At 40.4% G+C, this 144179-nt stretch overlaps 6 protein-coding genes and 1 non-coding gene across 11 annotated transcripts; 5 read left to right on the top strand and 2 right to left on the bottom strand.

Annotated features, from left to right (window-relative positions):
- Nucleotides 1-18736: 18736 nt before the first annotated feature.
- On the top strand, nt 18737-18844 carry LOC122013143. Its single transcript, XR_006120481.1, has one exon. It is a non-coding gene; the product is annotated as a small nucleolar RNA R71 (small nucleolar RNA).
- Nucleotides 18845-65916: 47072 nt separating this feature from the next.
- LOC122010950 lies at nt 65917-68128 on the top strand. The gene is made up of 7 exons (XM_042567410.1): nt 65917-66136; nt 66275-66380; nt 66447-66550; nt 66906-67105; nt 67219-67305; nt 67389-67955; nt 68072-68128. Exons 1-7 carry the CDS (start codon nt 65917-65919, stop codon nt 68126-68128), a joined length of 1341 nt encoding a protein of 446 aa, XP_042423344.1.
- A 1509-nt stretch (nt 68129-69637) lies between these two features.
- On the top strand, nt 69638-73921 carry LOC122009442 (V-type proton ATPase subunit D-like). The gene is made up of 3 exons (XM_042565604.1): nt 69638-69856; nt 71500-72414; nt 73752-73921. Exon 2 carries the CDS (start codon nt 71596-71598, stop codon nt 72388-72390), a length of 795 nt encoding a protein of 264 aa, XP_042421538.1. The 5' UTR covers nt 69638-69856; nt 71500-71595; the 3' UTR covers nt 72391-72414; nt 73752-73921.
- A 2868-nt stretch (nt 73922-76789) lies between these two features.
- Nucleotides 76790-90859, top strand: LOC122009438 (probable histidine kinase 3). Of its 2 annotated transcripts, none has more exons than XM_042565597.1 (12): nt 76790-77210; nt 79540-80044; nt 80247-80528; nt 84484-84653; nt 84763-84975; nt 85094-85280; nt 85364-85415; nt 85510-85739; nt 85842-85940; nt 86014-87116; nt 88140-88497; nt 90495-90859. In XM_042565597.1, the coding sequence occupies exons 2-11, from the start codon at nt 79625-79627 to the stop codon at nt 88399-88401; spliced, it is 3018 nt and encodes a 1005-aa protein (XP_042421531.1). In that variant the 5' UTR covers nt 76790-77210; nt 79540-79624; the 3' UTR covers nt 88402-88497; nt 90495-90859. The 2 variants fall into 2 exon arrangements, with proteins under 2 accessions (XP_042421531.1, XP_042421530.1); XM_042565596.1 differs by having other exon boundaries at nt 79483-80044.
- Nucleotides 90860-91367: 508 nt separating this feature from the next.
- LOC122009439 (squamosa promoter-binding-like protein 16) lies at nt 91368-94942 on the bottom strand. 4 transcript variants are annotated; one of them, XM_042565601.1, is made up of 4 exons: nt 93866-94936; nt 93194-93790; nt 92195-92325; nt 91368-92092 (listed from the first exon to the last, which is right to left on the bottom strand). In XM_042565601.1, exons 2-4 carry the CDS (start codon nt 93583-93585, stop codon nt 91506-91508), a joined length of 1110 nt encoding a protein of 369 aa, XP_042421535.1. In that variant the 5' UTR covers nt 93586-93790; nt 93866-94936; the 3' UTR covers nt 91368-91505. The 4 variants fall into 4 exon arrangements, with proteins under 4 accessions (XP_042421535.1, XP_042421534.1, XP_042421536.1 ...); XM_042565600.1 differs by having other exon boundaries at nt 91368-92095; nt 93866-94934; XM_042565602.1 differs by having other exon boundaries at nt 91368-92050; nt 92162-92325; nt 93194-94942.
- A 213-nt stretch (nt 94943-95155) lies between these two features.
- Nucleotides 95156-98992, bottom strand: LOC122009441 (3-oxoacyl-[acyl-carrier-protein] reductase FabG-like). Its single transcript, XM_042565603.1, has 4 exons — nt 98816-98992; nt 97917-98116; nt 96520-96749; nt 95156-95688 (listed from the first exon to the last, which is right to left on the bottom strand). Exons 1-4 carry the CDS (start codon nt 98905-98907, stop codon nt 95410-95412), a joined length of 801 nt encoding a protein of 266 aa, XP_042421537.1. The 5' UTR covers nt 98908-98992; the 3' UTR covers nt 95156-95409.
- Nucleotides 98993-102762: 3770 nt separating this feature from the next.
- On the top strand, nt 102763-108538 carry LOC122009437 (sucrose-phosphate synthase-like). Its single transcript, XM_042565595.1, has 12 exons — nt 102763-103311; nt 103499-103731; nt 104182-104245; nt 104313-105011; nt 105229-105360; nt 105439-105570; nt 105940-106116; nt 106198-106251; nt 106334-106396; nt 106480-107478; nt 107546-107673; nt 108102-108538. Exons 1-12 carry the CDS (start codon nt 103021-103023, stop codon nt 108388-108390), a joined length of 3261 nt encoding a protein of 1086 aa, XP_042421529.1. The 5' UTR covers nt 102763-103020; the 3' UTR covers nt 108391-108538.
- The last annotated feature ends 35641 nt before the right edge of the window (nt 108539-144179 follow it).

Raw genomic sequence — 144179 nt, 5'->3', positions numbered from 1 at the left:
AAAGGTATACTAGTATTTAATTTCCGCATCATACTAGTTTTACTTCTTTGTAAAAATACCAAATACAAAAGGCATGCGATTCTAGTATTTCGAATTTGTTTTCGATGTTGTGTTCTTTTGTTTTTCCTTTTCCTTGTGATTTGATTGTTCTTTTCTGTTGACCTAAAGTTATTTAAGGAAATTAAATATTAGCTTTCCTTAAAAGGCTTTGTCTAGGCGGTGGTGGTTGTTCCCATATCCAAGAAGGCCATGTGCCTCGCCATGCAGTCCTGGAAGTCAATTTTGGAAATTAATATTTAATGGAATTAATAACCTAGGTGATTTGGATCAAACATGTTAAGTTTCGCAGGAGATCCAAGTCTAAACCTAAAAGAACAAATAGATTAAACTTTGGATCAAATGTGTTAAGTTCCGCAGGCGATCCAAGTTTAATTTAAAAGAACACATGGTAGCTAGGAAAAGGTTCAGACTTTTGTACAAAATTTTTGTACAGTGGAACCGTTAGGTTTTCTGAGTAGCAACCAACACTAGCAAAAGAGAGAAAGGTTAACTTGGCTTGGGAAGAGTTCTAGCAGTTCGATTTCGTTGTGGTGGAACCTGATGTATCATGTTTTATCTTTTCCTCATTATCAATCAACATGCATTCGCCGGAAGTTAAAGCTACTATCCTTAAGCACTAAATAGAGAAGATCCCTGTAAAATCCTGTTACGATTAACCCCTGTCACTAGGGTTCCTCGGTAGATCACAAGAATACAAATCTAATCGGTATCATTAGGGATAGAGATAGGGGTTTGGTTTAGTCTCTTACTTCCTTGTGGAGAAGTTGCCTCTCCTTTCAAGGGAGTATCCTAGATGTCCGTGAATGGGTTACCCTTGTCACTAGGGCCCCTCGGGTATACGATCTAAGATCCTCTCTTTACAAAATTATCAATTCCTACACAATCAACTGAAATGACAAGGTAATCTCAGCAACAAGTCTCATGCATATCAAATAGAAACTAGGCAAGCGAAATCATCCAATGAGTAAAGGCATAAACATGGGTTTTACATCAAACCCTATCCACAACTACTCCCTCATCCTAGAATAATGGATCTACTCCATAGACGCAGGAGAAAAACCCAAAGACATAATATAAGTAAGCATACAATCCTCAAACGAGAAGAGAGAAAGAAAAGAGATGTTTATCCAATAATATTGAGTAATCTTCGGATCCAATCCTTTGCTTCTGGAGTTGATGCGGTAATGATGGTGATCTCGGATCGTTGAACGAAGGTCCGGGATAGCATGGAACGGTACCAAGGTGAATCTCTTCTGACAACTCACCTCCCCCTCCCTGAGGAGAAGAGTTAAAAGCCTTTATATAGGTTAGGGCACGAGCGTCGCATGGCCCGTGCCATGACCGTGTGAGATCCGCACGACCAAGCTCTTCTTCTCTTCGGGTTAAGTGGCACGACCATGCCACATCTGCACAATCGTGTCTTGGTTTGGCTCGGGTTGCACTTCACGACCGTGTGATGTTCACACAGTCGTGTGGATCTTGGCTGCTGGTTGTGAGGCACGGTCGTGCAAGGTTGCACGGTCGTGCTCTGCTTTCTCTTGGGGAATAGCCACACGGTCGTGCAGGGTTGCGTGCCCGTGCTCTGCTTTGCTCCTGTGCATCGACAATCACCATTTTCGCTCCAAAAGGTGTCCCTTGTTGGTTAGTCCTAGGAAGATCGTACCGGTTCCACTGTATAAAAATTTTGTACAAGTGTCGAACCTATCCTAATAACCTATTGTGTTCTTTAGAAATTAAATTCAGAATCGCAAACGAAACTTAACATTATTGATTCCAAATTTAACTTATCTGTTCTTAATGGTTTAGACTTGGATCGCAAATGATGCTTAACATTATTGATCCAAATCCACCTATGTTATAAATTTAATTAAATATTAATTTCAGAAATCGGTTTTCAGGTTAAACATGGCGAGGTACTATGCCTTCTTGGATATGGGAGCAACCATCACTTCCTAGACAAAGCCTTTCAATGAAATCTAATATTTAATTTCCTTATATAACCCTAGGTTTAACCAAAAAGAACAATCGAATCACAAATTTGAAAAACAAAAAAAAACACAAACTCGAATCACAAATTTGAAACCTAGAATTATATGCCTCTTGTGTTTGGAATTCATACAAAGAAAAACTAGTATGATGTAGAAAATAATTACTAGTTATACCTTTCTTTGTATGTAATAACCTCTTGATCTTCTACCGTATTCCTCTTCTTATCTCGGACGTTGTGTGAGCAACGATCTACTGAGATGAGAACTACCCAAACCCTTCTTTTTTTCCTCCTTGCAAGTTTCGACCAAGCTCCTCTCCTTGAGATGAAGAATTTTGGCCAGACCACCAAGCTCCAAGGGATGCTAGAAACAAAGCCTCCTTTCTCTCCTTCTCCTCCAAGCAAGATCCGGCCACCACCACAAAGCTACAAGGGATGATGCCGCCGGCCACCAAAGAAGAAGAGAAGAACAAGGACTAGGGCCGGCCACCACCAAGGAAGAGAGGGAGGAAAATAGAATAGAGTTATCCCTCATGAAGGCACCCCTACCCCCTCTTTTATATTCCTTAGTCATGGCAAATAAGGAAAAATTAAATAAAATCTTCTTTATTTTCTTTGCCATGAAAAGGAAAATTTAATTGATTAAAACCAATTTCCTTTTCTTAAATATCATGGTCGGCCACCTCATTGTTCCAAGCAAGGAAAGTTTTAACACAAAATTAAAACTTCCTAATTTGTTTCCGGAAATTTTAAAATAAAAATTTCTCTAATAATTTTTCCCTTCATGGTTGGTTATAAAAGGAATTTTATAAATTAAAATCTTTCTATTAAAACATGTGGATGATTTCCAAAAAGGAAAGTTATCTTTTAAAATTAAAATCTTCCTCTCAAACTACAAATAAAAAAAATATCAAATATTTTCTTAATCTTTTGTAGAAACTTATAAAAGAAAAAAATTATAATTTTAAAACTCTTTTAAATAATGAACATGGTTACAAAAAAAAGTTTTCTCAAAATTAAAATCTTCCTTTTATTCTACAAATAAGGAAAGATATCAAATCTTTTCTTAATCTTTTTGTAGAAAGCTATAAAAGGAAAGACTTATAATTTTAAACTCTCTTTTAAAACCATGGAATCCACATAAGATTTTTTTTAAAAAATTAAAATCCTTTTAATTTGATGTGGTCGGCCACACCAAGCTTGGGTTCAAGATAGGGCGGACCACACAACTTGGCTTATCCTATTTGCTTGGTCGGCCCAAGCTTTGGTTCCAAGCTTGCTTGGTCGGCCACCTTAGGATGGGTATAAAGGTGGGTATAATATTTTATAAATAAGAGGCTATGATAGGGACCGAGAGGAGGAATTGGTTTTGGTCTCTCGATGAAATTAAGCTTCCCGTGTTCGCCCCGAACACCCAGCTTAATTTCATCAATAATAATTCATACCACTAAAGAATTATTATTGAACTACCGCACCAATCCCAAATTACATTTTGAGCTCCTTCTTATTATGAGTGTGTTAGTCTCCCTGTGTTTAAGATGTCGAATGTCCACTAATTAATTGAGTTACTGACAATTCATTTTAATTAATATCTTAGTCCAAAAGTAGTACCACTCAACCTTATCGTCATGTCAGACTAAGTCCACCTGTAGGGTTTAACATGATAATCCTTATGAGCTCCTCTTGGGGGCATATCAACCTAGATTACTAGGATACAGTTTCCTTCTATAATCAACAACACACACTATAAGTAATATCATTTCCCAACTTATCGGACCTTTTGATTTATCGAGCTAAATCTCACCCTTTGATAAATTAAAGAAATAAATACTAAATATATGTGCTTGTTATTATATTAGGATTAAGAGCACACACTTCCATAATAACTAAGGTCTTGTTCTTTTATTAAGTCAGTATAAAAAGAACTTACCTTAAATGATCCTCCTCAATACACTTAGAGTGTACTAGTGTAATTTATTAGTCAAGATAAACCAATACTTAATTACATTACGACTATTGCAATGGTTTGTTCCTTTCCATCTCAGTCGTGAGCTACTATTTATAATTTATAAAGAACCGATAACATAACTTTCTGTGTGTGACGCCACACACCATGTTATCTACAATATAAATTAATTGAACAACTACATTTAGCATATAAATGTAGACATTTTAACTAATGTGATTCTTTATTTCAAAATAAATGTTTACAAAAGCTAGGCTTTTAGTATACACTCTTGTTGGTTGCTACTCGGAAAACCTAATGGTTCCACTGTACAAAAATTTTGTACAAAGGTCTGAACCTTTTCCTAGCTACCATGTGTTCTTTTAAATTAAACTTGGATCGCCTGCGGAACTTAACACGTTTGATCCAATGTTTAATCTATTTGTTCTTTTAGGTTTAGACTCGGATCTCCTACGGAACTTAACACGTTCGATCCAAATCACCTAGGTTATTAATTTCATTAAATATTAATTTCCAAAATTGGCTTCCAGTACTGACGTGGCGAGGCACATGGCCTTCTTGGATATGGGAACAACCACCACCGACTAGACAAAGCCTTTTAAGGAAAGTTAATATTTAATTTCCTTAAATAACTTTAGGTCAACCAAAAAGAACAATCAAATCACAAGGAAAAGAAAAAAAAACAAAAGAACACAACCTCGAAAACAAATTCGAAATACTAGAATCGCATGCCTCTTCTTCCTTACAAGTTTCGGCCATCAAAACTTCTCCTAGGATGAAGAGGTTCGGCCACCACCACCATGCTCCAAGGGATGCTAGAAACAAAACTTTCTTTCTCTCCTTCTTCTTCTTCTTCTCTAAACTTGATCCGGCCACCATATGAATCTCCACAAGAAGGATGAGGTTCGGCCATCAAAGAGAAGAGAGGAGGAGAGGATGGCCGACCATACCAAGGAAGAAAAGAGGGAGAAAATAGAATAGAGTTATTCACCATGAAGCCTTCTCTACCCCCTCTTTTATAATCCTTGGTCTTGGCAAATAAGGAAAATTTAATAAAAACTTCCTTAATTCTTTTGCCATTGAAAAGGAAAATTTATTTAATTAAAAAACAATTTTTCTTTTCAATTTACAATGGCCGGCCACACCATAAAATTTCCAAGCAAATAAAATTTTAAACACAAATTAAAACTTCCTTATTTGCTTCTGGAAATTTATAAAAAATTTCTCCAATAATTTTTCCCTTCATGATTGGTTAATAAAAAGAAAATTTTATAAATTAAAATCTTTCTTTTAACATGTGGATAAAAAGAAAGTTATCTCTAAAAATTAAAATATCTTTTAATTTACAAATAAGGAAAGATATTAAATCTTTTCTTAATCTTTTGTAGAAACTAATAAAAGAGAATTTTTAATTTTTAAACTTTTTTTAAATAATAAACATAATTAATAGGAAAGTTTTTACCAAAATTAAAATCAACCTTTTAATCTACAAATAAGGAAAGAGATTTAGCTCTTCTCTTAATCTTTTGTAGAATCTTATAAAAGGAAAGATTTAAATTTTTAAACTCTCTTTCAAATCATATTATCCACATAAGAAATTTTTTTTAAATTAAAATTCTTTTTTATTTTAATAGGGCCGGCCACCTAAGCTTGAGTTCAAGCTAGGGTCGGCCACATGAATTCACCCATGAACCAAGCCATGGCCGGCCCTAGCTTGGTCTCCAAGCTAGCTTGGCCGGCCCCTATAGGATGGGTAAGAAGGTGGGTATGTGGTGGGTATAAATCTCTATATACAAGAGGCTACGATAGGGACCGAGAGGAGGAATTGGTTTTGGTCTCCCGATGAAATTAAGCATCCCGTGTTCGCCCCGAACACACAACTTAACTTCATCAATAATAATTCATTCCACTAAAGAATTATTATTGAACTACCGCACCAATCCCAAATTACATTTTTGGGCTCCTTCTTATTATGAGTGTGTTAGTCTCCCTGTGTTTAAGATGTCGAATGTCCACTAATTAAGTGAGTTACTGACAACTCATTTAATTAATATCTTAGTCCAAGAGTAGTACCACTCAACCTCATCGTCATGTCGAACTAAGTCCACCTGCAGGGTTTAACATGACAATCCTTATGAGCTCCTCTTGGGGACATTCTCAACCTAGATTACTAGGACACAATTTCCTTCTATAATCAACAACACACACTATAAATGATATCATTTCCCAACTTATCGAGTTTATTGATTTATCGAACTAAATCTCACCCATTGATAAATTAAAGAAATAAATATCAAATATATGTGCTTGTTATTATATTAGGATTAAGAGCACACACTTCCATAATAACTGAGGTCTTTGTTCCTTCATAAAGTCAGTATAAAAGGAACGACTTCAAATGGTCCTACTCAATACACTCTAAGTGTACTAGTGTAATTATATAGTTAAGATAAACTAATACCTAATTACACTACGACCTTCCAATGGTTTGTTCCTTTCCATCTTGGTCGTGAGTTACTGTTTATAATTTATAAGGAACCTATAACATGATCTTCTATGTGTGACACCACACACCATGTTATCTATAATATAAATTAATTGAGCAATTATATTTATCGTAAATGTAGACATTTGACCAATGTGATTCTTATTTCTAGATAAATATACCAAAAGCTAGGCTTTTAGTATACATCCTAACAATCTCCCACTTATACTAAAAGACTAAGCTGCCATATCTGCTACCATACATCTGATTCCCAACCCTTCAACATGCTCATCAAAAGCTCTTGCCTTAAGGACCTTAGTGAAAGGATCTATAGGTCATCACCTGATGCAATCTAGGTGGCAACAACTTCTCCTCGTTTATACGATTTCTCGTATTGGGTGGTACTTGCACTCTATTGTGTTTACTTGCCTTATAGACTTATGGTTTCTTCGAGTTTTCTACTGCACCAATATCATTACAATAAATTGTAATAATCTTTGGACAAACCAGAAATCATATCTAAGTCTATCTTGAGGTTATTGAGTCATTCAGCTTTTATGGCTACCTCAGAGGCTTGCCATATACTAAACTTCTATGGTAGAGTCCAGAAAAACACCTATGCTTATCACTCTTCCATAGTTATGACTTTACCTCCTAAAGTAAACACAAAACCCCGAGGTTGACTTACTATTGTCCCTTTCCGATTGGATGTTAAAATCCATGCAACCCACAGGGAATAAATTATCTGCCTTATAAGCTAGCATATAATCTCTAGTGCCTCTAAGGTACTTCATTATATGCTTTACCGCAGATCAATGTCCTTGTCCAGAGTTGCTTTGATATCTACTAACTATGCCCACGGCAAAATAGATATCCAGTCTCGTACACAGCATTTCATACATTAGGCTTCCCATAGCCGAAGCATAAGGAACTGCCTTCATGTCCTTTATCTCCTTTGATGTCTACGGAGACATTTCTTTAGATAAAGTTACTCCATGCTAAAAAGGTAAGAAACCTTTCTTGGAGTTTTGCATGCTTAAAACGAGCAAGGATTTTTTTTTTGATATATGAAGCTTGGGATAATATTCTTTTCTTGCAATCCCTTATTACTTTGATCCCAAGAATATATTCATTCTCGCAAGTCCTTCATATCGAATTGTTTGGACAACCATACCCTTACTTCTGATAACATTTTGATATTGTTTCCAACTACCAAAAATGTTATCTACGTATAATACAAGAAATATCACCACGTTTCCATCACACCTTTTGTATACACAAGACTTATCCGGTTACTAAATAAATCCATAGGTCTGGATTCCTTTGATAAACCGGATGTTCCAAGACCTTGAAGCTTTGCCTCAGTCCATAGACTGATTGAGCTTGCACATAAAATGCTCTTTGCCCTTTGCAATGAACCCTTCTAGTTGCTTTGTATGGATGCTTTTTTCAAGACTTCCATTAAGGAATGCTATCTTGACATCCACTTGCTAAATAGATAAAAGAATCCGGATAGACTTAAGCATGACTACCAGTGAAAAAGTTTCCTTTTTCATCAAGCCTTGCTTTGAAAGTTTCCACCTTCCTATCTATCCATCTTTTCCTATTGTAGACATATTTTCACCCAATAATTTTTACACCATCTGGTGGTTCTACAAGCTTCCAGATTTGATTAGAATACATATATTCTAATTCTGTATTTATTGCTCTTTGCCAAGATGCTGTATCTTTATTTTGGAGTGTTTCATCATATTTCCGGGATCAGACTCATGTTCATTTGGGATCAAGTCCAAAAACTCTCCTAAAACATGAATCCTTTTGGTTGTTTGACAACCCTCCCACTACGATGATGTACTATCTATAATTGTGTATCAATTGTGATACGTGTTGCAGTTTCTTGTGATATTTCATCTTGTACAGTTGGTACTAGATTAGACATGTCCTTTATAATTTCTTTAAGAACAAATTTACTTATGGGCTTGTGATTCATTAAATAGTCCTCTTCTAAAAATCAGTCAGTGATGCTAACAATGACCTTCTGATTTGTAAGACTATAAACCTACTTTCGTTTCTCTAGGATAACCCACAAACAAGTGAATTCCTATCCAACTTATCATTGTCTCTCTTCAGCATATGTGTTGGACTATCCGAATCCGAATATGCTTCAAAATAGACTTACGCCTATTCAGCAATTCTATATGAGTAGAGAGTTATGACTTTGGAAGGTACTATGTTCACTTTCTTTTTCAGAGTATATCATTAAAACGAACTTGGTAATTGTCTGAATAACTCATCATCAATCTAATTATTTCCATAAGAGTCATATACCTTCTTTCTACTACACCATTCTGTTGGGGTGTACCAGGTGCAGTTAGTTGGGAGTGAATCCCTACTTTTGATAAGTAACTCCTAAATTGTCCCAAGAGGTACTTGCCACTATGATCTTACCATAGTGACTTGATACTTTTACTTTAACGTTTCTCCGCATCAGCCTTGTACTCTTTGAACTAATCAAAGCACTTAGTCTTGCGGCACATTAAGTAAATGTATTTGTATCTTGAATAGTTGTCTATAAAATAGATGAAATATTCGATACTACCTCTTGTCCGGATAGTCATAGGATCACACAAATCAGAATGAACCAATTCCAACATATCTTTGGCTCCATACCCCTTAGACTTAAAATCTTCTTGGTTATTTTTCCTTCCAAGTAAGATTCGCAGGTTGGAAAGATTTCCACTACTAATGAACCCAAAGTTCATTAGCTACCAATGCATCCTACTACAAGTTAATATAACCTAGCCTTAAATGCCAAAGATATAATTGGTTCATTTCCGAAGGTTGCTTTCTCTTAAAGTTAGAAGATGTGTTACTAATTTCCATTTGTTGCATCGTGAGAGTTATTGGATTATAAATTGTCAACCAACATACCAGAATAGATAACTTCCCTATTTTTCTTGATAACAACTTTGTTATCAAAATAGACACAATATCTATTCTATAATAGTTTAGAAACTGAAATCAGGTTCTTTCTAAACTTAGTATGTAAAAACAATTTCTAATAATCCATATTTTATTCCTATTAGAGAATAAACCTCTCCCACTGCAACAGCTGCTACTTTTGCAGTAGTGCCCATGTGGACGGTGTTTTTATTTTAGTTGTCGGGTTTCCTGGAATCCTGCAATGAATTGCAGACATGATTAATGGCATATGTATCTACACTTCAGGTTCTGGTAGATAACACCACTAAACATGTTTCAACTAATGAACTAAATACACCTATATTGTTCTTTAGTTCTAAAAAGACAAACTACCTTAATTTCCAAGTCCTATTTCCAATTTTTTTTTACAATCGGGACTACTAAGTCTTTTCTATAGTATAACAACTAGGGAATTGACGAACATTTTAAATCCTAAGAATCACAAAAATATTTGGTCAAGATCAATTCCTGTAAATCCCCATGAATTTTGTATGCCACGATAGTGTGGACGTATACAAAATCAAAGAAGAGATTTTATCTATTAATTTTATTATCTCGTCATCTTTACTTTATGACGAATAAAATTAATAGTTGATCTTTCTTTGATCAAATATTTGGTCAAAACTTTTGAATTTTAAAATAACATTGATTCCTCAAACAATATTATTTAAATTCACCAACACCTCAAACACCGTGAATTTTGCATGCCACGATAGTTTGGACGTATACAAAATTAAACATTTGTAAGAGGAGGGGTTTACCCATTAATTATCTTGTCAATAAATCTTTATGACAAATAAAATTACCTCAAACACCGTGAATTTTGTATGCCACGATAGTGTGGACGTATACAAAATCAAACATTTGTAAGAGGGGTTTTTAATTTTATTATCTTGTCAACTTATTTATTTGACAAATCAATAGTTGATTTTCTTCGGTCACACAAATAATAGCAGTGACTCCGATGGGGAGGATACTATTAGACGTGCCTAAGTGTATACCATTACTTGACACTAAGTCCGTTAATAAGATTGTGTCCCTTCCGATGGGGAAGATCACACGCTCTTAATTAACTTCCTATAGTCATCCAAAATGGAAGTTTAAGCTAGTGATCCGCAAACAAGCTCATCCGATATGGAGGAAGGCACTCAGAGCCAACGCGCAAGCTTGTTGCATCACTTATAAACTAGTAATGGAGACCGTGGAATTTATTTAAAAATAAATTCCTCTCCCACTTAGTTATTTAAAGTGAGAAATTTTGGCTATGCTAGCCTACTTAGCATGCATACTAACAAACACACACAACACAGCATAAAAAGCAATAAATAGAAAAACTAATTTTCAACTATTATGACTTTTATCTATTGCTGTCCTCCGTGTGTCGCCAACCCTAGCTGCTGCCATCTTTGTCCACCGCCACCGGGTCTAGTTGTCGCATCCATCTTGCTCCTTGTTCCGCTGCGCCTCTGATCCTCAAAAGGTTCCACGCCATGCAAGATTCGATCCGCGACATAAATAGAATTTTACATTTTTCGATCCTATATTCCTCGAAGGAATGTACATGTAAACTAGATCGAACATAAAATAAAATTTACATCCATCGATCCTATATTCCATAAAAGGAATGTACATGTAAACTAGATCGAACATAAAATAAAATTTACATCCATCGATCCTATATTCCATAAAAGGAATGTACATGTAACTAGATCAAAAAATAAAATCCTAATAAAACTAAATAAAGCTCCTGCTATATTTTATAATACAATCATGCACACACAATAAAATTCCCTTGACTTGTCCAAGGGTCCAATCACACACATAATAACTATAAGCCGTAATAGTTGGATCCTGCATCCACAAAGTTAGCACATCCTACTATTAACCTGCCTAAATTATGTATGACATGTGCATAATTAAACTAATACCAAATACACAGAGGCAAAACCCTAGCTCTGATACCAATTGTTGGTTGCTACTCAGAAAACCTAATGGTTCCACTGTAAAAAAATTTTGTACAAAGGTCTGAACCTTTTCCTAGCTACCATGTGTTCTTTTAAATTAAACTTGGATCGCCTGCGGAACTTAACACGTTTGATCCAAAGTTTAATCTATTTGTTCTTTTAGGTTTAGACTCGGATCTCCTGCGGAACTTAACACGTTCGATCCAAATCACCTAGGTTATTAATTTCATTAAATATTAATTTTCAAAATTGGCTTCCAGTACTGACGTGGCGAGGCACATGGCCTTCTTGGATATGAGAACAACCACCACCGACTAGACAAAGCCTTTTAAGGAAAGTTAATATTTAATTTCCTTAAATAACTTTAGGTCAACCGAAAAGAACAATCAAATCACAAGGAAAAGAAAAAAAAAACAAAAGAACACAACCTCGAAAACAAATTCGAAATACTAGAATCGCATGCCTCTTGTATTTGGTATTATTTCCAAAAATAACTAGTATGATGCGGAAAGGAAAAATACTAGTTATACCTTTTAGAAAGACCTCTTGATCTTCTACCGTATTCCTCTTCTAACCTCGGACATTGTGTGGGCAACGATCTTCCGAGATGAGAACCACCAAGCACCTTCTTCTTCCTTACAAGTTTCGGCCATCAAAACTTCTCCTAGGATGAAGAGGTTCGGCCACCACCACCATGCTCCAAGGGATGCTAGAAACAAAACTTTCTTTCTCTCCTTCTTCTTCTTCTCTAAACTTGATCCGGCCACCATATGAATCTCCACAAGAAGGATGAGGTTCGGCCATCAAAGAGAAGAGAGGAGGAGAGGATGGCCAAGGAAGAAAAGAGGGAGAAAATAGAATAGAGTTATTCACCATGAAGCCTTCTCTACCCCCTCTTTTATAATCCTTGGTCTTGGCAAATAAGGAAAATTTAATAAAAACTTCCTTAATTCTTTTGCCATTGAAAAGGAAAATTTATTTAATTAAAAAACAATTTTTCTTTTCAATTTACAATGGCCGGCCACACCATAAAATTTCCAAGCAAATAAAATTTTAAACACAAATTAAAACTTCCTTATTTGCTTCCGGAAATTTATAAAAAATTTCTCCAATAATTTTTCCCTTCATGATTGGTTAATAAAAATGAAATTTTATAAATTAAAATCTTTCTTTTAACATGTGGATAAAAAGAAAGTTATCTCTAAAAATTAAAATCTCTTTTAATCTACGAATAAGGAAAGATATTAAATCTTTTCTTAATCTTTTGTAGAAACTAATAAAAGAGAATTTTTAATTTTTAAACTTTATTTTAAATAATAAACATGATTAATAGGAAAGTTTTTACCAAAATTAAAATCAACCTTTTAATCTACAAATAAAGAAAGAGATTTAGCTTTTCTCTTAATCTTTTGTAGAATCTTATAAAAGGAAAGATTTAAATTTTTAAACTCTCTTTTAAATCATGTTATCCACATAAGAAAAATTTTTAAAATTAAAATTCCTTTTTATTTTAATAGGGTCGGCTACCTAAGCTTGAGTTCAAGCTAGGGCCGGCCACATGAATTCACCCATGAACCAAACCATGGCCGACCCTAGCTTGGTCTCCAAGCTAGCTTGGCCGGCCCCTATAGGATGGGTAAGAAGGTGGGTATGTGGTGGGTATAAATCTCTATATACAAGAGGCTACGATAGGGACCGAGAGGAGGAATTGGTTTTGGTCTCCCGATGAAATTAAGCATCCCGTGTTCGCCCCGAACACACAACTTAACTTCATCAATAATAATTCATTCCACTAAAGAATTATTATTGAACTACCGCACCAATCCCAAATTACATTTTTGGGCTCCTTCTTATTATGAGTGTGTTAGTCTCCCTGTGTTTAAGATGTCGAATGTCCACTAATTAAGTGAGTTACTGACAACTCATTTAATTAATATCTTAGTCCAAGAGTAGTACCACTCAACCTCATCGTCATGTCAGACTAAGTCCACCTGCAGGGTTTAACATGACAATCCTTATGAGCTCCTCTTGGGGACATTCTCAACCTAGATTAGTAGGACACAGTTTCCTTCTATAATCAACAACACATACTATAAGTGATATCATTTCCCAACTTATCGAGCTTATTGATTTATCGAACTAAATCTCACCCATTGATAAATTAAAGAAATAAATATCAAATATATGTGCTTGTTATTATATTAGGATGCAGGGTTTAACATGACAATCCTTATGAGCTCCTCTTGGGGACATTCTCAACCTAGATTACTAGGACACAGTTTCCTTCTATAATCAACAACACACACTATAAGTGATATCATTTCCCAACTTATCGAGCTTATTGATTTATCGAACTAAATCTCACCCATTGATAAATTAAAAAATAAATATCAAATATATGTGCTTGTTATTATATTAGGATTAAGAGCACACACTTCCATAATAACTGAGGTCTTTGTTCCTTCAAAAAGTCAGTATAAAAGGAATGACCTCAAAAGGTCCTACTCAATACACTCTAAGTGTACTAGTGTAATTATATAGTTAAGATAAACTAATACCTAATTACACTACGACCTTCCAATGGTTTGTTCCTTTCCATCTTGGTCGTGAGCTACTGTTTATAATTTATAAGGAACCTATAACATGATCTTCTGTATGTGACACTACACACCATGTTATCTACAATATAAATTAATTGAGCAACTACATTTATCGTAAATGTAGACATTTGACCAATGTGATTCTTATTTCTAGATAAATGTTTATACCAAAAGCTAGGCTTTTAGTATACATCCTAACAACTCTAGCATCCCTGTCAACATAAAACCAAATAAAGAGCATATCTCCGAAAAAAGAATAATAAATACTGAATAAACGATAAGAGAGATGATCGTGCAAAGAATATATACAAATAAACCATGTGAATGTGCGTTAAAACATGCATAAACGATCATAATATCTACGCACATCACACCCCCAAACTTGAACCTTTGCTTGTCCTCAAGAAAAACGCTATAATCTATGTTCATGAGTTCTTATAGTGTATCATAATCCCTAGTGTACTCGCCTAACTCTATCAACTAGTTTCATTGATAAGCATGATTGTGGAGTAACCTAAGTATGACCTAAGCATAAGTTCTTTGTGCTCGGTGCAATAAGTAACTCAAACTCTTCAAGTTTCAATTTTCTGTCCTAGTCAAGTCGTCATACAATTGAGTTCCTAATGTTATCGGTAATAGGCACTTACCTGCCACACACTTGGTTCGTTTTCCTTAAATTACACATGGTCTCAAAGGATACTACTCGGAATCAAGAGAAACATAACATTTATTTCCCCAGTAACCTAATTCGGTCTCAAAGGGACAAATTGTTAGTTTCCACTCACGACAACTATTTTGTTTATCCCTTATTCAACTCCTTATTATTATTATTATTTTTATTTTTATTTTTATTTTTTTTGGTGCTATAGAGGTGTAGCACTAATCACAAATGTCAGATGCATATGTTGAGATTTAGATTTTTCCAAATGAGCTTCCATGATCCGAGGTTATCCAGTAACCAAAATGTAACTAAGGAATCCCCATGGGAACAAAAGTACTAAGCAAATTGGATGAATCATAACTATTTCAAAATATTTCTACTATTCAAGCTTAAATACTTAAGTGAAGTGAAAGTAAGATCCTTAAGGTTAGGCCAAGACTTATATTAAACTCCGTACAATACTTAGCTTATTTCATGCTACTAAAGATAGAGAAAGGAGGTACACCAAGCATACTAACACTATCTCTACAACACATGAACTAAGAAATTACACGTGCTAGTCATTTTACTATTAGACAAGTCAGCAAAGGAAGTAGAAAGTTTGATGTTCTCAAATATGCCTCAAAACTTCAAAATAAAAACGATGAAAAACTACAAGTAGGAAAAGGAAGTGCAAATGAGATGCAAGAAATATGAAATTAAAAGAAATAAAAATGAAATGCAAGTAGATAAAGCAAACTAAATAAATTTGCAGATAAGAAAAGGACTCGACTCAGGTTGTGCAAACATAACATCCCCCCAGACTTAGACTTTTCATCATCCCGATGAAATCAATACGGTGACGATAGAGGGGATAAGGGGGTTCTTTGATCCAGTTATTGACATCCAAAATTCATTCTAGTTAATAGCACTATCAAATCCATGGGCACCACTAGTAGGTAAACCAAAACAAATATTAAAATCACTAAACGTCCACTGAGTTTCTTTGTTTATCAACCTAAAAGATATGACCCCTATATAGTCATCCTCAGAAGAAAATTTAACATCAATTGAGCTCAAAAATTCAAGGACTAGGCGGGGGTAAGTCGGTAAATGTGTGTACATAATGTCATTCCAGTCTAATGAGATAATCATCCAATCTACGTCATCCCTAATTCCTAACATATCCATGGTAGTGAGATCCATATATCTAGTGCACATAATTTTTCTAGCGGCCAGAATATCATATCTAGCTTTATGCTCATGATTTCTAAAAATAATATTAAATTTGTTTCCGTTACCTTCGTCGTGTGCCACCCTTTTCCCTTTGCCTTTGGAAGAAGAGGCCTTTCCTTAGCCTTTGTCTCCTCCTGGTGTATCTCTTTCACCAGATCCACCGCTTCCTCGTCGGAGTCTCTTCAAGATTTGACACATGATGTGCAAGGTGAACTTGAGGAACTTCTTGTGGGTGGAGATGGATCTTGAGGATGGAGGAGGGGAAAGAAAAAGAATAGGAAAATTGTTCCTCTCTTTCCTGATTTGGGGCTTGAAGAAATCCTGAATCTAGATGTAGATCTTAGTAAAGATGAGTTTTAGGTGTAGGAATTGGAGGTTGATGAGGTGTAGTGGGGAGGAAAAAGCTTTTGAGAGAGAAGGAGATGGGAATTAGGGCTTTTTAGGGAAGTTGGTGGCGCACACGGGTAAGGTATGACCATGTCTTAAAGACACGGCCTGGTAGCTTGGGTCGCCGCATGGCTATGCCGGTTGGCACGACTCCTTCTTTTCTCCTCTCGGTCGAGATCGCACCATCGTGCCAGATCTGCACAGCCCGTGCCCTCTTCCCCTCTAGTGACTTCGCACGGTCGTGCCAGTTGGCACGGCCGTGTATTATTCTTTCTCTGCACAAGCCACACGGTCATGCAGGGTTGCACGACTAGTGGCATTTCTTCCTCTGTTAGCTTCACACAACCATGTGGGGTCACACGACCGACTATCTTACGCGCGTAGCGTCTCACCCTTCACCTTTTTGACTCCTCTGATGCCCCCACGCCCATGAAATGATCACAGCCAACTCGTGGAGGTTATGCACATCCTGCAAACAAAGATTCGACAATAAAAAACATACTTCATTGAACTAACTAAAAAAAATAGAATGACAAATTGATAACGAATTAAAATGAAAACCCTTGGGTTGCCTCCCAAGAAGCACTTGTTTTGAGTCTTTAGCTCGACCCTATATCAGTTAGTGTGGACTAAACCTATGGAAGCATGACTCTCCTCCTAGGGTTAATGCTCCAATCTGCTCCTTCAGTTTCGCTCGTGCAGGACAGATGTACTTCTCTTTTCTTGTTAGAGGCGACCTCTCTTGGAAATTGCATTCCTTAGCTTTGTGTATATTCATCTTACTAGAATTTCCGTGAGAAGAGGAGATGTAGTTAGGATAATCAAATAAATCAAATTCTAACCTTTCTTTACTGATCTCCAAGGATAACTTGTGATTTTTCACATCAATGAGGGCTCCAGCGGTGGCGAGAAATGGTCTTCCAAGGATAATTAGGATCTTGGGATCCTCCTTCATATCCAAGACAATAAAATCTGTGGGAATGATGCATCCGCCTACCTCTACTGGCACATCTTCCACTATACCCATTGGGTATCTACATGAATGGTCAGCCAATTATAGTGTCATAGTAGTAAATTTGATGTTCTGAAGTCCTAGCTTCTTACATAACGAGTATGGAAGTAGGCTAACACTCGCTCCCAAGTCACAGAAAGCCTTCTGTATGAGCTCAGAGCCAATTTTACACGGTATAGAAAAGCTTCCTAGATCCTGGAGCTTTGGAGGAATATTTGCCATGAGTAGAGCGCTGAACTTCTCTGTCAATGCTACAATCTCGAAGTCGCCCTTCTGTCTTCTGTTAGATAGAATACCTTTTAAAAATTTGGCGAACTTCGACATTTGGTGCAGTGTGTCTATCAGAGGTACTTCAATGTAGATTTCTTTAATCTTCTTAACGAATCGGTGGAACTCTTCATCCTTTTGGGATGTAATTAGTTTCTGGGGGAAAGGAATTGCCTAACTTTATGGGGGAAGTGGAAGAGTTCGTTCAACCTTCTTGGTGATCTCCTCCCTATCTTTGTTCTAAACCAAATTAGGCATGAGAGGAGAGAGCTCTTCCTTTGAGTTAATTCCTTTCTGAGCAGTCATTTGGGGATTTCCCAAAGTCCGTCCGCTCCTCAGCTCAATGCGGTTGCAATGTTCCATCGGGTTCATGTCGGGTTTTCCCGGAAATGCTCATAGTGCTCTTGAAAAGGACTGAGCTATCTGGGTGATTTTGTTGTCTTGCATCTTTTAATGCTTTTCAGAATTCTCCAATCTTTGATTCAATTGCTTGATTTCATTCTTCATCTCTTTTTGCTCCAAGAGAGTTTCTTCAAGCATCTTTTCGATTCTGGACAGTTGTGAAGGTTGTTGTTGTTGATAAGCCTGTTGTCCAGGTTGGTAGCTTTATTGCTCAGGTTGGTAACTTTGTTTTATTGGTCCTTGATCTTGATTGCCCCGGTAAGAAAAATTTGGGTGGTTCCTCCACCCAGGGTTGTATGTGTTGGAGTAGGGATTGTTTTGCTTTTGGTTATAACTGACTATCGCATCGCATTGCTCAAGTTAGTTCATTTGTGCTTGTATTGGTCCTAGGGAGCAAGTATCTTGAGCATGATCCAAACTTTCACAAGTTTCGCAAGCACACACTATTGCATTGGCTGTGTTATTCCCCATGGTCTCAAGCTTCTTGGTCAGAGCATCCAGCTTTGCAGACATGAGCGTGACTGCATCTACGTTGAATTTTCCTGATGCCTTTATTGGATTCCTAGAGAAAGAACCTCTAGATCTTTCAATTGGCCACTAATGGTGGTTCTGTGCCACATTTTCTATGATCTCTTCAACTTCATCAAAGCTCTTGTTCATTAACGTCCCTCCTGTTGCATAATCGAGGGGCACCTTCGTGTGGTAGTTGATTCCATTGTAGAACATGTGTAGCACCAACCACTTCTCGAGGCTATGATGGGGGCACTGTCTCAGCATACTCTTGAATCTGTCCCATGCTTCGAATAGCGATTCTGAGTCTATCTGTTTGAAGCTTGCAATTAAATTCCTCATGTGTGCAGTTTTACTCGGTGGGCAAAAATTTTCCAAAAATTTCTACTCACACCGATCCCAAGATGTTATGTTGTTTGCTGGTAGAGAATTAAGGCATTGCTTGGCTCTATTTTCAGGAAAAATCTAAAAAGAAGTAACCTTACTATTTCTGGAGGGACCCCATTTACTTTCATAGTACTGCAGGTCTCATAGAAAAGCTCCAAGTGATGATTTGGATCGTTGTGTGGTCCTCCTCCAAATTGATTTTGTTGGACCATGTGGATCACTGCAAGCTTGATTTCAAAATTATTGGCTTTAATTGGTGGCCGAGTGATGCTAGACCGAAGCCCTCGTGCATAAGGTGTTGCGTAATCCTTTAAAAGTTTGTCAGCCATTTCAGAAGTTTCTTGTTCTTCTTGGAGTTTCTACAAGTTTCTTCTCCTCAAGAAAGTTCTATCAATTTCTGGATCGAACGGCAGAAGTTCTCCTGAAAGATTAGCTCTTCGCATGTAAGAACAAGATATTGAATAATCCAACTATAAATAAAGAGTTAAAATATATTTTTCTCTTTTTTTATATTTTTTTAGCGTTTTAATAAAAATGCATAAAGTAAAGTGAAATAAAGAAAAATAAAGTCTAGTATAATCCAATATGATTTTCACTAATGTTATAGACGCAGTCTCCGGCAACGGCGCCAAACACTTGTTACGCTTCCGTAAGTGCACGGATACGTCGTCAATAATAAAAGATTATCGATCCCACAAGGACTAGTTATAAGCAATAGCAATTGTTCACGTAGAATTAGCTAAACTACCGTTGGTTGTAAGTTAACTATTTCTTAGGAAGAAAGGAAATGGGGAAGTAGATGTGAGAACTAACAAAAGAGAGAAATGTTAACTTGGCTTGGGAAGAGTTCTAGGAGTTCGATTTTGTTGTGGTGTAACCTGATGTAGCATGCTCTATCTTTTCATCATTGTCAATCAACATGCATTCGCCGAAAGTTAAAGCTACTATCCTTAAGCACTAAATAGAGAAGATTCCTGTGAAATCCTGTTACGGTTAACCCTTGTCACTAGAGTGCCTCTGTAGATCACAAGAATACAAATCTACTTGGTGTCATTAGGGATAGAGATAGGGGTTTGGTTTGGTCTCCTACTTCCTTGTGGAGAAGTTGTCTCTCCTTTTAAGGGAGTATCCTAGATGTCCGTGAATGGGTTACCCCTATCACTATGACCCCTCGGGTATACGATCTAAGATCCTATCTTTACGAAATTATCAATTCCTACACAATCAACTGATATGACAAGGTAATCTTAGCAACAAGTCTCATGCATATCAAATAGAAACTAAGCAAGCGAAATCATCCAATGAGTAAAGGCATAAACATGAGTCTTACATCAAACCCTATCCACAACTACTCCCTGATCCTAGAACAATGAATCTATTCCATAGATGCAGGAGAAAAATCCAAAGACATAATATAAGTAAGCATACAATCCTCTAACGAGAAGAGAGAAAGAGAAGATATGCTTATCCAATAACGTCGAGTAATTTTCGGATTCAATCCTTTGCTTCTGGAGTTGATGCGGTGATGAAGGTGATCTCGGATCGTTGAACGGAGGTCCAGGATAGCGTGGAACGACACTAAGGTAAATCTCTTCTGACGACTCGCCTCCCCCTCCCTGAGGAGAAGAGTTAAAAGCCTTTATATAGGCTAGGGCACAGGCGTCGCACGACCCGTGCCACGGTCGTGCGAGATCCGCATGGCCAAGCTCTTCTTCTCTTCGGGTTAAGTGGCACGGTTGTGCCACATCTGCACGACCGTGTCTTGCTTTGGCTCGGGCTACACTTCACGACAGTGTGATGTTTACACGACCATATGGATCTTGGCTGCTGGTTATGAGGCACAGCCGTGCAAGGTTGCACGGTCGTGCTCTGCTTTCTCTCGGGGAATGGCCACTCGACCATGCAGGGTTGCACAGCCGTGCTCTGCTCTCTGTCTGGAATGGCCACACGGTCGTGCAGGGTTGCACGAGCGTGCTCTGCTTTGTTTCGGTGCATCGACAATCACCATTTTCGCTCCAAAAGTTGTCCCTATCAACATAAAATGAAACAAAGAGTAGATCTCCGACAAAAGAGTAATAAATACTGAATAAACAATAAGAGAGATGATCGTGCAAAGAATATATACAAATAAAACAAGTGAATGTGTGTCAAAACATGCATAAACGATCATAATATCTACGCACATCACTTGGCCTGGGTTTCCGTGACCTAGATCGGACGGCTCCGGTCGGCCGAGCCCGATCCTTATAAGCCCGCTATACTGTTTCCTTCACACACTTCGCGTGTGAGTTCCCCAGCGAGTTCTTGTTTCCTTCGATCTCCGGTGATATTCGGTGCTTCTTCTCCGATGACCTTTCTCCCATAAGCCTTCTCCTCCTCGCATCTGCTTCTGATCTTTTTTCGGCATTTCTCTTTGTTTGGCGACATTCCAGCGACCTTTTTCTTTCTTTTCGATCACATTTCTTTCCCTTTTCATCTATTTTTATGATGGCAAGCTCTTTACAGCCGCTTTCTCCTATCCCTGGACCCTGGTACACCTCCATGGAGTCCAGGTTTGATGGGGGCGACGCTGATAGTGTTGGATCGAGACGCGCTAGAGGGGGGGTGAATAGCGCTCGCGGCTAAATCGTTCGATTATCAGAATCGTAAAAAGCGTAAGAGTTAATGCAGCGGAATAAAAACAAACACACAAAGACGCAAGAGATTTTTACTTCGTTCGGAACCTAAGGCGACTCCTACTCGAAGGCCCGCGATCCTTGATCGCTTCCGGTGGGCAACAACTATAAGCTCGATTATTACAAACTAAGTATTACAAGAAATGCGATAAAAGAAATCTATACCGACGATGAAAAGAGAAATCTTGGAGCTTTGGGTCGTCGGAGACTTGTAGCAGCACTTCCGGGAGTCTTTCGGAGCAGCACGTTGAAGAAAGAAGACTTGGAATTCATTAATTCAAGCTGCTGGTCGAACCCCCTTTATAAATAGTGTTCAAGGCGCCTTGAATGCTACCCAAGGCGCCTTGAATAGGCCGAGTCAGCCGCGGAGATAAAGAGCGAACTGGTCGAATCTTATCACAGATTCAAGGCGCCTTCCACTGTTCACAGGGCGCCTTCATCTGTTCAAGGCGCCTTCCACTGTTCATCAAGGCGCCTTGAACAGCTTCTCGCAGCCAGCTCCAGTCTTGCACCCAAGGCGCCTCCAAGCTCCATGAAGGCGCATCGGACACTGTTCATCCGAGGCTTTAGGTTGCTCCTTTGCACCTGCAATACGTTAATCCCAAACACTATCCTGCAACACAAAGTTAGCACAATAAATATGATAAATGAAGTATAGACAGTCTCCAGATTGTCCGAGTCTGACTTCGGGTTTCCAACCGGAAACCCTAGGTCGACCCGACGCCTACTGTTCCCTCTATGGGGAACGCGTCCTCACCTACTCCACTCAGGAGATTTACCTGATGTCAGTCCGGTCCTCTAGACCGACTGGACTTTCCGCCTAGGGTTATCACCCCTAGGACATAGGGTTACCGCCCCCTAGGGTTTTTCTCCACCTAGGGTTACCACCCCCTAGGACATAAGGTTGCCGCCCCTTAGGGTTTTCCTCCACCTAGGGTTATCGCCCCCTAGGACCTAAGGTTGCCGCCCCTTAGGGTTTTCCTCCACCTAGGGTTACCACCCCCTAGGACCTAAGGTTGCCCCCCCCCTTAGGATTTTCCTTCACCTAGGGTTACCGCCCCCTAGGACCTAAGGTTACCCCCCCCCCCCCTTAGGATTTTCCTTCACCTAGGGTTACCACCCCCTAGGACCTAAGGTTACCCCCCCTTAGGATTTTCCCCTGGACTTTCCTAAAACCTTATTTAACCGCGTTAGATAACAAGGAATCTTAACTTTGAATCCCTTTGCCATTATCAAAACTGAGGTTCAATCGTCGGATGCTTACTGCACCAACAATCTCCCCTTTTTGATTATGGCAACCGAAATTCAAAGTTAAGTAAAAATGCAATAAACATACGCATAAATAAGCACATGCATAAATAAAGCATAGGCACATTCACAACAAAATTTTCGTTTTAATTTTCTTTCGTTTTGAATTTCTTCCTACTCTCCCCCTTTGCCATATATCAAAAAAAAAAAACCCAAGAGAGTGAAGAAAATCTAGGCCTTAGCTTATCTTTCAAAGATAATTTTCAATCTTATCTTTTAAAGAGAAAAATAAAGGGTTAAGCATACTTTTGATAAACACTTAGTTTTTCTTGTAAGACTTTTAGCTAGGTGAAATCATAATTTTGAAAGCAAAATTTTTAGTTTGAGAGATACTTTTAGCTGAGATAAAGTTATTTTGTTTTTTAAACAGTAACTTAGCAAATTTTTGTGATTTCAAAAAGATTTAGTTTTTCAAAAAAAACTGTTTTGATGAAATTTTGAGAATGCTTTGGAAAATACTTAGCATTTTCAACAGAACTTAGCATTGAAAATAATTGCTTTGAGAGACACTTAGCTAATTTTTTTTTTTAAACACTTTAAAAAGTACTTAGCTAAATGTTTTCAAAAAAAATATTTAGCTAAATTTGAAAATACTTAGCTATGTTTTCAGCTTAAAAATGATTGCGTTGAGAAAATATCTTGCCAAGTAGCTAAGTTTAGAAAATAATTTAACTAAGTTTAGTTAGAGAAAACTTAATTAAGTACTTAGCTTTGAAAACATTTAGCTTATAGAAGAGTTATAATTTAAAAGTCAGGTCATAAATAATTTTAACTTTAAAGCTAAGTTAAAAATAGCTTGAATTTTCAAAGATATGCCAAAAATAGTTTTTAATTTTGAGGTCAAGTCAAAATTTTTAAATAAAAACTAATTTTAAAACCGACTCAAAATCACTCCCCCTTAATTAATGCCTTAATAAATTTTTGAGTTCAGGAGTTCAAGCATGAGAGGTTAAAAAATTATTTTCCTAATTTTCCATCTCACTCATTCTAGATTAACAAGCATGTTTAGCATATGAGTGAGTGTCAGATGGAGTTTACTTTAATTTACAACATTGAAAATATCAGTTAGAATTCCAAATAAGTGACCATTTTTTGAAGATTTAAAAATTAATTGAGTTTAGAATTTCAAAGATTTTAATAACTTGGGTTTTGAAATTAATTTTTCAGAGGATATTTCAAATAATTTTTTAAGTAGTTTTGAAATAATTTTGAAATTAATTTTTCAAGGGATTTTTCAAATGATTTTTCAAAAGATTTTGAAATGATCATTTTCAAATGATTTTACAAATAACTTTTGAAATTAAGTTTTAAATTTTGAAATGATTAAGTTTTGAAATTAAGTTTTAAAATAATTTTGAAATGATTTTGAAAAGATTTTTCAAATAAATTTTACAAGAATTTTAAAGGATTTTGAAATGATTTTGAAAAGATTTTTCAAATAATTTTTAAAATGAAGTTTTGAAATTAAGTTTTAAAATTTTGAAAAGATTTTTCAAATAAATTTTAAAAGAATTTTAAAGGATTTTGAAATGATTTTGAAAAGATTTTTCAAATAATTTTTACAATGAAGTTTTGAAATTAAGTTTTAAAATTTTGAAATGATTTTGAAAAGATTTTTCAAATAATTTTTAAAATGAAGTTTTGAAATTAAGTTTTAAAATTTTGAAATGATTTTGAAAAGATTTTTCAAATAATTTTGAAATTGATTTTGAAAAAAATTTTCAAATAAATTTGAAATGAAGTTTTGAAATTAAGTTTTAAAATTTTGAAATGATTTTGAAAAGATTTTTAAATAAATTTGAAATGAAGTTTTAAAATTTTGAAATGATTTTGAAAAGATTTTTCAAATAATTTTAAAAGAATTTTAAAGGATTTTGAAAATATTTTTCAAATAATTTTAAAAGAATTTTAAAGGATTTTGAAATGAAGTTTTTAAATAACTTTGAAATTAATTTGAATTTGAATTAATTATCAGGTTGATTTTAATTATTTAGTCATCTCACCTGATCTAAATTTTCAATCAGGGAATCCTATAATTTTAGTGAGATGAATTGAGGTTTAATTTAAGGGTTTTGTTTTAACTTTGTGTTAGATTCAGGTTTAGCTTTGGGTTCAACAAGTAAGCATTCTTTGGATAAACTTCTGGGCTATGGTGAGTCACAAGGAACTCATTAAAGTAACCATGCCTTCGAGGTTTTCCAAATAGTCCTACCCATTGAACTTAATACTAAAGCTTGGTCTAACTAGTTAGGATCCATTTAAGGGTAGTTTCGGTCAGTTCCACTTGTCCAAATACACCAGGTCGAAGTCATATCTTCCTAGACATACGATGCCCAAGCTTCCCCAACGTACTATCATCCAAAAACTTCACCAGTACCGTCGGTCAAGTTAAACCTAGCCCATTTTTTTTCTAACCTTAATTACCCTGCCGGGTAGTCTACTCTTGTTTATCCATTTCGGGTACATTAAGTTCAGTTACCCAGTCGGGTAGTTTAGTTAGGGGTTCCAGCTATTCTAGATCCTCCTTCTAAATTTTTTATTTGATTTACATTGAATTTTTGAATTTTGATTTAAGTTCGAATTTTTAAGTCAATTTCGAATTTAATTTTGAATTTTTTTAAATTTAATTTCAAAATTTTAATTTAATTTCGAATAGAATTTTGAATTTTTAAATTTAATTTAATTTCAAATTTTTAATTGAATTTTGAATTTTGAATTTTAATTGAATTTTGAATTTTGAATTTAATTGAATTTTTAATTTGAATTATGTTCTTAATATTGTTTTTCTATTAGCTCCCCCTGGATCATAGCCTCGATATGGTCTATCAAGGTAATAGGCTTGATCCTTGGGGACCCAATAGTGACCAGTTCCAACTTGATTAACCAAGTTAGATTTTGGCACCCATGCTTGGAGAATTTTTCTATTATTTCTATTAACTAGCGATAAATATGATTTGTATTTTATTTTAGTTTTAAATCCAAGTCCAGTTTTGTTGTAAACGGCTCGCTGTTTTCCAAGAATTAGATCCAGATTCTTGGAGCCCAAGGTGAATCGTTACAACGTGTCCTTGAGTTCTTTAATTTGAGCTTTCAAATTGGAATTTTCTTCCTCAAGTTGTTGGACTCGAGTTGAACTTCCAATTTGAACTGACTCAGTTAAAGAGCTCAAGTCAGTCGCTTCCTTAAGGGTTGTTACCTCCTTTTGGAGCGACTTAACCCGGACGTTGGATTTAGCCAACTTTTTTACTAAGTAAGGTAATAATTCATGCAAGTTATCTAATTGAAATTCTGCGAGTAGTGAACTTACAGTGGTTTTTGGTCCTTCGGAAATGAATGCGGATTCGTGGCTTCGATCAGACTCAGTCTCGGATTCGCTCTCGGTTTCTGACTCATACTCGGACTCAGTTTCCGCCACGGTTGCTAGTACTGGTAGAGCGAGGAAGCTCGTCGGTTCTTCTACGTCGGACCCGGATTCATCTGAAGACTCGGACCATATCTTTTCCTCTATCTTACTTGTACCTGCAACCATCGTAATACCTTCCTCGGCCAAGGTAGTATTATTCTGCTCATCTAATTCAAATAAATTATTTATTAAATTATGCTTACTTACTTGAGCGTCGGAAGTGCCCTCGTGTAGTTTCATCAACTTTTGCCACAACTCTTGCCGATGCGGTTCAGTTCTTCATTGGTTAGGCCACATTGTAGCATGCAGGTTGCTTTGGCATCGGCTTCAACTTTTTTCATTGTGCTAGAATCCCAGTTGATGCATGAGATAAGTTCTCTGGTGTCGTCACGTGGAAGTTCGAGTCCGGTCTGGATGATGATCCACATCTCGACTTGCGTCTTGAGGTGGTATTCCATCCGGTTCTTCCAGTATCCAAAGTCCTCGCCAGAAAAGAGCGGCGGTCGGACGGTGCAGAATCCTTCTTGGAATGCCATTTTAAAAGAACCTTGCACACAAAAAATAGCAAAAAAAATGTACCAGGACTTGATCCTGGATTAGCAGTGCGGTATGGAAGGATAAAAATAGAAGTTCACCAGTTTCGAGAAAAAATAATAAAATATTAATATTATTAAAAAATATTTAAAAAATATTATTTCAAATTTTGCCAAAGTCAATATTTTATCAATACTAATAAACCGTGAAAGGATGAAAATGAATTTTTTGAAAATAATTTTGGAGGGAAAAAACGAAATATTTTTACCCTATACAAACGACAAAGCCACGAAAAATGCTTGAATGGTGGTTGCACCAGTTCAAAGCGACCCCGCTCTGATACCAATTGTTGGATCGAGACGCGCTAGAGGGGGGGGGGGGTGAATAGCGCTCGCGGCTAAATCGTTCGATTATTGGAATCGTAAAAAGCGTAAGAGTTAATGCAGCAGAATAAAAACAAACACACAAAGACGCAAGAGATTTTTACTTCGTTCGGAGCCTAAGGCGACTCCTACTCGAAGGCCCGCGATCCTTGATCACTTCCGGTGGGCAACAACTATAAGCTCGATTATTACAAACTAAGTATTACAAGAAATGCGATAAAAGAAATCTATACCGACGACGAAAAGAGAAATCTTGGAGCTCTGGGTCGTCGGAGACTTGTAGCAGCACTTCCGGGAGTCTTTCGGAGCAGCACGTTGAAGAAAGAAGACTTGGAATTCATTAATTTAAGCTGCTGGTCGAACCCCCTTTATAAATAATGTTCAAGGCGCCTTGAATGCTACCCAAGGCCCCTTGAATAGGCCGAGTCAGCCGTGGAGATAAAGAGCGAACTGGTCGAATCTTATCACAGATTCAAGGCGCCTTCCACTGTTCACAGGGCGCCTTCATCTGTTCAAGGCACCTTCCCCTGTTCATCAAGGCGCCTTGAACAGCTTCTCGCAGCCAGCTCCAGTCTTGCACCCAAGGCGCCTCCAAGCTCCATGAAGGCGCCTCGGACACTATTCATCCGAGGCTTTAGGTTGCTCCTTTGCACCTGCAAGATACGTTAATCCCAAACACTATCCTGCAACACAAAGTTAGCACAATAAATATGATAAATGAAGTATAGACAGTCTCCGGACTGTCCGAGTCTGACTTCGGGTTTCCAACCGGAAACCCTAGGTCGACCCGACGCCTACTGTTCCCTCTGTGGGGAACGCGTCCTCACCTACTCCACTCAGGAGATTTACCTGATGTCAGTCCGGTCCTCTAGACCGACTGGACTTTCCGCCTAGGGTTACCACCCCTAGGACCTAGGGTTACCGCCCCCTAGGGTTTTTCTCCACCTAGGGTTACCACCCCCTATGACCTAAGGTTGCCGCCCCTTAAGGTTTTCCTCCACCTAGGGTTACCGCCCCCTAGGACCTAAGGTTGCCGCCCCTTAGGGTTTTCCTCCACCTAGGGTTACCGCCCCCTAGGACCTAAGGTTACCGCCCCTTAGGATTTCCCTCCACCTAGAGTTACCGCCCCCTAGGACCTAAGGTTGCCCCCCCTTAGGATTTTCCTTCACCTAGGGTTACCGCCCCCTAGGACCTAAGGTTACCCCCCCCCCCCCCCTTAGGATTTTCCTTCACCTATGGTTACCACCCCCTAGGACCTAAGGTTACCCCCCCTTAGGATTTTCCCCTGGACTTTCCTGAAACATTATTTAACCACGTTAGATAACAAGGAATCTTAACTTTGAATCCCTTTGCCATTATCAAAACTGAGGTTCGATCGTCGGATGCTTACTGCACCAACAGATAGCCTATGAGATGTTTTTGAAATCCCTCCTGTTCATCAAATCATTCTGTCTTCCTCGTCTGATAGGCCCAATTCCCCGTCGATCGTCTGCCTTTGTTTCTTCCGAGACCAATTTGTTGTCGATCTGTGGTTTCCCTTTCTTCCTTTTATTCCAGCAGTTTGTAAATATTTTCATGTTTCCCTTCCTCAACTTGTGCCGAACTCCTTTCGGCTGCTGTGTGGAGTCATCATCCTATTCCGTCTATACGACATTCTCTTATCCCCCAGATCTTTCATTACTTTTATTACCCTAAAATGTGTTAGACCCCATGGTTGTTTTGATGTGATCAACCAAGTTGGTTAGGTCCTGCTTTGTGTTTGATCCCTGTGTCTGATTGTACAGGAGCGCAGGAAGTCGAGCGGAAGACGCAGCTAGCGAGAAGGACGACACGGGAAGGGAGCCGACGAGCTCGGTGCGTCCGAAGAACGAGAGAGCTGCGGAAGAGTACACCGGTGGGCGAGAAGAACGTGCGCGGTGTTCGAGGGGCATTAAGCCGGGGAGGAAGGCTTCTCGAGGAAAAGGCTGGAAATTGGGTTCAGGTGAGCCCTATTTCGGTTGACCGAAATCACCCAAGCAAACGGAGCTTCGGAAGTCAAAGCGAAGAAGAAAAGGAGTCAAAAGAGGCTGGAAACTATTTATACCATGCAAGCAAGAAGGTATTTATAGCAGGAACCTTGAAGGCGCCTTAAACATGCATTGAAGGCGCCTTCATTGCTTGTTGAAGGCGCCTTGAGCTAGGTTAAAATGACCGTTGAGGTTCGGATAGAGTTCTATCCGAACAACTCATTGGAGGCGCCTTGGACCTCTGTTGGAGGCGCCTTAGACCTACGAGATAGAGTTTCCAGGGACTATAAAAGGACCCCTGGACCTAGGAATTATATATCAATTATTCAATCAACTCTGTATTCATTCCTAGCAATAGTTCTGAGCTGTTAGAGTGTAAAAGGCTTCTATGCCTTCAGTAAAGGAGACTTTTTCTAGTGCGTTTTTCATCGCCCTGGATTAACAACATTCTTGGTTGTAACCAGGTTAACTGCTGAGTCTCTGTTTTATTTCTGTTTCTTTATTTCAGTTATTTTATTATTGCTATTGCATTTTTGAGTTGAAAGCACGAGGAGGGTATAGTTTTTATTTTTCAGGCAATTCACCCCCCTCTTGTCGGCCTTCGCTGCACCAACAAAATGTCCGATTCGGGGGCCTTCCTCTTCTAGTCACGAGTCGGTTTGATATTCTTCGACAAGATGTCGACCTCCAATAAGCACTGAAAAAGTTTTTTTTTTTCATGCGCCTTCCCGAGTGGTCGAACTTCCCGACCAGCTGGCAGCTCGAAGTGGCGCCTCAGCCTCCTCTGAAAAGCTACAAGAGCTGCTCGGACTACTTAAACGCAACCTCTATGCTGGCCAGTCAGAAGTATGACATCCATAAGCTGCTGCTAGAGGGCATCTTATACATCTTCGGCCTGAGTCTGATCCGCACTCGGCTGCCGACCAGCCTAGGTATGAAGCTTCTTTACCTCTTCCTTTGATGCTAACTGATTTTTTTTTCTCTTGCAGCCGAAGTCATGATGCGAGCACATATAGCCGGTAAGGTGAAGCTTAAGGACGCTGCGATCGAGGTGGTGGCCACTAAAGAACTGCCAAGCCAAGGCCTACAGTCGGTCAGCTCCCACGAAGATCCACTCGCCCTGAGCAAGGAGACGCCCATGGTGGTGGGCGAAGGTGAGGCTAGCCATGCGTCGAGCGGAGGAGCCGCCTCGGGCTCACAGCCTCCAGCCGAGAAATGCCCCATCATTCTCGTTGAGGAGCCATCGGGCTCGACCTCCTCTAATGTGCCACTGAACAGGCGCAAGAGGCGCCGAGCTAAACCTCCATCATGTTCCGCTACTTCAGCGCCGCAGTCAGCCGAGCGGGTCAAAACTTTGACCCCAACTCTGGTGCAACAAACGGTGGCCTCCGTGTCGTCCGATCGGATGCCGCCCCTTGCCGTTCTGCCCCAAGGGACTCTCGTCGTGCGGTCGGTGGCCTTCATGCCATCGACTTCGAAGCCCTCCAATGTTCAGAAGTCCCACATCTGTTCGGTGACGGTGTCTCACCCCTCAGGTAGGGCAACCTCGGTGCAGTCGGTCCCAAGCTGCCAGCACCATATCACTGCGATCCTCCACTTTCCCACTGAAGAGTACAACAAACCACATGTCGGGTATCAAGGCCCCAAGCACCAGATTATCATACGGGGGTTGCTCGCCAAAATTTGGGAGGACGTACGAGCCCGTGCGGCGATGATGTCTCCGGGCACTCTCGCGAACAGTCACACCCAAATGTCCACTGGAGTAAGTACTTTAATGTAAATTCATACTTCGCCTCCGATCGGCACTCACGAACTCCTTTTTGCTTGTCCGCAGTACTGGGTAGAGAGCTTGTCCATGTGTCATAGGCTCACCTTTTTTGAGGAGGAAGTGAAACAACTGAATGCGTCGAGCGGTCAATCTTCTGCCGCTCAGGAAAAGATTGACGCCGAGGTGGCCAAGCTGCAAGCCGCTCTAGAGAAGAGCGACAAACTACTTGAGGTCGAACAGGCCAAGAGCGCCGGTCAGGCTACCATGCTGGAGCGACTTAATAAATAAGTCACCACTTTTGACAAGAAGATCGAGTTGGCGACCGTGCGAAAGAACATAGCCATCGCCGACCTCAACGAGAAGAATAAAGAGGCCCGGGCTCTCGCCCAGAAGCTGAAGGAGGCCGAAGATTTCTTGGTCACCGAGCGGAACAACCGCTCGGTCGAAGAAACGTCCCTCCGTGGCCAAATTGCCTCCAAGGACGTTGCGCTAGTTGCCGCCAAGGATGAGCTGGAGGGCTCCCGAGCGGCATTGAGGATTTATCAAGATGCTGAGGAGAGTAGATTCGAAGCCATGAAGTAAGCCTACATCCACTCGAACGCATTCTGCGATAAAGTTGCCAACCGGGCCCTCCAGCTATTCAACTTGGCGATCGACGGATGATTAATCAGCTTCACGAGGGAGACCCCCTGCCGACCGATCTGACCAGCAAGGTCATAAGTCGGGACAAGCTTACAACTACGCTGCCCGACGACCCCCTGGATTATCTTGAGTGAGGTAGAGCCCTGTAATCTATAATCCTCAAGTTTTGTAAAATTTTGAAGTTGAAATGCATGCTCGTCCGCTCGGACGAGCTTTACCTCCTTGCATATTTTTTCACCTCCTGTTTATTTGCCAAAGCTCTTAGCTTCGTTCAGCATTTTTCTATCAGCCGACTGGCCCCTCTAGTATTCAGTGTTCATGATTTCGCAATTTCCCACTCGGCTGGGGTAGTATTTTAAAGAATAGCTCTGAACGGTCACCATATTATGAAGACTTCAGATTTTTGGTCGGCTATTCACCAATGCTTGCCGCTCAGTGAGCTTTTGAAGACTGTCCGACCTTGAACAGGGAAAACAAGGAAACCCATGTGCTAGTCCGACCTCTCGACCCCCAACAGGGGAGATATGAGATCTAATAAGTTGCTCCGAGACCATGAAGACTGCTCGATCCCGAATGGGGGAGATATGAGTGTTGGTGCAATCGACAAATATGTTTAAGTATGGAGCTTGATCTAGGGAAGTCCTAGTTGTAGGCTAGGCAAGGGAAGTCCTAGTTGGAGGCTAGGCAAGGAGAGAAATCTCGATATATCCTGGAAGCCAGGTGGATAGGTCTGGAGGACTTGATCCCTGGGTAGCCGAATACTGAGTCCTAGTTGTAAGCTAGGAAAAGAAGATCTTGGCAGATTTCGACGAACAAGGAAAAGGCTTGTTCGATCGACCAAAAAGATGGTTCGATCGACCGAACCATTAAAGACCAGTTAATGCAGATTTCCGAGCCAGCGTTAGACTCTAGCCAGGAAGGAAGAAGGAAGCGGGTTTGGTCGACCGAACAGTGGGATCGGTCAACCAAATGCCCAAGGCCTATAAAATGAGGTTCGAAGTCTGAGGCCAGCAGAACTTTTCTGATCGATTCAAGTGCTCTTCTGCAAGCTACTCACGCTACAAGTTTTCATCAACGCTGCAAGAGACTTCATCCGATAGTTTCGACCGAGCTACGATTTACTACTACTATTATCGATATATCATTTCATTTATACTGTACTTAATTTCCTGTAAGATAGTAGGAGTGTTACTATCTTACATCGTTGTACTTGTACGATCCACTCCTTTCCAAGGTTCTCGGAAAGAAGGGTTTTAGTGCTTTGCCCATCGGTGCGGTCAAGGACCGCGGGCTTTCGAGTAGGAGTCGAGCTAGGCTCCGAACAAAGTAAACGAATCTGTTCTCTATTCTTCCGCTGCTCGACTTTGGTTTTTAAAAAGAAAAGAAAAGTTTTAAAAGAGTACGATATTCACCCCCCCCCTCTCTATCGTACTCATCTGATCTATAAATGAGATCCAGACATTGAGTCCATGATTTAAATACAATTCAAACCCGACTGAGTGGCACGAGAGTTTATGACTCAAGGGTTTATAGTCGCCGCTCAACTGTTGATGAAGACCCGGGTTTTAGGTCGCCACTCGACTGTTGATGAAGAATGTACGAAGATCCAAGTTTAAGATCGTTGCTCGATCGTTGATGGGGACAAGAGTTTAACGTCACCGCTCGATGATTTAATGAAGACTCGGGTTTAAGGTCACCGCTCTACCGCTGATGAAGGTAGGGGTTTAAGTTCGTCGCTCGACTGTTAGTGGAGACCAGAGTTTAATGTTGTCGCTCGACAATTGATGCAGACTCGGGTTAAAGGTCATTGTTCAACCTTCGATGGAGACAAGGTTTTAAGGTCGCCGCTCAACCGTTGGTGGAGACAAGAGTTTAATGTCGCCGCTCGAGGATTTGATGTAGATCCGCGTTTAACGTCATTGCTCGATGATTTGTTGTAGACCCACTTTTAACGTCATCGCTCAATGATTTGTTGTAGACCTTAATCATTGTAAGCACGCGTTTAAGGTCGCCGCTCGACCGTCGATGGAGATAAGATTTTAAGGTCGCCGCTCGACCGTTGGTGGAGACAAGAGTTTAATGTCGCTGCTCGATGATTTGATGTAGACCCGCGTTTAACGTCGCCACTCGACGATTTGATATAGACCCACGTTTAACGTCGCCGCTCGACGATTGATATAAACTCGTATACCTGGGTTTAAGGTCGCCGCTTGACCGTTGAGGGAGATGCACTTGAGAGACCTTTGCTTTTTTATTCAAACTTTGTCCTGCGTTCGGCAAACATACAACAGATACAAAGTACAAGATTCACTTGCGCACCTCTCATCCAGCCCTGTAGGGTTGAAGATGGTTCACGCTCCATGGCCTCTCGATCTGCCTTCCCTCTTCGTCCTCCAAATAGCAGGCGCCCGAACGGAGCGCCCGAACGGAGCTTCTGCATGACCTTGAACGGTCCTGCCCATGGTGCCTCGAGCTTAGCGACATCGCCGATCAACTTTACTTTCTTCCAGACAAGATGACCGACCTGGAAGGACCTCGAAGGGGAGGCTTGTGATGCCCCGCTTGGTGACAATGTAACCCAGGAAGTGGCTACTCTTTGCACCGAACAGACACTTGCTCAGGTTCATCTTTATTCCATATGTCCTTAGTGTCTGGCAAGTCTCATCGATATCTGCGCATAGGTTAGCAGCTCGGAGGGATTTGATGAGTATGTCATCTACGTATACCTCCATATTACGGTCGATCTGCCGTCGGAACACTTTATTCATTAGCCTCTGGTAGGTGGCTCCGACGTTCTTCAGTCCGAATAGCATGATGTTGTAGCAGTATGTTCCGTCGGTCGTAATGAAGCTGACCTTCTCTTGATCCTCGCGGGCGAGCGGCACTTGGTGGTATCCTTGATACGTGTCAAGCATGCAGATCAACTCACAGCCCGTCGTCGAGTCCACCATTTGATCTATCCTGGGCAGCGGATAAAAGTCCTTTAGGCAGACGTTGTTAAGATCATGGAAGTCGATGCAGACCCATCATTCGTTGCTCGGCTTGGAGACTAGCACAACATTAGCTAGTTAGCTCAGGAATTGGACTTCCCTGATATGGTCGGCCTCCAGTAGCTTCTCTATCTCCGCCCGGATGATCGCGTTCTGCTCCGCGCTGAAATCCCTTTTCCTTTGTTTGACCGATCGAGCATCCGGTCGGACGTGAAACTCGTGTTGAGCCACACTCGGGGAGATGTCGGGCAGCTCATGTGTCAACCGGGCGAACTCATCATGGTTTTGTTTGAGGCAGGCGATTAGCTCTGCCTTCTTTTTCTCTTCCAGGTCGGCGACGATGAAGGTTATGGCTTCCGACCGGCTTGGGTGGATTTGCACCTCCTCCTTTTCTTCATATACTAAAGTGGGAGGTTTTTCGGTGATAGCATTTACCTCTAGCCGTGGAGTCTTCCGAGCGGCTTTGGCCTCAGTCTTGACCATCTCCACATAGCAGCATCAAGTGGCCAGTTGGTCACCCTTGACCTCGCCTACCCGATCGTCCACTGAAAACTTTATCTTTTGGCAGTAAGTTGGCACTACCACCCGGAACTCGTTAAGGGTCAGTTGGCCCAAAATAACATTGTAGGCTGATGGTGCGCCCACTACTATGAAGTTGGTGGTCTGGGTCCTCCTCAACGACTCTTCTCTCTGCGAGATGACCAACCTTACTTGGTCGATCGGCAGAACTTCGTTACCTGTGAATCCGTAAAGCGAGGTCGCCATGGGCAACAGCTCGCTTCGATCGATCTGCAGCTGATCGAACGCCTTCTTGAAAATGATGTTCACCGAACTCCCCATGTCAACGAAGGTCTAATGAATGGTGTAATTGGCGATCACCGCTCGGATGATTAAAGCATCATCATGAGAGATCTCGACACCCTCTAGATCGCTAGGGCCAAAGCTGATCTGAGGCCCTTCGGCCTTCTCCTTGTTGCACCCCACGACATGGATCTCTAACCGTCGAACATACAACTTTCGGGCTTGGTTAGAGTCGCCGTTGGTTGGCCCTCCGGCGATCATGCCTATAATTCCCCGGGAAGCGTTGTTCCTATTTTCCTCTTCCTGGGCGGATGGTCTGTTTCGCTCGGCCGGGATCCTAGAGGGATCAGTTTCCTCCCTTCACTGATGGTGATGGTACTCAGGCCCCTTCTTTCTTCCTCTAGCTGATGGTGATGGGTATGCTTTACATGCGATTTCTACTGTTGCTCTATAGTTCTCGTTGCTTCTTCTTGTTTCTTTTTGCTTCGTCGGAGACTGACTTGAGCATCGGAGGGACATTGCCGGGGACCCCTTCCCTGGCTCGGCACTGACGTTGCTTGTGTTGCAGGTGGGAGCGAAGTCCACACCACAGGAGATCAGCAGGAGCGCCATGCCCCCAGCATCCATCTCATCAACTTTCGGACAGGATCATATTTGGCGTCGTCTGTGGGAACACCACCTGAATCCGAGCCGAGAAGATGGAAGACGTTGGACGACTAACCACTGTGACACTCACTCAAGAGGAGCTGGAGATTCTCACGCAAGAACGAGCAGTGAAAATGATCCAGCAACAACAATAATAGGCTCTGGCTGATCGGCTAGTGCCGCAGCTTGCAACATCGGCGACCGACAGGGGAGCAGGGCAAGAAGACTGAGCAGAGCAACCCTCCGTATGGGGGCAAAACCGAAGGCCAACCGACACGCAGGGGGAAGCACCGCCCGCGCTAATCCCCTTCCATCAGGCTCTGTTCCAAACCCCCCTCAGAGATAGCCCAAGCATATCAAGAACGAGGATTGTCTTCAGACGATGCTCCTGTTCGGGAGGCACGAAAGGGAAAAGCGCCCGGGGCAACACATCTCCCGAACGGATCAATAGAAAGTTCTCAGAGGAGATCTTACAAGACCCTCTGTCCCGACACTACACTCCGTTGGCGATCGAAATGTAGTACGGGTCGACCGACCCAGATGATCATCTGGATTGATTCGACAATGAAGCTACGCTGCACCAGTACACGGACGAGGTGAAATGTAGAGTCTTTCTCACGACTCTCTCCGGATCGACGCAGCGCTAGTTCAGAAGGCTGCCGGATGGCTCGATATTGTTGGTTGCTACTCGGAAAGTCTAATGGTTCCACTGTACAAAAATTTTGTACAAAGGTCTGAACCTTTTCCTAGCTACCATGTGTTCTTTTAAATTAAACTTGGATCGCCTGTGGAACTTAACACGTTTGATCCTAAGTTTAACTTATTTGTTCTTTTAGGTTTAAACTTGGATCTCCTGCAGAACTTAACACGTTCGATCCAAATCACCTAGGTCATGAAGACAATTAAATATCTATTTCCAAAATCAGCTTCCAGTACTGCATGGCGAGGCACTAGGCCTTCTTGGATATGGGAGCAACCACCACTGACTAGACAAAGCCTTTTAAGGAAATTAAATATTTAACCGTCCCATAGTAACCCTAGGTTAACCACTAAGAACAATCAAATCACAAGGAAAAGAAAAAACAAAAGAACACAACTTTGAAAACTAATTCGAAAAACTAGAATCGCATGCCTCTTGTATTTGGTATTTTTTTTACAAAGAAACAAAACTAATATGATGCGGAAAATAATTATTAGTTATACCTTTCTTTGTGGATAATGACCCCTTGATCTTCTACCGTATTCCTCTTCTAATCTTGGACGTTGTGTGGGCAACGATCTTCCAAGACAAGAACCACCTAGTACCTTCTTCTTCTTCCTTCAAGTTTCGGCCAAGCACAAAAAAATTTCTAAGGATGAAGAACCTTTTCCACCAACCAAGCTCCAAGGGATGCAAGCTTCCTCTTCTTCTTCTCCAAGCTAGGATCTGGCCACCACTTAATCTCCAAGAGGAAGAAGAGGTTCGGCCACAAAGATGGAGAGAAGAGAAAAGGAAGAGGTCGGCCACACCAAGGAAGAAAAGAGATAGAAATAGAATAGAGGTTGTGTCCATGAAGGCACCCAAACCCCCTCTTTTATATTCCTTAGCCTTGGCAAATAAGGAAAATTTAATAAAACTTTCCTTAATTCTTTTGCCATTGAAAAGGAAAATTTTAATTAATTAAAATTAAAATCCTTTTCTTAATGCATATGGCCGGCCACATCAAAACAAGCAAACAAGGAAATTTTTCGCTAGAAAAATTAAAGCTTCCTAATTTGCTTCCGGAAAAATTTTAAAATAAAATTTCTCTTTAATAATCCCTTCATGGTTGATGTTATAAAAGAAAATTTCTATAATTTTAAAATTTATCTTTTCAACATATGGATGATTTATAAATAAGAAAAGTTTTTACCAAAATTAAAATCAACCTTTTAATCTACAAATAAGGAAAGAGATTTAACTCTTCTCTTAATCTTTTGTAGAATCTTATAAAAGGAAATATTTTAATTTTTAAACTCTCCTTTAAATCATGTATTCCACATAAGAAAAAATTTAAAATTAAAATTCCTTTTTTATTTTTAATGGTCGACCACACATAGATTGAACCCATGCTTGGGCCGACCACAATCATTCCCATCTAAACATGGTTTGGTTGGCCCCTTTTAGATGGGTACGAAAGTGGGTATAGGTGGGTATAGTACTCTATAACTAAGAGGCTACGATAGGAACCGAGAGGAGGAATTGGTTTTGGTCTCCCGATAAAATTAAGCATCCCATGTTCGCCCCGAACACACAACTTAATTTTATCAATAATAATTCATTCCACTAGAAAACTATTATTGAACTACCGCACCAATCCCAAATTACATTTTTGGACTCCTTCTTATTATGAGTATGTTAGTCTCCCTGTGTTTAAGATAATAAATATCCACTAATTAAATGAGTTACTGACAATTCACTTAATTAATATCTTAGTCCAAGAGTAGTACCACTCAACCTTATCATCATGTCGGACTAAGTCCACCTGTAGGGTTTAACATGACAATTCTTATGAGCTCCTCTCGGGGACATTCTCAACCTAGATTTCTAGGACACAGTTTCCTTTTATAATCAACAACACACACTATAAGTGATATCATTTCCCAACTTATCGGGCTTATTGATTTATCAAACTAAATCTCGCCCATTGATAAATTAAAGAAATAAATATCAAATATATGTGCTTGTTATTATATTAGGATTAAGAGCACACACTTCCATAATAACCGAGATCTTTGTTCCTTTATAAAGTCAGTATAAAAGAAACGACCTCTAATGGTCCTATTAAATAAACTCTAAGTGTACTAGTGTAATTATATAGTTAAGATAAACTAATACCCAATTACACTGCGACCTACCGATGGTTTGTTCCTTTTCATCTTGGTCGTGAGTTACTGTTTATAATTTATAAGGTACTGATAACATTATCTTCTGTATGTGACACCACATACTATGTTATCTACAATATAAATTAATTGAACAACTACAAATAAATGTAGATAATTTGACCAAATGTGATTCTTTATTCAAAATAAATATTTACAAAAGCTTAGGCTTTCAGTATACACTCTAACAATCTCCCACTTATACTAATGACTAAGCTGCCATATTTGCTGCCTCACATCTTATTTTCATCCCCTCCACATGCCGATTGAAAGCTTTTGCTAGAAGGGCCTTAGTGAAAGGATCTGCCAGGTTATCTGCTGATGCAATCTTGGTGATGACAACTTCTCCTCGCTTCACGATATCTCGTATCAGGTGGTACTTGCGCTCTATATGTTTACTTGCCTTATGGGCTCGTGGTTCCTTCGAGTTTGCAACTGCACCGCTATTATCACGATAAATTGTGATGATTCTGGGCAAACCAAGAATCACATCTAAGTCCATTAGAAAGTTCCTGAGCCATACTGCTTCTTTAGCTGCCTCAAAGGCTGCCACATACTCAGCTTCCATGGTTGAGTCCGAAACACATTTCTGCTTAACACTCCTCCATGCAATGGCTCCACCTCCTAAAGTAAACACATAGCCTGATGTAGACTTACTGTTGTCCCTATCCGATTGAAAATCTGAATCCATGTAACCCACAGGGAGCAAATCGTCTGCTTGGTAAACTAGCATATAATCTCTAGTCCTTCTTAGGTACTTTAATATATGCTTTACCGCAGTCCAATGTCCTTGTCCAGGGTTACTCTGATATCTGCTAACCATGCCCACGGCAAAACAGATATCAGGTCTCGTACACAGCATTGCATACATAAGGCTTCCTACAGCCGAAGCATAAGGAACTGCTTTCATGTCCTCTATCTCCTTTGATGTCTTCGGAGACATCTCTTTAGATAGAGCTACTCCATTCCTAAAAGGTAAGAAACCTTTCTTGGAATTCTGCATGCTAAAACGAGCAAGGATTGTATCTATATATGAAGCTTGGGACAAGTACAACATTTTTTTCTTGCGATCCCTTATAACTTTGATCCCAAGAATGTGTGCACATTCTCCTAAGTCCTTCATATCAAATTGTTTGGATAACCATACCCTTACGTCCGATAATACCTTGACATTGTTGCCAATTAACAAAATATCATCTACGTATAGTACAAGAAATACCACCACGTTTCCGTTACACTTCTTGTATACATAAGACTCATCCGGACACTGAATAAATCCATATGACTGGATTACTTCATTAAACCGGATGTTCCAACATCTTGAAGCTTGCTTCAGTCCATAAATGGACCGATTGAGCTTGCACATTAGATGCTCTTTGCCCTTTTCAATAAACCCTTCTGGTTGCTTCATATGGATGTTTTCTTCAAGACTTCCATTAAGGAAAGATGTCTTGACATCCATTTGCCAAATCTCATAATCCATATGAGCGGCAATGGATAAGAGTATCCGGATAGACTTGAGCATGACTACTGGTGAAAAGGTTTCCTCATAATCGATTCCCTCTTTCTGAGTGTACCCTTTCGTAACAAGCCTTGCTTTGAAGGTTTCTACCTTCCCATCTGTCCCTCTTTTCCTTTTGTAGATCCACTTGCATCCAACGGCTTTTACACCATCAGGTGGTTCTACAAGCTCCCAGACCTTATTAGAGTACATAGACTTTATTTCATAATTCATTGCCTTTTGCCAAGATACTGCATCTATATCTTGGAGTGCTTCGTCATATGTTCGAGGATCAGGTTTATGTTTACCCGAGATCAAGTCCGAAGACTCTCCCAAAAACATGAATCTCTCAGGTTCCCTCACAACTCTCCCACTACGACGAGCCACCGTCTGTGGTTGTGTATCATGTGTGACACATGTTGCAGTCTCTTGTGGTACTTCATCTTGTACTATTGGTACTAAAGTAGACGTGTCCTCTCTAAGTTCTTATAGAACAATTTTGCTACTGGGCTTGTGATCCATTATATAGTCTTCTTCTAAAAACTGACATTGGTGCTAACAATGACCTTCTGGTCTTTAGGACTATAAAATAAACCACCTTTCGTTCCTCTGGGATAACCCACAAACACGCGAACATCTGTTCGAGATTCTAACTTATCAGCATCTGGTTTCAGCACATGTGCTGGACTACCCTAAATCTAAATATGCCTTAGACTGGGCTTTCGCCCATTCCATAATTCTATGGGAGTAGAAGATAATGATTTAGAAGGTACTAAGTTCAGAATGTGTGCTGTCGTTTCCAGAGCATATCCCCAAAACGAATTTGGTAATTCTGAATAACTCATCATCGATCTAACCATCTCCATAAGAGTCCTATTCCTTCGTTCTGCCACACCATTCTGTTGGGGTGTACCAGGTGCGGACAATTGGGATTGAATCCCAACCTCTGATAAGTAATTTCTAAACTCTCCTAAGAGGTATTCGCCACCACGATCAGTCTGTAGTGTCTTAATACTTTTACCCAGTCGTTTCTCCACATCAGCCTTGTACTCTTTGAACTTATCAAAGCACTTGGACTTGCGGCGCATTAGGTAAATGTATCCGTATCTTGAATAATCGTCTATAAAAGAGACAAAATATTCAAAACCACCTCTCGCCTGGATAGACATAGGACCATACAAATCAGAATGAACCAATTCTAATGCTTCTTTGGCTCTATACCCCTTGGCTTTAAAAGGCCTCTTGGTCATTTTTCCTTCCAAGCAAGATTCACAAGTTGGAAAATTTTCCAACTCTAATGAACCCAAGAGTCCATCAGCTATAAGCTTTTGAATCCTACTTAAGTTAATATGACCAAGCCTTAGATGCCAAAGATACGCTTGGTTCATCTCCGAAGGTTGTTTTCTCTTATTAGAGTTAGAAGATGTGTTATTTAATTTCCATATTTTGCTTTGTGGAAGAAATTGGATTTAAAATATATAAACTGTCAATTAATGTACCAGAACAGATAATCACTTTATTTCTCTTTATAACTACATTGTTATTAAAGGAAACAGAATATCCATCCAAATACAGTTTAGAAACTGAAATTAAATTCTTTCTAAAACTGGGTACATAAAGATAATTTCTTAAAACTAATTTTCTATTTCTATCAAAAGATGAGTAGACGTCTCCCACTGCAACAACCGCCACCTTAGTAGCATTGCCCATGTAGACGGTTATCTCTCCTTCATATAGTCGTCGGGTTTCCTAGAACCCCTGCAAAGAATTGCAGACATGATCAGTGGCTCCCGTATCTACACACCAGGTGCTGGTAGATAACACCGCTAAATATGTTTCAACAACTAGAGCATGATATATACCTTTGTTGTTTTGGTTCCTACGAGGACAGTCCACCTTCCAATGCCCTGACTGCTTGCAGATGAAGCACTTGCCCTTCGGCTTCTTCACTCCAGCTTTAGGTCTTGTACTCTGAGATTTATTCACCTTCTTTGCTGAGCTAACTTGTTTCTTCTTCTTCTTTCCTTTCGGTTTAGAAGTAGAACCATTTTCAGCATAGTGAATCTGAGAATTGTGGCGAAACAACCCTTCTGCTGCCTGAAGTTCTGTCAATAGTTCTGCTAATGAATATACCCTTTTATTCATATTATAATTCATGCAGAATTGCTCAAAACTTCTAGGTAGCGTTTGGAGGATCATATCGATCTGGGTTTCCCCATCAATTTCTCCTCCAAGGATTTGTATTTCATTTAGATAAGCCATCATCTTTAGGATATGATCCCTTAAAGGAGTACCCTCTTGCATGGTGGTCGTCATTAACTTTCTCATGGCTTCTTGCCTAGAGGCCCGATCCTGGTGACCAAAAAGTTCCTTGAGATTGTTCATAATATCGTAAGTTGTTGGTAAATCTTGATATTGATGTTGCAATACATTTGACATTGAAGCCAATATGTAACACCGCGCCATCTCATCTGCTCACTACAATAAAAAATGTCTATTATGACATTTTCTTTATGACACTTATTGAAAAGTGTCATTATAAATATTTTATAATGACACTTTTTACATTAGATTTTTTTTAAAAAAAATATCATATTAGACATGTTACAGTGACATATTTTATAAATGTCATTATATTATAAACATATTAACATAAAATTTTCCATCCACACGATCATTTCCTTCCCTCTTCCAAAAGGTCGCACACGAGGGGGCCGAAGCCTTGCCAGGCAACCTGTTCACAAAAGGTCGCACATGAGGGGGTCGAAGCCTTGCCAGGCAACCCGTTCACAAAAGGCCGCACACGAGGGGGCCGATGTCGGGTAGTGGCATGTAGCAAGACATCGACATCGCTATCTATAAGATATGACAAATAAATATTATGTGTTTTGGAGAAATAATCTTATAGAATTTTATGAGAATTTTCAAGAATTTTTTAAGATTTAAATCAGTTTGTATGACACGAGATAAATTTATTAAATTTAGTGAAAGTCGATTTGAAATATCTATTTAGTTCGGAGTTGTTAGAGTAAGATTAATCTAAGTTAAAACGTTTAATAGGTTATATAAATTAAAACATTAATTTCTCTCGTTAATTCCTCACACGCGACCCCTTTTCCCCAATTTCCCCTCTCTTCGTGCCATCGCCAATGCCCACTGCCTCCTCGCACTCTGCCGCAGGGCGTCGACACCAACGATCATGAAGGGTCGGACACCTCTGGTGTAGCCTCCATGTCTACCAGCACCGGACGCGGCCGCGACGGGTGCGGAGGCCAGCCCCTCTCCCTATCTCCTCGCGCCAAGCAACGCCGACGTTGTGCCCTAGCTCTCGATCCACTGCCGGCCAATCTCTCTCTCTCTTCCCGATCCATGATCACCGTGGCCTCCTCATACCAGAGCAGCATCATCCACTCATGGTGCCGAGCCTAGCCTGATAGCATCGCTGTCCTCCATTGCTCAGAGTCGACGCCATCCATTTGACCTAGCGCCGCCGCTGTTTAGAGCTACTAATGACAGTGTAACCATCATCCAGCCATGCCTCCCCATGTCCTGCTTCCCTTCTCTTCTCCCGAACTAGCCGACGCTGTGAGCCACTGCTGGGCAGTGTAGATCCACTGAGAAGAGGCCAAAGGGTAATTCTGATTTTGATTTCTAGGGTTGTGTAAACCTGATTGCTTCACTTAATGGAGTGGAATTTGGATTAACCTTTGGATGTAATTGATTGATTGTTATGTTGAGGATATCAATAGATTTAAGCCTTGCTAAGACATAGGCATCCGATCACTAGCCGGGCACCAAGGTGTGGTCGCTACTGTTCCGGTAGGACCAAGAGTTCGATTAAGGTATATTTCTTGGTTTAAGAATTTAGTGATCATTAAATAAGTTAATTCTAGATTGGTTAGCAATTGATCGGGATTATGATAAGTATGTTTGATTTGTGAGGAGTTTAGATAGTGAAGTTAATGAATATGTTAATTCAGATTTGGTTAATAACGGATGGCTAATGCTCCATCCCATTTCTTGTTTGTGTTGCTTGGTATTTTATTTTTTAGCTGTATGGCAGCCTAGCATTTTATTTGTTTCCTGAATTTCTCTATAAATATTGCAAGTCTAGTTGATGAATCAAAAAATATTCTTCCAAAAATTTTGTGTTCAAGTTATTTTTTTTTCTTTCTCCATGCATGGTTGAATTTTATTTGTAGTTAAAAAGGAAAAACAAATTGGATTCCTAGATTTAGCAGTAATCTTAACCATACTTATTTAGTTGGGTATACCAATGAGATGTGCTATATGTTCAAGCATTGAGCTCATTTATTGTGGGACAACCTTGCAAACAATTTTTTGTCAATTCTAATATATCCTTGTGTGTTGAAGTGGACAAATATTCAAGACTCTAGCTAAGGTTTTTAAAGCACGAGAACTATTTTTATTGCTTTTCTATTTATTTATTTATTGGTAGAGTTCATAAAGTACAAGTATCAATCTTTCATGCTCCTTTATGTTTGTCAAAGTAGTCTATATATGGTTCAAAGGTTTACCAATTTCTTTGTGTATGTGACTAGCTATTAAAATTCAAGTAGAATTGAAGTTAAGGTTGATAGTTTAAAGAAGTATGAATAAACTAAGCTCTATTAAATTTGTGTAGTATGCATTTTCTCCAATTGGTTTAAGTGATAGTCAGAAAACTGAAGTCCCCCTCTAGCCGTTAAAATTTGGTTCACATTATTGGAAAAATATGTTGACAAGTATGTTCTATTTTTTTTATTTTAATATATTGTAATGTTTATGCCAATTTTCAGGTTTGCCTCTCAATCATGCAATTCAATGATATTTTTTCTCTCCATAGAAAGAAGACTACATTTGAGCATGAGACTAGCTTGTAAGTACATGTACAAGCTATAGGAACTGCTATATAGGTTTGAAATTGACTCCTCTTTTTTCTTGAAGTCTTTATTATTCTTGTTCGTTCTTTTCTTTCATTTCCTTTATTTTCCTTTGTACTGTTGAAGGATAGTTCTTGATAGATGTGATTATTCTCTTTCATTTACTAATGATGTTTGCTTTGTTGGTGCACATATACTATTATAGAAATATAACAATAAAATTTTTTCATTGTTTGCTTTGGTGTTTGCAGTTATCAGTAAGTGAAGACTACTATTAGATGCATATGGAACAATCCTATGTATTGTTCTCATTTGGTATGATATACAATCTTTTTAATTATTTTTATTAATTTTGTATTTTTATTGTTTTATTTCACTTATACAAATATATGCATTTATTTGTAGGTGACAGCTACTTGGATTTTTGTGAATCAATATAATGGTTGAAGATGATCCATCTAGTTGAATTTTTATTTTATGAGACTTTGTTAGTTTTAAAATTTAATATTCTGAGTGTAGGTGTTGGTTGTTTTGGATGTAAAAGATTTATCATTAGTATTACATTTGTAAAATTGACTCAAATGATTATTAAATGAATAAAAATATCTATTAGCTATTAAATTTTGTTTTGTAATTTTTTGTCTATATATTCTAAATAGTGGATGAATTGTATGTGTAAATATTTAATTCAAGTTATATATTTTAAATAAATAATAATAATAATTTTAAATATATTGATAAATTACTATAATGATATTTATTAATGTCATTATAAATTAGTTAAGGTGACATTTATAAATGTCACTATAATATGATTTTTCCTGACATTTTAGACTGTTGTTATACCCCTATATTGTGATAGTTTAAAAGTTAGCATTGATATTGTATAATGACATCATAAAATGTCAGGAATGCGAGGAGGGTCTAAGATGACATCACTTTATAGGATGTTTTTCGATGATGTCACTAAAACTTAAGTGTCACTAAAAATATACTATAAGGACATTAATGTGTGTCATTATAGATCTTTTTTCTTGTAGTGGCTTTTACCCATTTCTTATGATACTCAATCTCCTCTTGGGTAGATTCACCATTGGGTGCATCAGGGCAAGGCTCAGTCAGTACAAACTTATAGCTTTCAGCAGTAAGAACAATGTCTAGGTTCCTTTTTCAATCTATGTAGTTAGGACTAGTAAGTCTGTTCTCTTTTAGTATGATGGCCAGTGGGTTGAAAGTCATCCTAAGAATCACAAATAACTTTGGTCAGGACTCTAAATTTAGAATAATATTGATTCCTCAAACAATACTATTTTAAATTAACCAACACCTCAAAACACCGTGAATTTTGTATGTCACGATAGTGTGGGCATATACAAATTCAACATTTGTAAAAGGAGGGTGTAACCCATTAATTTTATTATCTTGTCAACCTAACTTTTTGACAAATAAAATTAATAGTTGGTTTCCTTTGGTCACACGAATAATAGCAGTGACTCCGATGGGGAGGATACTATTAGACATGCCTAAGTGTATACCATTACTTGACACTAAGTCCATTAATAAGATTGTGTCCCTTCCGATGGGGAAGATCACACGCTCTTAATTAATTTCCTATAGTCATCCAAAAATAGAAGTTTGATCTAGTGATCCACAAACAAACTCATCCGATATGGAGGAAGACACTCAGAGCCAACGCGCAAGTTTGTTTGCATCACTTACAAACCAGTAATGGAGACCGTAGAATTTATTTAAAATCCCTCTCCCACTTAGTTATTTAAAGTGAGGAATTTTGACTATGCTAGCCTACTTAACATGCATACTAACAAGCACACACAGCACAGCATAAAAGCAATAAATAGAAAAACTAATTTTCAACTAGTATGGCTTTTATCTATTGTTGTCTTCCGTATGTTGTCATCCTTAGCTGCTGCCATTTTTGACCATCGCTACCGGGTCTAGTTGTCGCATCCATCTTACTCCTTGTTCCGCTACGCCTCTGGTCCTCAAAAGGTTTCACGCCTTGCAAGATTCAATCCATGACATAAATAGAATTTTACATTTTTGATCCTATATTCCTTGAAGGAATGTATATGTATCTAGATCAAAAATAAAATCCTAATAAAACTAAATACAGCTCCTGCTGTATTTTATAATATAATCATGCACACACAATAAAATGCCCTTGACATGTCCAAGGGTCCAATCACACACATAAAACTATAAGCCATAATAGTTGGATCCTGCATCCACAAAGTTAGCACATCCTACTATTATCCTGCCTAAATTATGTATGACATGTGCATAATTAAACTAATACCAAATACATAGAGGCAAAACCCTAGCTCTAATACCAATTGTTGGTTGCTACTCGGAAAGCCTAATGGTTCCACTGTACAAAAATTTTGTACAAAGGTCTGAACCTTTTCCTAGCTACCATGTGTTATTTTAAATTAAACTTGGATCGCCTGTGGAACTTAATATGTTTGATCCTAAGTTTAACTTATTTGTTCTTTTAGGTTTAGACTTGGATCTCCTGCAGAACTTAACACGTTCGATCCAAATCACCTAGGTCACGAAGACAATTAAATATCTATTTCCAAAATCGGTTTCCAGTATGGCATGGCGAGGCACTAGGCCTTCTTGGATATGAGAGCAACCACCATCGACTAGACAAAGCCTTTTAAGGAAATTAAATATTTAACCTTCTCATAGTAACCCTAGGTTAACCACTAAGAACAATCAAATCACAAGGAAAAGAAAAAACAAAAGAACACAACTTTGAAAACTAATTCGAAAAACTAGAATTGCATGCCTCTTGTATTTGGTATTTTTTTTACAAAGAAACAAAACTAACATGATGCGGAAAACAATTATTAGTTATACCTTTCTTTGTGGATAATGACCCCTTGATCTTCTACCGTATTCCTCTTCTAATCTCGGACGTTGTGTGGGCAACGATCTTCCGAGACGAGAACCACTTAGCACCTTCTTCTTCTTCCTTCAAGTTTCGGCCAAGCACAAAAAAACTTCTAAGGATGAAGAACCTTTTCCACCAACCAAGCTACAAGGGATGCAAGCTTCATCTTCTTCTTCTCCAAGCTAGGATCCGGCCACCACTTAATCTCCAAGAGGAAGAGGAGGTTCGGCCACAAAGATGGAGAGAAGAGAAAAGGAAGAGGCCGGCCACACCAAGGAATAAAAGAGGTAGAAATAGAATAGAGGTTGTGTCCATGAAGGCACCCAAACCCCCTCTTTTATATTCCTTAGCCTTGGCAAATAAGGAAAATTTAATAAAACTTTCCTTAATTCTTTTGCCATTGAAAAGGAAAATTTTAATTAATTAAAATTAAAATCCTTTTCTTAATGCATATGGCCGACCACATCAAAATAAGCAAACAAGGAAATTTTTCGCTAGAAAAATTAAAGCTTTCTAATTTGCTTCCGGAAAAATTTTAAAATAAAATTTCTCTTTAATAATCCCTTCATGGTTGATGTTATAAAAGGAAATTTTTATAATTTTAAAATTTATCTTTTCAACATGTGGATGATTTATAAATAAGGAAAGTTTTTACCAAAATTAAAAGCAACCTTTTAATCTACAAATAAGGAAAGAGATTTAACTCTTCTCTTAATCTTTTGTAGAATCTTATAAAAGGAAATATTTTAATTTTTAAACTTTCTTTTAAATCATGTATTCCACATAAGAAAAAATTTAAAATTAAAATTAAAATTAAAATTCCTTTTTTATTTTTAATGGTCGGCCACACATAGATTGAACCCATGCTTGGGTCGTCCACAATCATTCCCATCTAAACATGGTTTGGCCGACCCCTTGCTTGGGCTCCAAGCAAGGCTTGGCCGACCCCTTTTAGATGGGTACGAAAGTGGGTATAGGTAGGTATAATACTCTATAACTAAGAGGCTACGATAGGGACCGAGAGGAGGAATTGGTTTTGGTCTCCCGATAAAATTAAGCATCCCGTGTTCGCCCCGAACACACAACTTAATTTTATCAATAATAATTCATTCCACTAGAGAACTATTATTGAACTACCGCACCAATTCCAAATTATATTTTTGAGCTCCTTCTTATTATGAGTATGTTAGTCTCCCTGTTTTAAGTTAATGAATATCCACTAATTAAATGAGTTACTGACAATTCACTTAATTAATATCTTAGTCCAAGAGTAGTACCACTCAACCTTATCATCATGTCAGACTAAGTCCACTTGCAGGGTTTAACATGACAATCCTTATGAGCTCCTCTTGGGGACATTCTCAACCTAGATTTCTAGGACACAGTTTCCTTTTATAATCAACAACACACACTATAAGTGATATCATTTCCCAACTCATTGGGCTTATTGATTTATCAAACTAAATCTCACCCATTGATAAATTAAAAAATAAATATCAAATATATGTGCTTGTTATTATTGTTGGTGCAATATCCCTCAGGTCAAGGTTGACCTGGGTAACCAAGCTGAGTCTTGGTTTGGGTTTAGATGTTTGACAATAAGATATTGATTGAAGAAGAGTCAAGTAGGTCAAGGTTGACCGGATACTTGACTGGGAAGTCCTAACTGGGATGTTAGGCAAAATGAAAGACCTAGTGAGTGAAGCTAGGCAGTATGAAAGTCCTGGTGAGTGAAGCCAGGCAGAAGGAAAGTCCTGGTAAGTGAAGCCAGGCAGAAGGAAAGTCCTGGTAAGTGAAGCCAGGCAGAAGAAAAGTCCTGGTGAGTGAAGCCAGGCAGAAGGAAGTCCTAGTGAGTGAAGCTAGGCAGATGGAAATCCTGTTGAGTGAAGCCAGGTGAAAGTCCTAGTGAGTGAAGCTAGGCAGATGGAAATCCTGGTGAGTGAAGCCAGGTGAAAGTCCTAGTGAGTGAAGCTAGGCAGATGGAAAATCCTAGTGAGTGAAGCTAGGTGAAAGTCCTGGTGAGTGAAGCCAGGCAAGGGAAAATCCAGATGGATCAAGGATGATTGGACATCTGGTGTTGGGAAGTCCAAGTAGGTCAAAGGATTGACTGGATACTTGGCATGAAAGAAAAGTCCAAGTAGGTCAAAGGGATTGACCGGATACTTGGCACAGAGAAAAGTCCAAGTGGGTCAAAGGGATTGACCGGACACTTGGTAAGGGAGTCCTAGCAAGTCAAGGGAGTGACTAGATGCTAGGCATGACATACCAACAGGTCAAGGTTGACCGGATGTTGGTTTGGGAGGTTTGGGACTTGGTTTTGGACAAAAATCAAGTGCTGGATCGATCAGTGGATCGATCAGTGGATCGATCCAGACCTGTCCCAGCGAACAGAGAGCCTCTGGATCGATCCGTGGATCGATCCAGAGGTCCCAATCGATCAGTGGATCGATTGGGACGCGGCTGCTTCGCGCGATAAGCGCTGGATCGATCCGTGGATCGATCCAGGCGCTTTTCCAGAGCACAGAGGCGCTCTGGATCGATCCGTGGATCGATCCAAAGCCTCCCCGATCGATTGGGAATATTCGAATCGATCGGGATCCGACCGTTGGCGTCGTTTATAGCTGCAGGCGTGTGATGGCTGCGGTATCTCTTCACTGTTTTCATCTCAGATCTTCGCCAGCTCCTCCACATCACTCTCAAAGCTCGTGATCGCCAGTTCTTGAAGGTTCTTGGAAGCTCTCCGAGTCAAGAGGCGGATCAAAGGCAAGAAGAGAAGCTAGGGTTAGGGTTTTCTGCATTCATTGTAAGCTTTGTGCTTGTATTTTGTTTCCCTTTCCTTCTTCTTGTACCGAGAGTCTTGTAGGGCTTCTCCGCCCTCGGTAGTTACCGAAAAGGAGTGTTTCATAGTGGAGGGTGCGTGCGTGGTGTGGATCCTTGGATTAGTCACCTCCTTTGGAGGTGGATACCAAGTAAAATCCTAGTGTTAGCGTGGTTGTATTTGTTTCTGTATTTTCGCTGCATATTCTTGAAGAAACAATCAACGCCAAGCACCGAGCGAACCCGACGAGCTATTCACCCCCCCCCCCTCTAGCTACTTTTGGTCCTAACAAGTGGTATCAGAGCAAGGCCGCTCTTCACCGGAATCATCGCCGGAAGGGTCAAGCATAACAAGAAAAGCTAGAGGGGTGAAGAAGTTGGAGCAAATTCTTCAAGTTCAAGATTTTATCAAGCTCAACTTCAAGATGCAATTCCAAGATGGACTTGGATTTGACACAAGGGTGGCTCCACCATATTCATCTACAAGCTTCGATTCTTGGAAATCAAGAATCGAAAATTTTCTTATGATGGAGATAGAGCAATGGTTTGCTCTAATGGAAGGCTTCAAGGCTCCAAGAAATTCAAAGGGCAAAGTTCTAAAGAAAAGCAAATGGAGTCCGGAGCAAGTCCAAAGGTGCGAGGCAAATGACAAAGTGACCAAGCTTTTGGTCAATTTATTGCCAAGCACCATTCTTTGCAAAATTGGAGAATTTGAAGATGCAAAGGAACTTTGGAGCAAATTGGCTAAGCTTCATGAAGAGATCCCCTCCACTGTACAAAATCATGAAGAATCCAGAGAGGGTGACTCTTTGGAGCAAGACCAAGAGGAGGACTCCGAGGTTGAGAGATGCTCAACCTCCGAAGAGGAAATCCAAGAAGCTTCATCCTCAAGGGAATGCAACGAAGGGAACAAGGAGGGAGCATACTCCTTGTTTCATATTCAAGATGATGAAGCCTCCACCTCTAGGATTGAGGGGGAGCAATCCTTGGTGACGCCGGATCAAGAAGAAGGAGAAGTTTCTACATCCGGGTCAAGAGATGAAGAGATTGAAGAAGCCTCTACCTCCACGAGTCAAGAAAAATCAAATGGAGGAGAATCAAGATCGGATCAAGAGGAAGCTTCTACCTCCGGATCCAAAGGGAAAGATGCCACCCCTACAAGCAAAGGTATAAATATTTCAATTAAAAATAAAAATCATATTATATGCTTTGAATGTAGGGAACATGGGCACTACAAGAGCAAGTGCCCCAAATTGGCCAAGAAAAAGGGCCAAATGGCACAAAAAGGAAAGGAGAAGCTCAAGGAGACCATCCCCGGAACAAAGAAGAGCAAGGAGCACATTGTGTGCTTCTCTTGCAATCAAAAAGGGCATTACCGAAGTCAATGCCCCAAGGGGAAGAAGATGGTCAAGGCTCAAGGAGGCATTCGTCAAGGGGGAGCCTCCAAGGTAAAGAAGAAGGTAACATTTATTGAGCCTACCCCTTTACATTATGGTAAAAAGCATGATAGTTCTAACTTATATCATTTTAATGCTATTTACCATGAAAATAGAAAGCATGATAGCGTTAAAGAAAAACATATAGCTTTTCATGCTAAAACCACTACACCTAAGGCTAGGAATGTAGGTAAAAGTCTAGGCAAGAACTCTAAGGATTTTAGATACAAGCCCAAGAACAAATATGCTCATGAATCAAATGAAAAATCTAAAACTAAGGACTTAGTGATAGAAAATCAAGTCTTGAGGTCAAGGCTTGATAAAATGGAAAGGACCCTAAAAAGGATGGAAAATATCCTAAAAGGGCAAAATGAGCATAGCCTAGGTCTAGGAGCACAAAGGTCATCTAATGGCCATAGAGGTTTGGGATACAAACCAAAGGCTAAGAAGGATGTGCCCTCTTACCATAGAGTTCCATATAGTTATGGAACAAACCCTAGGTCTAGTGGTCAAGCCAAGAATACTAGGGAAGTCATCCCTAAGAGTATTTTTGCAATAAATGTGACTAAGACTTCTAAGAAGTCTAAGAAAGTCACAAAGAAGGTTACAAGGGAAGCTATCCCTAGAGTTGACTTAGAAAGTGTGACCAAGGCTTCTAAGAAGCCCAACAAGGTCACTAGGAAGGTATCTAGGGAAGTTATCCCTAGTGAGTACCTAGAGAATCCAAGGAGCACCAATAGGTGTTGGGTTCCTAGGAGCATCTTCTCTACCCCATAGATGGGTTAGAGAGTGTCAACTCCGATTAGAATGGTAGTTAACCTGACTTTGAGGAAATTGACACTCAAGGAGCATTTTCAAGGTTTTTGTTAACCTTTGAAAATGAAGTGGATCTTTGTTTACTCCTTGAAAGAGTAAAATGTGCCTAATGGTGGAAGAATTGATTTTAAATCTTAAATGGCACATATTGGAAAATTCATAAGAACTATCAAGTTGAGATTTTAGTATGTTCTTAGGCAATTTAAGGCAATCCGGGCCTTAATTTAAAAGTGCTACTCTTGAGGAAAAATGGAATATGCCAACATTTGAGGACATGTTTATTTTCAATTGGCATACATTAAATCAAGGAAATTAGAAATGTCAATTTAGGCTTTGGCATTCTCTTGTAGCACTTTAGGGCAATCTAGGTTTAAGGTGTAAGTTTAGCTAAGACTTTAAGGATACTTAGATAGTTAATCTAGGTATATTTTATTTATGCTAAATCTTGTCATGATTGTTTGCCCATCATATGCCATGACATCATGTCTAGTTTTTGCATTCATGTTTTATTATGGAAAATCCAAAAATACCATGTCATGACATTCATACATCATGTAGTAATAGGATATTTTCTTTTGAAAATTATTTTCTTTTGATGTATGCCATAACATAATCATGCATTAAGTTTAATTCCTTGTAATTAAGGGCGAATGTCATTTAACGACACTTATTGACAAGTGACATCCTGGGTGGATGTCTAATATCTCTAAAATGCCTAGATAGATATGCATGATCCCTAGAATAGGGCAAAACCAAATTTTACATCTCACAAAGACCTCTAAGATGACTTGTATGTGTTTTGTCCACAATAGATACAAGTGAGATGTTAGGAAGATGAACAAAACTCAAGATGTTGATTTAGTGCATTCTTTTGAGTTTTAGGTTCATCAAAACACATAGTTATGTGTTTTCCCATCATTGGGAAAGCTAATGTACAAGTCATGTGCATTAAGCCCAAGGAATGTGATGGGATATTGGTTTTGAAAATGTTTTTAAAATGTTTTTGGAAAACCTTGGTGAAGGTTATCTTTTGATAGTAATCACCATTGAATAGTTAGACACAACCTTGAAGAAAAACACTAAAGTTTTTGCAAGTTTTCAAGTTTGTGTCAATCTTTGAAAATATGATGTATTTTCATAGAAAGCTATTTTTCCATGATTAAGTATGCCCTAAATAATGTCTACACGAAATTTCATGATTTTTGGATTTTTGTAGAATTTTCTAGGGGTTTCTGAAGTTGACTGAAATGGAATTTCAGCAACTATCAGAGCTCCGATCGATCCATGGATCGATTGGAGTGCCCGAATCGATCCGTGGATCGATTCAGAAGGCAAGTCTCCCGCGAGCAGAAGCTCGCTGGATCGATCAGCCGATCGATCCAGGTAGTCTGAATCGATCAGTGGATCGATTCAGAAAGGTTCAATCGATTGGAACCCAACTCCAATCGATCCAAGTTGCTGATTTTGGCTGGGAAGGCTTGATTTCAGCATCTTTGAACCTCTTTGAGTCTAGGTAACCATTCCAAACCCCTAAAATACATTTGTATACATACAAAGGGTGTTTTCATGTTGAAAACAAGGATGGATTGGTTAACGAAGACTAAGTAGAAGTTTAGGTTGAGGTTGTTTCAAATATTGAACATTTAAACCTCAAAACTTCTAAAATTTGGGTTTCCTAAAAGTTTAGGAATTCCAAGTCATTGTTGGTGCAATGACAGAAGTTACCACCATGTCTTTAGGGGGAGGGACTCTTTAAAGACATGAAAAATTACTTTTCATGAACCTTGGAAGGTGGTTAACCTTCTTTAAAGAAAATGCTCATGTATGAGCTTTTGAACTTGAAATGGGGAGTGGATATCCTCATTATTTCAAGTGGGAACTCAAGTGGTTAGATAATGCTCAATGTTGGGTATTTGTCTACATTGAGGGAGAAGTTAAGGATAAATAAAGGGTATGGGACCTTCATTATCGTGTTGATCACAACGAGTGATGTTGTGAACAACGATGAGCAACTCTTCAGGGGGAGAGTTTTCAACAAATGGATTTGTTGATGTGTACCCAAAATTGGGGCATGGGTTGATGTGTGCCCAAAGATGGGTTGATGTGTGCCAATAGGGGGAGAATGTATGGTTAAGCTTAGGCCTTCATTACCTATGGGAAGGTCATAGGGGGAGAATGAAAGGACTCATGAAAGGGAGTAAGTTAGGCTTTCATTACCTAGAGGGAGTTTGCCCTCTTAGGGGGAGAATGAAGAGCTTAATTTATGCTTTCATTACCTAGTGGCATGAAGAAGGAGGCTATGGGATTAGCCTAACTTACATATGGGATTGTAAGTGTTATTGTGGTATTGTCAAACATCAAAAAGGGGGAGATTGTTGGTGCAATATCCCTCAGGTCAAGGTTGACCTGGGTAACCAAGCTGAGTCTTGGTTTGGGTTTAGATGTTTGACAATAAGATATTGATTGAAGAAGAGTCAAGTAGGTCAAGGTTGACCGGATACTTGACTGGGAAGTCCTAACTGGGATGTTAGGCAAAATGAAAGACCTAGTGAGTGAAGCTAGGCAGTATGAAAGTCCTGGTGAGTGAAGCCAGGCAGAAGGAAAGTCCTGGTGAGTGAAGCCAGGCAGAAGGAAAGTCCTAGTAAGTGAAGCGAGGAGAAAGTCCCGGTGAGTGAAGCCAGGCGAAGGAAAGTCCTAGTGAGTGAAGCTAGGATGGAAAGGTGAGTGAAGCCGGTGAAAGTCCTAGTGAGTGAAGCTAGGCAGATGGAAATCCTGGTGAGTGAAGCCAGGTGAAAGTCCTAGTGAGTGAAGCTAGGCAGATGGAAAACCCTAGTGAGTGAAGCTAGGTGAAAGTCCTGGTGAGTGAAGCCAGGCAAGGGAAAATCCAGATGGATCAAGGATGATCGGACATCTGGTGCTGGGAAGTCCAAGTAGGTCAAAGGATTGACTGGATACTTGGCATGAAAGAAAAGTCCAAGTAGGTCAAAGGGATTGACCGGATACTTGGCACAGAGAAAAGTCCAAGTGGGTCAAAGGGATTGACCGGACACTTGGTAAGGGAGTCCTAGCAGGTCAAGGGAGTGACTAGATGCTAGGCATGACATACCAACAGGTCAAGGTTGACCGGATGTTGGTTTGGGAGGTTTGGGACTTGGTTTTAGACAAAAATCAAGTGCTGGATCGATCGATGGATCGATCAGGCTCATCGATCGGTGGATCGATCCGACTATCCCAATCAGGCCTCCGGATCGATTAGTGGATCGATCTAGAGGTCCCAATCGATCGATGGATTGATTGGGGACGCATTGGAATAGCCGGATCGATCCGTGGATCGATCCAGCGCTTTTCGAGCCGAGGCACGGATCGATCCGTGGATCGATCCAAAGCCTCCCGATCGATTGGGAATATTCGAATCGATCGGGATCCACCGTTAGCGTCGTTTATAGCTGCAGCGTGTGATGGCTGCGGTATCTCTTCACTGTTTCCAGATCTTCGCCAGCTCCTCCACAGCACTCTCAAAGCTCGTGATCGCCAGTTCTTGAAGGTTCTTGGAAGCTCTCCGAGTCAAGAGGCGGATCAAAGGCAAGAAGAGAAGCTAGGGTTAGGGTTTTCTGCATTCATTGTAAGCTTTGTGCTTGTATTTTGTTTCCCTTTCCTTCTTCTTGTACCGAGAGTCTTGTAGGGCTTCTCCGCCCTCGGTAGTTACCGAAAAGGAGTGTTTCATAGTGGAGGGTGCGTGCGTGGTGTGGATCCTTGGATTAGTCACCTCCTTTGGAGGTGGATACCAAGTAAAATCCTAGTGTTAGCGTGGTTGTATTTGTTTCTGTATTTTCGCTGCATATTCTTGAAGAAACAATCAACGCCAAGCACCGAGCGAACCCGACGAGCTATTCACCCCCCCCCTCTAGCTACTTTTGGTCCTAACAATTATATTAGGATTAAGAGCACACAATTCTATAATAACCGAGATCTTTGTTCCTTTATAAAGTCAGTATAAAAGAAACGACCTCTAATGGTCCTACTCAATACACTCTAAGTGTACTAGTGTAATTATATAGTTAAGATAAACTAATACCCAATTACACTATGACCTACCGATGGTTTGTTCCTTTCATCTTGGTCGTGAACTACTGTTTATAATTTATAAGGTACTGATAACATTATCTTCTGTATGTGATACCACATACTATGTTATCTACAATATAAATTAATTGAACAACTACAAATAAATGTAAATAATTTGACCAAATGTGATTCTTTATTCAAAATAAATATTTACAAAAGCTTAGGCTTTCAGTATACACTCTAACAGATATGAAGCTTCAAGGATTTCCGAGCCGCGTTCCAGCACCACTTCGCCAGCAGTCAACGCTACCAGAAGACAAGCGTCAGCCTCTTCGCCCTGAAGTAAGGGCCCAAGGAAGTGCTCCGAGCGTACATTCAGCGTTTCAATCTAGTGACCACGGACATCCCCTCAGTCTCGTCCAAGACCATGATGAATGCCTTTACCCAGGAGCTCTTCGAGGAGGACTTCTTCCGGTCACTCATCAGGAAGCCGCCCTGGGACTTCGACCACATGCTCAAGAAGGCCAACGAATACATCAACGTGGAAGAGGCCCAGGCAGTCGAAAGAAAGGAGGTGTCGACCGAGCACTCGGCGCCGACCGAGCACCGACCGCCAAGTAGCCATCAGCCACCTACAAGGCCGAGGGCTGAAGGAGTACGACCGCACCAGGAGATCAGGCCATATGTCGTACAGCATGTGGCGTCCGGTCAGCCTAAGGCATCGAAGGGCAAGGTATGGGCACCTATGTTTTGTTCATTCCACCAGTCGGTGACGCACAACATGCAGGACTGCCGAGGGCTGACACCGATCGTCAGCTGACCGACCCCCAGAGGATATCGCCACCGCTCCCCATCCCCTGATCGACGAGATCAGCACCGATCGACCAGGCGGCGAGAGGAAAAAAGAAGGAAGCCCGAGCACCATCACTATCAGCGAATGGAGGAAATCGATCCCTCCAGGATCCCGGTTGAACGAAATAGGCCATCCGCCTGGGAAGAGGAAAACAGGAACAACGCTTCTCAAGGAGAGATATGCATGATTGTCGAAGGGCCAACCAACGTCGACTCTAACCGAGCCTGGAAGTCGTACGCTCGGCAGTTGGAGATCCATGCCATGGGGTGCGGCAAGGAGAACGTTGAAGGGCCTCAGATCAGCTTCGGCCCCAGTGATCTGAAGGGTGTCGAGATCCCTTATGATGATGCTTTAATCATCCAAGTAGTGATCACCAACTACACCATTCACCGGACCTTCGTTGACATAGGGAGTTCGGTGAACATCATTTTCAAGAAGGTGTTCGACCAGCTACAGATTGATTGAAGCAAGTTGCTGCCCATGGCAACCCTATTAGAGCAATCTAGGTGCCCTAGATTTTAATATTTGGATAAAGATTTAAGTTAGGTTTATTGTTGTATTTGATATGCATTGTGAGTGTGCTGGATACAGGTGCAACAAGAAAAGTCCAAGTGTGATCTTGGCAAAGGAGGAAAGTCCAAGGATAAGTCTTGGCGGTGTAAGTCCAAGCATGTAGTCTTGGCAACGTAAGTCCAAGTGTGACTTGGCAATGAATGAAGTCCTGGAGGCGCAACCTCTTGGGGCAAAGGAAGACCTGACAACAATGACAAGGCTGATGGAAGCTCCAGAAGGCAAGACGTGAAGGATGGGGAGGCATCCAAGGGATGCAAGGCTGATGGAGGAGTCTAGAAGGCTAGGTCTAGGTTGGTCGGGCGAGGACGAGTGCTAAGTGAATGTACTCGGGGGGTTAAATCCTAGGATTAGGATTTTATTATAGCATTACTATAACGTTACTGTAGCGGTACTGTAGCAGTCGACTGGTGTTTTCATCAGTCGACTGGTAGTCGACCGTTGGCTTGTAACGGTCAAATTTCACTTAGGACCAGTCGACTGGTGGTTGTACCAGTCGACTGATGGCAGGGAAAACAGTAGGTGTTTTCCTCTCGAGCTCTATTTAATAGAGCCCGGGGTGCTTGTCCAAGGTTGACGAAATTAGTGGTGATTAATCCTAATTAGAGTCTCCAAGTGCCCAAGTGATCTAGCGTGCTTGTACGAGGTTATGGCGAGGTTTCTCCACCCACAAGGAGCTAGCCTGAAGTTCTCCGGGGAATCATCCACTGATGGATCGGGATCGTCCACTTTACGGACAGTTGTGGTATAGGAGCTTTATCTCCGAACCACGTTAAATTAACGTGTTATGTTTGCTTTCTATTGTTAGTATTTATTTTTGTATTCCACTGCGCGTACTAACCATTATAGGAAGCGACGTTTTGGGTGAGACGCTATTCACCCCCCCCAGCAGACGTCAATGTCCCAACAATTGGTATCAGAGCGAGGTTAGCTCTTATTGGACTAATCGCCAAGAGAGTAGCTAGAGGAAGAAGATGGAGTCGGAGGGACCTCTCGGATGGAACATCTGAATTCCACCTCCATACGAGCGCGAGGACTTCGACTATTGGACGAAGTGCATGGAGATGTAGTTCCAAATGAATTAGAACCAATGGATTGCATTGGAGGAACCATTTAAAACTCCAATGGATAAAAAGGAAAAGCATCTCCGACCTCAATATTGGACCGAGGAGAAAAGAAAGCAATCGGAGACAGACAAGGAGATAACTAGAATTTTAATTAATTTATTACCTCCTAATGCAGTATTGAATGTAGGTGAATACTAGAACGCAAGCGACCTTTGGAAAAAAGTAATTGCACTTCATGAGAGTTCTACACAAATCCAAGAAGAGGAGGAGCCCAAGGAGAAAGAATCATTGGTCCAAGAAGAGAAGGACCAATCGGATGTTGACACGGGTTTAACATCTGAGGAGGAGAATGAAGATGAGGATGTATCATCCACATCTTCAAGAGAGGACGAAGTCGAACCATCCGCATCTTCAAGTGAAGAAGAAGAAGAACAATCTAAGGATGAGGAGGTCTTGGAAGCTCAACCCTCAACCTCAACTACCAAGAAGAGTACAAAGAACCACATCAAATGCTTTGAGTGTGGTAAGATGGGGCACTACAAGAGTAGGTGTCCTTCGCTCAAGAATGTAAAGGAGGTAAACCCTAAACTCACTAAAGTTAATTTAGAAGCTAATTTGAGTTGTAGGAAGAAGAAGAAGGAGAAGAAGCACATTAGGTGGTTTACATGTGGTGAGTGGGGTGGTCACTACCACACAAAGTGCCCAAGGAAAAGAGAGCTCATGAAATTGGCGCACTTGAAGAAGTGGGAGAAGAAGAGAGCTTCAAGGGTAAGGAAGGTAAACCATAACTTGAATTCAAGTTCAAATTTAAATTCTTCCATGCATTCTAGAAAAATTTTTCATTATTTACCCAAGCATAATCATGGATTTAGATATAATGATAGGAATATGGTTAATATAGGAGATAACCCTAGGAGACCTATTCATGCTAAATCTAGTAAGAGTAGACTTAATAAGACCCAAACCAGTTTGCCAAAGGGAAGAAAAGTAGGTGAAAACCTAAGCATTAATCCCAAGAAAGGGAGACATATACCTAGGAATGTGGGTAGGTCTAGGGATGTCCAAGGTGGACATGTTGACTCTAGGGTTAGAACCCTAGAGTTGGAAAATCAAGCCTTGAAGGCAAAGCTTGAGGAAATGGAGAAAGTCCTAGAGAGGTTCATTATTAGACCTAAAGGACTTGACATATATTTGGGTGGTCAAAGACCCAAAAATGTCAAATTAGGTTCCTCCCAGACCAAAAGGAGGTCAAGTGTTAAGGTAGCATATGACATTGGTAAGGGAGGTGTAACCAAGGACAAAGGAGAGTCATCCAAAGCCAATAAGAAGGAATATGTTAGGGTGACATATAATTATGTCAAGGATGAGGCATCCAAGGTTAAGGAAAAGAAGAAACTAACCAAAGACAAGGTGTCTAAGGTTAAGAAGGTGAGTTTTGTAGGATAAGTGTTACCCAAGGTGCACCGAAGTAGCCTAGCCATAGTAAATAAGTCACCTAGGGAGGTGGATAAGATTAAAATCTCAAGGGGGAGCTCAAAGAGTCTTTGGGGAATATGATAAATGATCTCAAGTGAACCAATATGTGCCAAAGGGATTAGAGATGGATTTGAGTCTCTATTGTAGTTGGTTGACACAATTGGGTTAAGTTTTATGCATGAAAATATGAATGAGTTCATATTATATGAAATTGATTTTTAATGTATAGATGTCATATAAACTAATGCAAGAGATGCATTATGGTTTAGTATAGGCAGATATATCAAGACGAAACCAAAACTAGGACTTTAGGTCAAAGTTCAATAGAACCATTTAGCTAATTTTGAATTTTATGTCAATCTTGGGATCTGTGATAAATATATTTATATATATATTTTTCCCAAGTAGACATGAATGAAATAGACATCTCTACAAAATTTGAGATTTTTTGGAGGTCTGTACAATTTCTGGTGTATTTTTAAAGTTGGGTCAAAAGACTGATTTTTACAGAAATAGAGTACCAGTCGACTGATACAGTTATCAGTCGACTGGTAACAGTGTTTTTGAGCATAGAAGGTCTTTGTGAGCTCATTTTGACGAGGGCAGTCGACTGGGGATTATACCAGTCGACTAGTAAAACTGTTCATGAACACAGAATGACTCTGTAAGCTCGTCTTGATGATGTCAATCGGCTGGGGCTTATGTCAATCGACTGATATAATCTGAAAATATTTTTCAACATTAGAAAATGATCAAAAGAGTAGTGAATATGTATGCAATCTTATGAGAGATTAATACATGATGTTTATAGTCATTAGAGGTCAAAGAACCCAATAATTAGAATATTGTTTGAGCTCTTTTTGATGTATGACAAAGGGGGAGAAGTTTAGGTTTAAGTGGGAAACCTACACACCTTTGCAAGAAATCCTAGCTCAAGGGGGAGCTTAGGTGAAGGGGGAGCGATTTCTCATTTATTGGCAGAGGGAGAGAAGTTTACCTTTGCAGGAAATCCTAGCTTAAGGGGAGCTTAGGTGAAAGGGGAGCCTAAGGTTAGGTTCCATAACTTATGCATGTGTAGATTGTATGTTTATTTGCATATGTATTGCTATATTGTTTCTCTAACTTAAACGGGTTGCCAAATATCAAAAAGGGAGAGATTGTTGGAATAATCTAGGTGCCTTAGCTTTTGATATTTGGACAAAGATTTAAGTTAGGTTTATTGTTGTATTTGATATGCATTGTGAGTGTGTAGGATACAAGTACAACAAGGAAAGTTCAAGTGTGGTCTTGGCAAAGGAGGAAAGTCCAAGGATGAGTCTTGGCGGTGTAAGTCCAAGCATGTAGTCTTGGCAACGTAAGTCCAAGTGTGACTTGGCAATGGATGAAGTCCTGGAGACACAACCTCTTGGCAAAGGAAGACCTGACAACAATGACAAGGCCGATGGAAGCTCCAGAAGGCAAGACGTGAAGGATGGGGAGCCATCCGAGGGATGCAAGGCTGATGGAGAAAGCTAGAAGGCTAGGTCTAGGTTGGTCGGGCGAGGGTGAGTGCTGAGTGAATGTACTCGGGGGGTTAAATCCTAGGATTAGGGGTTCACTGTAGCATTCTACAGCAGTACTGTAGTGTTACTGTAGCAGTCGACTGGTAGCCAACCGTTGGCTTGTAACGGTCAAATTTCACTTAGGATCAGTCGACTGGTGGTTGTACCACTTGACTTCTTGGCCAAGGTTGACGAAATTAGTAGTGGTTAATCCTAATTAAAGTCTCCAAGTGCCCAAGCAATATAGCGTGCTTGTACGAGGTTGTGGCGAGGGTTCTCCACCCACAAGGAGCTACGCGAGCTAGCCGGAAGTTCTCCGGGGAATCATCCACCGATGGATCGGGATCGTCCACCTTACGGGTAGCCATGGAGTATGAGCTTTATCTTTGAACTATGTTAAATCAACGTGTTAGGTTTGCTTTCTATTGTTAGTATTTATTTTTGTATTCCGCTGTGTGTACTAATCATTGTAGGAAGCGACGTTTTGGATGAGACGCTATTCACCCCCCTCCCCCTCTAGCGGACGTTAAGGTCCCAACAGACCCCGCTTTACGGATTCATATGCAACGAAGTTCTACCGATCGACCAAGCAAGGTTGGCCATTTCGCTGGGAGAAGAGTCATTGAGGAGGACCCGGACCACCAACTTCATAGTAGTGGACGTACCATCGGCCTACAACGTTATCTTGGGTCGACCGACCCTCAATGAGTTCCGGGCGGTATTGTCAACTTACTACCAAAAGATAAAGTTCCCAGTGGACGATCAGGTAGGCGAGGTCAAGGGTGACCAACTGGCCGCTCGACGTTGCTATGTGGAGATGGTCAAGACCGAGGCCAAAGCTGCTCGAAAGACTCCACGGCTAGAGGTAAATGCTATCATCGAAAAACCCTCCCACTTTAGTATATGAAGAAAAGAAGGAGGTGCAGATCCACCCAAGCCAGTCGGAAGCCACAACCTTCATCGTCGCCGACTTGGAAGAGAAAAAGAAGGAGATCTAATCGCCTGCCTCAAACAAGACCACGATGTGTTCGCCTGGTCGACACATGAGCTGCCCGACATCTCCCTGAGTGTGGCTTAACACGAGCTTCACGTTCGATCGGACGCTCAGTCGGTCAAATAAAGGAAAAGGGATTTCAGCGCGGAGCAGAACGTGATCATCCGGGCGGAGATAAAGAAGTTATTGGAGGTCGGTCGTATCAGGGAAGTCTAATTCCCGAGCTGACTAGCTAATGTTGTGCTAGTCTCCATGCCGGGCAACAAATGGCGAGTCTACATCGACTTCTGCGATCTTAACAAGGCATGCCCAAAGGACTTCTATCTGCTATTCAGGATAGATCAAATAGTGGACTCGACCTACGAACTGATCTGCATGCTCGACGCGTATCAAGGATACCACCAAGTGCCACTTGCTCGCGAGGATCAAGAGAGGTCAGCTTCATTACAGGCGACGTACAGTGGCGGGCCGACTGGGGGGCTGAGGGAGGCTTCAGCCCCCCCAGCCTGGCTGTCGTCCACTAGACATCACTGGACGGTAAAAAATTTTCCGCACAGAGCAAGATAATGAGGAGGCTTTAGCCTCCCCCACCTGGACCGCTGGACGGCTGGACGCCGGCGCGCCGCCCACTGCCATTGCCAGACACCGGTGTAGCCGTGTAGGTCCTGTGGCGGTGCGTCATGTGCCGGTGCCGCTACGGCACTGCGTTGTATGGTTGTGCCTGTGCGCAGTGCGCCGGCCTGTGAATATGTGATGTGCTACTGTGCGTGTGCGTCTGTGCCGAAGAAGACGAAGCGTTTTGTTTTTTTTATTTTTTTTACCAATTTCAATTAAACAATAGTAGAGTGTGGCCCATTGTTAAATAAATTACATAATAAAAAAAACAAAAAACATTAAACTGGCTTTGTAAATTGTAAAGGCCCCAATCCATTGCTTTGCTGTTGCTTCGCATTTCGCAGAACGACAAAACCTCAAACCCTAACTCCACTTCTTCCTCCTCAGCTCCTCTCCCACTCAACTCTCCTCCAACTCCAACTCTCCAAGGTTCTAGAGACTAGAGTTGAAGGCTCCAAGCCTCCAACTCGCAGTCTCTCTCGCGGACAATCAGGCGGCAAGCGTCAGGCGGCGACAGTAGTTTGAACTCTGAAGTCTCCATTCTCCAACCAGCAACTTGCAAGGCAGCAACCGAGTCTCTAAGACTCTAACTCTAAGGCTCCAAGCTCCAACACCATTTCTTCATAAGGTTAGAACTTAGATTTGCTATGTTTTAAATTTTTTTTATTATTTGATTTTTTTGGAAATGTACAATCTACACTCTACAGAATACCATATTACAATTTACCATTGTATTTTAGTTTTCTATTAGATTGGTAGTTTTCCATTATTATTTATTTTATTTTTTTGTAAAATATGCAGAATTACATTTGTAGTTTAGACTATTTAGTTTTCCATGAGTATTTTATATGTCTATTAGATTGGTAGTGGTATTGTGGTAGTTTATTAAAGTTTTAGTTCAACATATATTTTTTCATTACATTTGTAGAATTGTAGTTGTCCATTACATAATTTATTTTTAGTTATTTATTTGTGTAGGATATGGAGAGATTTTTTAAACGAACTCGTAGTTCCGGCTCTAGCTCCTCTAATGAGCTGAATGTTATTTAACAAGTAGAAAATCAATCCCATGTAGAATTGAATTTGGATGATATTGTTAGTGATCCGGGATTACGAAAACCAATTGAAGAATTTGATATTACTATTCGAGATCAAGCTCGAAGAGAGTATGCGCTCCGAGGGCCTTGTCAACCAAATGGTCATGTGTATCCGAAAATAACTTTTGGTAATCAAGAAAGAAGTTTTCAAGGAACTTGGTATAAAAAATATACATGGCTAGAGTATAGCATATCGAAAGATGCTGCATTTTGTTTTTGGTGTTATCTCTTCAAACCTTTAAATAAAGAAAATATGTAGATAATGTCTTTATAAAAGATGGATGCAACAATTGGAAAAGGGCATTAGAAAGATTCAATCGTCATATGGGGACTGTGAATAGTTATCACAATGAAGCTAGAATACAATTTGAGGCTTTTCAAGATCAAAGGCATAGTGTGGGGAATATTTTACGAGTACATAGTCACAATATGGAAATTGATTATCGGACTTGTTTAACAGCAATGTTGGATGTGACACGCTTTCTATTGAAGCAAGGGTTATCCTTTCGTGGACACGACGAGTCAACAAGTTCTTCAAATAGAGGTAATTTTCTTGAGTTGCTTGAATGGTATAGTTAACGAAATGAAGAGGTTTCTAAAGTTATAAAACAAAATGCTCCTGCAAACAATCAATTGACTTCCCCAAAAATTCAAAAGGATTTAACACGTGCTTGTGCTTCAGAGATCACACTTGCTATAATCAATGATATTGGAGATAAATTCTTTTCTTTGATGGTTGATGAGGCTAGGGACAATTCAGTGAAGGAGCATATGGGAGTTGTTTTGAGGTATGTGAATAAAAAAGGATGTGTGATTGAACGATTTCTTGCAGTTGTGCATGTGCCTGACACCAGTTCTCATTCTTTGAAAATGGCTATTGATGCTTTATTTGTGCAACATGGTTTATCATTATCTAGATTGAGAGGCCAAGGATATGATGGAGCTTCAAATATGTGTGGTGAGTTCAATGGATTGAAATCTCTGATACTACAAGAAAATCCATTTGCAATGTATGTTCATTGTTTCTCTCACCAGCTCCAATTAGTTCTTGTTGTTGTTGCACATGACAATTTTACTATGAGTGAATTTTTTGGGTATATCACTATGATTGTGAATATATCTGGAGCATCTTGTAAGAGGAGAGATCAACTTAGAAAGATTTAACATGATAAAATAATTGCTGAATTGGAAAGTGGAGAAATTACTAGTGGAAAAGGAAAAAAATCAAGAAACTAGTTTAGCAAGACCTGGAGATACTCGTTGGGGATTACACTACTTAACATTACTTTGTTTATGCTCTATGTGGTCTTCAGTGATAGAAGTGCTAGGAAATGTACATGATGACACCTCTTATTTTGCAAATAAAGGTGTTGTCGCAGGTTTAATTGAGAAGATGAAGAGTTATCAATTTGTTTTTGTGTTACATTTGATGAAGTATATATTGGGAATTACAAATGAGTTATCACTTTCCCTACAACAAGGGGATCAAAATATTGTTCAAGTCATGTCCTTGGTTAGAAGTGTGAAATGTCGACTACAAGACTTCAGGGAAGATGGATGGCAGATAATTTTGAAACAAGTTAACACATTTTGTGAATTGAATATGATTCAATACTTGATATGGAGGACAACATGCTAACTCGTGGTCATGGTAGGCGTAGAGGGCAACTCATCACCAATTTTCATCATTATCGTGTGGAGATTTTTTGTCAGGTATTATTTCTAAAAATCTATTTTTTTGTTAAAGATATTTCATTGATTATTAATGTTATCATGGTTGCAAATTTGAATGATAGGTTGTTGATTTAATTATACAAGAGATGAATAATCGTTTTTCAAAAGTTAGTACGGAATTGCTTGGTTGCATATCATTTCTTCATCCAAGAAATTCTTTCTCTCAATTTGATGTTCACAAACTCATCCATCTTGCTAATTTTTATCCCGAGGACTTCTGTGGTACTGATTATTTATTTTTGGAACAACAACTTATGAGTTACTTTTATAATCTGCGAGATGATCCTTACTTTTCTTCAATTGATGACTTGGAAATTCTTGCTCAGAAATTGGTTGAGACTGAAAAACATTTGGTGTTCCCATTGGTTTATCGTATGATAGAGTTGGCATTAGTTGTACCAGTTGCAACTGCTTCGGTTGAACGAGTTTTTTCTGCAATGAAGACTGTGAAGACTGATTTACACAATAGAATGAGAGATGAATGGATGAATGACAGTCTAGTTGTATACATTGAAAAAGATTTTTTTTCTACAATTGAAAATGAGGAAATATTACAACATTTTCAACAAATGCAGTCTCGTAGAATCCAATTGCCTCTTGTACCGACTCGTCAGCCGTCGCAGACTTCTGTGCCAGCCCGGAAATGAAGCTCACCTATGGAAGAAAAGTAGACTAATCTTTCCTAAACTTTTAGTTTTTTTTCTCTTGCAAGTTAGATTAAATGTTCTCAATGTTAATTTATCAGGTTATGGAGAATCGGTCGAGTATTAAGTGGGACAAGGGAAAGGTTCTCGAGTTCTAGTCTCTTGGATTCTTGGTAAACTCTAACAATATCATTTCAATCACATATTGCAAGTATTAGTATTACAGCCTGTTATATGGTTTAAATGAGAATCCTAAGTGTTCAATAAGATCAATTGGTTGTGATTAACTTAATAGGCTAAATGGCTAATAGCTTTTGTATGGAGAGTGTTTCCTGTTGTTAGTCATCAAGTGGGTTGCAAAATGAGATGTAGACATATTTCTTATTGCTTCTGTATTGACAGAAACATTTGCTACTAAAGTGTTCTTTGTTCATCGTAGATTCCTCAAAATTCTGAACCTCTTTTTTTTGCTCTGTTCTACACTATATCTCATAAGAATTCCATGCATATTATGATTTATGTGAGTGACGTTCATGTTTATTTGGTTGCAGTTTCTGCAGCAACGTATATTATGCAAGAGTTGGAGCCTTGGAGGGATCAACACAGTGAAAATGAATAGACTAGAGTCTAGAGCTTAACTTCTTTGTCCGTTAGATTTTAGACTTCATGTGTATAGTTTCTGTAGTATCGTATATTATGTAAGAGTTGATGTAAAACTTTAATTATTAAATATTTTTATTTAGTCGTAAAAAAAATATCTGTACAATTCAGCCCCCCTGGAATTTTTTTTTCTGGTTCCGCCCCTGGCGACGTAACATACTACTACAACGTCATGTCGTTCGGACTGAAGAACACTGGAGTCACCTACCAGAGGCTAATTAATAAAGTGTTCTGACGACAGATCGGTCGTAATATGGAAGTATACGTTGATGACATACTCATCAAATCCCTCCGAGCTGCTGATCTATGCGCAGATATCGACGAGACTTACCGGACGCTAAGGACATGCGGAATAAAGCTGACCCCAAACAAGTGTCTGTTCGACGTAAAGAATGGTCTTTTCCTGAGCTACATCATCACCGAGCATAGCATCAATTTTTTTTATATATATTAAAAAAACCTTTTATTTAGTAAAATATTTTTTTAATCAAAATTATCCAAACTTAAGTTAAAATCATTTTATACAATTTATAGCAGTAATAATCATAATTACTATAATAGTTATGATTATAATTGTTACACTAATATTAAAATATTTTTTATTAAATCAGAGTGATTTTAATAATTAGTAGTTTTGATTAATTTGATATAATTATTTTAATATAATAGTACTTTATCTATTATAATTTTAATAGAGTTAAAATAATTTTGTTATTGTCATAATTACTATAACTTACTCCACATTGTGGTAATTATATCCATAAACATTATAAATTATAACAGTTGATTATGTGGCTATTACAAACTATAGCAATTATGATAATAATTATTATAATAGTATTAAAATTATTTTAATTAATTTTGAATAAATTTTGATAGATTTTAATATAACCGTAGCAGTTTATACTTTAATTTAACACGTCTAGTAATATTGTCTGATATTTTATAAAAAGTGTTTTTTTACGAAAGGGCATTATTTTTAATTTTTATTTATTTTGTCTAACATCTGGCCACGTTTCCCTGTTTCGTATCCACCGTCTTCTACCGACAACTCGTCGTCCCGATCTCCATCGACCATCATCGCCGTTCTCGCAGTCGATCTCCCGATCCAGCGCGGTCTTCTTGTCATCTGCCTCCAGTTGCTTCCGGATCGATCACCCCAGGCAGTTCCACCGTTCGGCTTGTTCCTTATCCTCTCCAACTTTCTTCTCCTGCTTCTGAGACCGGTGAGTTGCGTCCTTGCTCCTCGTGTTCTACCTTGAAGAAATCTCTTGGAGCCCAAGAAATTTTCATTTTTTTCTTCATTTCGTGCTCAGAGGTTCTGGATTCGTATAGTTTGATCAAATTACAGCCGTGTTCATGATTGTTGTTGTTGTTATTACTATTTCAATCCAACGGTGCGATTTAATAGATGATTATCGAATGCTATTCTTTTGTAAATATGCTATTAAGATGGAGGGATGAGATCCACATCGCTGACCTTATATAGTTGACTGCTACGTGTTTATGATAATGATCATAAAAAATGCAATCTTTGATTCATCAAAATTTCTTTTTTTTTTTCTCACTCTACCTCTTGACCTTCCACTCTAATCAATTTAACTCGTTTAACTATATAACTTGCTGTTTGTCCCAACTATTGTGATCGACTACGTGAATATTCTCACTCATTTTGCTCTATGTTAAGGTGTAGTACTATTGATACTCAAATTAAGTTAGATCATTTATTATACTAACTAAAGTTTTCTTTTGTCTCCCTCTAAATCGTAACTTTCCACTCTAATTGATTAAACTTATCTAACTATAGGGTTAGTTGGTTACTTTTGGACATGTTTTTTTCTTCTTCTTATTTTATCATATATTGTAGCTATGCTTAATTGCTCACAGTTATTTCTGTCTGGTAATCCCACAATCCATCATAGCATTTTGATCTCTACTATTTTTAGTTTTCTTTACTTCTTGTTTCTTTAACAACCAACATCTTATCACCTAAAGGTAATAACCAAAACACCAATATAATGGGAACCTAACCAGGACAATACGGAGAAGGATTTGGACTTTGTTGTACAGCCATAAGGATCTTCAATTATAATCCAGCTGATCACGGTTCAAGTCACGCAATAGATGCTTCAATATGCAAAGTAATGATTGTGTGTTGAACCTCTCTAGACTTCTCATTGGAAGAGCTCTGCACTGCACTGCACTGCACTGGTCTTTAATTACTAGGAATTTGATTGGGCAAAAGGATATAATGATATCTAGAGATTGGATGAAACCACTTCACCCTTTCTTCGATGATCTACACCATTTTCTTTTCACTTTCTTCTCTCTAGACTTTTAACCTTTATTGTCTCTTAATGTTGATTAGAGGTAACCCTAACTGTAATTCATTTCAAAGAGACACACACACATCTAGTGGTACTAGTTTTATTAGAAAATGTCTGAACTTATCTCTCAACACGGTAGCAAAGCCAAGATCTCCTAGGTTTCTTTCCCTATCCACTTAAGGTCACCTGTCAATTTTATATAGCAACAGACCACCCTCTCCTTCTCTACACTTTGCCTCTCTTCCCTCCCATCTACTCCATTTTACCTAACCTGATGACGATTGAAATGCCTGACAATTACTCCATCCATTACCATCATAACCTAGACCAAACCAAATTGATATAGTAAATTGAACCAAACTAAAGATTATATTGTAATGGTTTTGCATTCAGTTTAGGTTTTATATCCAGGGAGTGTTATGTTATTAGGTGTTGTTTGAGAGTCCTGTATATGTTAATAATGATTCTTTTTATTCAGTTAACAGTTTTCTCTCCCAACTGTTATAATCCAGACCCCACTGATTTTGTTAGATCTTTAACAGGAAGAGACAAATCCTAGTTGCTTTCCTGATCCATTTTAGTGGCAAGATTCATCATAGAAACTATAGTTCCTTGGGAAAACTGTAATAAAGAGAAGGATGTCTGGTCAAGGTCAGCGTTTGACTGTGGTCCCAACAGTAACAATGCTTGGTGTGATGAAGGCTCGGCTTGTTGGTGCCACCCGAGGCCATGCTCTTCTCAAGAAGAAGAGTGATGCCCTCACGGTGCAATTTCGTGCCATCTTGAAGCAAATTGTTTCCACGAAGGAGTCCATGGGTGACATTATGCGCAGCTCTTCCTTTGCGCTCACTGAGGTTAAGTATGTCACTGGAGACAATATAAAGCATGTTGTGCTTGAGTCCGTTAAATCTGCATCTCTTAGGGTAAGATCCCGCCAGGAGAATGTTGCTGGTGTCAAGCTACCCCGCTTTGAGCACTTTGTGGACCATGGTGCTGGGGATGCCAAGTCTGATCTTACTGGTCTAGCACGTGGTGGTCAGCAGATTCAGGCTTGTCGTGTTGCATTTGTCAAGGCGATTGAGGTTCTTGTTGAGCTTGCTTCTCTTCAAACCTCATTCCTTACCCTTGATGAAGCTATTAAAACCACTAACAGGAGGGTTAATGCCCTTGAGAATGTTGTCAAGCCACGCCTTGAGAACACCATTAGCTACATCAAGGCAGAACTCGATGAACTTGAGCGAGAGGATTTCTTCCGTCTTAAGAAGATTCAGGGGTACAAAAAGCGGGAGATTCAGCGTCAGGAGCAAGCTGCAAAGAAGTTTGCTGAGGAGCAGCATGCTGATAAGATCTCACTAAAGAAGGGAATCTCCATAAAGTCAGCCTACAACTTGCTAGAAGCTGGGGCTGGGAAGGATGAAGATATAATTTTTTAATGCTAATAATACTAGCATGCTCTGGTTTGTTCCTTTAACTCCTATTTGAAATATTATTTTTGTTTCCTTATTTATCTTCTGAATTGAAGTCAACTACAGCTTTCTTGGTTAGCTACAACTTTTTGGTCTGAAATTGGGAAATCTTGCTGCTCATTAATCACACACATTGTTTTCTGCAACTTTTATTAGTCTAACAATTTCTGTATTTAAAATCATCATCGTCATTATAACTAGGTCACACGAAGTTGTTACTAAGAAGACTCATAAGGAACATAACCATATTGCTTTGTCTTGTCACTAGTAATTTACTCAGTCTTCTCAGCTCAGTTTAACTAGTTTGACTCAAAAGTTGGTCTTCGTGTCATGTATTTTTTTTTTCATTGTTCTGTAAAAACTGAAATTTACACGGGAACCATATAATTTAAGTGCTTATCAATATCAAGGCCATAAAGATCACTTAACTTTAGATATTGATAAATATTTACTTTGATTTATGTTTGATCATGGATAACTTAAATGAAGTACTACAATCCCCTAACCACCATTCTATTTTTTGTGGAGGTCAGAGATGTACAAGACTTTTGTTCAGTAGTTATGGAGTTTCTAATTTTCTGAATTTAGGACATTGTCTATTGTTTCCATAAAACAAATAAACTAGTGAAGTTAAATTTGGGATAAAGAATCACATACAATAAGTAGGTTTAGATCTTATCCACAATGGCGGATAATTCATCTAGAACATTTGTGGTGATTGCTAACTTGATGTTCTGCTTGGTGGAGAGGAAGAAAAATAGGAGTTTGGTACTCAATAATGTAATGTAATCACACCGCATATATGCAATACGCAGGTGCAACACCACAAAAGTGAAACTAAAATTGGGCAAAAGTTTTTGGTTCCTTCACTCATCAAGGTAGAGCATATATACTGCCTAGCTTGCCCCACCAAACCACATATACTCTTAATGATGTTGATTGTCTATTCTTCAAAACAGGTGTTCAGTGTGCTAGTGTTCAGTTGCTACTCTTCTTCCACATAAACTTGCTGTGGCAATCAACTTAAATCCATTCATTATATTCATATATGAAACATTGAATTGTTTATGATATAAATAGGTAACTTTCACCTTTCTCATGTCAACTAGTTGCAGTTTCATACTTCAGTCTCATCCTTGGAATTACTATTGACGCCATTAATCTTCTTGATGCTCTTTAAATAGCTAGAATTGCTAGTTTTTTTTCTCTTTAATATGCTTGTATAGTTTATTTAACAGAAATGTTGAGCTCATTTTCTTGAGATTAACATTTTAGCCTTTTACTTTAGAATGTATTTTAACTAGATCCCTTGTGTATTTTTTTTTTAGTGATTGCATAAGGAACTCCAAGAAGGCTCATTAGGCAGTGATATCCATGTACAGTGTTGTGTATTACTTATACCATAAGCTCCACAAGCACTGCTGTTGTATAATTTTTTTTTGAGTGTTTATGAGGAACTTATCAAATATTCAAACAAACTTATCTACTTTATTTGATCTATTGTGTGTTGGATCTGTCTTCTGTCATTGCTTGAATGGATTAGGATTAGGATTAGTGTTGATATTAATATGGAGTTAGAGTGTGCTATTTGCCTGTGATTACAGAACCAAGCACATGATGTCAAGCCAGTTCAAACTGTCGAACTAGTTCGAGTTGTCGTTTCACTCCGAGTCAAGTCACTAGGCCGAGCCTTTCAGTCTGGCCAAGCTCTTTTAATCGATGTCGGCAGGCCACAAGTAAACATAGGTCACGATTCTCATTTTTTTCATGTAATCTTATCTTTTTTTTCTTTTGTTTATGATGTGCACTACTATCTTGCCCTCTTACATTTATAAATATTCGGGTATGTATATGCTCCGTGCGAGGGGGGCTCTTTCAACTGCTCTCTCTTTTTACACTCTTTAACTCCCGACGAGCCCTCTGGTGATCTACGCAGAGTTGAACAGTTTTGTTAACACTCTTTGATACGGATGTTGATTAGGGGTGTAAATAAATTGAGCCGGTTTAATAAATATTCGATTCGTATTCGAATTTATCGAATTCGAGTTGAACTAAAATACATTTGAACTTTTTTTCAGTTGAATTCGAGTCTAAATTATTTAATTTGATAGTTCGCAAGTCAGCTCGTGAATTTTAATATTTTATTAATATAATATAATTATATATTAAATAAATTTTTTTTAATTTTTTAAATATTTATTTTTAAGTAATAATTCAAATAATTTATGAACATGTTTAAATTTTTTGAACTGAATTTCAACCTAAGCTCGAGCTGAATCCAAATAAAAATTTTAAATCTTTTAAGATTCAAATCGGGCTCGAATATAACTAATTTGAGCTAAATTTGAGGCTTTCATTTTTCTTCGATTTGTTTACCCTTTAATATAAATTTGTATTGCGTCAGTACCTCTTACGTAATAGTGGTCCGCCAATCATATCGTTGGAGAAGTACATTTAGAACAGTGAGAAAAGGACAAGGTTATGGGTTAAATTCATTATTATTATTTATTTATTTATTAAATACTTATGTATCTTTAACTTTGTAATAGATTTATTATATTTTTAGCCTAATACATTTTGGAGACTAATTAATAATCTAATGTAAATTCTTATAGAAATTTTTTTATTGATCATCAGATAAAATTTAAAAGTGAGAAAAATATCTTATAATATATCCTAATTTGAAATTAAATCATAAGTATTTGAGAGATTATACACACGTCCTACGCATTATAGTTGGGGGCAATATAATTAGATATCAAAGAAAAATTTAATTATAATTTTTTTATTAATATACCATATGTTTATTAGAAGAAAGACCTTTAATTTGTTAAAATCACAAAACTTAACATTAATAAGAAGTGTGGACTTTTTAAAAATATATATATATAACATGAACCCTAAAGTCAACTTCAACCATACACATTTATGTCCTAAGAAAGACCTTTTCTTTTGCCAAACACACAAAATATTCATGCATGGACTATTTCTACACAAGCTACTTTTTCAGAAATGAACAGCGTTTATTGTGTAACAAAAGTAGGCAAGGACCCATCAAGAGCTTTAAAATTAAGTTTGATAAAAGTGAAAAAAAAAAAAAAACACGGTTTTGCATTGATGTGCTCGGCGCTCCATGTGCGTAGCAGTGGTAATTCGGATTAAATTTGGATTTGGATTTAGATTTAGAATTGGATCAGCAAGTTTAGAAAAATTAAATATGACCTGATTAATATTTTAAGTAAAATTGTTTGATTTAATCTAACCTGATTAATATTTAAGTTAAATTATTTAAACTAAATTTGATCCATTTATTTATATTTGATCCGAACTCAATCTGAAAATAATGACTCATAATCTGAATTTAATCTGGTGAATTTAATCTGAATACGAAATGATCTATTTATAAAAACATGTTCATCTTAACTCGAACTCAACCCGAATCAAATATGAAAAGACTCATTTTATTAAAATGTGCTTATTTTAACCCAAACTCAATCAGAATTCGATTCGAATCCGACTTGAAAATATTTATAAATGGGTTCATAGGTTATAACGGGGGCATTTCAGGTTGACCCAAACTTGACTTGTTTATTAATCGTGTCAATTAGGTCGATCCAAATCTAACTCGAACTCAATAAGATCTGACCCTAATCTGACTTTTTTTTTTTCATGTTTAGTTCGGATCGTGATTTCGTGTCGGGTTAAAAATTGTCACCCATAGATGTGCACACCCCTACGGGACGACTGAGTATACTCAGGGCATTCAAATATAGAGGTTTGATGTGTTGGGCGCTCCCCGTGTGCACTCATGCTAGGCATTTGAGTGTAGCAGTGCATCCTTATCACTTCTAGGCACCCCACGTGCACTTCGATGATGTGCTAGGCATCCCCTGTGCGCACCCACACTGGGATCCTAAGTATATGTAGGACATTTGAAAGTGATCAGGGTACCCTCGTTGTACTCAGACACCCAACATGGATGCTCATGGGGGGCATATTTGATATTCTACACATTCACGATGCATAACCACCGTGAATTCATGGATGACTGAGTGTGTGGGGTACCCAAAAGTGTATTCAGCATGTGCGGATATATATATATATATATATATATATATATATATATATATATATATATATATATATATATATATATATATATATATATATATATATATATATATATATGTGGGTCGTAATTAGATGTGAAAAATTAATTATAATGTAGTTATTTTATTTAATTATATTAAAAATTTTAAATTTATTTATAAAATTAAAAAAAATAACGGTTTAAAATTTATAATAATTGGAAAAACTGAATTTGTTATTTGCCGACTAATAAGTCGAGTCATTGACTCCGCTTTCTCGTTCCCCAACTAACGCAGTTTCCTGCTCGCCAACAAGAGCAATAATCACCTTTTAGTTTTTACCCTCCGATCCCCCTTCTCTCCTTCCTCGCCTCCGACTTCCCGCCGACCGGCCGGTCGAGGCCAGATCTCTCCCCCTCTCGCATCTTCTGCTTTCGCATCGCGCGCTATCTCGTCCCGGCGTCCCCGATCACCTCCTCCGCGGACCTCCCCACCAGCTGAGCCCTTGCTTGCCGCTCGGGCCTGATCTACTGCTCTCTGCTGTCAGGTTGGCTCCGTTTCTCCGTGTGGATGCTTTTTCGGGGCTTGGGATGTCGATTTTGTGGCTCTGCGGTTTCTTGGGAACGGATCAGGAGTGAGGGTTGAAACGGGGAAGAGCTCGAGTTCGAAGTGAAGCTTGTGCTGCGGTTTTCTTGCCAGGTTACTTTATCTCATTCATCCTAGGGGTTCCTGGTCGCTTTATTTTAACTTTTCTAGTGAACCCACATGTACATTTTATCAAATTAATTTTTTCCGATTAATTTCTTAGATTGTCTTTTCCGGTTTCCATGCACAAAACTGCAGAGTTCTCTAGCATCATAGTCTTCATATTTACTGATGCGGCATAAATCTACCACCACACCAAAGAGCGATATATTGCCACCAAGATGACGAAGCTTCCTCTTGTAGCAAAGGAAGCTTCCTCTTGCTAGGATCTCTTGCTAGGATGAAGAAGCTTCCTCTTGTGACACGGCCCACTTTGCATAGATTTACAAGCAGCTCGTCGGGAGTTGACCCGGTGATGCCTCTCTGATACTTAAGTCACCATGATGCCACATGGTTGATTGAAAAGAGAGAGGAAAAAGAAGGGAAAGTTGATAGAGCTAGAGTTGAGTATTTGGTTAAAACTGAGCTGAATTAATCAAAAACCAAATAATCCGAATTTTTTCGAACTAATTGAATCGACTGAATTTTCCAATAAAAATTGAAAACCGAACCTATAAAATATCGGTTAATTCAGTTAAAAATCGAATTAACTGAAATTTTCAATAATTTACCGATTAGTTAGGGATTTATAGGTTCACTTACTTAGGAATTTATCGATTAATTTTTTTATTCTGTTTTATTCGGTTTAATCGAGAATAGTAGATTATAAAACTGAAATTGAACCGAATTAACCGATATAACCGTTTTTTAAAGGAAAAAAATGAAATTCCGAAATAACTGAACCAAATTTTTAAATTTGATTTATTTGTTCAGTTCAACCAAACTTTTGCTCACCTCTAAAGAGAGTTCACTCTAACACGGAGCATATACTTGGATACTTATAAGTGCAAGAGGGAAAGATACCTATGGAGATCATGGGAAAGTGGGGACGAGATTATGGGAAGGGGATAGTAGCCTTTGTCCGCTTGTGACTTGTCGAGCTTAGCTAAAAGAGCTTGGCTAGATTGGAGGGCTCGTTCTAGTGACTTAGCCAAGAGTGCCTTAGCTCAGATTGAAATGACAACTCGGACTAGCTCAGCAACTCAGACCAGCTCAAACTAGCTCAAAAGCTTGGACTAGCCAGTGGCAAGATAAAATCCAGGTCAAAGATGCCTTGAATTGAAGTCCAGGAAAGGCGGATCATCCCATGGTCTGTGAAATCAAGAAATGAAAGAAGCCTCTATCTGGGCAGCGAGCGTGTGGTGAGCATCGAGTGGACAACCCTCCTCCAACGACCTCAGTATTCTTCGTCTATGGTAAGGGCAATATGCATGAGCAATGGGTCGCTCGAATGATGCAACCTTTCTTGCCAACTGAAATTAACCACAACCTTTTGTAATTTCCACCTCTCTTCAATCTGGATCCTAGCGTGGAGGCAACCAATCGAGCTATGCTAGGTGACCGTTGCTAAGGCATTGACAGTTGCGGGGAAACTCTGACCGGCTATTCCTCAGTGCCTTCAGATTTTTCAACATCTTCACTTGTGTTCCAATAAATGACACCAAAATAATGTAGTAGAAATCTACCACCTCACCAAAGAGTGATGACGAAGCTTCCTCTTGTAATGTGGTTGACTCTGCATAAATTAACACGTGTTAGAGGGCTCGCTAGGAGTTGACCTGGCGGGGTACCTCCGATGCATAAGTCACCATGATATCCCAATGGTAGATTGAAAAGAGAGAGTAAAAACGAAAGGAAAGTTGAGAGAGTCCCCCTCATCACGGAGCATATACCTGGATACTTATAAGTGCAAGAGGGCAAGATACTTGTGGAGATCATGGGAAAGTGGGGATCGTGCCCCCTGTCCACTTGTGGCCAGCCGAGCTCGGCTAAAAGAGCTCAGCTAGATTGGAGGGTTTGGCCTAGTGACTCGGCCAAGAATGACTTGGCTTGGATTGAAACGACAACTCGGACTAGCTTAGCAGCTCGGCCAAGTGTAAGTCAGATAATGATGATTCTGCATGACAAGTTGGCTAGATTGGGGTGGGGCCACGTAGGCGTGTCCTAGAGTAAGACTAATATCAGTGGTAACATTTACTATTATTGATTATAATACAAAAGTAAGACTACAAATTTTATATCTTCTGTTCAAATTGAGAAATGATAAAATCATAAAAATATTAGCTTCTGATAAAACATGACATTTGACTATGGGTCTTTCATCAATCAACACTTCTGGATAATTTAAAATGAAAAATTGATCGGTTATCTTATGCTATTTGTTCAGGCTTTTGCTTTTCAGCTCAGGTTCTTGAATTTATGTTGTGGATTAACTGGCTTTCAGATAAAGGTGTAAGTGTATCGTGATATGGATGAGTTCTTTGACTAACTGGTTCAGGATCTAGTCTACTGTAACTATTTTTTATGGTATGTTGGTGAAACTTCTTGAACTATCCATGAATTGGTTCATTGATGCTCAAATAATGGAGCAGAAGACTGATTTTCTTAGTGAGAAGTGCAATCTATGCTTGGGTTGGCTGAAACAGTTCTCAGCGAGGGGTTTGAAGAATCATCTGTGTAACCATTATTTTGGAACAAAGAAGGTGAAGGAGACCTCGAGAAGGCTGCTATTCCTGTGGTTAGCTGGATGGGTCCTTTGTGCTATATGGATTTTTTGGTTTATGAACTCTCAAGCTGTAGAAAAGAGGAGAGAGATGCTAGCAAGTATGTGTGACGAACGTGCAAGAATGCTTCAGGATCAGTTTAACGTTAGCATGAACCATCTGCAGGCCCTAGCGATTCTGATCTCAACTTTTCATCATTCCAAGGAACCATCTGCTATTGATCAGGTATTAGTTTTTTTCTAGAATATTTCTATTTTTCACTCGAATATTCAATATTATATACTCTATTTTAAATTTAAGTAGTTGAAGATTTGCTTGATTAGAATGTTATATTTGGCTCAGTTTGCTGATATTGAAATAACATGTTTTTTCTGATTTTGCCACCCTCAGTTATATTGACTGTGAAAAGGACCCTTCATTTGTGCAGATAATTTTTGCACGATATGCTGAAAGGACTGCTTTTGAGAGGCCACTGACTAGTGGAGTGGCATATGCTGTAAAGGTGCTACATTCAGAAAGAGAACTGTTTGAGAGGCAACATGGTTGGCAAATTAAAAAAATGGATTTAACAGAGCAGCCCCCAGCTCGAGAAGAAGATGCAGATCTTGAGAGCCCAGAGATATCTCCTATAGAAGATGAATATGCTCCTGTTATCTTTGCCCAGGATGCTTATAAGCATGTGATTTCAGTTGATTTGTTAACAGGAAAGGTGAGACACTACAGTTGCTCTTTTGACAGTTTTTCTTATGCTTAGAATGCAAATGCAATGTCCCTAAATTTTGTATGTTAGGATGGAAAATAAGTACTGCTCATGGATGCAGTACCACTTTAGTACTTTCATTGCTTTTTCTTTATTCAAGTTCTGATGAGTTAACAGAATTGCCTGTTTTATTCTTTCCAGTTATACAGATTTACATGATACCAAGATTTTAAATCTTAGTTTTGGTATACATCTCAATCCCAAGACATTGTGTTACCATTGTACTGTATTGTTGATTTATATATACACGCGAAATAGATTGGCATCAGTTTGGCTATGCTGACCTATATTTTTTTGATGAATTATGAATTTTACTCCACATAATCTGTTTGCTCTTCGATAAACCATACTCTCAACTCCCTTAAAAGTATTTGTTCTTCTACAACTTGCTTTAGTACATTAGGTATTTGAGGAATTTTCTCATTATGAAATTACAACTTTGAAGGGGTTAGAATTTGAAAGTTTAAAAATATAAGACTATACTCATATTCTGACTCATAATTTTTCCAACTTGTTAGTATTGTGCATTCCATCCTTCTACTCTGGTCTTGACATACTGTCAGAGCAGTATGTTTAACCCGTATCATCCAATATGACACAATTTAAATCCATCCATGTGGTATTTGAGCTAGGAAATGATCTGCAAGTTAATATTATAATGATAAATTTTAAGTTCACTTCCAATGTTAAAATTTTAATCAGCTAGAGGTATTGCCAATGGAGTCATTACTCAATTGCATACTTCATGTTGTTAGGTAACTTTGTTGATGAGTTTAACTTTCTGGACTCAGTATGAATGACTATATGAGGGTTACAAGCAATTGCAAGCTTTTGTTTCTCAGATGACTTTCAGTTCCTTGTCAGTATATAAGAGTTTGGATCAATTATTTACATTTACAAGGCATTTATGTACTTGCGCAATATTTGTCTGCTAGCTCTAACAATATGTTATTCCATATAGACCATATGCTATTTTGATGGGGCAAACTAGTCTTTTTATACAATGGTTGATGCTTGAGTAACTTCTGGATTTGTAACTGGTTAATAAATTTTCTGGATCTACTTCCGTACCCTTTTGGATTACATGTTGAATTATTGATCAATGGCTTACTGTAAAAGTGATCCAAAAGGAGTCTATTGTGTCATTTGCAAGGTTACTGTGTAGACACAAAAATGACCTACAATTCTGATCTTCACATACAAAATAAAGATGTATTCAGTTAGAAAAAGAAGTTAACTTCCTATCATTATATGATAGGTTTGAACGTTGATGTATTATTAATTTTCAAATATGCTTCCTTTGATATTTGAGCTAGAATAAGCTTCCCTTTTGAAAACAGTTGGGAGACACCAAAGTTTTAAATACCATTCTTCGACAACAGCAGTCTCGAATAAGTGGAAGCATCTATACAGAGGGAGAAGCGATCTCTAAGGTAGTAGCATGAGAAACAGAACCAAAATCAATTTTTCGAATATGACGCGGGACCCAGGATTGGCAGCCGGCATCTCTCCAAGCATCCATGACTCATCTATCTATTACCTGGCGAAAGAAAACCATTTTACGGGGTGGTGAGTATTGGAACTCAGCGGGTATAGAAAAGATAGTGCATGAACATAATCAACCAAAAAAGAATACCCAAAAGGAATACAGTCTCATAAGGGAAGTAGCAAATACAAAATGAAACCATAATCAATGCTCATACCTGGAACCATATCGTAGGCTAGATATAGAAGGTCAAGAATGGTACTAATCTGCTACGGTACTGCTCATAACTACAGAGGTAATGTGTAAGACATATAAACATTTTCAATAAATAACCCAATGTCTAACCGCCTACAACGAGAGCATATCTCAACATAAGACAGCATATCAGCATAAGTGAACAACAACAAGAAGCAACGTCAACATATATATACCACATCAGCATAAGTAAGCAATAATAACATAAGTAAGCAGCAGCAGCCAAAGCAGGCATAATAACAGCGTATGCACGGATGGTCACAAAGCAAGAAGTACCCGTCTTTATACGTAGATCGTGTCAAACGTCTTCAATCAACGTCCTGCACCAGTGCACACAAAATTAGCTATCTTCTTATGTATTAAATAGCTAATAAAATCCTCAAACTATATCTGACCCAATCCTAGAACAATTGGCAATCTACCCAACTCGTTGCGGGAAAATCAAAGAAACATTACGAGGAAGAAATGCTTCATCAAATATGAACCTCAAATCCTGAATCTGTCCAAAATACTAAATCTGCCCAATAAAACCTATCTGAAACTTCGAAATCACTAAGGAAAAGCTAGAACCATCTTGGAAATGCATTAAAGCTCACTGAATTTGCCCCAAAAACTATCGATATCCAAAGTAAACAAAAACAACATCGGATCAAATCCCCCACTTCCCAATTCTATCCAGCGTTCAAAGAAGAAAACTCCATGAAGGAGTAGTGCAAGGAAACTAAAACAGGTTGCAAACACGCAAATCTACCTAGCCAATTGTAATCCATTAAATTGAAGTAAAGCAACATTGAAAACAATTCGAAGACCCCCCCCCCCCCCCCCCCCCCCCCCCCAAATTCGTGGCAGAAAACCAGGAAGACTCCATGAAGAAAATAGAGACATCATTGGAATTGTTTTGCACGCACACTCCCAATCTACTTCCCAAACCCATACCTAGAGAGATTATACCTGCTGGATCAATTAGGGCACAAATGTGTTGGCGGCAGGGCTTTGTTTGGGCTGATCCGGAGTCGACCCAAACTTGTGTGGCACGGTGGAGGTGGAAGCAACTGACTGGAGCCAACCTAGGGTTCGGCTGGCACCGGGATGGGCAACACCGACGCAATCGGGTGTTGAGGCGGCTGGGGTGCTCGCGTGAGGGCAAGATCGCCGGCTGTGGTGTGGGATCTCGCGAGAGGGAGAGGGCTCGGGGAGGATGAGGAGTTCCGCGGGCGTGGGAGTTAGGGCACGGGAAAATTATATTTATAACTTAGGGATTTGTAAAATCAAACCCTAGATCGGTTTCTCAATCAACTCCCACCCGAATATTCCAAACAGGCTTTTATCGGCCCCATTAATGCATCCCCTTTAAATACATCATATGAGATCCAATTAAATCCCAGAAAATTTCTAAAAATCCTAATAAGGTTATTTGTCTATTAAACTTTATTATTAAATTATTATTTGTTGCCGTATTTTACAAGCATATAGGCAAGAGCTTAGCATTCTTCCCAATCAGTGCCAACTGATTCCATATTTACACATGGCACTCTGGTAGACACTCTGAACCACCTTCTGTCGACTGCACAACAATATGGGTATTCTGGATATGTTAGTCGATTTTGTTCTTAGAAACAACAGATTGCTTCTTTCTTATAAACGTTGAAGTTAGGGGCCTCCATGTCCATTGGCTCCACGTGGACAAGCATGGTTGGCCGTTAGATAAATTAGTTCTTTTCCTGGCAAATTGTGCTTTTAGGATAAGTGGTTAGCTAATAAACTTTGACATAGTATTAGAGCAGTAGGTCTAAGGTGCAAATCCTACCTGTGTAATTTTTTTTCAAAGAAAAACTATCTGAGTCATGATAGGTTTGAGGCGTGTTCAAGCTTTTGAAGGCTCCATGCCCATTGGTCCCACATGGATAAGTGCAGTGGTTCACTAGATAAAATCGTTTCCTTTCCTTTCCTAACACATCAAGCTTTTGGGATAAGTTGGTGGCTAATCAACTTAAACAATAAAGAATATAACGCCTTTTCTTCATCTTTGTAATTTCAAAACATCATGCTTGAGAGTAAGCTCAATTTTACTTATTTTAGGAGAACTTTCTCAACTTACCCCAATGAATTGCCAGTGATTCCTAGGCTCTTCATATAGTAATGATAATTCCTTATTATTCACAGGAAGATCGTGAAAATATCCTATGTGCAAGGGAATCTGGAAAGGGTGTTTTAACTGCTCCTTTTCCACTTCTAAAATCAAAAAGACTTGGGGTTATTCTCACATATGCAGTTTACAAATCAGAACTTCCTTCAAATGCAACACCGGCTCAGCGCATCAAAACAGCCATTGGGTAGTACTTCATACAATAATTATGCATAACCATTTTTTAGCAGAGATACTAGGCAAGAGTCTCCATGCCTGAAAATTTAACTTCATTCATGTTTTGTTGACATTTGCAGGTATTTGGGTGGAATATTTGATATTGAATCTCTAGTGGATAAGTTACTTCACCAACTTGCTTGCAAGCATTCCATTGTGGTCAATGTTTATGATACAACTGATCCTGATCGACCAATTAGCATGTATGGTTCAACTATGACAGGTACTGGTATATACCATATTAGTACCCTTCATTTTGGTGATCCAATAAGAAAGCATGAGATGCATTGCAGGTAAATTACACAAATCTGCTAATAGATTTGCTTTAGAAGAAAAAACTAATCCTCTCTATGAATCTGACTTCGATAAAAAAAAAAGAGACAATTCTGACATGTTTTATGTTTTCAACAGGTTCAAACAGAAAGCTCCTTTGCCTTGGCTTGCATTAACAACATCAATTGGAACTCTCGTGATTGCCCTATTAGTAGGATATATATTTCATGCCACTGTTAGCCGCATTGCAAAGGTAGAAGATGATTATAGGCAAATGATGGAGCTTAAAAAACAAGCTGAAGCTGCAGATGTTGCAAAATCTCAGGTACCATATGACCATTGATGGTTTTTTATTGGTTTCCTGTGCTTGCTTTGCACACATAATATCCAGCACCCTGTCTTGATCAGTTCTTGGCGACTGTTTCTCATGAAATAAGAACTCCAATGAATGGTGTATTGGGTGAGTACAAATTTCTTTAACTGGATTACTATTCAACTGGATTATTATTCAAAACAATTACTTGATGAGATGCTAACAATTTTTTACTTCACAGGGATGCTTCAAATGCTCATGGATACTGATCTGGATATGACCCAGGATGACTATGTTAGAACTGCCCATGCCAGCGGTAAAGCTCTAGTCTCTCTGATTAATGAGGTTTTGGATCAAGCAAAAATTGAGTCGGGTAAACTTGAGCTGGAAGCCGTGCCATTTGACTTGCGAGCAGTATTGGATGATATTTTGTCACTCTTCTATGGGAAGGCTCAGGAGAAGGGACTAGAGGTATTAAGAAATTTTAGAATCTTACTAGTACTTTTTTGTTTCACAAACTAATTCTCTTTCTGTTGTGCTCTTTCTGTTGTGCTGCTGGATTGTTTTGTGTAGTTAGCAGTATTCGTCTCTGATCAAGTTCCTGAAGTCCTTATTGGTGACCATGGAAGAATACGCCAAATCATCACAAATCTGATAGCAAATTCAATAAAGGCAAGTATTCAGTTTTGTCCTGGGGAAATATTCATATTGAAGCTACCCGATATGCTTAGATCTGTTTTTGCAGTTCACGGAGAGAGGACATATATACCTGACTGTGCATCTTACTGAAGAAGTGAGTTCGTTGGACATGGAAACAGAATACCATTCCAGAAATAGCTTGAGTGCCTTCCCAGTGGCAGATAGAAGACGTAGCTGGAAAAACTTTAAACTCTTCAAACAGGGCCTCTCTGCAACTGATCCATCACTTGTGTCAACACCTTATGATCTAATAAACCTGATCATATCTGTTGAAGACACAGGGGTGGGTATTCCTCATGAAGCACAATCACGGGTATTCACTCCTTTTATGCAGGTGAGACCATCAATTTCTCGTATTCATGGAGGGACTGGTATTGGCTTGAGTATTAGCAAACGTCTAGTTGGTCTTATGAAGGGTGAGATTGGATTTGTGAGTGAACCTCAGATTGGTTCCACTTTCACTTTCACAGTGGTCCTTACAAGTTCTTATACTAACACAAATGAGTATAAATCATCTGAATTTCACGGGCTTACTTCATTGGTAGTCGATGATAGACCAGTACGAGCAAAAGCCACTAAATATCTTCTTCAGAGGCTGGGAATAAATGCTATACTAGAAATGGACCTAAATCAAGTTCTTAATCGAATAGCTAGTGGAACAGGGGCTAAAAATTTGGTGCTAATCGAAAAGGAAATATGGTTGAAGAATACTAGCATCTGGCCTTTCATTATGAGCAAGCTAAAGGATGATCAGTTGGATATCCCTAAGGTCATTCTTTTGGCAAATCCTACAGATTCTTCGAAAAGGAACTCTTCTAGTTCAATGGAATATATCTCAACTATAATCACGAAACCACTCAGAGTGAGCATGCTCCAACTATCTTTGCAAAGGGTTATGGGTTGTGGAGATGGGGAACATTCCCGGAATGGATGGCTTCCACAGTTGCCATTGCATAGCCTTCTTCGTGGGAAACAAATTCTAGTTGTTGATGACAATATTGTGAATCTTAGAGTAGCTGCTGGGGCTCTGAAAAAATATGGTGCTGAAGTAACTTGTGCAGATAATGGGAAGAGTGCTATAAATATGCTCAAGCCACCACACATATTTGATGCTTGTTTTATGGACATCCAGATGCCTGAAATTGATGGGTATATCTCATTTACTTTGTCACTTGTCATTATTTTCTTCTGCAATTGGTTCTCAAAATTCAGTCCTCTTGAGAAGTAATATGATATCCTTGTTACGATGTGTACACTGTGTTAGCATCATGGTTTAAAGTGTCGTGTTGAAACGGTCGAAATTGGTGAAACGTCTCATTTCGCTCGGCAATCGGCACGACCTTAGCACCAAACCCACGACAGGTGTGATGTCTTGCGCGACCCCGTGGTCACAGCAGAGGGGTCACTCGACCCTGCAACAGTACCGTTGTCGTCGTGGAGGAATCATGCGACTCTGCGCTCACTACAGAGGGGTCGTACGACCAACGTGGTCGTGCCGAAGGAGTCATGCAATCCCCGCGGCCATGACTGGTCATGCAACCCTGCGACAGCACCAAAGTCGTGTGGGCTCGTGAGTGGTGTCGGATTTCAGATTTTTTTAATTAAATTTAGGTTAATTTTTTTAATCAACTCCTAGTTATGGTGGAGATAATCTACAGAGACTTTATTAAATCCTAATAAAATTATATAATTAATTTTATATTTCATTTATTTTAATTTAAAAAATATAATAAAATTTTTATTTATTTATTTATCTATTTTCATATCTTTTCCTTTTTTAAAAGATTATTTTTTATCTTGTTTATTTTTTAAATATTTATGTTAAATAGTTTAGTTTTAAATTAAATATTTTAGATTTAAAAAATATAGAAACTATATTGGCACGATACGGTACCAAAACCGTATCGTTCCGGTCCAGGACCGAAACCTCGGCATGGGTCGAAATTTTAAACCTTGGTTAACATGCAATTTGGCTGTATTTTTTACTTATAAATTGCATGTTCTTCACAATGTTTTTTACCCTTTTTTCATGAATGTAATTTCAGGGTTTCTAAAGTAAAAAATTCTCTTACGCAGAATATGTGAAAATGTTCGCATCTCAAATATACTTGTGAAAGGATTCGTGGACAATTTCTCGACCTATGATGATAACTTCTTTATGTGTATCTTTAGATTTGAAGCTACGAGAAGGATCCGGGAGATGGAAGCTGATATAAATAGTAAACTAAAGCATGGGGAGGTGCTGTTGGATTCTCTGGGGAATGTATTGCATTGTGTCGTGCCCATATTTGCCATGACAGCAGATGTGATCCAAGCAACACACGAGAAGTGCCTCAAGCTTGGAATGGATGGCTATGTTACAAAGCCTTTTGAGGGGGAGCAGTTGTACAGGGAACTGACTAGGTTCTTTAAATCAACAAAAAAGAATCAATAGTCATGTTGAATAGGAAGTCAAAGCAAGATCATGGCATGGTATTAAACCACTTCCACATCAGGCACTTCTCAATGGAATATTGAGTTAATTCGTAAAGTAAGCAGCTCTAACTTTTCTTCTTCTATCCATTATTTATTTGTTAACTAATCTTTCTGCAAGTTATGTAAATACTAAATTGTGTTTGCACCTTAGATTTATGTAATTATTGCGCACATACATCATAAGTTGAAGGAAGATAATTTGACATAACTGCGTCAAGGAGATATTTCAACTGTCATATGCATTCTCTGGGTATGTCGAACTGCAGACAGTGTGTGTTGTTGATTCCGACAATCTTAAACATGTAAAGCAGCACCCCTACTTCTTGACAATTTTGTTTCCTGGATATTGTCAATTAGCCAATAGAATACAGGACGGAAATTCTCAATTAAGGTTTACAGAGTGGTAGCTGACAAGGTGGGTGGTAGGGATAAGTAATCTAAAATATCACAATGAGAGTTTTGAGTCAAATAAGCCATCTGTACATGTCTAGTTAGTACATCTAAACCACCTGTTGTCAAAACATCATTGAGAACTTGATGTTGGTTCTAAGACTTGGATATTTGGTGCCAACTTAAAAAAAAAAAATCCATTGAGAACTTGCTGCCCTCATGGGCGTAACCGAGTTGGTACTCGGGTGAGGAGTTGCCACAATCGGTTTTGGGTTCGAATCGCGGGGTTTACCCCGGTTGGCTGGAATGACTCCCGTGATTTACTCCCTTCCAATGTGCTTTGGGCGGTCTTGGAGGGGCCTCCGGAGTGAGGGTTATTACCTTTTTTTCCTTTTTTTTTGCCACAGTCATTGTGAACTTGCTTAGGCAAATTAATCATCAGCCATTTGTGTTTCCAAAAATACAAAAACAACTTACACTAGGTTTTATAACGTGGAACCATAATTCACTCACTATAAATAGTTGGTTGAATTTAATTTCTCAAACTTTTCTCTTAGCCAAGTAATGCAACATTTCCATAGGAATGGAGTACAGTTGGTCACAACTCAACAATATAGATGATTAGAAGCTTTTATTAGTGTCGGTGACTCCCATGATTTACTCCCTTCCAATGTGCTTTGGACGGTCTTGGAGGGGCCTCCGGGGTGAGGGTTATTACCTTTTTTTCCTTTTTTTTGCCACAGTCATTGTGAACTTGCTTAGGCAAATTAATCATCAGCCATTTGTGTTTCCAAAAATACAAAAACAACTTACACTAGGTTTTATAACGTGGAACCATAATTCACTCACTATAAATAGTTGGTTGAATTTAATTTCTCAAACTTTTCTCTTAGCCAAGTAATGCAACATTTCCATAGGAATGGAGTACAGTTGGTCACAACTCAACAATATAAAAAAAAAACTTACCATTCGGAAGTCTTGTAAATGTATAGGATGATTAGAAGCTTTTATTAGTGTCGGTAACAACCCAATTTTGACTGGTACTTTTATGATTAGAAGCTTTTAATGGCCTCATGAGAAATGCGGTGCAACACCCGGTCTTGGTAAATTTACTCTGCTAGTTTATACTTGCCTTATTTGTATTTTCAATGCCTATATGCTAATTGGACTCTACTGATCTTCAATCCTATCTTGTATTCTCTCTCCCTCCCTTTAATGCAAATTAGGAATCTAACTTTCAAAGATCTTGATGATTTCTAAAAAGGAACCACAAGAAGGCACAAGCAACTAGACAATGATAACAATATCGATCTCTTCAACACTCACTATAGTTTGTTAATCTCAGCAACCAGTGTTTCTTAATTCTTCTAAATGAACTCCAAATATGGATTCAACGGTGTCTAGATTGTAGTTTACATGAATCTCAAGTTTCATGATTGGCAAGGGAAGAGGGGATTGTCTGTTTCAGAGTATGCATGCTCCACTACATGATCAATTAAACTATTTTTGTCATATCATGTGCATCATCTTTAATGTTTTAGTCTCTAACATCGATAAAGATTAATATAATTTGAACATGGTACTTGCTTGCATTGTAGCCAATTTAATCATCCATAGGGAACTATTCCGAAACTAACGATCCTTTTCCATTCATTTTCAAAGGGTGATAGCGGTGTTGAATTAGTCTTTTGTCCATCAAATTGTACTATAACTTGAAGCTTCATGCGTGCTGCACAACCATATGTGAAAATTTCTTTCTCAAACATGGTTGGAGGATAAATGCAGCTCTTGGTCCAGGATAGAAACCGTTGACCGCTGCTGCTTCCTTGTCCAATAAGGTGGATCCCAGAAGATCCAAAGTTTTCCCTGTAACATACATTGTATATAGATTAACATGCACTTTGTTGTTTTTGTTTCTTTCTTCTGTTTACTTCCTAATTATCGTGATAAAACATGTCTTCCCTCGTAGAGTTAGAATTCTTGTATGTAAATTACACACATTCAATAAAGTATGTGGCTTGTGAATTGATTTCGTTGTTGTTAACTTCTCTAATCAGGTGATTTTGTTTCTACTTATTCATTAGATGATTTTGTTTCTACTTATTCGATTGTGTTGCATCATGTTGCATTCGCTAAAGCTTGTTTATCTTGGTTTTATCTTCCCAAACAAATGAGTTATAAGCGGAGAAAGAACATGTATGTTTGATGGCCCTAAGAGAGATCAAATGCTCATGATTTCTTGATATCGTTAGCACTTGGAAATAATATTGTAGTATGAAATGATGTTCTCAACTTCTCATGGACACTAACCTTTAAACTTATCATTGAGGATTCCCTAGTTAATTAAATGACTCCAAACATTCAAAAGGCAGCTCAGTACATGAAATTCTTATTAATATTGGATTCTATAGAAAAATCTATTGTATATAATCTTATCTTACTTTGTAAAAGACTATTTCCAAGACTCAAATTCTTAACCTCTAAGTCATACGATAACTTTTCTATTGCATGCTCCCCTTATAATGGCTCCAAGCATTTGTAAACCGAAAACATAACCTCATTGTTTCAAGAACAGGGTTTGATATTCACACATCTGAGCAAATGAACACAAGCAAAGACAACACTGGGATCATTGAGAAGAAAAAAAATCCTAATGTTCATCTGAAATGAAAACTACGGCCAGGCAAACTGTAACGGTAGAGCTACGCAAGCTGATTCCGAAGAGCCTTCTTCACCCACATGAAAAATGCTACAACAGTTGGAACCATTAGCCTGATCAGACACTAGTACACTATCTGCATTCTGGTCCTCTACCCCTCCGGCACACGAAAATTCAGCAGGTGTGACATTGTGGCCGGGTAACGGAGGGAGAGAGTAGTGTGGGAAACCATTGTACTGCAAACTCAAAGCAAGAGGCTGATCTAGCTGTTCGGCTGGTGGCACCATATGGCTTAAGCTAATGTTGGAAGTCCGATTTGGTGATGACAGAAGAGAGAGAGCACAATCAGAGTCGCAGACTTGAGCTAGCCCATCGATGAACATCTTGTTGCTGCCGTTGCTTCCATAGAGAAGAGCGGTCTCTTCGTCCTGAAAACATGTAATTTGCTTTCTTTCCTTGCTAAAGCCATAAATTGAATCCAAAAACTGTTGCTGGATGACAAACTGTGGAGAGTAGATCATATCGTCCTCAGTTTTGATTATTCTAGACCAGTCCGAATCTGTTGTAGACGTTGGAAACATTTGACGATAGGAAGAAATTCCTGCTGAGCATCATGCACACGAAAAAGGGAAGAATGATCATTCAAATTCAATTGATTTAAGTCACTTACCCAAAACGAATCTATTTAGAGAATGAGAGAAACCATGGTGATCTGGAAACAAGTTCCCTGGATTCATCAAACCAGGCTGGGGTTTCCTTCTACGCCTATTGTGCCCGTCAAGACGTTTTCTGCAGCTCCGTTTTACGTCGTCAAATTCTTCTAGCAAATGAAATCTGCAGAGGTAAGCAAGAAGATTTTCAGAACTTGTGGAGAATCTAGCTAGTGAAGAAGTCTCGATACCGATGATTCAACCAACATAATAGTGCTATACGATCCAAGAAATGGACAAGTAGGCGAAATGCAGGTCACCAAATGGTGCCATAAACAAGGTTTCCCTCTTTGTTCAAAAGGGAAAATCATTTTCCTCAAACCAGGTCTAATCTTACTAGTTATGTTATCACCAAACTTAGCTCAATAGACAAATGCTTGACATAGTAGTCGATACCAAGCTAACAAACCTTGAATCCTCAACCTAGAATCGGCCATCGATCCCAATACCTACGGTATCATATGACACTGCTCATTCCAAGGGTCCAAGATCCTTATTTACTAAGGTGCTAGTCGAGGGGTTTTAACTTGTTGCTTGTATCACAACATGAGATGCAATATTAAGAAAGAAACTATGTATGAACATCGAGCCTCGATAGATACACTATAAATTCACAGAGGCAAGACTTCTTATAGAGGATAGAAAAATTCCCATATTAGCTTCTTGTACTAAGAGGATATGAATACTCTGATTGATCTTTTTCTTTGTAGCTCAAGGTTTCGGTATCAATGCAGGGATCAGATTGGCAATGGCGATGGATTGTGGATGAGCACTAATATCGATCAGTCGTCGGTAAGAATTCCATTACGAAAATTGCAATGAGATAAAATCAATATGAGAAGTGGTTTCAGAGAGTTTCTCTGGTTAGCAAACATTTAGGAACATGATCATTGTTCTAAAAAGCTCGATCATAAGTTCTTATGCAGTGAGGAAGGTTATAGCACTGTCTAATGGCTGAATAGCAGTTAAACTAAAGCCGAGAAAGGTACTACCTGCTGCATTGTTGGCAGAAGCGCTGCTCTTGGCCGCGGACCACCACCGCCGCCGTCTTGGAGTGGACCTCGCAGACCTTGTGCCGCCGGTGGTACTCCCGGCACTCGCCCAGATCCGCCCTGCAGCCCTCCACCAAGCACGACGCCGCTCGACCGCCGCCGCTGGCCAGAGGAGGAGCCCGCGGCCGCTTCGACGACCCGGAAGGAGCCGCAGGTCGGCGAACATTCCGCTTGCAGGACGACGAGGAGCCGAACTCGCCCAACCCGCCGAGCTTCAGATCGACCGAGCAGTCGCGGGCGGCGCCGGCGACCACGGGACCGATGCTGAGCCCGGCGTCGCGGTCCGCCGACTCGGAAGCGTTCCAAGGCGGCATCTTGAGGTCCCAATCCATGAAATCCACTACCAAACTCTTCTCTCCCTTTTCCTCCGCCTCTCTCTCTCTCGTCGCTTCCACTCGTATCTCTCTCACAGTGCCACTCCTCCTCACAAAGGCGCCCGCGCCTCCTTTACTTCCTCCTCCATCCACTAAGTTCGAAGAGATTAAGATTTCGCCGAGAAATCAGAAAAAATCCGCATCAAGAAGCCTTCTTTTCGAGCTGCACGAAACGAAGCGACAGGAACAGCAAGAGCGTCCGAGATCAAAGCGAGAAGAAGCTCAAACAAGCAGAAACCTGGGAAGGCAACACAAATCAAAGAGGGCAGTAGCAGTAACAGTGGCAGTGCGGAAAGCTAAAGGCCCTTCCTTCAACCAAAAAGGCAGCGAGGGAAGGGAAGGGACGGGGGAGGTAGACAAGAGGCGCAGGAGGCGGTGTCAGTGTCAGTACTTGTCGACCGCTGCAGCAGCAGGAGACCGATTTGGTGTGGAGCTTTCCAGCCATTCAATCCCTGACATGGATTCCCAACACAAGAACCAGCCAAAGTGAAGGGAAAAGGGGGAGCTAAGCTGCCAAGGTCGTTATTCCCTTGCCTTGTTCCGAAGCCTTCTTCATCTGCTCCTCCATGGCTACATTCCACAGCATCTGGGAATTTCTGTTCTTTGTTTTTAATGGAAGAACGGGACAATCGATCGTGAAAGGAGATGAAGAACGGGGAAGATAAAGAAAGAACGCAGACATTAATTAAAGGAATACTGCTTCGATTATTATTATTATTATTATTTGATGATTTGCCTCTAATTATAATCAAATTGTTACGTGTTTAAAAATATTCATTATAGTTGAATTTAAAGTTAACTAGGAACAAAGTTATCATTATAATTTATTCATAATTCTGATTTAATAAACAAATTTCATTTGGATTCCCACAATAGAAAAATGTGTTCATTTGACCTATCAACTAACACACATAAATGTGCTTGAGATAAATAATAACAACCATAAGAATGGCTCTATCTAGCACTCTTGAGTTCTAGCTGAGGGACTAAACCCTAATTCAAAGTGAGGTTTAAAGTAACATTGATTTACATGCTATTATTTTCTATTTATTTTAAGATTAATATGAATTGAATTTAAGAATTTTAAAATATAAATTGATATTTATAAAGTTTGAAGTGGTCAAACATCAAGTTTCAAGATTTCAAGTTCCAACACTCTCTTGGAATTGAAAGATTGTCTTTGAAGTGGCCTTGCCATTTTTAAAAAATAAGAAAATATTATAGAGAATGTATTTGACATGATTATAATTAAGTTTAATTTTCCTAAAACACTTTTTTTTATAATAATTAATAGACTAAGTATCTCAGATATTATTTCCACTACTAAAATATCACAAATCAAACATAATTTTATTTTTTTAATAAACGCTAAATATTTTTTTACAAAAAAAATCATTTTTTGCTATATTCAATAATAATATAAGAAATATCAAAGAACATATTTTCAGTCATAAAGTCTTTCACTAAATTCCTTTATCAAAATGAAAAACTTTGAATCCAAAAATTGTGCCAAGCTAAATCTAAATACTGATACTGAAATACTCAAAAGCTCCATGAAATTTAACATAATTTTGATACAAAATATCGTTTATATCAAACTATTTGGTTAAGGAGTTCGACTCAAGATATATACCGGCCACAGTCAGCAGATTTGAACTTTGTAACAATCAAAACTCATGACAAGATAATTAAGCTTATCATCCTTTGCCCATTAAACAATAAACAGGACTAAGGGATTATTGGACGACTGTAAATAGAACACTCTGAGAAAGCAGCACTAACCTACATGTAAGAACGCATCCTAGGCCTTACAATGGATTGAGCTCCGTCCACGAAGATGGTAGTGCCGGTCATGTATCGCGAGTCGTCTCCCACCAAGTATATCACAGTGGAAGCGAGGTCGTTCTTCGGATCGAGCCATCTCAACAGAGGCATTACATCTTCAGTAGACTTCTCAGCCTTGTCTTTCCCAACTGAACGAGGATACTCATCGTCCAAGTGCAAACCGCGGGCAATGGCGTTGACTCGGATATTGTACTTACCAATCTCCATGGCTGATAACTGCAATAGTGAGGCAGATTCAGAAAAGGAAAATGGAGGATAGAATCACAAGATATACTTTTATTTTACTAGTGATTCGTGAATCTTGCTACACGTGACATTTTTTTTCTATTAAAGCGTGCTCAGATTGGAACTTAATAAAGTTGCACCGAGACTAATAGAATTCTTTACATATCCACAAGGGGCATGAAAACTTTAATTTGTTTGGAATTATAAAAGTGTATTGAGAATCTTCATGAGGCTTTTCATTTACCAAAGGCCTTGAAGCATATGTCACATCTATACTTGATAGTACTCCTCTTTTCAATCTACTACCTCCTCACCTTTTTTCTTAATCTACTTCCATCCTCTTGTACCACCTCTGTCTCCTAAGAGTCCTACATCATTCTTCTTATAACTACAAACTCCTAAACCATTCTATGAGTCCATTATTTGTTTCCATATTGGATAGTTAAGGTTGACCTCGTCAAAGGGCTACCATTGTTCTATTCATTTAAACTGATTGCTCAACATGTCATCATAGAAAGTATTTTCAGGGTAAATTCTCATGTTTCTATGCCTTGTAAAGGAGATGCATAATCATCTTGAACAACATTATAAGTCATAACTTGTATAAATAAGTTAAAGTAGAATTATGATAAAATCAATTTTATATTTTTCATGTTAAGTGTTTGGTTTCTTCTAGCACTTTCCTTTTTAGGCAAGAAACAATTGCAATGCCCACAAAATGACAACTATATCTCTGCATGCAAAAATGGCAGAGAAGAATATGGCAGCATCCAACCAAAAGGTAATAAGCTAACGTCGAATGTAGAGCTAAAATATACTTACTCGAACCAATTGTTGTACAGCAGCCAAACTTGAGCCATAGGCAGCAGCACCTGGATACAAGCCTCTTTCTGCCCCTAATATTTGGGATATGAAAACAATAGATCCTCCTGTTTTATAATCTCTCATCCGCTTTGCAACTGCTTTTTGAAGAAACCATGGTGCCATAAAATTAATTTTCACTGTCTTTCTGAACTCCTGTTCGGTCACTTGTAGACATTCTTGCATTTTACCTGTTCAAAAGGGAAAAACAGATATTTAGCAACATAAAGGTCCTCTAGTGATCACCAGAAACAAACAAAAAAATAGCTTGAAGTACCAGGATAAAAAAATTAGCACGACTACATCATCAAAATATAAATTAGTGATGAGGATTTTTTTTTTGTGTGTGAGTAGGCTTCTACAATAGGATTTCCACAAACATTTTTCGGTTTCCTAAAGAGTTTAATGAGTAGGTTTAGTGAAAAATGCTATTGCTTTTAACCAGTTAGTTAAAAGTGTCATGATCTGATAAAGTGACACTTAGTTTAATCTCACATGATAATTTGTGGGCTAATAAAAAAAGGGCAGCCCGGTGCACGAAGCTCCCGCCATGCGGGGTCCCGGGGAAGGATCCATTGTACGCAGCCTTACCTTGTTTTTTGCAAGAGGTTGTTTCCAGGATTCGAACTCGTGACCTTTTGGTCACATGGCAACAACTTTACCGTTGCGCCAAAGCTCCCCTTCAATTTGTGGGCTAATGAAGGGTTTTATAAAATTAGGTGAGTGAGTTACCATTAACTTCCATTTAAGCTTTGGGTTAGTGGTTGGGCACCTGTCTAGATGAGAAAATTAATCCATTCATTGTGTTGGGTACAACTATTGGCTCAAAATGCTTACACCCAAGCTAAATAGTAGGTCAATTTTTGGTTCCATTATGCCATAAGGTAAAAGTATAAATTAAACACTAGCATTTTATTAGTCTCTCATATTTCATAAGAGAACCAACATTGGTGACACTTATAGAGAACTATCTAAGCATCTGATATTTTCTGATAAACAAAATCCTAATTTGTCACTTTCTCGGAATTCAGAACAGCATAATGAAGCATAACCCACTTGATTAATTCCATAAATTTTCCAAGGGCCTACTCTCTTTTGTTTTGTTTTTTTTTAAAAAGGTGTATTGTGCCTAGCCCAATATTGAAGTCTTTTCTTGGGTTTCCAAAGAGAGGGTACTCATTTTTTCAATTGAGAAAATACTTGTAATACAGATGAAAACAAAAGTTTCTTTCACATAAGAAATTTCATGATAACCAAAGTTCGACCATTAGCTAATGGTATTAATGAAAGAGTACATAGTATGGTAAGAATAGCAATAGCAATTTCATCAATTTAAGACAGTAATATACTTGATTTACCTTCATGGTAATAACAATTGACAAACGCATCAATCGTTCCAAAAATCCTCCAGGCCACACCCACAGCCTTATCAAAGATGTCCTCATGGTCTTCTTCCATATTCAAACCAACCACTTTGACCAAAGCGGGTTCATTTAAGGATCTCAGTAACTCCTCTACCATTTGCTGTAGTAGACTCTCATTACCCAGCAAAACCAAGCTATTATAACATAGCAACAAGTAGAATCAGAATAAGTTTTTAAGCAGCAAAGTGAGGACTTAATGCTGAAATGGAAATAGTATTAAGTTTAATTAAATTCATGTAAAAATCAATTAAGTTGGCTTAATTTACATAGGCTGTCCGAGGTCATTTTTTTTTTCCTTTGGGGAAAGCACAACATGTAACATGATTGCCCAAAAAATCAATAGAAACATTGAAGAAGTAGAAACAGATGCAATGAGTTTTAAATAACTGATAAGCGATCTAAAAAACCAGTTAAAATTGCAGTATGCACATAGTCCGCCTAACTGATTTGACCAAACTCCATCGCAACAAGGAGCCTAATACAGGTATTTGTCACAGATACAATCACATGTTCCTGAGATTGGAAATACTGGATATGCAAATGCAGAATCATGCTGATCCCTCCAAAATTCATCCCCCACCTCTTCCCCCCTGGTTCAATCTCCAAGTTCAGAAGTTTTAGCTATCTAGTGCGATGTAACTTCCCCAGGCACTCCATGCATCAAAGATGGTCCATGAATCTAAGTTCCCTAATGCACAAAACCCAAAGAGGCAAAGATAACCCATAGAATTCTATCAAAACTAGGTAACCCTCAAGATCACAAACAAGTCAGCCCCATCTTAAAACTGACGAAAAATCGAAGCAAAGGGTCTAAGAAACGAAGAAATAGGCACCTGCAACCAGATCTGGCCAAGTGATAGGCGATGCCCTTGGAGATCTCGTCCCCGCTGGACGTCAACAAGACTCTCTTCCCCCGATCCCCCATCCTCGCCGCCAATCTCGGAATCGCAGAGAAGCGATGCCCTTCGAGATCACGATCGACCGCCGACAGCGACCTTCGGTAGGTCAGTAAAGCTGCTACTTTATAGCGGTTTCTCGCCGACCGCGTGCGTCACGCGTGACGGTGGATCGCTCACCCGTATCGAGGTGAGTAAAGGTGAGGAAAAGATAAATATGGAAAAAATAAATTTTTATCTTTGTTTGGGAGAGAGTGACCTATGAAAGGGAAGAGAAGAAGGGTAAAATTTTCCCTTATATGTTCGGGAATAAACGAAATTTCTTACCCCCTAAATTGGGGTGTAAAAAAGGGTAAGGAGAAATTATTACAATTATATTCTTATTTATTTTTTCACATACAGATTTATTCAAAAAATAAGAGGATATTTTTATAAATTTATATATTTAACCTTTATTCCATCCCTTTCCTCTCACATAAATTTTCCTTTCCAAACAAGGACAAGATAAATATATTACTTTCCCTTCCTTTCCCTTCCATCCCCTTCTATTAATAAACCTTACCTCACCCCATCCCAACATATGCTAAGGCTTCAAACGCTTGGATATGGCCCATGACGTCATAGATACCTATCATCTATGGGCGCTTAAAAAAATAAAAGCAAAGAAAGAAAGAAACTAGGGGAATTCCAAAAATAATTTAAAAAAATATAATCTTAGTTTTAAAACACTATAAATAATTAATATTGTTTATCAAATGATTAAAAAAGATAACATGGATGAGGCATTAAAGTTTGATATAGTTTCCTTTTTCTTTGTTTGTGAGATAAACTTTTAATCCTTTGTTTTTAATAACAAACACAAGAATAGAGTGAAGAAAAGTTGACTTCGACTTCTCAATGTCCACGATGATCAGTTGGAAAAAGTTAATAATAAAACGGCAGTTAATCAGAGGACACTCAATTTTCTATAATAATACCTAAATGGTACGTCTGACTTTTATATTTAATTATGATTTAAGAGCATATTTATCTTTTTTTTTTAAAATATTTTTATTTTTTTTAAAAAAAAAAACTTTCGATACCAACTGGTTTGACTAGTGCAGCGACTACAGTCGCACTCCGTCGGTGACGACTAGGCCAGTCTCAACTTTTCATTGTGAAATCGCAGCCCTTGATTGTAATTTGATGGTCGAGGTCATGCGATTGTAACCTTTGATCACGACTGACCTTCCGATCGTGTCGCGAAGGCGATTGCATTTTTTTTATTATTATTTTATATTTTAAGAGAATATTTTTTTAAAACAAAAATATATAAATAGTTTTGAATAATTTAGGTACTTGGGCTTGTTCGATTAATTCTAATTAAAAGTAAATAATTTTATTTTTCATAATTTAGGTATTAGAAAAATTCAGAATGCATATTTAAAATTAATCTTAACGATATCTATTCGATTTAAGATTTAAACTATGATTTTTTTAATTACTGAAAAATAATTATTATTTTTGATAGGTTTATGGTTAAAAAGATGGCGTTGCTTAGGTATTACTCCTTCCTTGCTTCTCAGCCAAGGAAAGTATTGTGCCAAAATATCATTTTCTTGAAAGGGAGGAGGAGACACTGGATTAGGTTCGTTTAATAATATAAATATGCAATTGGGAGCTTGAGATTGACACAATTTTTGGAATTTTCAAGTGAGGAAATTTTATTTTTTGTTTTTTATTACGTTTTTCGAATATACACACCTTGAAATCTTTTAAACTCTCTAGATTTGCCGTTCAAATGGAAAATAAAAATTTATATGGATAAAAATAAAAAAGACACCTCCTTTATTAGAATCATCAAAAAGGTGCTCCCTCATGTTTTGATACTTGAAGTATTCCTCCTTCCCGAGCAATCCAAATGTACGGAAAAATGAATTATCTATGTATATATTATAGCGGGTATGATTCACTATTTAACATACTATTAACCAACATTTAGGTACACGTCGTAGTAATTATAGATTATAATTGTTATAATATATTATTCACTAGTGTTTCACTTGAGTTAAACATAATATTTTAAAATAAAAATTTTTTAGATATAGTGATTTTGATTAAATTAAAATAATTTCATTAAAGTTGACGATAACTGGTATTATAGCTACTACAATAGCATTAAAGTTGTCATCTCGAGGTGATACAATGATTAAGATATAGAGTATTATCGACACATCTTGAATACTGGGGTGAGCAAATTACCTGTTGCCACGTACAATAATATTAATTTTTTTTAAGTGTTAGAATAAGAATATTCTTAGGACAAAATATAAAATAGGGTGTCATTTTAACTTTTTTAAAAACCAGTTTTAAGGATTGATGTTTGCCTAATTAATATTAGAGAAAATTATATTTTCAATCATATAACTAATACTTTTTCCAATTTTAATTGTGTTATGAGATCCATTTATGTTCTTAGTTCAGTAAATTATAATATTTTTCAATTTTAATTCTTTTTCTTAAAATTAAAATTTTTCATCATAAAATGCTCCGTGGTTGGAATGAGTTGTAAATTAGATTTGGAGATTTTAATTTTTTATGACCCATTTAAAATCCTCAATTCAATTTATAACCCAACATTCCAACCGAATTTTTTGATGAAAAATTTTAATTTTAGAAAAAAAATCTGAAATTTCTCTTGCTATTAATTTATGTGATGTGTCATGTCCTGAATAAATTGCGGGTTACTCGTGAGTACACGGAAGGAAGATTACATTTGAGTGGCGTGTAGCGTTTACCAGCGTGTATCAAATGCAACGCTACAAAATGGAACCATTTTTTTAAACTTATATTTTTTTTTTATTTATTTAAGTAAAAAAGAGGCTCGACATTAGCCGTAGACTGCAATCTCACACTACAGTCAATGGATACACTTGCAATTATACAAAAAAAATGAATCAATTATTGTGAGATTTAATATTATTTGAGAATGCAACCTTAAGTTTTAAATTGTAAAAAATTATGGATTACTAATTTTTAAAATAGTGATTGTGTATGATCATTAGAGTACAAAAAAATAATTGGTCTTAATGAAATAGTGATAATTTTATTTTTTAAAATCTAAAACAGGTAAGAAAATAATGAATGCATGTTGTGATAAATAGACATAATGCATATTAAAGATATTAAATATATATTTAGCACTAACCAATACATAATTAAATCTTAACATCAAATATCAAGAGGAATATTTTCCTTTAGATTAACTAAATAATTAACCAATCACCAAATCAAAATCAAAGATTTTAAAAAGATACCCCTAATTATTAAAATCATCAAAGCCATACCCTTTTTTTAAAAAAAAATGTAACCTAATCAAAATTATTATACATAAAAAAAACTTTTATAGAAAATAAATTCTTTTATCAACTCGGTTAAAAAAATTTGTTTTAGTCAGTTGAAGTTTTAAAATGAATTTCACTAAATTGAAGAAATTTTAATTAAATTTAATTAATTGAGAATAAATTATTAAAAAATAAATATAAAAACTACTACATGTATTATATTTTTTTTTATTTAATTAAATCTGCATATTTTATACATTGTAATATTTTTATATAAAAATGATGGAATATTCTTTTGACTTAAAAAATTATATTCTAATAATCAGAGGTTTCGTTTTTATAATAATAATAATAATAATAAAAATAATAATAATGGTGGGAAGTCGAGCAACGTTGAGAGCTGCGACGCTGTAGGTGGTCCCACATTTTGGCACGTACCTTCTCCATCTCTCGTTTCCCTATCTCATCACTCTCGTTTCACTATCTCATCACCACTCACTATAAATCTCCTTCCCTTCCCTTTCCGTCCCTTCACTTCCCCCTCTCCCCCTTCCTTCCTTCGCCAGACAACACACATATTAATATAAATCGCGCTAGCTGCGTGGATGCAGCGTAGCAAATAGATCCTTTTCTTATCTCCCCATTCCACCTCCTCTTCTTCCTCCTCCTCCTCCTCCACAATCCTCGGACGAACCTTTTCGACCAATCGATGCCTTATCCTCCTCCTCACATATCGATCGACCGGAGAAGAAACAAGAAGCAACTCAGCAATTGATTGGAGGCGAAGGATATAGAGTGAACTTACAGTGAGAGGTCGGCATGGCGGGCAATGAATGGATCAACGGCTACCTGGAGGCGATACTGGATTCCGGGGGCGCGGTGGCGGACGATCAGAAGGCCGCGTCGGCCGCCGCACCGGCCACGGCGCCGGTCGGCGTCCACTTCAACCCCACCAAGTACTTCGTCGAGGAGGTCGTCATCGGCGTCGACGAGACCGACCTCCACCGCACCTGGATCAAGGTCGTCGCCACCCGCAACTCCCGCGAGCGCAACTCCCGCCTCGAGAACATGTGCTGGCGTATCTGGCACCTCGCCCGCAAGAAGAAGCAGGCAATTTTATTTTTTGGCCTTTTCCCTCCCCGTCTACTATTCATTGATACAAAATCATGAGATCAAATTCGTTCACGATCCATGCTTATACTTGAAACACAGAATCGATCAAAAGGAATCGCCTTGGTCGGTTTCCAAATGGTAAAAAAAAATGATCTTACTCTGGAATTTGAACTGTTGCTTGCAGCTGGAATGGGAGGATACTCAAAGGATAGCAAGCCGGAGATGGGAGAGGGAGCAGGGCCGGAGAGATGCCACCGAGGACATGTCGGAGGATCTGTCGGAGGGCGAGAAGGGCGATGCGGTGGGTGAGTTGCAACAAAGTGATACACCCAGAAAGAAGTTGCAGAAGAATGTGTCTGATCTCCAAGTCTGGTCTGATGACAACAAAGAAAAAAAGCTCTACATTGTACTCATCAGGTACATGAATAGCCACCTCAGATTCCTGTCAAAACAAAAAATTTATGTCAGATTTCATCCATGAAAAAAAAATGCTTGCTTTCGATATCTAATAAAATTCAGATACAATAATCTAAACTACATATCAATCAGAACTCACTAGTTTGGCGTATTTATGGCACAAAGTTGAAATTGTGCCACACTTTTAATGTCTTGGAAGCCATAAGAAAAGATAGTTCATGTGAAGTTGGTGGTGCAGATCTAAATGGACCTTGTAAACACAGTATGCTTGTGTCAATCTTCAATGGATGCCTTAGACTGCAATTCAAGATCATAGTACAAGTTTTAGCAACAAGAATACAAGTAATCAAAACTTAGAAGTCACAGTAGAATATTCAGTTACAATTGTACCTGTTCAAAAAAAAAAAAAAAAGAGTTGAGTATCTGTCAATTATCGTTGCAATTTGTCAGCTTGCATGGCCTAGTTCGAGGAGAAAACATGGAATTAGGTCGGGATTCAGATACTGGTGGCCAGGTAAAAAGGCATTGTTATTCTAATTTTCCTGTGGGAGATGGTTGAGATTGTTGCATGGAACTTACAGGTGAAGTATGTGGTGGAGCTTGCTCGAGCACTATCGATGATGCCCGGTGTCTACAGGGTCGATCTTTTCACTCGCCAGATAACATCCCCTGATGTGGACTGGAGCTACGGGGAGCCTACGGAGATGTTGACATCAGGTTCTTATGATGCAGAGGGGAATGATGCAGGTGAGAGTGCCGGAGCTTACATCATTCGGATACCTTGTGGCCCGAGAGACGAGTACCTGCGCAAAGAGCTTCTTTGGCCATTCCTGCAAGAATTTGTAGATGGAGCTCTAGCACACATCCTCAATATGGCAAAGGTCTTGGGAGAGCAGGTTGGTGGAGGGCATCCAGTGTGGCCCTATGTGATCCATGGCCATTATGCCGATGCGGGTGATGTGGCTGCTCTTCTTTCTGGGGCCTTGAACGTTCCCATGGTCCTCACAGGCCACTCTCTAGGGAGGAACAAACTGGAGCAACTTCTCAAGCAGGGCCGTCAATCGAAAGAAGACATAAATGCAACTTATAAGATCATGCGGCGCATTGAAGCAGAGGAGCTCTCCTTGGACACGTCTGAGCTTGTCATCACAAGCACAAAGCAGGAGATTGATGAGCAATGGGGATTGTATGATGGTTTCGATGTCAAGCTTGAGCGAGTGCTAAGGGCACGGGCTAGAAGGGGGGTCAACTGCCATGGCCGACACATGCCAAGGATGGTGGTAAGCATTCCTAAATTCACACCTACAAAAACAAAGATAATAAGAGAATATAATTTCACTATACATTCTTCTCTTTAGCAAGAGAATACTTGTCTTCTGATAGAATAAGTTTAAGAAAGCATTTTGTTTTCAATTTCTAGGAAGATTGTTCAACAAATATAGCAACTTGGGTACTGCAGTTATGCAAAAGTTTGTTAATTGTGCTATAAAATTGCAGGTGATTCCTCCTGGGATGGATTTCAGTAGTGTAGCAATCCAGGAAGACACAATCGATACCGATGGAGACTTAAAAGACATTATTGGCGCAGATGGAGCTTCACCTAGATCAGTTCCGCCTATATGGGCCGAGGCAAATAGTCTCATCTCATTTTGAAATACATCTAGTGATCCCTGTGTTCAAGAAAACAATAAAGTACCATTTCTGCAGGTTATGCGTTTCTTCACAAATCCTCACAAGCCTATGATATTGGCTTTATCAAGGCCTGATCCTAAGAAGAACATCACCACCCTTTTGAAAGCATTTGGAGAATGCCGACCATTGAGAGAGCTCGCTAATCTTGTGAGGATCATTTTCTAACTTATTTATGTGTCATGTCTGTGTTCTAGTCTAGTATTGTTTTTGGTTGAAGATTGAATGAATTTATACATGACATAAAAATGCAATTCCTTTCAGAGGAAACATCCTCTCATCATTGACATGAATATTTATCCGGACAATAATATGATGCAAAGTTTTAGCTGAATCACATGAACTACACATGTAAATACGAAATCATTCAGAAACAATACTTATCTACTGCATTCTTAATATTTTCTACAATAGCATAGCTTTTGCACAACTGAATGGATGTAGAAAAGATAAAAATGGCTTTGCTGAAAAAAGTTTCATTAAATAAAGCACAGTCATTATCATTTCTTCTATTTGCAGACCCTAATTATGGGGAACAGAGACAACATAGACGAGATGCCTGCAGGTAATGCTAGTGTCTTAATAACAGCATTGAAGCTAATTGACAAGTATGACCTATACGGATATGTGGCATACCCAAAGCATCATAAGCAGTCTGATGTTCCAGATATCTACAGGCTTGCGGCAAAAACAAAGGTTGAGTGTGATTCTTGTGAATTTATTTTATGATTGATTTGAAAAACTTACTAGCTAAGTTGAAGTTACTTTAATTTGCAGGGAGTTTTCATTAATCCTGCTCTAGTTGAGCCTTTTGGTCTTACCTTAATTGAGGTATGTGTGATATATAATGGCATAACTGAAGCTATCTTTGCGATTGTCCAACCATTAATCATATACTTTGGGCAAAATCTAGGCGGCTGCGCATGGACTCCCTATGGTGGCCACAAAGAATGGAGGTCCTGTTGACATTCATAGGGTAAACATATCTCCTTTCTCTATCACAATGCAGCCTCTATATCACTTTTGAAGTACAATTTCTTATTAGTTTTCATGCATCAGGCATTGCATAATGGATTGCTTGTGGATCCACACGACCAGAAGGCTATAGCTGATGCACTTCTGAAGCTGGTTTCAGAAAAGAACCTGTGGCATGAGTGTAGGAAAAACGGATGGCGAAATATTCATCTCTTCTCATGGCCTGAGCATTGCAGGACATATCTCACTAAAGTGGCTGCTTGCAGGATGAGACATCCACAATGGAAAACAGACACCCCCACGGATGACATGGCTGTTGAGGAGTCTTATGGCGATTCTCTAAGGGATGTACATGAGTCATCACTTAGGCTTTCGGTGGATGGTGAGAAAAGCTTGCTCGGTGGTTCCCTTGAGTTTGACCCAGTTGAACTAGAGAAGGTTGGAGCTGGAAAGAGTGACCCAGAGCTGCAAGATCAAGTGAAGAGAATCATGAGCAAGATCAAGAAACAGGCACCTGAACCACAGGGTGTCGACAGTGGCAAGAAGCAGAGTGAGGTTTCAGGATCTACCATTAACAAGTACCCTCTTCTCCGAAGGCGGCGGCGGCTATTTGTTATAGCTGTTGATTCTTATGACAGCAGCGGTGCTCCTGATAAGAAGATGCTGCAGGTAATACAGGAGGTGTTTAGGGCCATCAGATCAGATTCTCAAATGTCGAAGATTTCAGGCTTTGCTCTCTCAACTGCCATGTCCATTTCAGAAGTTCTTGCCTTATTGAAGTTAGTAAAGATCCCTGCAACAGATTTTGATGCTCTTATATGCAGCAGTGGGAGTGAGGTTTATTATCCCGGCACTGCTCAGTGCATGGATGCAGATGGAAAGTTGTGTGCAGATCCTGATTATGCCACACACATTGATTATCGCTGGGGATATGATGGTGTGAAGAGGACATTGACAAAACTGATGAACTTTCAAGAAGGTAAGGATGATAAAGCATCTGAAAAGTCCAATACCATCATAGTGGAAGATGCAAACTCCAGCAACCCTCACTGTGTTTCATTCTTGGTCAAAGATAAAACCAAGGTATATTGTAGAAAAATCTGGTTTCATGTGCGCAATTGGTATCTGATATATAAGATTACTACCCCAGGCAAAGCGCGTTGACGATCTTCGTCAAAAGCTCAGAATGCGAGGACTCCGATGCCATCTCATGTATTGCAGGAACTCTACAAGGTTGCAGGTTGTTCCTCTGCTGGCATCTAGATCTCAAGCATTGAGGTAGGAAAAAAGCATCTCCATTGTGTATGTAATATGCAATTACATCGGAATTGTCATTTTTAAGTGCAGATTTTAATAGCCCTCATTTTTTCTTTTCAAAAGGTTTGACATTGTTGATAATTAGAAACTTCAATTAGGTTTAATAGACTTGTTAAAGGCTGCATCTAGAGAGTTTCAGTATCAATGAGCTAAACCAAGATACTGACTACAGGAGCTAAATGACACTTGCTAATTTCTAATCTAAAGTAGTTTATGGGTTATGGTTTATGCAGGGATAACATTTCAAATCATAGATCCTTGCATGTCACTCTTAATGAGGTTGACTGGGAAAACTAAAACCTTCTAAGCAGCTTCCCTGCTGAAAATTATCTAGTAGAGCATGCATCAACCAATTAATTAACGGGTATTATGTTGATGAATGTGTGTAGGTACTTATTTGTTCGATGGGGCCTTAGTGTTACAAATATGTATGTGATTCTTGGAGAAGGAGGTGATACAGATCATGAGGAGCTTATATCAGGAAACCACAAGACTGTGATCATGAAAGGGATTGTGGAGAAGAGCTCTGAGGAGTTGCAGAGAACTGCTGGGAGCTACCAGAAGGAAGACATAGTTCCAAGTGAGAGCCCACTCATTGTCTATACTGACCATGGAATTGTTGCAGGGGAGATCATGAGTGCACTAAAAGAAGCAACCAAAGCTGCCTCCGGAATGTGAACGATTAATGAGTCAGTAATTTTGCAAATGAATAATGTCTTTTAACTTGTAAATGCAATCAGATGCCCTCACATTGAAGTTTATTCATGATATAGATATATGCCAAAAGAAGTCAGATCTCATGAACATAATGAGATCTTTAAACAAATTACTTATTCTATAGCATTACTAGCATCCTAATTTGCAAATTAATCTTAAGTAGGTAGGTTATGAACTTCTCTTTTGAGTTTCGAGGCTTGTCTAATATAGGTGGCTGCACTGAAATGAGCAAAAATAGAAAACTGAGTGAAATTTGATCATACTAAAGAACAGTTCTGATTCCTTAAGATAACTTAGTTCTTTTTCAAATTGCATCATCTTGTTAAATTTGTTTATATTCATATATATAGTAATTATATAAGTGGTGTTACGTTTGTTAATTTTTTTTTAAAAAAAATAGATCCTGATTTGAACCCAAAATATACATTCTTTTGAACTGTGACTTCTAAAACATGGGACAGTGTAATTTTTTGTTGCATCTTTGGTAGATCCAACAGATGTTCTTAGTGTGTGCGTGTGCTATTTTCATAGTTTTTCTAATTGTCACAAAATAATTAATAATTGTTTGTATGTTAGAGGTCTGGTAGATCAAGTGATAAAGTTAGAGGAGTTGTGAAATTCATTCTAATAATGAGGTCCATAGGTTTGGTTGGAAGCCAAAGACTTAATTATGTACTTCAAAGACCTAGCCATAAGCTTTAGGGTATATTTTGTGAATCTAAACAGATGTTTAGCATGAAAAGTTTGTGTTAAGCTTGATTTGAATCGGAATTCAGTCCAAATTGAACCCAAACCTAGGCCATATTTTGGCCTAGATTATAGCAAGGACTGAGTTTAAGGGAACATTTCCATCATGAGTGCCCCAGAAAATTTTGATTGTGCAGCCTATTACCTCTAACAAAACAGGCATAAAAGGAGCATTGAAGAACTTCATTAACAAATTCATCACTTCAAAATTGCACCTGTTATCCTCCATAAAAGTTGCGGTCAAGACATAAGGAAATTACATAGTAAGTAAAATTGCAGAAAAATTCACATACTAGTCATTGTTGTCGACGAAGCACCAAATCCTTGCCATCCTGCTCTCACTACTAGACATTCTGTCATGATTGAAACCCTTAACTTATAATCCCTTGATATGCACTCAACTTTTAATACTTCAGTGTTTTCATAATTTGACCATTAACATGGGAAAATTATCTGATGCTGAATAAGCAAGCAACATGCCTTCACTGAAGAAACTGATAGTTAGCAATGCAGATGATCATGAATTGTGTCAAATGAGTAATTACCATCTTTAAATGGTGGAATCTTTTGATAGCCCTCAGCATTATCTATCTGCTCGACAATTTGCTTGACATCTATCTTCATCAAAGTAGGCAATCACCACAAATTCAAATTCTATGGTTTTTGACAATCCTAATATCAGATCTCATAGAAATACTAAAATAGACCCAAAGCAAGTGCTAACTTTTCACTGTTGTATCCCAATGAATTCTCCTTTAACTCTTCCTCAATGCAATGAAGCACCCAACCAATGCTGAGTTCATAGCCTTGTTCTCCAGCTCCAATAGCAAGTTCCTCTAATTGCTCATATATCTCCTTATACTGTGGATAAGATTGATCATCTGCAACAAAATGATGGGTATTCCCTCCACCCCAATGTGACTCGATCTTCATGTTGGTACTTTCTTTCTTGGTATCATAAGGCTTATAGCCTACAATGTACATGTTCAAAAGGATAATAAACTTTACCGGATGCTATTCTCTATGCTTAAGAAGCTTTTCTGCAGCTAATTCAGCCACTTCGACCTTCTTATTTGCACCGCAGCCACTTCTGAAACCCTCGATCCGCACTACAAGAAGAACCCCTTCATCTCCTCGAAGTGCCGGAGTGCTTTTGTGCAATGGCCAGGTATCGCGCACCCTAATACCATTGCTTGGCATGCCAGATAAACCCCAACTTGCAAGCAATTTCAGTTTTCCGGCGTCTTGATGTACGCATCGACGAGTGCTGCGCCGATCAACCCTAATTTGCGTAATCCCAATCTCAAATGAAAAACCACGAATCCTGAAACCTTGCTTCGAAGCTACCATCCTCGCGCACACTGAAATGGGAGTTCAAACAGAGAGATCTACGACTTCTTCGCCATTGCCTTTGCTCATAAATCTCTGCATCAGGCCGTTCCGAGACGCCACCACGGTCCTCTCCGGCATTGGCTCGAACGGACTCCGTTCGCTCTCCAGATCACCGGACGGCGAGCCGAAGCACTTGCTGGCAACGTTCCAGAGTATCGGTGTTTTTTATTGAGAAAATTTTAAAATATAAATTAAAAGGACGCCTTCTAAAAAGTTACCTTTCAATAATACTCAACATTTCGGACGGAAAAAAATAAATGACGGATCTATCATTTTTTTTTTTACTCATAAAATTATATTATATATCAAAAAATAATAATATATATATCTTTTTAATTTATAAAATTACATTATGTATCAAAAAAAATAACGTATGTATCCTTTTTATTTATAAAATTACGTTGCAGGTATCTATCTTCCTCAATGAAGATAAATACAAATACAAAAAAAAAAATTCTTTATCATTTCTTTTTTCTTCCTCCGAGAATAATTTCCATCATAGATTTCTTTCTTCTCTTTAACCGCGCATAAGGGTAAACATAGCCTAAATAGAAAGGCGAGGCATGTCTGAACCGCTTGCCTATTTCTTGTGAAAAAATTCTAACACCTCCTCGCTTCTCCTTCATTGACAAATTTGGAAACTCTAATTTTCACCAATGAAAATAGCGGAAAAGACAACTTTGACTTCATCGGACGGACTCTACTTAATTTTCACCAACGCTTTCTTTAGGGGAGGGGTTTAGGGTTAAGAGTTCTAGATCATTTTATCCCTTCAATTATTGTTTGTTCCTCGGAAAAATATTCCAAGTGAGCAAGAAACGAAGGATACAATATTAATAATATTTGAAATGACGAAAAATTCATCACCTTCACTTGTAAAATTATTTTTATCAGCTGAAAAAAAAAAGTAAAATATGTATGATAGTTTAAGTTAGTTTAAGAAAATTAATGTGATTGAATGGGCAGAACTAATGTGATAAAGATAGGTAATTGAAATTAGTGAAACAAACTGTAGTATTTTAGTTCCATCATTTATGAGAACATCCGCAACACTAATTCGTTATAATATTCATCATTTTATCAAAAAGTATGAGGTTCACTGTCACATACTTATTATAACAATATATCTCTTTCACTTATATCCCTTTTAATATTAACCCTCATTATTTATGAGCCCAACATCCACTTATTCATCCATTTTATTAATTTTTAAAATAATATTAAAAAATTTATAATTTTAAAAAGAAAAAATATTAAAAAATTAAGAGAGAGGGTGTTCAAAGATGTTCAAATCTTTGAACATCCTCTCTCCTCTCTCTTGTGAGTGGATATTATAATATTCATTCACAATGAAGAGGGGGTGCTAAATGAGTATTATAATATTTATTTAACACCCCATTATAGATGTTCCGAATGATGTTACAAATCATTTGATGTGTACATTTCATTATTAGGACTATTGATAGACCGTATTTAGTTTCTATATACTGTAGTTAAATTTATCAAAATAAATTGGTTAAAAAGTGTTAGTTTGAATGTTAGTTATTTGTTCAATTACAAAGGTTGATTTGTTTTATTTGTATATTATAGGAAATTCAAATATTTACATCAATAACTGGAAAAAAGCTGCATTGAATAAGTAAACTTAGGGCATCCATAGTGATTAGAACTTGATCCTACCCTGAAGCTGAGTAGATGGTCATCGGGGAACAACGCTGAGATGACTCTTCGTCGACACTGATGTTCCCTCGCTCCTGCAACCACAAGTCGTTAGTGCCAAGTCGGGAGAGGGTTCTCGGTGAAGGCCCTCCGACGCTCAAGTCACACACCGGCAAGGGAAGAAAACAGAGGCATCAAAGAAGAAGCAAATAGTGGTTCCAAAGGGCGTATGCGTGTACCTCCGCGAATGGTTGCCTCCCTCCTTATATAGAGATTCGACGGGTTGACTACACGCTTCTCGGGTGGATGCACATCCCCAAAATTTTCCCAAAAGCTAACATCGAGAAAGGATTCCTGACATCTTACCATAACTGGGCGAACGCATCTTTGTCAAGGCGGCGGAATCTTCTTTCGTACGATTTTCTGTCCATCCGCGCCGTCAACCGGCGACATCGACTCCCAAAAGGATGTTGGCACGTATCTCCCATCTTATTTGTCGGCTATTAGTCTGATTGGACTTCCCTTGATCGATTCGATCGGCCAGCTCTTTGACCTCATACGAGTATATCCAGACCGATCGGCATGAGTGCCCCTAGTCTCGGTGCGTTGTAGGCTCAGCCAACCCTCTTTGAACTCTTCCGGTCGATCGGGTTGTAGGCTCGGCCCACCTTCTCCGAACTCTTCTGGCCGATTGGGTTGCAGGCTTGGCCCACCTTCTCCGAACTCTCCCGGGCGATCGGATTGTAGGGACTTCGGCTCAGCTAGTCTCTTAGTTGACCATCTCTTGACTTTGACGACCACCCAAGCGTTAAACTTCCTTGGAGGTGGGCCCTCTTGGGTTATCACCGGATCACATGCCTCCCCTTTAAGTCTAGTCGAAGGAGGTTATAAGTCCGATTGACTAGACAAAATGGTGCGAAAATGTGATTTCCTGCCGGGTGTTTCGGTCAGCTATGCCTCTTGGTCAGAGCTCTGTTAACTAGCCTCGATTTTCTTTTCGAAGGGGTGCTTCCGGCGAGCCGATCGGCCGGCATGAAGGATCGTCTAACCACGAGACTTCTATCCTTGCTCGGTCGGCTCATGGAGTCGTTGCCTCGGCGCTCGCCGTAAAATCTCTTGGAACCCGCACCAACCCGAGGCATTGATGTGAAGCATGCTTCCTTAATTACTCTGACAACCGCCTTATCGATGCACGCCACGCGTCGCCACCTGTCGGCGCACGTTTGAAGTGACAGGATGGGATGTGACCTTTGGGTTATTTGAATTTTAACGGCTAGATCTGCCTCTAGGTGTTCGTGCTGTCGATCGGACGGCTAGGCGGGGTCTCTTGATGTTTATAATCTCGTCGACGCCGCCTTCCTTCTTCCGTGCTTTTGTTTCCGACGACTTCGTCCGTGTTCTTTAGTGATTTCCTCCGTGTTCTTCGGCAAATCCTCCGTGTTCTCTGGTGCATCCTTCGTGTTCTCCGGTGAATCCCTCTACTTCCCTTGTTGCTTCCGTCTCGGGTGAGTCTATTACCTTCTTCTGTGGCTCCTTTCTATTCTATCTTCTTCGATTTTCCTCTGGCAAGCTCCTTTTCTTGCCCTTGCCCCCCTTTTTTTTTTGCACTTCTTCCCGACTCATCTCGTTTCATTCCTTTTGCCATGGCCGGTGCATTACAACCTTCGTCTTCTGCCTTGGGCCCCTGGTACGATACTATGGAGTCCAGGTTTGACAAGGATGATGCTCGAACCCTAGCCAATACCTTTGAACTTCCTCCCGGCTATGAGATTCATGTCCCGCTAGCCACCGATCGGCCTTCCGCTCCGCCGACCGGCTATGTCTGTTTCTTCCGCGACCAATTTGCTGTCGGCCTGCGACTTCCCCTTCATCCCTTCATCCTAGATGTTTGTAAATACTTCGATTTATCCCTTTCCCACTTAGTCCCAAATTCCTTTCGCCTTTTGTGCGGGGTGATCATCTTATTCCGCTTACATCGCATCCCCTTGACCCCTTCAATTTTCTACTTTTTTTATTACCCAAAGCTTTTCGATCAGCCAGACACCTTCCTCTTGCAAGCCCGACTGGGCCTGGTATTTTTTGACAAGATGTCTTCTTCCAATAAGCATTGGAGAGAATACTTCTTTTTTGTTCACTTCCCCGACCGGCCCTCCTTCCAAACCACTTGGCAACTTTCGCTGGGGCCTCATCCTTCACTGCCCCCGCTACAAGAACACTCCTTCTTACTTGCTTGCTGCCTCCATGCTAGCTGGCCAGAAGTTCAACATTCACAAGTTGCTGGAGGAAGGAGTCCTGACACTCTTTGGCCTTAGTCCGATCAGCCCAGACGAGCCGGTCAACTTAGGTACACAATTCATTTACCTCTTTTCTCTCTATCTAACTGATTTCTTTCTTTATTTTGCAGCCGACATCATGATGAGGGTGCGCTTGGTTGGACAATCAAAGCTTACCACTGCCGATGTTGACAAGGTAGTGGTCGAAGTTTTGGCCGAGCAAGGGTTTCAGCCGGAAGATCTCCCAGAACCGATACCTTCCAAGTGAGGGCCCATTCAGGAGGCCGATGGGGAGTCGGGCCAGGTGCCAGTCGAAGGAGCAACGACTGGTGCGCTGATCGTAGAGCTTCAGGCCGATCAGCTAGCTCTAGAAGAGGGCTCGCAATCGGAAGCGCCACTTGAGAATACGCGCAAGAGGCGTCGAGCAGAGAAAGCTGCTCGCTCCGCGTCTTCAGCAGCGAGGGTCGCCGATCGGCCTAGTTCTTCCGACCCGTTATTGTCGGAGGTCGCCAATATCTCTTCTGACCGGACACCCTCCGACCCTCTTGTCTCCTCTCCAATCGCCAGCCGCCCGCCACTATCGGTTCAGGGATGCATCCTGAGGTCGAGCATCAACCCTACACCCTCTTCCTCCCGCGCGGGTCGATCGACTTCTTCCCATTCGGCCCCGACCGGCCGGAGATGCGTCACAGCCACCCTCCACCTTCCTATCGAAGAGCTTTCGGCGCTGGGAGGCTCGGCCGATCAGATTAAACACCGGATCATCATTCGAGGCCATTTGGCAGAGGAGTGGGAAGATGCGTGCGCCCGGGTGGCAACCGCGCCCCCGGGTGTATTAGCGGACAGCTACACTAGGCAACTTACCGGCGTGAGTTTTTCTTTCAGCTTCTGTACCACTTAATTTGGCCTTGTTTATGATCTCCTTCCGATTTTGATTTCTGCAGTTTTGGGTGGGCGACCTTGCTATGTGCCAGAGGCTCGCCTTTGTGGAGGATGAGCTAAAACGGCTGAAGGAAACCCCCGATCGGTCGGGTACCACTCATGGTCTGAACGACATTCAGGTGGCTCAGCTGCAGGGCGACTTGGCCAAGAGTGAAGAGCTGCTCGCTGCCGAACGGGGCAAGAGTACTGAGCAAGCCGGGTACATTGACCGACTTAAAAAGGAGATTACCACCTTCGAGGGCAAGATCACGCTCGCCACTAACCGCAAGCAAAGGGTCGTTGATGACCTAGAAAAGAAGAATGTGGAAGCCCGGGCTTTCGAGCAGAAGTTAAAGCAGTCAGAAGACAAGTTGAAAAATGCAGAGGACCTGCTAGCATCCGAGCGACAAGCTCGTGAGTCCGAAGATGCCACTTTAAGGAGCTAGTTGTCCGACAAGGATGCCGATCTTGCGGTGGTGAAGGCAAACTTGGAGAGCGCTCGATCGGCCTTGGAAGCACATAAAGAAAGCGAGCCTAGCCGATTTGAGGAAATGAAGGTGGCTTACATCCTGTCCGACACCTTTGTGGATAAGTTCATTGCCCAGGTTCTCAGACTCTTTGGCTGCGTCGTGGACAATATTTTTTATCAGTTCAAGAAAAAGGGGCACCTGCCTGTCGATCTGCCCGACGCTACAATTGACCGCGACCAACTCAATGACTCTATCCCCGACGATGCCTTGGCTTACCTGGAGTGAAACCTTTAAAGTGTTTCTTTTTGCTCGGTCTGCTAAGTGATTTTTTGTACTGTACTTGTCTGCCACTATGTGTACCCAGTTGGCATAAACTTTTACGGCGTAATTCGATCTTGCCCTATCTTCGACAATTTTCTCCGATATTTCGATGGTTTTCGAATATGATTAGGCGATCGTCTTGTCCCTACTTATCGACCGATCATACGAGTGCAACCTTTACACCGCTCGACCGTCGCTGACGCGAGGGTTTAAGGTCACCGCTCGACCGTCGACGACGCGAGGGTTTAAGGTCGCCGCTAGGGGTGGGCATCGGCCGGTTTGGTCCGGTTTTACCTTACTACGGTTTTATTTTTTCGGTTTCGGTTTTAAAAATTTTTGATCCAAAACCAAACCATTTTATTACGGTTCGGTTCGGTTTTTATTGTAATACGGTCCGGTTTATACGGTCGGTTATATACGGTTTATACAATGAATTAAATTGATTTTGTGCTACTACAAATATTAGTTTAGAGACCAAGAAAAACTATCAATTTATTAAAATAATTATGAATTTAAAGTAATACTAAAATTTTGTTATCCGGTAACAATAAGTAAATATAAATATATAATTTGATTATGCTATTATATTATAAATGATTAGAAACTAATTCACTTGTATGATCCAATATCCATAAAAATAATGTTTTAAGTATAATACGGTCGGTTCGGTTTTTTCAGTTTTTTGGGAGTCAAAACCGGAAACCGAACCGAATAACCGAATTTTTAAAAACTTAAACCGAAACCGGCCGAAACCCCGAAAAAACCGAAAAAAAAAACCAAAAATTTTCGGTTCGGTCGGTTTTTCCGGTTTGAACCGAATTATGCCCATCCCTAGTCACCGCTCGACCGTCGACGACGCGAGGGTTTAAGGTCGCCACTCAACCGCGGACGACGTGAGGGTTTAAGGTCGCCGCTCGACCGCGGACGACACAAGGGTTTAAGGTCGCCGCTCGACCGTCGATGGCGCGAGGGTTTATGGTCGCCGCTTGATCGCCAATGACGCGAGAGTTTAAGGTCGCCGCTCGACTGTTGATGACGCGCTCGTTAAGAAATGGATTGGTGAAATCGAATTTTCTCTTTCCTTCTGCGTCTAACAAGAATACATACATGCAAGGGTACATAAATTCACTCGTGCACCTCTCATCTGGCTCTGTAGGATTGGAGGTGGTTTGCATTCCATGGTCGATCTAGCCTTCTTCCTTCCGCATCTTCCAAATAGCAAGCGCCTGATTCCAGCTTCTCCACCACTTTGAATGGGTTTGCCCATGGAGCTTCCAACATTTTGACGTCGCCGACCGACTTAACCCTTTTCCAGACTAGATCGCCCACCTGAAAAGATCTAGGGATTACCCATCGATTATAACTTTGCCGCATTCTCTGTCGGTATGCTGCAAGCCGGGCAGCCGCCTTGTCGCGAGCCTCGTCGATCATGTTGAGTTCCATCCGTCTCCTTTCATCATTTCCCTCGTCATAGTGCATCACCTGATCGGACTCAACGCCAATTTCCACGGGGACAACAGCTTCCCCGCCATACACTAGATGGAAAGGAGTGAGGCCGGTTCCCTCTTTGGGGGTCATTCGTAGTGCCCATAATACGCTAGGCAATTCGTCCACCCAACTGCCTCCCAGATGGTCGAGCCGAACACGCAGTATTTGAAGGATTTCCCAGTTGGTGACCTCAGCTTGTTCGTTGCTCTCGGGGTAGGCCACGGAGGTAAAAGCTTGTTGTATGCCATAACCATCACACCATTCCTTTAGCTCTTAACCTGTGAACTGCCTCCCATTATCCGAGACGAGCCGGCGAGGAATACCGAATCGGCAAATGATATTCTATCATATGAACTTCTTGACCATACTTTCCGTTATCCTCGCTAGCGGCTCGGCTTCCACCCATTTTGAGAAGTAATCCACAGCTACGAGCAGGAACTTTCTTTGGCCGATCGCCATAGGAAAAGGGTCGACTATGTCCATTCCCCATTGGTCGAACGGGCATACGACAGTGGACGTTTTCATTTCGACGGTCGATCGATGTGTCAAATTGTGGTGTCTTTGACAAGATAAGTAAGTGGCCACCACTCGGCTAGCGTCTTCCTAAAGTGTTGGTCAGAAGTATCCGGCCAGAATAACTTTCTGTGCCAGTGACCGGTCACCTGGATGTCCTCTACAAGAATCCTGATGTACCTCTTGAAGGATATATTCAGCATCTTCAGTACCCACACACTTGAGCAGAGGGCGTGAAAATGCCTTTTTATATAATTGCTCGCCTAATAATGTGAACCGAGCGGCTCGCTTCCTTAGAGTTCGATCGGCTTCATGGTTTCCCTGTTGACCCTCCAATTGGAGGAACCCAATGATGGGTGTTCTCCAATCCTTCGGAAATGGTATCCCTCCCGATCGGTCAACGTGCGCCACTAGAGAGACCTGCTCGATGGGGCAACTGGCGACGATCGACGTCATTGCACTGGCCAACTTTGCCAGTTCATCTGCTGTTTGGTTCTCTAATCGAGGAATCTTGTGTATGACAACCTCTTGAAAGTTCACCTTGAGCTTGTCGAAGGCCTCCGCATATAGTCTGAGCCGCGCGCTATTGATCTCGAACGCTCCGTTCAACTGCTGGGCTGTCAACTGTGAGTCTGAGTATAGGAGCACTTTGGTGGCACCAACATGCCGAGCAACTTGTAGGTCGGCTATGAGCGCCTCGTACTCAGCTTCGTTGTTAGTGGCTCGGTAATCTAGCCGGACGGATAACCGTGTCCGGTCTTCTCTAGGAGATATGAGTAAGATGCCAATTTCGCTCCCATGACGAGCGGACGACCCATCCACGTATACCTTCCATGTGGATTCTGGCTCTGGATTCTGCACTTCCGTGATGAAGTCCGCCAATGCTTGTACTTTTATGGCTGACCGGGGTTGGCATTGGATGTCAAACTCACTAAGCTTAGTGGTCCACTTGATCAGCTGCCCGGATGCCTCGGGGTTGAGCAATACTCGACCAAAGGCGCTTTGGTCATTACGATTATGGAGTGCGCCAAGAAATAGGGATGGAGCCTCCGGGCGGCGAGAACTAATGCATAAGCGAGCTTTTCGAGACCGGTGTAGCGTAACTCGGCATCTTTCAATATGTGGCTCAAAAAATATACTGGTTGTTGTATTTCCCCCTCTTGCCTGACTAATGTCTATCCAACCGCATACTCGATGGATGATAGATAAATCCAAAAGAGGCTTCCCTACGATTGGCTTGGCCAAGATGGGCAGGGAACTGAGATATTGCTTGAGTTCTTCAAAGGTCTAGTCACACCCATTATCACATTGGAACTTGGTCGCTCGTCGCAGAATTTTGAAGAACAGCAGGCTCCAGTCGGATGATTTGGAGATGAACCTTGACAAAGCTGTGATTCTTCCGGTCAGCCTCTGCACCTCTTTTAGATTGCGGGGTGGGGGCATGTCTTGGAGCGCCTTTACTTTGTCGGGGTTCGCTTCAATCCCCCGTTCAGTGACGATGTTACCTAGAAAACGTCCGCCTTTAACGCCGAACAGACACTTCATCGGGTTGAGCTTGATCCCGTACTTTCTCAGCATCTGGCAAGTTTCTTCTATGTTTGCACATAAGTCGACAGATTGCAGAGACTTAATGAGGCTGTCGCCGGCGTATACCTCTAAATTCTGTCCGATCTGTTTCCGGAACACTTTGTTCATCATCCGCTGATAGGTGGCACCGACGTTCTTTAACCCGAACGACATGACCTTGTAGCAGAATGTCCCGTCAGCCGTGACGAAACTGACTTTCTCCTAGTCTTCGCGCGCGAGGGGCACCTGATGATAGCCCTGATAGGCGTCGAGCATGCAAATCAGCTCGTACCCGACTGTCGAGTCCACCATCTGATCGATCCACGGTAAGGGGTAAGAGTCTTTGGGACATGCCTTGTTTAAGTCCCTGAAATCAATGCACACTCGCCATTTATTACCTGGCTTGGGGACCAATACCACGTTGGCGAGCCAAGTAGGGAATTGAATCTCCCTGATGTGTCCGGCCTCCAACAGCTTGTCAACCTCGACCCGGATGATCAAATCTTGCTCGATGCTGAAGTCGCGCTTCCTTTGCTTGACTGGTTGAGCATCTGGCCGAATATACAGCTCATGCTGCGCCACGCTTGGATCGACTCCGGGCAACTCATGAGTCGACCAAGCAAATACGTCATGGTTCTTTCGAAGGCAGGAGACCAATTCCTCCTTCTGCTAGTCCGGCAGATCGGATGCTAAGAAAGTAGTATCCTCCGCCGACTCGGGTGAATGTGTACTCCTCTTTGTTGTCATACGTCAGTGTGGGAGGCTTCTCTCTGATGGCGTTCACCTCCAACCGGGGGCATTTCCTGGCTACTTTGGCTTCTTCCTTGACCATTTCAACGTAACAATGTCGAGCCGCCACCTGGTCACCCCGGACCTCGCCCGCCAGATTCCCCACAGGAAATTTGATCTTTTGGTAATAAGTGAATACTACGGCCCGAAATTCATTGAGGGCCGGTCGGCCCAATATTACATTGTACGGCGATGGCGCATCCACTACAATGAAATTCGTGGTGCACGCCCTAACCAATGGCTCCTCTCCGAGCGAGATGGCTAGCCTTGCTTGTCCGATCGACATGACTTCATTGCCGGTGAAGCCATATAAAGGGGTTGCCATGGGTCGGAGCTCGGCCCAATCAATTTGCAATAAATCAAATGCTTATTTAAAAATAATATTTACCGAGCTTCTTGTGTCGACAAAAGTCCGGCGGACGGTGTAGTTGGCGATCACCGCCTTGATGATTAGGGCATCATCATGAGGGACCTCCACTCCTTCTAAGTCCTTGGGGCCGAAACTGATCTCTGGCCCTTCTGCCTTCTCCTTGCTGCATCCCACTACGTGAATAGATAACTGTCGAGCATGGCTCTTTCTGGCTCGGTTGGAGTCTCCTCCAGTCGGGCCACCTGAGATCATCCCAATCTCTCCACAGGAAGCGTTTCTTCTGTTTTCTTCTTCTCACGTAGGATGTCTGTGTTGGGATCCTTCGTACGGAGGCTAGAGAGGGGGGTGTGAATAGCCTACCCCAAATCGTCGTTTCTTTCTACAAAACGTGTTAGCGCAGCGGAAAATACAAAGAAACGAAAGAGAAGAAAACCAAACCTTAACACAAGGATGTAACGAGGTTCGGAGATTAGGGCTCCTACTCCTCGGCGTGTCCGTAAGGTGGACGAGTCCAGTCAATCCGTCGGTGGATGAGCCCCCGGAGAACCGGCTAATACAATATACTCCTTGTGGGTGGAGAAACCTCGCCACAAACGTTTGCAACAGCAAACAAAGAGTACAAGAATAGTAAGAAAAGCAATACAATATGAATACAATAGCACTCTACCAATTGCTTGCTTTCTTGTCACTGGAGGTGAAGCAACAACTTCACAACCCAAACGCAGCATTTTAGACTTGACAATCGATTACTCGATCAAAGCTCGATTGAAACATGAAGAGAGAGTTCTAAGGAGGAAGAAGAGTTTTACACAAAAGATGCCTCGTCTCCTTATACCTGCGAAGAAGAAGCAAGAAACTAGCGTTGTGTCGCAACGGCTAGAACCTGATCGGTCTGCGGACCGATCAGTGAAACCTTTATACCTGGTCCCTGATCGGTCCATGGACCGATCGGAACCTCTGATCGGTCCACGGACCGTCGAACTCTCCCGATCGGTCCGTGGGCCGATCGAGCTTCTCTTCTGCTGGTTTGCCACGATCTCGCCGATCGGTCTCGGGCCGATCGAGATAACCATCGATAGCATCGATCGATCCTTGATCGGTCACCGAGCCGATCAAATGAGCCATGTATCATTGGATCGGTGCGGCCCGATCCAACTTCTCGACCCTAAACCTAAGGCTTCCACACCAACATCCGGTCAACCTTGACTGTTGGTACATCATGCCTAGTATCCGGTCACTCCTTGACACGCTAGCACTCCCTAAGTGTCCGGTCAATCCCTGACCCGACTTTTCCACACCGGATGTCCGATTATCCCTGATCCATCCGGATTTTCCGCCGTGCCAAGTATCGATCACTCCCTTGACCTACTTGGACTTTCCAACACCAGAAGTCCGATCATCCCCGATCCATCTGGATTTTCCCTTGCAGCTTCACTCACGGGACTTTCACCGCTTCACTTCAGGATTTCCACACTGCCTAACATCCCAGTTAGGACTTTCTCACTGCCTGGCTTCACTCACCAGGACTTTCCAACTGCCTAACATCCCAGTTAGGACTTTCCCACTTCCTGGCTTCACTCACCAGGACTTTCCACTTGCCTAACATCCCAGTTAGGACTTTCCCTCGTGCCAAGCTCCCTGCTTGGACTTCTCCGTGCCAAGTCTCCATACTTGGACTTTTCCCGTGCCAAGTCTCCATACTTAGACTTTTCACGTGCCAAGCTCCCTGCTTGGACTTTTCCAGTGCCAAGTCTCCATACTTGGACTTTTCCAGTGCCAAGCTCCCTGCTTGGACTTTTCCGTTGCCAAGTCTCCATACTTGGACTTTTTCCCGAATTAGGTCAACTAGGTCAACCTTGACCTACGGTTGCACCAATAATCTCCCAAACATCTATTCTTGTCCCATATCAAGAATACAACTCTTTTCTCGTCAAACATCGTCAAACATCAAAACACAACTCGAGTCAGGTCAACTCGAGTCAGGTCAACCAAGTCAACCTTGACCTAAGGTTGCACCAACAATCTCCCCCTTTTTGATGTTTGACAAAACCCATAATCAAGTTAGGTTAACCCGATAACCTAACTTAGGTTTTCCAACCATCTTCCAATGTCCAATGTTCTTTCCTTGAACATTCTCTAGACATTCTCCCCTTAGGTTAACCCGATAACCTAACTTGGGTTCTCCAATAATTCTCCCCCTTTTTGACACACATCAAAAAGAATTCCAATGTTCTTCCTCGAACATTCCTTGACATTCTTCTCCTAGCTTAGGTTAACCCGATAACCTAACTTGGGTTCTCCAATGAACACTCTCCCCTTTTTGACACACATCAAAAAGGAAAAGGAGGGTATCAAGGTCAAGAGTTTCTTCCTAATGAAAGTCCCATACCTTTCATTGAAACTCTTAATTTCCCCCTTGATACTAAACTCAACAATCAACTTAGTGATAATCCCATATCACTAATCCTCAAAAAGTCTTAAGGAGTAAAAACTCCCCCTAAAAGTCAACTCCCCCTTGACAATTAGGTAAAACTCCCCCTAAAGGTCAACCCCCCCTTTGACCATTGCACCAACAATGTCTTTGAGAGTTCCAAACCTTTAGAAATCCAAAAACACCACTTCCATAACTGAAATTTCAGACAACAGCTGAAAAATCAGAAATTCGGCATGCCCTGATCGGTCCCCAGACCGATCAGCCCTTCACCAGATCGCACTCGTGCTACTGGAACTCACTGGATCGGTCTGCAGACTGATCCACAATACTCTGGATCGGTCTGCAGACCGATCAGATATTCCCTGGATCGGTCCCCGGACCGATCCAGCCACTGAAATCAGAACTTCTGATTTCTCCTTCCGGAAAATCAGAAACTCTTAATAAATTCAAGAAAATTCCAAAAATTACGAAACTTTGAGGATACATTCCTCATATCATACACTATCATGGAAAAATAGTTTTCTATGAAAATAGTTTCCATTTTTCAATCTTGATACAAAGTTTAAAAACTTTGAAATAGTTCAAGTTTAACTCAACTTTGTATCACAATGTTCAATGATGTCACTAGGAAAGCTTCATCAAGGTTTTTCAAATCAATTTTAAAATGCTTTTAAAATCATTTGAATTTAGGACCATAATCTTAGGGCTAGATGTACATGACTTGTACACAAGCTTTCCCTATGATCCTTAATTTCTTGAATTAGGGTCATCTAGGTACAAGGACTATGCACCTTGATCCTAACTCATGATCCTAATATCTCACACACATCTAAGGTGTATCAAACCACATTCAAGTCAATTTGATGTGAGATATGGATTAAGGTCAACTTAGGCTAAGTTCTCATGCATTTTCTAAACACCAATTTGATCTCAATATCAAATTATATGTTTGTCCTTAAATCAATTTCATTGATTATAATGCAAGAGATGATGACATGGCATATAATGATATCATGAGTAAAAACATGTGCCAATGTCATGATGTCATGGCATAAAGTTTGAAAACTTAAATAAAGCATGACATATAAACTAGCCTAAGCATTATCATGACATTTCAAATGATAATAAAACTAAACATGATGTCATGACATGGCATATGGCAACCAATCATGGCAAGTTAGTACAAATAAAATACCTAAATTCCCTATCTAAGTATCCTTTGCCTTAGCTAACTTAAAATCTAACCCTAGATTGCCCATATATCCATAAGAGAAAACCAAAATCCCAATTATGGTATTTCTCTAGGTTTTCTTAAATTGTGCCAAATAAGATTAAAATCGATATTTTTCAAATATGGCACAATTTACTCTTCAAGGAGTAAATAATAATTCTTTTTCATTTTCAAAGGTTATCAAAACCTTGAAAATGCTCCTTGAGTGTCAATTTCCTCAAAGTTGGGTTAACTACCCTTCTAATTGGAGTTGACACTCTCTAACCCATCTATGGGATAGAGAAGATGCTCCTAGGAACCCAATATCTATGTGAGCTCATTGGGTTCACTAAATATTCACTAGGGATGACTTCCCTAGCAACCCTCCTAATGACCCTCTTAGGCTTTGAAGCCTTGGTCATTTGGGACTCATCAAGATCAACTCTAGGGGTGACTCCCCTTGTGACCTTGGTGGTGGTCTTCCTAGCCCTAGGTTTTGTTCCATAATCGAATGGAACATTGTGGTAAGTGTGCTTGACCACTTGGGACTTAGATTTGTGACCCAAACCTTTCTTGTCCTGGGACTTTTGACCCTTAGGCCCTAGAGTTGACTTCTCTAAATTTTTAAGGGCCTTTTCTAGGGTATCAAGCCTTGACCTCAAGACTTGATTCTCCTTTTCTAATACCTCAAGTTTTGATTTGTCATTCTTTCTTGAGGTGTTCCTAGGCATGTGTCTAGTTGATTTAGGGTTTCTACCTAGGTTTTCCTTAACCTTAGAAGTGTTAATCCTAGGGTTAGCATTCCTAGTAGTATCCCTATCTAGGTTGACATGTTTAGCACCTAAGCACATGTATTGATTTCTAGTGTTAACATGCTTATCATTATTGACTAATGCAATAAAATTACTAGCATGTATCCTACTAGAATTGCACGAATGAGCCTTAAAAGATACCTTAGGGTTTGCCTTAGCTCCCCCTATCGATGTGCATCCCTTGTCCTTGTGAGGTTTCCTCCCCTTCGGACATTGGCTCCTATAGTGTCCCCGTTGCTTGCATTGAAAGCACACCACGTGCTTCTTGCCTTTGCGTGTTGGGACGCCGGCTTCCTTGACCTTTGGTGCCGGTGGAGTCTTTCTAACCCTCTTTGGACACTTGCTCTTGTAGTGCCCAAATTCCCTACACTCGAAGCACATTATGTGTAATTTGCTAGAAATTAAAATGCTTGAGTTACCTAGGGTTGAGGATGGATGAACGCTCTCATCTTCATCCCTTCCGGAGGTAGAAGCTTCTTCTTCTTGCTCCGATCTTGAAGAGGAACTCTCCTCCTCTTCTTCTTTAGATGTTGAGTGGCCCTCAACTTCTAAATCCACATCTCCATGAAGTGAGCTACTTAGCTCACTTGACTCCTCTTCATGACTTGAAGTGGAGCTCCCCTCATGGAACTTGGCCAAATTGTTCCACAATTCCTTGGCATTGTTGTAACCACCTATCTTACACAATATATCGTTAGGTAATGAGAATTCAAATATTTTCATTACCTCGTCGTTGACTAGGGATTGGTGGACTTGTTCCTTGGTCCACTTCTTCTTCTCTAGGTTTCTCCTTTCTTGTCCATCGGAGGCTTGAACCCTAATTGAACACAACTCCAATTTTCAAGGTTAGTCATAAGAAAATATTTCATTCTTACCTTCCAAAACGTGAAGTCGTCGCGATCGTAGAAAGGTGGAATCGTGACATCTTCTCCGAATAGATCCATCCTCTAGCTTGTGCTCCCTCGGGTGTTAATCCGGCGGAGAGCGACCTCGCTCTGATACCACTTGTTGGGATCCTTCGTACGGAGGCTAGAGAGGGGGGTGTGAATAGCCTACCCCAAATCGTCGTTTCTTTCTACAAAACGTGTTAGCGCAGCGGAAAATACAAAGAAACGAAAGAGAAGAAAACCAAACCTTAACACAAGGATGTAACGAGGTTCGGAGATTAGGGCTCCTACTCCTCGGCGTGTCCGTAAGGTGGACGAGTCCAGTCAATCCGTCGGTGGATGAGCCCCCGGAGAACTGACTAATACAATATACTTCTTGTGGGTGGAGAAACCTCGCCACAAACGTTTGCAACAGCAAACAAAGAGTACAAGAATAGTAAGAAAAGCAATACAATATGAATACAATAGCACTCTACCAATTGCTTGCTTTCTTGTCGACTGGAGGTGAAGCAACAACTTCACAACCCAAACGCAGCAGCTGGTCGACGACTGGAAGCTCACGCAAAGCTTCGGAGGCGAGCTCAATCAAAGCTCAGTTGAAGCAGAAACTTCAGCAGCAGAACAGAAGTTTTAAGGAGGAAAGAGAAGAGTTTTTCACACAAAAGATGCCCTCGTCTCCTTATACCTGCGAAGAAGAAACAGCGAAGAAACTAGCCGTTGTGTCGCAACGGCTAGAACCCTGATCGGTCTGCAGACTGATCAGGCGTTCCTACACGATTTCTACCTCCCAATCGATCCACCGATCGATTGGAGGCTCTCAATCGATCGGCTGATCGATTGGGAGACGCTCTGTGCGACTGCATCGGCTTCCCAATCGATCCATTGATCGATTGGGAAGGAGATACTTCAAGGGACTCACCCAATCGATCAACCGATCGATTGGGCATGAGCCAATCGATCGGTTGATCGATCCAGATCATGATTTCTTGCCCAAACAAGTCCAAAGTCCTCTAAAACCAATATTCGGTCAACCATGACCTGTTGGTACATCATGCCTAATGTCTGGTCACCCTCGACCCGCTAGGACTTCCTCACCAAGTGTCTGGTCAATTCCTTTGACCCACTTGGACTTTTCTCCTCGTGCCAAGTATCCAGTCAACCCTTTGACCTACTTGGACTTCTCAATACCAAGTGTCCGGTCAACCTTGACCCACCTGGATTTTCACGTGTCTAGCTTCACTCACCAGGACTTCCCTTCTGCCTAGCTTCACTCACTATATATTTCACCTAGCTTCACTCACCAGGACTTTCTAACTGCTTGGCTTCACTCACCAGGACTTTCACCTAGCTTCACTCACTAGGATTTTCACTTGCCTAACATCCCTCAGGACTTTCCCTCGTGCTAAGCTCCCTGCTTGGACTTCTCCGTGCCAAGTCTCCATACTTGGACTTTTCCAGTGCCAAGTCTCCATACTTGGACTTTTCGCGTGCCAAGCTCCCTGCTTGGACTTTTCCAGTGCCAAGTCTCCATACTTGGACTTTTCCAGTGCCAAGCTCCCTGCTTGGACTTTTCCGTTGCCAAGTCTCCATACTTGGACTTTTTCCCGAATCAGGTCAACTAGGTCAACCTTGACCTACGGTTGCACCAATAATCTCCCAAACATCTATTCTTGTCCCATATCAAGAATACAACTCTTTTCTCGTCAAACATCGTCAAACATCAAAACACAACTCGAGTCAGGTCAACTCGAGTCAGGTCAACCAAGTCAACCTTGACCTAAGGTTGCACCAACAGTCTGTTCCGCTCGGCTAAAACTCGAGCGGGGCTTTGGTCTCGCAGGTGATGCTCCTGCCGATCGCGCGTCCTCTGACCACCGGCTCTTTGATCTGTTTTGCATTCGGGATGTCGATCCGGAGTGAGTGACCGGTGTCGGTATTCCCTGGGCTTGGGTTGGTGAACCATGGAGTCGCCATGACATTCTCATGTGTTGTGTGTTCCTGACTGATGGAACTTACAAAACATCGGCGCCCATTTTTTGCCCTTCTTCTGTCGATTGGTCTCCAAATGCACCGCATGTGTCCTTGGCTCGGGGTACTGTGTCGCTCCTGCGGCTCGGGGTCATCTCGGGGGCTGATGACTACTGGGTACTCTCCGCTCGGATGGCGCATGGGGCTCGGAGGGCGCTTCTTTTCTCCGGGCCGCCTGTGCTTCCTCCACGTTGGCCTTCTTTTGTAGATGAGCGAAATCTTGTGATGACCTGCGGATGAGTGACCTAAAGAACTCACCTTCCACGAGCCCCTGGGTGAAAGCATTTACCAGCACGTCCGAAGAGACTGCGGATATATCCATCGCGACTTGGTTAAAGCGCTAGATATAGGCCCTAAGCGTTTCTCGCGGGCCTTGCTTTAGCGAGAACAAGTTGACGCTTGTCTTCTGATGTCGGCGGCTGCTTGCAAAATGGTGCAAGAAGGCCGCTCGGAAATCTTTGAAGCTGCGGATGGATCCATTCAGCAACCGTGTGAACCATCGCTGCGCCGACCCCGATAGGGTTGTCAAGAAGACCCTGCACTTAACCACATCGGTGTATTGGTGCAGTGTAGCCGCATTGTTGAACTTGGCCAAGTGATCATCAGGATCGGTGCTCCCATTGTATTCCCCGTCGCCAATAGAGTGTAATGTTGGGGTAGGGGATCCTCCATAATTCTTCTCGAGCATTGATCGTTGATCCTTTCAGGGGAGTCCTCGTCTCGTGGCGCTTTTCCCTTCCTAGCATCCCTTTCGGGAGCCTCATATGACGAGGAGCCTCGGTCTCGTCGGGCTCGGCCTCCTTCCTCGATGGGCGTCCGAAACAACGCTCGATGAAAGTGGATTGGCGCGTTGGGCGTCGGTCCGAACGTGCCCAAATTTTTGCGGATTTCCTGGTCGGCCACGGGTTCAGCTTCGCGACCCGGGTCTCCAGGCTGGCTAGATCCTGAGACGGATGGCTCCTATGCTAGCCGTTCGGCTAATAGTCGTTGTTGCTGCTCCATCGCCCTTGCCACTCCGGCTTGGATCAGCTTTTCCAATTCTTCTGTCATCAGTGTTACGATCGTAGGTCGTCAGGCTTCTTCCATCTTCTGCTTCCGGGTTCAGGTTGCAGTTCCCACAGACGACGCCAATTTGATCCTGCCCTGAAGCCGAGTAGATGGCCACTGGGGAACAACGCTGAGATGACTCTTCGTCGGCACTGATGCTCCCTCGCTCCTGCAACCACAAGTCGTTAGTGCCAAGCCGGGAGGGGGTTCACGACGAAGGCCCTCCGACGCTCAAGTCACACACTGGCAAGGGAAGAAAACAGAGGCAACAAAGAAGAAGCAAATAGTGGTTCCAGAGGGCATATGCGCGTACCTCCGCGGATGACTGCCTCCCTCCTTATATAGAGCTTCGACAGGTTGACTACACGCTTCCCGGGCGGATGCGCATCCCCAAAAATTCCCCAAAAGCTACATCGAGAAAGGATCCCTGACATCTTACCATAACAGGGTGAACACATCTCTGTCAAGGCGGCGGAGTCTTCTTCCGTACGATTTTCTGTCCATCCGCGCCGTCAGCCGGCGACATTGACTCCCAAAAGGATGCTGGCACGTATCTCCCATCTTATTTGTCGGTTGTTAGTCTGATTGGACTTCCCTTGATCGATCCGGTCGGCCAGCTCTTTGACCTCATACGAGTATATCCAGACCGATCGGCATGAGTGTCCCTGGTCTCGGTGCGTTGTAGGCTCAGCCAACCCTCTTTGAACTCTTCCGGTCGATCGGGTTATAGGCTCGACCCACCTTCTCCGAACTCTTCTGGCCGATCGGGTTGCAGGCTTGACCCACCTTCTCCGAACTCTCGCGACCGATCGGATTGTAGGGACTTCGGCTCGGCTAGTCTCTTAGTTGACCACCTCTTGACTTTGACGACCACCCAAGCGTTGAACTTCCTTGGAGGTGGGCCCTCCTGGGTTATCACCGGATCAGAGCCCATTGAGAGTTCCTTTGTTGTTACATCTGCACTACATCAAAAGTTAAAAACCTCCCACCCCTCTCCACTATCAAAAAACCTCTCAACAACTTTTCATGGGTCCCACACTTTTCATTATATATAATTTTCATTTCTCCTTCATATTTTACATTATACACCATTAAAATTTAAATTTATAAATTACTAATATGAAATAATATATAAATTCTCATTTCTCCTTCATAATTTACATTATACAATTTTCATTAGTCGTTGTTCTCTTCTTATTTTTTTTACAATTATTAAAAAAAATAAAAACATGAAGAAGCGGCTCTGTAACCACGGAGTTGCTTCTTCATGAAAAGGGGAAAACCTCCCTCCCATAGTGGAGGGAGGTTTTTCCCCGCCGCCAGCTCACAGTGGGAGCTCTGAAACTGTGGATACTCTTAGGCATTTTAGAGATTTCTTTGGTCAAACTTCCCCAAAGGGTAAGCCGAAGGGAAAAAAGTATTCAAGAGTGAAACTCCATGAAAAATGCAATAGCATTACAAGCAGTAGCCCCTTTGTGTTTTTTCTTAGAATATCCTAAATTTCACATAGGGGATTACTAGTTAACATTTTTTTAGAACTGGGATTCAGAAAATAAAATTTTTAAATTTCATAATGTGGATGGGGCTTTTACAACCAAATATATAGCACTATTGCTCAGAATCCTAGATAGAGGCATGCATGTAAAATCGGATTTTATTGTAAGGATAGAGATAGATCAATCTAGATTGGAAGACCTAATGAAGAAATATTATCTCCGCGTGGATTCAAATGTCAATGTTAGGCTGTTTTGTAAATTTTATATTTTATATTTTATATATTTTATCTTCTATTTTATTTACTTCTTCTACTTATAAGCAATCTATAGGACTTATAGATATTGTCGATAATATCGACAACCTAGCAAATTATAATTAGGTTGAGGTAATATATAATTATACTGCTCCTCAACTTTCGATATTTGACTCCTAGCCATACAGTGGCATAGTCGTATATAAAGGAATTTGTTAGTTTACTTGATGTAAGTCTTGAATATGCAGTATGTGCTTTTTGCATAAATATTTAATATAATCCAAATATTTATTTTTGTCATGGGCTTTGTTTCTTGAGCATGTCCTTATTCAACGGGCAACCAGCATGGTAAGGCCCAGAATATGTAAGTGGCGGCCTGCTTCTTCTCATATTAATTAAGGGATAAGTTAGAAGAACTCTTGTTGGACCCCGTGGGTGTTTTGATGTGATCAACCAAGTTGATTAGGTCCTGCGTTTTGTCTGATCCCTGTGTTTGAGTGTGCAGGAGCTTAGGAGTACAGGAAGTCGAGCGGAAGACGCAGCTAGCGAGAAGGACGGCACAGGAAGGGAGCCTACAGACTCGGTGCGTCCGAAGGACGAGAAAGCTGCGGAAGAGTACTCCGGTGGAGCGAGAAGAACGTGCGCGGCGTTCGAGGGACGAGAAGCCGGACGGAAGCCTGCTCGAGGAAGGTCGAAAATTGGGTTCGGGTGAGCCCTATTTCGGTTGGCCAAGAAGCAAAGGAGCTGAAAAGGCAGCTCAAGGCGCCTTCATCATGCTTGAAGGCGCCTTCAAGGCCTGCTTAAGGCGCCTTGAGTCTGGTCAAATCGACCGTTTGGCTTCGGATAGAGTTCTATCCGAACACCTGCTTGGAGGCGCCTTAGACCATTGTTGGAGGCGCCTTGGAGCTTCGGGATAGACTTTTCAGGGGCTATAAAAGGACCCCTCGACCTAGGAATTCATCATTAATTCAAGCTTTCAATTCCTAGCAACTTGTGAGTTCATTAAGTGTGTAAAAAGGCTTCTCCACCTACAGTGAAGGATACTCTGCTAGTGCGATTTTCGATTGTCCTGGATTAACAACATCCTTGGTTGTAACCAGGTTAAACCTCGGTCTCCCGTTTTATTTCTGTCTTTAGTTTTATATAGTTGCTAGTTATTTTTACTGCTGATTTTATTTCTAAGTTAAAATCCGAGGAGGGTATAGTTTATTTTTGATTTCAGAAGCAATTCACCCCCCTCTTGCCGGCCTCCACTGCACCTACAATTGGTATCAGAGCCTGATCGCCTTAGAAGGACTAACCGCCAACTGAAGTACTACGATCAAGACGATGGCCGGAGCGAACATCCATCCCCCAAAGTTCGACGGAGACTTCGCCACATGGAAGCGCAAAATGGAGGTATTTTTTAAAACGGATTTTGATATTCTTATTACAATGAAATATGGTTTTGCAGCGCCGAAAGACAAAGAAGAAAACACATGGAGCAAGAAGGAGCAAGCCGATTTCGTCTCCAACGGAAAGGCAGAGTTCCACCTGCTCAGTGTGCTGCCACCACAAGAGGTAAGTCGAATCGGAACCTACGACTCCGCAAAAGATCTCTGGGAGAAATTCCTGGAGTTTCACGAAGGTACCTCCGAAGCAAAGCTGGCGCGACATCCTCCGGACCAGTTGACTAACCTCCGGATGAACCAAGGCGAGAAGGTAGCGCAACTCCAAGCGAGGATCAAAGAGCTGATCACTCAACTTACCAACCTTGGAGAAGAAGTAACGAACCGGGACTCAATTCGATACGCGCTCAACGCCTTCCCGAGAACTCCCGAGTGGGCCTCCTTAGTAGATGCTTACTACATCTCTAAGGATCTCGAGGTAAGTACATTGGAACATTTTTTTTCAACCTTCGAACTTCACGAATCTTGACTTGCAGAAAATCTAGTAGAGAAGTCGAACCTCAACATTGCCCTACGAGCCGAAAAGGACGATCCTGACTCCGAAGCGACAATCGACGAAAACGAAGCTGCGTTAATGGTAAGACGTTTTAATAAGTTTTTTAAATCTAACAAATTTAGATCGCAGTCAAGTGAACATCGTCAAAAGAGAAGGACAGTCCGTTGCTACAACTGCAACGAAGAAGGGCACATCAAGGACGACTGCCCAAAATTGAAGAGCAAACAGAAGGATAAGGAAAGGAGCAAGAAGCCAGCTCGAACCAAACACAACCTAAAGGCCACATGGGCTGATTCGTCATCCTCCGAATCGGAAGTCGAAGAATTCTCGGGACTAGCACTGATGGCCAACCATCAGCTAGAAGAAACGTCCAGCTTAGAGATGAGCATCGACGAAGGGGGAGGAACGTCAGAAGAAAGCTACAGTGAAGGGGGAGCATCACCGAGTCAGGTAACTAAGGTACATAATCTAACCCCGACTCAATCCTTTAAATTTATAAAAGCACTTTCTAAAGAATTAGATAAATTTGAAAAAGAAAATGAAAATTAGAAATTAGAAAATACAAAATTTAAAAATGATATTGAAAAATGATGCATGCTTAAAGATGTTTCCAAATTCAAAAATTAAAATTTATGGCAAATTAAATTGGTACATTAGAAACCATCAGCGTCAACTTAGAAAAGTACCAAGAAACTATGTACCCCCTAAATTTTTGAATAGCCCTGTAGGGAGGAACCTCTATTGGGTTCCAAAATCTGTGCTAAATTAATATTTTTTTAATTAAAAGCTTTAAGAGAGAAAATTAAACATTGAAATTCTTTATGGAAGCTTTGTCTAAGGAAGTGGTTGTTGCTCCAATAACCAAGAAGGCCTAGTGCCTCGCCACGACTTGAAAGCTAAAATATTGAAAGAAAATGTTTAATTAACTTTCTAAAAAAGCATTAAAAACAAGAATTAAATAATGCTGTGAAAGTTTATCAAATATTTTTTTAAACTATTTTTGAAAATTCTAACTTAGAAATTTTTTTTGGAAACATTAAAAAAAGTTTACTTAGGATTTTTTTTACTTAGAAATTTCTTTTAAAATTCAGTTTTAAACTTAGAAATTTTTTTGTAAAATTCTAAAAACTCATTTTTTTGTTAGATTTTTTTTTTTTTGAAAATTCAGTTTAACCTTAGAATTTTTTTTCTAAAAATTTATTTTTGCTTAGAAAATTTTTTGAACTTCAGTTTCCACTTAGAAATTTTTGCTTAGAATTTGTTTCACCTTAATAATTTGCTTAATATTCTTTTATTGGTACCCCATGTTTGCTGTGATCAAAGGGGGAGAGAAATGTACAAGTTTAGGGGGAGTACGAAAATTATAATTTTTAAAATTTTAAATTTTAAATTGTGTTGCAATTTTAATAATTACAAATTTATGCTTAAGTATGTTAGTTTAGTAATTTTCTTTAAAATTACTATTTATGTCTATTTACCATAACTTGAACTTGGGTTGATGCACATCAAAAAGGGGGAGATTGTTGGACCCCGTGGGTGTTTTGATGTGATCAACCAAGTTGGTTAGGTCCTGCATTTTGTCTGATCCCTATGTCTGAGTGTGCAGGAGCTTAGGAGCACAGGAAGTCGAGCGGAAGACGCAACTAGCGAGAAGGACGACACGGGAAGGGAGCTGACGGGCTCAGTGTGTCTGAAGGACGAGAAAGCTGCGGAAGAGTACTCTGGTGGAGCGAGAAGAACGTGCGCGGCGTTCGAGGGACGAGAAGCCGGACGGAAGCCTGCTCGAGGAAGGCCGAAAATTGGGTTCGGGTGAGCCATATTTCGGTTGGCCGGAATCACCCAAAAGACCGGAACTACGGAAAACGTCGGAAGATGAAGCAAAGAAGCAAAGGAGCTGAAAAGGCAGCTCAAGGCGCCTTCATCATGCTTGAAGGCGCCTTCAACTTGAAGGCGCCTTCAAGTCCTGCTAAGGCGCCTTGAGTCTGGTCAAATCGACCGTTTGGCTTCGGATAGAGTTCTATCCGAACACCTGCTTGGAGGCGCTTTAGACCATTGTTGGAGGCGCCTTGGAGCTTCGGGATAGACTTTCCAAGGGTTATAAAAGGACCCCTGGACCTAGGAATTCATCATTAATTCAAGCTTTCAATTCCTAGCAACTTGTGAGTTCATTAAGTGTGTAAAAAGGCTCCTCCGCCTACAGTGAAGGAGACTCTGCTAGTGCGATTTTCGATTGTCCTGGATTAACAACATCCTTGGTTGTAACCAGGTTAAACCTCGGTCTCCCATTTTATTTCTGTCTTTAGTTTTATATAGTTGCTAGTTATTTTTACTGCTGATTTTATTTCTAAGTTAAAATATGAGGAGGGTATAGTTTATTTTTTATTTCAGAAGCAATTCACCCCCCTCTTGCCGGCCTCCACTGCACCTACAACTCTCACCTCTCCAGTTAAACATAAGAGGGGTATATTCAATAAAAAATTTTAATGACTTTCATTGATATTTTTTAGTGATAGATTTTTATGGAGTTTATAGATTTTTATTGACTTTTATATAATTACATAGAGTTGCGAAAAGAATTCTATTAAATTCTATAAACTTTTTTACAAGACTTTTACAAACATTTACAAACTTTATGAATTTCAAAATTTAATAATATCTTATAATTCATTATCTAATGCTCTCATCAAATATGGCTACTAAGAAGAAAAAGATTATTTTCATATATTTTTTTAAATTTGAAAAATATTAAAAAATATTTTAAAAATAAAAGTAGAATTTCTCCATGATTATTTTTGTCCTTTTATTGTTGATTTCACATATTTTAATACTTTTTGGCGGCATAAACAAATACAAATAATGAAATAACACTACATGATGCGAAGAACAATTGGGTATCCCATAACGCACACCAAAAATTTATCTAATTGAAGAAAAAGGAAAACACAATAAAAGTTCAATTTTTACCATTACACATACAAACAAAATATGCCCAATAACAAAATATGCACATACAAATCGACAATTACATAATAATCAAAGTAGCTGATGCTCAAATGAGAGTGGATGCTTCCGACAACAGATTCAAAAAAAAAAAAAATACAAAGCACCATTATTTCTTCCAAACGAATCGAAATAATAAAGCTAAACGGTGTAATCCCAATAGATATTCACTTGTCTGAGAGAGAGAGATCAAAGAAGAGCTGAGGAAACAAAAAGAGAGTGCTTGATTAAAAGATGGAGCTCGGATTCAATGACGCCTTCTATAAACAGTACGAAGACGCCTTCACTGTTTGAAGGTGCCTTCGGACACTGTTCATCCGAAGGCAAATTTGCTCTTTTTTGTTAGGACCTTCGAATGCGGCAAGAGAGGGGGGGTGTGAATAGCCGACCCCAAATTTTCGTTTCTTCCTACAATTTAGGTTAGCGCAGCGGAAATATAATGTAGAAACGAAAGTGGAGAAGATCAAACCTCAAACACGATGATGTAACGAGGTTCGGAGATGATACTCCTACTCCTCGGCGTGTCTGTAAGGTGGACGAAGCCTATCAATCCGTCGGTGGATGAGACCCCGGAAAACCGGCTAACAACAACTCCTTCTGGGTGGAGAAACCTCGCCACAAACTCTTTTGCAACAGCAATAAAGGAGTACAAGATAAAGCAAGAAAACAAGAAGAATATGAATGTAACAACACTTTGCTTGCCTTCTTGTCGACTGGAGTTCGATGAAGCAACAACTTCACGATGCCAGCAGCAACTGATCAGCAAACCAGCCGAGGGAAGCTCACACGAAGCTTCAGAAACATAGAGCTCAGCAAAGCTCAGATCGCAAGAGTGAGGAACAAGAAGAAAAGTTACTGTAGAGGCCCTCGACCTCGATATATATCCTGCACCTGCTGCACCTGTGAAGAAGACAAAGAGCAACACAGAAATCTAGCCGTTGTGTCGTAACGGCTAGGCCTGGACCGATCAGGCTCCAACCTGATCGGTCTGGGAGACTCCTGATCGGTCTGTGGACCGATCAAGCCCTAGGCTGATCGGTTCCCAGACTGATCAACCAACTCTCACAGAGAGTTGGCTTCGAAGTCTGATCGGTCTGTGGACCGATCAGACTATAGGTGGATCGGTCCACAGACCGATCCCCTCCTATCGCTCTCTAAAGTCCATCGCTTCCTGATTGGTCTATAGACCGATCAGTTAACCCACAGAAACATTCTGTTTGGTTACTGATCGGTCACCAGACCGATCCAGACAATCAGAGTATCACTAGATCGGTCACCAGACCGATCCAATGCCTTAGAGCTTCCCAGCCCTAAACCCTAAAGCCTTCCCGGTCTAGAGAACGAGCTACCGAGCCCTCTCTGACCTAGTCCGGAGAACGAGCTACCGAGCCCTCTCGACTTCCACTGGGGTCGAACGAGCTACCGAGCCCTCTCGACTTAGTCGAGAGAGCTACCGAGCCCTCTCCGACTCCCATGTCCGGTCCAGAGAGCCCGAGCCCTCTCCGACTCCCATGTCCGGTCCAGAGAGCAGCTCAGGCCCTCTCGGCCTAGTCCGAGAACGAGCTCCGAGCCCTCCGACTTCCACGTCCGGTCCAGAGAACGAGCTACCGAGCTCGTCCGGTCAGGAGAACGAGCTACCGAGCCCTCCGACTTCATCCGGTCCAGAACGAGCCACGAGGCCCTCCAACTCATGCGGTCCAGAGCGAGCTCCCGAGCCCTCTCTGACCTAGTCCGGAGAACGAGCTGCCGAGCCCTCTCCGACTTCGTCTGGTCCAGAGAACGAGCTCCCGAGCCCTCTCCGACCTAGTCCGGAGAACGAGCTGCCGAGCCCTCTCCGACTTCGTCTGGTCCAGAGAACGAGCTCCCGAGCCCTCTCTGACCTAGTCCGGAGAACGAGCTGCCGAGCCCTCTCCGACTTCCCATGCCAAGCTTCCATACTTGGACTTCTCCCGTGCCAAGTTCCCTGCTTGGACTTTTCCGTGCCAAGTCTCCATACTTGGACTTTTCCCGTGCCAAGCTCCCTGCTTGGACTTTTCCGTGCCAAGTCTCCATACTTGGACTTTTCCCGAATCAAGTCAACTCAAGTCGGGTCAACCAGGTCAACCTTGACCGAAGGTTGCACCCACAATCTCCCAAGTTTGTATTCTTGTCAAACATCAAGATACAACTTTTCTATTCTCGTCGAACATCAAAATACAACTCGAGTCAGGTCAACTCGAGTCGGGTCAACCAGGTCAACCTTGACCTAAGGTTGCACCAACAATCTCCCCCTTTTTGATGTTTGACAAAAACCATAATCAAGTTAGGTTAACCCGATAACCTAACTTAGGTTTTCTAATAGTTCTCCAATCAATGTTCTTCCTTGAACATTCTCCCCAAACTCCAATGTTCTTCCTTGAACATTTTCTAAACATTCTCCCCCTTTTTGACACACATCAAAAAGAGTGAATCAAGGTCAAGAGTTTCTTCCTAATGAAAGTCCCATACCTTTCATTGAAACCCTTAATTTTCCCCTTGATACTAAATACAACAATCAACATAGTGACCATCCCATATCTCTCATCTTGACGAGTAAAAACTCCCCCTAAAAGTCAACTCCTGCTTGACCAATAGGTAAAACTCCCCCTAAAGGTCAACTCCCCCTTGACCATTGCACCAACAATGTCTGAAATTTCAGACAATATCTAAAATCAGATTTTGGCACGCTCTGATCGTCACCAGACCGCTCAGCCCTTTACTGGATCGGTCACCAGACCGATCCACACTTCCCTGGATCGGTCCAGTGACCGATCCAGACCTCCCTGGACCGATCAGGATCCCCTCTGATCGGTCCACAAATCTCTGATAGGGATTTCTGATTTTGAGGATACATTCCTCATAACATAACATTCCTCATAACTCCCTAAAAAATCACAGAAAATTCCAAAAATTGTAAAATTTTGAGGATACATTCCTCATAACATATATTATCATGGAAAAATAGTTTTCTATGAAAATAACTTCTATTTTTAAATTTTGATACAAAGTTCGAAAGACTTTGAAATAACTCAAGGTTAATCCATCTTTGTGTCAACTTGCTCAATGATGAATGCTATCATTAGAAAAGCTTCATCAAGGTTTTTCAAATCAATTTTGAAATGATTTTAAACCATTTAATTTAGGACCACAATCTTAGGGCTAAGTGTACATGACTTGTACGCAAGCTTTCCCTATGATCCTCAATTTCGAATTAGACTCATCTAGGTACAAGAACTATGCACCTTGATCCTAACTCATAATCCTAATATCTCACACACATCTAAGGTGTATCAAACACATCCAAGTCAATTTTGATGTGAGATATGGGTTTAGGTCATCTTAAGCTAAGTTCTCATGCATTTTCTAGATAACAATTTGATCTCCATATCAAGTTATGTTTTTATCCTTAAATCAATTTAATTGATCATAAATGCAAGAGATGATGACATGACATAAAATAATATCATAAGTGAAAACATGTGCCAATGTCATGATGTCATGGCATAAAGTATGAAACTTAAATAAGGCATGACATATAACTAACCTAAGCATTATCATGACATTTCAAATGATAGTAAATTAGATATGATGTCATGACATGACATATGACAAACAATATATGACAAATAACATATAAAATACCAGGTATAGAAAATACCTAATTCTAGCTTTAGTTGCCATTTTTGATAATTTTGATCATTTTACCATAAATTCTATATTCCTAAGTGTAATATATCATATACTAAAGATTTTTAGATCACTATGTGCCAATTAGATTGACCCTAGAAAATTCCTCAAGTGTGGTTGGCACATCCTAATCACCTTAGGAATGAGTAAAATTTTAAATTTCATTTTCAAGGCTTGATTACACCTTGAAAATTCCTAAAATGCCACCTTTTGCCATGATTAGGTTAACTACCTATCCAATTAAGGTTGGCACACCTTAAACCATCTAGCGTGAAGGAATCACGCTCCTAGGAACCCAATACCTATTTGAGCTCATTGGGTTCACTAAATATTCACTAGGGATGACTTCCCTAGCAACCCTCCTAATGACCCTCCTAGGCTTTAAAACCTTGGTCATTTGGGACTCATCAAGATCAACTCTAGGGGTGTCTCCCCTTGTGACCTTGGTGATGGTCTTCTTAGCCCTAGGTCTTGTTCCATAATCGAATGGAACATTATGATAAGCGGGCTTGACCACTTGAGACTTAAGTTTGTGACCCAAACCTCTCATGTCCTTGGGCTTTGATTTTTGACCCTTAGACCCTAGAGTTGGCTTCTCCAACTTCTTAAGAGCCTTTTCTAAAGTGTCAAGTCTTGACCTCAAGACTTGATTTTCCTTCTTTAATACCTCAAGCTTTAATTTTCCATTTTTCTTTGAGGTATTCCTAGGCATATGTCTAGTTGTTTTGGGATTCCTATCTAGGTTTTCCTTAACCTTAGATGAGTTAACTCTAAGGTTGACATTTCTAGCATTGTCCTTATCTAGGCTAACATGTTTGACACCTAAGGACATGTATCGGTTTCTATGGTTATCATGCTTATCATTATTGACAAATGCAATAAAGCTACTAGCATGTGTCTTATTAGAATTGCAAGGATATGCCTTAAAGGGTACCTTAGGGTTTGCCTTAGCCCCCCCCCCCCCCCATGGATGTGCTTGGTCTCTTGTCCTTGTGAGGTTGCCTCCCCCTCGGACATTGGCTCCTATAATGTCCCCTTTGCTTGCATTGGAAGCACACCACGTGCTCCTTGCCCTTGCGTATCGGGATTCCGGCTTCCTTGACATTTGGCGCTGGTGGAGTCTTCCTAATCCTCTTTGGACATTTGCTCTTGTAATGCCCATATTCCCTACACTCAAAGCACATTATATGTAATTTATTTGAAATTAACTTGCTTGAGTTACCTAGGGTTGAGGATGGATATACGCTCTCTTCTTCATCCCTTCCGGAGGTAGAGGTTTCTTCTTCCACCAATCTTGATGAAGAACTCTCCTCCTCTTCTTCCTTAGATGTTGAGTAGCCCTCAACTTCTAATTCCATACCTCCATGATGTGAGCTACTTGGCTCACTTGACTCCTCTTCATGACTTGAATTGGAGCTCTCCTCATGGAACTTAGCCAAGTTGTTCCACAACTCCTTGGCATCGTTGTATCCACCTATCTTACACAAGATATCATTAGGTAATGAAAATTCAAGGATTTTCGTTACCTCGTCGTTGATTGTGGATTGGTGGATTTGTTCCTTCGTCCACTTCTTCTTCTCGAGAGGTTCTCCCTTTTTATCCACCGGAGGAGTAAAACCTACTCGTACATAATTCCAATTCACTAGGTTAGTCATAAGAAAATACTTCATTCTTACCTTCCAATACGCGAAGTCGTCGCGATTGTAGAAGGGTGGAATCGTGATGTCTTCTCCAAGTAGATCCATTCTCTAGCTTGTGCTCCCCCGGGTGTTAATCCGACGAAGAGCAACCTTGCTCTGATACCACTTGTTAGGACCTTCGAATGCGGCTAGAGAGGGGGGGTGTGAATAGCCGACCCCAAATTTTCGTTTCTTCCTACAATTTAGGTTAGCGCAGCGGAAATACAATGTAGAAACGAAAGTGGAGAAGATCAAACCTCAAACACGATGATGTAACGAGGTTCAGAGATGATACTCCTACTCCTCGGCGTGTCCGTAAGGTGGACGAAGCCTATCAATCCGTCGGTGGATGAGACCCCAGAAAATCGGCTAACAACAACTCCTTCTGGGTGGAGAAACCTCGCCACAAACTCTTTTGCAACAGCAATAAAGGAGTACAAGATAGAGCAAGAAAATAAGAAGAATATGAATGTAACAACACTTTACTTGCCTTCTTGTCGACTGGAGTTCGATGAAGCAACAACTTCACGATGCCAGCAGCAACTGATCAGCAAACCAGCCGAGGGAAGCTCACACGAAGCTTCAGAAACATAGAGCTCAGCAAAGCTCAGATCGCAAGAGTGAGGAACAAGAAGAAAAGTTACTATAGAGGCCCTCGACCTCGATATATATCCTGCACCTGCTGCACCTGTGAAGAAGACAAAGATCAACACAGAAATCTAGCCGTTGTGTCGTAACGGCTAGGCCTGGACCGAACAGGCTCCAACCTGATTGGTCTGGGAGACTCCTGATCGGTCTGTGGACCGATCAAGCCCTAGGCTGATTGGTCCCCAGACCGATCAACCAACTCTCACAGAGAGTTGGCTTCGAAGTCTGATCGGTCTGTGGACCGATCAGACTATAGGTGGATCGGTCCACAGACCGATCCCCTCCTATCGCTCTCTGAAGTCCATCGCTTCCTGATCGGTCTATAGACCGATCAGTTAACCCACAGAAACATTCTGTTTGGTTACTGATCGGTCACCAAACCGATCCAGACAATCAGAGTATCACTGGATCGGTCACCAGACTGATCCAATGCCTTAGAGCTTCCCAGCCCTAAACCCTAAAGCCTTCCCGGTCTAGAGAACGAGCTACCGAGCCCTCTCTGACCTAGTCCGGAGAACGAGCTACCGAGCCCTCTCCGACTTCCACGTTCGGTCCAGAGAACGAGCTACCGAGCCCTCTCTGACTTAGTCCGGAGAACGAGCTACCGAGCCCTCTCCGACTCCCATGTTCGATCCAGAGAACGAGCTACCGAGCCCTCTCTGACCTAGTCCGGAGAACGAGCTACCGAGCCCTCTCCGACTTCCACGTCCGGTCCAGAGAACGAGCTACCGAGCCCTCTCTGACCTAGTCCGGAGAACGAGCTACCGAGCCCTCTCTGACCTAGTCCGGAGAACGAGCTACCGAGCCCTCACCAACTCTGTCTGGTCCAGAGAACGAGCTCCCGAGCCCTCTCTGACCTAGTCCGGAGAACGAGCTGCCGAGCCCTTTCCTACTTGCGGTCCAGGAGGCAGGCTCCCGAGCCCTCTCCGACCTAGTCCGGAGAACGAGCTGCCGAGCCCTACTTCGGTCCAGAGAACGAGCTCCGAGCCCTCTCCGACCTAGTCCGGAGAACGAAGGTGCCGAGCCCTCTCCGACTTCGTCGGTCCATGTAACGAGCTCCCGAGCCCTCTCCGACCTAGTCAGGCCAGAGAACGAGTCCTCTCCGACTTCCCATGCCAAGCTTCCATACTTGGACTTCTCCCGTGCCAAGCTCCCTGCTTGGACTTTTCCGTGCCAAGTCTCCATACTTGGACTTTTCCCGTGCCAAGCTCCCTGCTTGGACTTTTCCGTGCCAAGTCTCCATACTTGGACTTTTCCCGAATCAAGTCAACTCAAGTCGGGTCAACCAGGTCAACCTTGACCGAAGGTTGCACCCACAATCTCCCAAGTTTGTATTCTTGTCAAACATCAAGATACAACTTTTCTATTCTCGTCAAACATCAAAATACAACTCGAGTCAGGTCAACTCGAGTCGGGTCAACCAGGTCAACCTTGACCTAAGGTTACACCAACATTTTTTTCCTGCAAAACAACGTTAATCCAAATAACTTGTAAAACAAGTATTAGGATACTAACAATCAATAATAAAGAGTAGTAATTAGTTCTTGTCCTCTCAGGACCATGAACTAGTCAGGGTCTCAGTTTAGAGATCCGAAATGGACCTAAACTGGACCAACGCCTAATGTCCCCTCTGTTGGTCCAGGTCGGCCGACTGGAGAGGGTTGAGTTGCCTGAAGCACTAAAACAATACATTCTCGATCTTTCAACTCAGGTTAGCAGCGATAACAAATAAAATAGAACCAATAAGAAACTAAAAAAAAGAGGCACCAGAATTTACTTGGTTACAACCTAGGTGGTTGTTAATTCAAGCCAAATGAAAGCTCCTAAAAAGTCTCCTTCACTGAAGGAGGAGAAATCTCTTACACTCGTTAACAACTCAGACTATTGCTAGAAAATCAATACACAAGTTGTTGTTTCTTTTCTAGGTCCAGGGGTCTTTTTATAACCCCTGGAAAACCTTATCCGTAGGCTGAAGGCACCTTCAATGGCTGAAGGCGCCTTTAACCAACCATGGAAGGCGCCTTTGACCATGCAATCTGGTCGTTGGCCGAAAGGATAAAGTTTTATCCTTTGCCTCGCTGGAGGCGCCTTCTAGTC

This window comes from Zingiber officinale, chromosome 8A (assembly GCF_018446385.1).
Source record: "Zingiber officinale cultivar Zhangliang chromosome 8A, Zo_v1.1, whole genome shotgun sequence".
Classification (NCBI taxonomy): domain Eukaryota; kingdom Viridiplantae; phylum Streptophyta; class Magnoliopsida; order Zingiberales; family Zingiberaceae; genus Zingiber; species Zingiber officinale.
Note: the sequence above shows the minus strand (reverse complement) of the source record. Positions and strands in the feature narration are given on the sequence as shown.

Excerpts from the sequence above, each read along its gene's own strand:
- LOC122009437 (XM_042565595.1), top strand. The coding sequence starts at position 103,021 with ATGGCGGGCAATGAATGGATCAACGGCTACCTGGAGGCGATACTGGAT. Across the intron at positions 105,012-105,228 it reads GACACATGCCAAGGATGGTG|GTGATTCCTCCTGGGATGGA; the intron begins GTAAGCATTCCT and ends ATAAAATTGCAG. Across the intron at positions 105,361-105,438 it reads TTCCGCCTATATGGGCCGAG|GTTATGCGTTTCTTCACAAA; the intron begins GCAAATAGTCTC and ends CCATTTCTGCAG.
- LOC122009441 (XM_042565603.1), bottom strand. The coding sequence starts at position 98,907 with ATGGGGGATCGGGGGAAGAGAGTCTTGTTGACGTCCAGCGGGGACGAG. Across the intron at positions 98,117-98,815 it reads TTGGCCAGATCTGGTTGCAG|CTTGGTTTTGCTGGGTAATG; the intron begins GTGCCTATTTCT and ends ATGTTATAATAG. Across the intron at positions 96,750-97,916 it reads CAATTGTTATTACCATGAAG|GTAAAATGCAAGAATGTCTA; the intron begins GTAAATCAAGTA and ends CCTTTTGAACAG.
- LOC122009439 (XM_042565598.1), bottom strand. The coding sequence starts at position 93,585 with ATGGATTGGGACCTCAAGATGCCGCCTTGGAACGCTTCCGAGTCGGCG. Across the intron at positions 92,326-93,193 it reads TTCTGCCAACAATGCAGCAG|ATTTCATTTGCTAGAAGAAT; the intron begins GTAGTACCTTTC and ends TTACCTCTGCAG. Across the intron at positions 92,096-92,194 it reads CTTGTTTCCAGATCACCATG|CAGGAATTTCTTCCTATCGT; the intron begins GTTTCTCTCATT and ends CATGATGCTCAG.
- LOC122009442 (XM_042565604.1), top strand. The coding sequence starts at position 71,596 with ATGTCTGGTCAAGGTCAGCGTTTGACTGTGGTCCCAACAGTAACAATG.
- LOC122009438 (XM_042565597.1), top strand. The coding sequence starts at position 79,625 with ATGTTGGTGAAACTTCTTGAACTATCCATGAATTGGTTCATTGATGCT. Across the intron at positions 85,941-86,013 it reads TGATAGCAAATTCAATAAAG|TTCACGGAGAGAGGACATAT; the intron begins GCAAGTATTCAG and ends CTGTTTTTGCAG. Across the intron at positions 87,117-88,139 it reads CAGATGCCTGAAATTGATGG|ATTTGAAGCTACGAGAAGGA; the intron begins GTATATCTCATT and ends GTGTATCTTTAG.
- LOC122010950 (XM_042567410.1), top strand. The coding sequence starts at position 65,917 with ATGGGGACTGTGAATAGTTATCACAATGAAGCTAGAATACAATTTGAG. Across the intron at positions 66,551-66,905 it reads TGGAGCTTCAAATATGTGTG|TGATAGAAGTGCTAGGAAAT; the intron begins GTGAGTTCAATG and ends TGTGGTCTTCAG. Across the intron at positions 67,956-68,071 it reads GTCAGCCGTCGCAGACTTCT|GTTATGGAGAATCGGTCGAG; the intron begins GTGCCAGCCCGG and ends TTAATTTATCAG.